The sequence below is a fragment of the Peromyscus leucopus genome, chromosome 4 (assembly GCF_004664715.2).
Source record: "Peromyscus leucopus breed LL Stock chromosome 4, UCI_PerLeu_2.1, whole genome shotgun sequence".
NCBI lineage: Eukaryota > Metazoa > Chordata > Mammalia > Rodentia > Cricetidae > Peromyscus > Peromyscus leucopus.
The window spans coordinates 61,262,093-61,404,518 of record NC_051066.1 but is presented as its reverse complement, the minus strand read 5'-3'; the positions used below and the strand labels follow the sequence as shown (position 1 = coordinate 61,404,518).

Sequence of the window (142,426 nt, the reverse complement as noted above, 5' to 3'; positions counted from 1 at the left end):
TGCTGATTCCTCTTCCTGTCCCATTGTCCATTCACATATCCTCCCAGGTCACAGTTCAGAGACACTCTATGACGGTTTGAATATGCAGTGTGGCCCACGGGCTCATGTGTTATATTTTTGGTCTTCAGCTGGTGACACTATTTTTGAGTGGTTGTGGACCCTTTAGGAAGCAGAGTCAACTACAGGAAGAAAGTTACTGTGAGTTAGTCCCAAAGAGTTCATCCCAGGACACATTTGTCCTCTCTCTCCCTCTCTCCCTCTCTCCCTCCCTCCCCCCTCCCTCTCTCTCTCTCTCTCTCTCTCTCTCCTCTCTCTCTCTCTCTCTCTCTCTCTCTCACACACACACACACACACACACACACACACACATCTACCATGACTAGAACACACACTCCTACTCCTATGACATTCTACCCACGGTACTAAGTGACCATGAACAATCCCCTCTGAATTTGTGAGAGAGAAAAAAAAATCCTTCCTCCTTTGAATTGTTTATGTCTGGTATTTTAGTCACAATGATGCAAAAGTAATCAATAGAAAAATCAAAACCATCTAAGGAGGAAGTGGCCTGAAGTCCCACGGGGTGCTGCTCCTTCCTGTCTCCGCTTTACCTCACGCTGCCCCTCCTTCCTTTCTGCTTCAGTCCCGGGGGCCTCCTTTGCTCCTTTCACATCCTTCTTTCCCCACCACAGCGCTTTCGCTGCTGGCGTTTCCTCAACCAAAGATGCTGGCCACCGCCACAGTCATCCACCTGCCCCACTTCATGCTGCTGCTCCTCCTCCCATCTGCTGGTCCTCAGAGAAGCCTCCCAGGATCCCCAAGCCGAGTCCACTTCCTCCCTCATTGGGTTTGTAGCATCATTCGCCTGTCTTGCCTCCCACGGGTCATCCTGAGAAGGCTGGGGCCCCTGGCACCACTAGACGACTGACTCCTTGAGGTCAAGGACCACACTATGGGAACCACTACATCCCTGGTGCCTAGTACATTATATGGCATGTGGTCAATGCTCAGTAAATACCCAATGAGTGAATGAATACTACCCCCTTAAAATACCTTTGATTGACAGTCCTTTCCCTCCACTGTGCAGGCTTCTTGTCTTCTATTATTCTCCATGACACTTGTCTTTTATTTTCTCACTGCATGTCTTTATTTTTAGTTACTTACTATGTTTTATGCATATGGGTGCTTTGCCCGCATGTATGTATGTGCATCATATGAGTGCCTGATGCCCTTGGAGGTCAGAAGAGAGTGTCAGATCCCCTGGAACTGGAGCTACAGATAGTTGCAAGCCACTATGCGGGTTCTGGGAACCAAACCCCAGTCCTCAACAAGAGCAGCAAGTGCTCTTAATTGGTGAGCACCTGTCCAGCCTCCCCTCATTGCATTTCTTTTTATATCATTTATTATTAATAGTGTGTGTGTGTGTGTGTGTGTGTGTGTGTGTGTGTGTGTGTGCACTTGCTGAAGTGTGCATGTGGAGGTCAGAGGACAGCTCTCAGGAGTCAGGAATCCCCTTCCTGCCAGTGGAAGCAGGGCCTATGGAGTTGTTTCTACCTCTCTGAATCCTCCAGACTAGCTGGCCAACACATCCAGGAGGTTCTCCTGTTTCCCCATCTCACTTCAGGAGTGTTGCAAGGAGCTGTCCCTTCCTCCCTCTGTATAGCCGAACAGCTACACTTTGCACAAACCACCCCTCAAGTCTCAGTGCCTTCTGCCAGCACAGACCGGTGTGAGTCAAGCAACACAACCCTCCAGGCGGTTCCAACAGAGACACGGAGAAATGGAAGAGCCCTGAGTGCCTCTTCCTACAGGACACACACGCCATAGCGGCTCACAATTCACTGTCCCAACCAGTGCATCGGTGAACATTGGATGAATGTCTTCTTTGTCCCAAGCAACCATTCTGGACCTGTTAAGATCAAGAAAAGGTGAGGCTTGGGCATTTTATTCCTCAAGTACCAAGGTAAGAACAGAGGAAAAGCAAAGGCCAAGATCCGAACTGGTAGTTGAGGAGTCAGGAAGAACTGACAGGATTCTAGAATTAAAAGCTCCGGAACCTGGAGCTGAGAAGATCTCTCAGTCAGTAAAGTGTTCCCACACAAGCCTGAGGATCTGAGTTCAGATCCCCAGTGCCCAGTCACGGCAGTGTGCACCTGCAACCCCAGCAGGTAGGAGAGTGGGGCAGAGACAGGAGGATGGCGGGGAATGGCCGGCCAGCTGCCTGGTGGAAGCAGTGAGCTCCAGGTTCAGTAAGAGACCCTGTTTGGGAATAATGCAGTAGAGAAGCAACTGAAAAAGACACCTAATATCCAGCCTCCACGTGACCAGCACATACAGGCATTCACACCAGTATACACACACACTTACACACGCATACATATTTGTTCACAAACATATACACAAAGAAACAAACACATAAAAGAAACACATTATTTTTAAAGCAGACTCTAAACCCATGTTTTCATTGTTACGAGTATTGCTCGGAAGAAGGGGCCAGCACTGAGCTCCCTGCCTGAGACTCACACCTCCTATCATCTAGATTTGGGACTGTTAATGACAGGATGTGACCTGAGTTAAGTGAACAATGCAATAAGAATAACAACTTCTGACTTCTCAAAACGCTGGAGTTGACAAATCACAGTCCCAGCCACAATCTCCTCCTCTGACCTCACAATAACCCTGTTGACTTAGGCGTGTTGTATCCGAATGGGACAGAAACCTCGAGAAGGATGATGTAATTGACTAACGTCACACAAAACCTGTGCAAGCTGGGCACGTCTCTGTGGCGGTTGTTTGTTTATCTGTTTAATTTTTATTACGTGCGTGTAAGCATTTGCACTCCGGTATGTGACTATAAGGGGTTCGCCATGCCAAAGCACACGTGTGGAAGTCAGAAGACAACGGCAGATGTTAGTCCTTAACCCTTCCACATTGTTTGAGGAAGGGTCTCTTGCTGTTCACCACTACTACCTTCCTTAGACGAGCCGGCCCACAGACTTCAGAGATTTTCCTGTCTCCACCACTTATCACCCCACATGAGCACCGGGGTTACAGACAGGCTCTACTGTGCCTGGCTTTTATGTGGGTTCTCCTGCAGGAAGCCCTCAGTGCCAGATTTCTCATCCACTTCAGGGCTCTATCTTCTGCAGGTAGCTTACCTTCCATGCAAATTCTGATGAAAATTGACGGCGCGGAATGAGCATGTGCAGGCCGTGGCTTCCGGAGCTTGGGTGCTCTGAGCATCAAAGAGGAGTTTAAGGGTGCAGATATTCCAATCAGACAGCTCGGCCACCTGCTTGCCGGGTGGCAGCTGGCAAGTTGATTCACTGGACTCCCTTTCCCTTTGGGAGACATAGAGACACACTGCCTAGCCCTTAAAGTTACAGTTGGCCTTTAAATGGATAAGGAATACAAAACACCTATCACCGTGCCTGGCTCAGCATTCGAGCTTAATAAACATTGAGTGTCTGTTGCCAAGATCCTTCTTGGAGACAGAAAGAGGTCACTGTCCCTTCCTTCCTCCCCAGGGTGTGATCTGCCTCACAGGGCTACACTCTGGCCTTAGTCAGGGAACAGCCTAACCATTTCACCACTTTACTGCCTGTGAGAAGGGAACGTCCCTTCCTTTGTCTGAGAATCAGCACTGGCCACACTGCCCATCCCCCAGGCCTCCCTCTCAGGTCCCTGGCCACAGGGGGCCCTCTCATGCCACACCTGAGCTACTTGGAAGAAGTGTTTCTTTTAGGATAGTTTTCTGGGGGGAATAGGAGGGTGGGAGAGAGGAGATAGAAGAGATATCCAACTCTTAGGCGTAGATGAGGCACGGGAGGGTGGAAAGACTCCCCCGGGTGAAGCTGACAGCTCCCTGCACTCTGCACCCTGAGATCACCCTTCTGACAGAGGGAAAACTGGAGAGAAGAGAGGTGGAGGAAGGGAACGGGCAGGCCCTGTCTGCTCCACTAGCCCGGGCCTGGCCTGCCGGTGAGTTGCAGCCTCCAAAGAGGCTGTGCCAGTGGACAAGCCAATGTTTACTTTCTGTCAGTTCTCCAGCCAGTAAACACAGGAACCAGGAAGTTAGGAAATGGCCTTTTCCAAATAGCTTTAAAAGTGATCCCACATGAGGGACATGTTGGGGGAGGATATCAAGAATTTATAAATCACAATGAAAGGAAAAATCAGCAAAGAATACGAATCTCCAGTGATGTATCAGGGGGCTGGAGAGATGGCACTTGCTGCTCTCACCAGATGTGATCTCACACACTTCTAATCTCAGCACTCCATGAGGAGACAGAGGCAGGGAATCTCTGCGAATTCAAGGCCTGCCTGCTCTACATAGTGAGTACTAGGACTGCCAAGACTACGTAGTAGACTATGAGGTTTAAATAAACTATGAGGTGGCCCCATAGGTTTATATATTTTAATACTTGGTCCCAAGTTGGTGGAACTGGTTGGGAAGGATTAGGAGGCCTGGCCTTCTTGGAGGAAATGAGGGGAGGAGGCTTTGAAGTTTCAAAGGCCCAGGTTAGCTCTCTACTTCATGCTTATGGATCTAGATGTAAACTCCAAGCTACTGCTCCCTTACCTATACCTACCTGCCTGCTGCCATGCTTCCCGCCATAATGGTCATGGATTCTAACCCTCTGCAACCTTAAGCCTCCAAATTAAAAACTTTATTTTATAAGTCATCTTCACTGTGGTGTTTTGTCATAGTATTAGAAAAGTAACTAAAACAGAGAGAGAACCTATCTATCTCAAACACACACACACACACACACACACACACACACACACACACACACAGAGTACTTGCTGCTCTTGCAGAGGACCTGGGTTCAAGTCCCAGCACCCACAAGGTAGCTCAGCTCACAAATATTTCTAATTCCTGGGGGAATCCACTGCCCTTTTCTAGCCTGAGAAGGTACTGCATGAACATGATACACAGACCTACATGCAGGCAAAACAACCATAAATGTAAAATAAAAATACATCTTTTCATAATTTTTTAAAGAAGGCATACAAAAGGCCCTCAGGAAAATTCGAAGGTGGTCTGCATGCTTAGCCTCTGGTGGGACACCTGAAACCATAGATATGCCAGATGTGGGGAACCTGAGCACCATACTGCTGGGATTAAAAGTATACACCAACAGAAACGCATTCTTCTTAACAGCCCCAAAAAAGTGTGAGCAGGCCAAACTCCCACTAAACAGATTCCCATGCAGTCACACCACAGACTGCTCTTGGCAATATAAAGGAGTGAAGTCACCAGGTGTGGCAGCACACGCTGTCCAGGAGTTGGAAGCAAGAGTACTGAACGCTTAAGGCCTGCCTGGGACACTGAGCAAGACAACCTCAAAATAACGTATTTTTAATGGTCGGCGGTGTAGCTTAGGGTCCTCGGTGCCAATCACGAGCAAGTCCTTCAGTATCCTTTCACCTCCACCCTGGAGAAAGCAGTGAAACACTAACACATACGGTACTGTGGGTAAAGCGGGTAAAGCGTAGACTCAGGCTGGGAGGCGGCTCCGTAGGTAAAGGCACCTGCTGCCAAGCCTGGCTACCTGAGTTCACCCTCTTGGTGGAAGGAAAGAACAAACTCCTGACAGTTATCCTCTGACCTCCACGTGCGCACTGTGCCGGGTAAACACACGTAAACACATACACACTAAGTAAGTAAATGTGACTTTTAAATTTTTATGTAGTTAAAAATTGAAAAACGTACGACCATTGCACTAAGCAAAACAAGCGAGTCACTGAGAACTAGTATCACTAGACTCTGTGCATATGAAACGTCTGGGATCGACAGGTCTGTCGTGTTAGGGCTGATGGCAAGATGGCAGCAGGGAGAAGATTATGGCTAAGAGGCATAAACTCCCTTTATGAGATGATAAAGATGTGCTAAAATTGCTTTATGGTGGCAGCTGAACCACTTTGTGAATAGACCAAATGTCACCAAATGACACACGTTCAATGGGTGCTTTTAGGTGCTACATTATTTCTGTCTTAAGAATGCTGTTTTTTAAAAAGTGAAAAATAAATCAAATCCTTCTTCCCACACCTGTTTGAAGGAAGAGCAGCTTGCGAGTCATTCCCTCCCCACCCATGGGCATCATGGGAAGGAGAGCCTCAAAGCAATGCCCTGTGGAAGGAGGCCCGCCACACTGTTCTGCAACCTCCAGTGTCCAGAGGCTCTCCAGGGTTGCAGCTGCCCCTGGCCATCACCAGCACACCCAGACTCCCCGAGGCTGGAGGTGTGTCTCAAGGTGAGAGACACAACTGCATAAGCCCAAGGCATGGCTGTGAGTCCAGGCAGGCTGCAAGGTCACGCGTTCAGAACCATGGGCCCCTGCTCAAATGACAGACAGGGAAAACAGCGTGCACTGTGGTAATAGCCAGACCCAAACTGGTACCACATGTCTTTTTTTCTACCAGTTGTCTGACCTCAGGCTTGTCTTCATCTGTAGGGGGAGAAAATGGGCTGGGGAAATGGTTCTCCAGGTAAAGTGCTTGCCACGTAAGCGTGAGGGCCTGACTTCAGTTCCTCAGAACCCGCGTGAAAAGAGCAGGTGTGTGTGGTGGCGCACACCTGTGGTTCCAGCACTGGGGAGAAAGAAGATGGTGGATCCCCGGGCTCGGGTTCCAGCCAATGTAGCTGAACAGCAAGTTTCAGGTGAAAATCAGAGACCTTGTCTTAAAAAACAAGGTCAACACGTTGAGCGACAACACCAGAGACTGATCTCTGGCCTCCACACACACAATACACATACACACAGCATTTCAAAACTCAGTAATAAATGCCAACCACTCTGGTTTCATTCTGCTTGGTCAACATGTTATTAAAGGCTGCACAGGTGCTAAGCAAATCAGTGATTTTGTCTGAGCATCTTCACTACAGACACTAGACACACCCAAGACTATTTATTGTTTTTAAGACTAAGACAACTGAAGCTCAGGGAAGCCAGACAACATCCATTGTCACAGAGCAATCAAAAAGCCACTAGACCAATCATCATGTAAGTGCCATATTATACCATATCTAAATAGTGAAGATAGCATCTCACAACACAGGAAAAGAGGTGGACACAAAATTGCACACTCAGAAAAGAGTTCTGAAAGCCAGGGCACCACGGCCTTCTCCCTGAGTGATATTCCTGTCTAGATGCACAGAAAGGACATCTGGTGGGCAGAGAGAAGGTTGTCTCTGTCAGCCAGCCTTCCCAGCACTGTGTACCCAGCTCTGCTCCCCCAGCATCCTGCATGCCCTCCCTTCAGGAGCTCTGTTAAGAAGGTAAAGACTTGTGATACCTGCTGCTTCCAGGGCCATGAGATCAGAGGTAGTCTAGTTATTCTCTCTTGCTATGACAAAACACTAACCAAAGCCAGCTTGGAGAGGAAAGAGTTTGGTTTACACGTCCCAGTCATAACTCGAGGTAGAAACTTTAGCAGAAACTCTGGAGGAATGCTGCTTCCTGTATTGTCCCCCATGGCTTGCTCTGCCTATTCTGCATACAACTCAGGACCACCTGCCCGGGGGTGGCACCATGCACAGCGGGCTGGGCCCTTCCATATCAATCATTAGTCAAGAAAATACCCCCATAGACATGTCCATGGGCCAATCTGATGCAGGCAATTCCTCAACTGAAGTTCCCTCTTCCCAAGAAACTCTGGTTTGTATCAAGTTGACAAAAACCAACACAAGAAGGTTGACACCAGGCTTAAAAGTGATAAGAAACTCTTAGAAATGGTCAGAAGGTGAGACAAACAGAAAGAAGATTCGGGAAAGCTACTTTGTTGGTTTGGTTTGGGGGTTTCCATTTTCTACCCGGTAAGACTATGGCCCTTCTAGAAGCCGTCCTTTTTCTATCTTATTATACACACATCATATGCTACCCAAACTTTTAGCCACTTAAGACAGCCATCATATTATGTACCTGTATGCTGTGGGTCAGAGGTTTGGGCAAAACATAAATGGCATGGCCAGAGAAATGACATGTGTCGGCTCCATCATGTCAGAGACCAAGAGAATGGTTTGAATCTGGAGTTGGGGTCATTTGGAGCTCATCCATGAATATTCTAGGAGTTCCAAATACTGATACCTACAAAGCTTCTATGTCTGACCGACATGTCCATACAGTTGATTTCACAGTATGGTGGTAAGATACTGAGACTTCTGAGATGGCAGCTGTCTTACTCTGTTGTCAGCATGACTGAATATCATAGAGTAGGTAACTTATATTAGAAGAAGAGGCTTATTTAGTACTGCCACCCATGTGGCTTGGGTCCTGGAACCCTGACTAGGGGTGTCGAGGAAACAAAGAACAAAGAGATACACGAACAAAAAGCTGGGGTCAGAAAGACTGTGTGCATTCTGATGGAATGGCAGGGGTCTCTATAGGTGAGCAGTCTCAGGCTGTAAACACCCTGGAGGAAAAGGAAGCTGAAGCTGGTCATTTTTGTACACACTGGTCCCTTGCTTGCACTCAGACCCCTAGGAAAGCTTTCACCATCCCTCTTAGCCCGCCCATATGGGGAAGGGCTTTGCCAATCTCCCATGGGTTCGAGGCCTCGGTCTTTGTCATGACTGTGCCCATGTCAACAATACATGCTCACTCAGGACTTCAGTTACTCAGGGCTTCTTCTGCTCCCTACAACTTAGCTCCTAGTTCAGGGCCTGGGAAATGCCAGGGTGGGGTGCCAGCTTCTGGTGAGGGCCTTATTCATGCATCTTTACACGATGCAGAGCATTGTGAGGTGAGACAAAGGAAGCATGATGGCTTGGGTCTCCCTCTCCCTTCAAATGTGTTAATATCTTCAGATGCCCCTTCATGGCATCATCTAGTTCTACTGGCCTCTCAAAGGCCCCGCATCCAAACAGCATCAGCATATGCATTTGCAATGAAGCTCTAAACACTGTCCTAAGCCATCACGCAGGGGTGGCTACACTACTGTGTCTGTATGGGAAGAATCAGTCAGGCTCTGAACTAAAATACATGCGGCATCCACTGCCCTTTCTACTTCAAATACGAGTGCTTTAGAAAGGGCTGGGACATAGCTGGATGACAGAGCACTTGCCTATCAAGTTCAAGGCCCTGGGTTCACACTTCGACAGAGAAAATAAAAGTGTGGGGGCGGGGATAAGAGACGATACTGGGAGGAAGGGTGTGATCCAAGTATACTATATTATTGTGTATAAAACTGTGAAAGAATAAATAAGCAACCAAGTAAAACGGAGGCTAAATATGATTAAAGCACATGGTACAAAATTCTCAAAGAACTAATGTGTGTATATATATATATATATTCTACTTTTAAAAAATCACCAGTACATGTCTCTGTCCATCCTAGCCCCCAGCCAGCCTCACATATCTTAGGAAAGCAGAGTCCTAAGTCTCCCCACTTTGGCTGCGACAGGCAATTTGGGGTGCCTCTACCCAGAGTGGCAATGTCTTCCCTCACCACTACTTCCCCTGGGTTTCAGAATCTAAATGCGCCTGAAGACTGAGGCCTTCAGTTGTGTTAGCCTGACCCTCATTTGATGGAGAAAGAAAACAGGAAGCAGTGAGGCAGAGGGGATTGAAGGAAGCCAAGGGCAGCGGTGTGGGGCCTTGGACCTTCTGAGACATGGGGAGCTCACAAAAGGCAGAAGGCTGGTCCCTGGTTTTTCTCTTCCTCTCTACGCCCACAAAACTGCTCAGCATGGGCGTTGTGTAGTCACGTCTGTTAAGTGGGAGTTTCTGGAAAGTTTCTGATAAGCTTCCAGGCCCACCCAGCTGGGCAAGGATCCCATACAGCCCGGGCAGAGGGCCAAAACTGACCCTTCCTTGGGGCGTGGCTCCAGTGACCAGGCTTGAAAGATCATAGGCCTTCCAGAATGACCAGAGCATGGGGGACAGGAAGCTCAGGTTGTTTGCTTTCCAATGAGGTTTTTCCAGGACAAAACCAGCAGCAGGCACCTCTAAGTGTGAGAGCCAATCCAGAGAGCCAAGGCAGCCCCTCATCTGACCCGCCCCGTCACTAAGCCTAGGCCCACTTCCCCTCTTCCACAGAACCCTGCTAGAGGCTCAGTTAGGTTCTCCAAAATGCACAGGTTGCAGCCCCTAGTCCTTGAACATGTGACTAGATTTGGAGACAACACTTGATGGCCATGACTCCATGAAATGAGGCTACTAGAATGGGGCCCTCCTCCAGTCTAACTGGTGTCAGTTTCAACAAGGAAATCTGGACACACAAAGAGACGCTAAGAGTGTGCACACATACATACATACACACACACACACACACACACACACACACACACACACACACACACGGAAGAGACCTTATCATGAGGCATAGTGAGAAATCAGACTTTTGGAAAGCCCAGGGGAGAGGCCTCAGGAGAAGTTCAACCTAGTGACTGACACCTTGCTCTTGGACTCCAAACCTCCAGAGTCACTAGGAAAGTAGTTTCTATTAGGTCTGGGCATTTTGTTATAGTATCCCTAACAACCTAATGCAATCCATACCTTCTGAGAATTACACATCTTTACACCCAACCTCTGTAACAGCTGAATCCCCTCAGGAGGCTACTCCCTCCCTCCTCCTCTGACCAATGACTAACTCTACACTCCAGGCCTTCCTCGCTAACTGCTCAGTGGCAAACCCTTTAGACTCCCATACGTGAGACAGTTGTTCTGCTTAGCCTTACCCGGTACAGCCATCCCCTCAACCCCTTCTCCATGGGGACGTATTCCAAGGCCCCTAATGGACGCCTGAAACTACAAGTACTACTGAACTCTGTATTTTTCATATATGTACAATAAGATTCACAGGTCAATTGTAGTAAGAGATGAATAGCAAGAAGTAATAATGGAATGATGATAGCATCATAAGTTATATTTTATCACTGATGATAAATACTTAAAATACTTCATGCCACTTTACTCGCCCACTTTCTTATGATGTCAAAAGTTAAAGGGAGCATTTCTTAGCATATCCCTCTGGTATATCTAAACTGCCAGCATTCCTGGTCTTGCACCTTGAGCTAGTAAGTACAATTAAAGATCACTTGAACACAATGAACAGATATGTGGTACATACAGTGTAGATATATTGAACAAGGAGATGATTTCCGTCCCGGACAAGATGGAACAGAACTACACAAGATTTCACACTGCTACTCAGACTGGTGTGCAATGTAAAGCTTATGAACCATTTATTTCTAGAATCTCCTATTTGCTGTTTTCAGATCACAATCAGCTGCAGACAAACAAATGTGTTGAAAGTGAAACCCTGGGCAAATAGACTACAATACATATGTTGCCATTCTAAGCTCTATGATATCATATTTTAGCTTATCTCCTGTAGGCACCCCCTTACTAGAAACCAACTTTTGAGACAGGGCTGTATTTGGCTTCTTGTCATCTCCTGAGGATGAATAATTGATGAACTAATAAAACAAATGTTGGGTTGGATTGAACTTGGGAGTCTGATGAGTATCTCAGCTTCTCCTGGCAGGGTTTCCTACATTAGACCCCATAGCATACTTTTTGGTGTATTCATCTTGTTCTATGACCATTCTAAGCAGGACTTAAACAGAGATGTGGGTTGTTTATGACGCAGTGCAGGATGCTACGCATCAAACCCAGCAGACTTAGGGGCGGCCCTTACCAGTGGTCCACCATCCCCTAAAGTCTGAGTCAACAGCTCCCTCTCACTCTGGGTAACACTCTCTCTAAACACTACCAATCTGTAGAGTCGTGCTTGTTTAGTGATGCGGCATGTCTGTAACATCAGCATGAAGCCGGGGCAGAAGAATCACCAGCTTGAGACCACCCTGGGCTCTACAGTGAGATGCCTCAGAAAAGGAAGGAAGTAGTTGAGGAAGGAAAGGAGAGAGGGAGGGAGAAGGGAAGGAAAAGCAGAAAAGAAGAGGAAGAGGAGAATGGGAAGAGGGGTGTGTGTGTGTGTGTGTGTGTGTGTGTGTGTGTGTGTGTTAGTTCCAGTTGACAGATGTCTATGTGCCCTCAGGCACTGGAGCCCTAGAGGAGAGTTGGGAAGAGGGAATGTTGAATCAAGAGATGGGGGGGGGGGGAATCCTACACTTACCTGTGTGTCCAGGAAAGGCTAGAATCCTCTGGGACCCTAGAAAGAAAGAGGAGCAGCAATAGTGGAGTCCAGAAAGGCCGAGTTAACAGCTTAGTGTTTCAGCTGATGAAATCAGCCTGGCGTTCAGATGGAAGAGTCTGGCATTGATGGCTCCTGGTCTTTGGTGAGTGCTCCCTCTCCTCCTCCATGGGGTACTGCTACTCCTCTCTTCCTCAGCTCCCCCTAATGCTGAGCCCAAATCACAGAAGTCATTTTGTCGGAGGCCAGGATGGCTGGGGTTAACAAGAGAAAGGCGGCTGTTTCCGGAAAACAAAGGTCTGGGTCAATAGATCTCTTAGGGCAGCTATTGATTAGGAGGGCAAAGGCTGGGGGCGAGGGAGGATGGGGGGAGGGCGCCAGTGCTTCTGTTAGACCTCAGGAACCCAGCCGCCCCGCAGGAAAGGTAGGCAATGGCTGGAAAGGCCTTTTGTAAGCATGTCCTGGTGCTACCATCCTAAGAGCAGAGTCTTTCTCCTCACCCCTGGTACTCCTCAGGGTCAGACTCAGAATCACAGAGCTGGAAAAGACCCCAAGAATTCCCCCAGTTCAGTTCTTTATGAGGAGTCCACGTTAAGAATTCAGCTGTGTGTGAGCTAAGAAGGGGGCTTAAAGGATTCACTCATCTCTTTCTGAAATGTAGCATTTCTTTTCAGCATAAACATAGCCAGCGAGACATAGGAAATGATGGCGTGACCAACCCTTCCTCCTGAAGAGTCACAAGCTGGCACACGGCACGGACAGGCCTGTCCCCCCCGCACTTGACCTGCTGAGATGGGAAGATGGGCAGTTTCAAGCCAACCTAGGCTGTTTAGTAAAACCCTGTTTCAAAAAACAAATCCCCCACTCCTGCGGATATGGTGGCACGTACCTCAGAGGCAAGCAGATCTCTGTGAGTTTGGAGCCAGCCTGGTCTACATACAGCCAGAGCTGCACAGACAGGCCCTGTCTCAAAACAAACAAACAAAAACCAAAAACCAAAAGGATGGAGCTTGTCAGGAGTGGGAGGGGATGAGAGAGGGCACGGGGGTAAAATTTACCCAAATAAATCATGTGCATACATGAAATAGCAAAAACATTATAACTTTTTAAAAATTAAAAAAAAAAAAAAAAGAGGCTGGAGAGATGGCTCAGCAGTTAAGAACGCTTGCTGCTCTTGCAAAGAGCCCAGGTTCGGTTCTTAGCACCCACACGGCAGTTCACAACTGTCCAGAATCCCAGTTCCACAGATGCCACCCACATCCTCTTCAGACCTCTGTGGGCACCAGGCACGCATGTGCTGCACAGGCACACATGAAGGCAAAACACTCAGACATATAAGATAAATAAATCTCAAATAAACAAACAAAAAGGATAAGTATTTGGTAGTTCATTACAGTCATCGCGCAATTCTGGAAACATTGTTGTTGCCTCAAGGTTATAACTCTAGATCTTTGTTTTGTTTTGCTCAGTCGTATTATTGTGTGCATGTGTGTGCTTGCATGTGCATCGTGAGGGGTGCACGTGCCACTGCCCCGTGAGGAGGTGAGACGACAACGTGTGGGGTTCTCTCTGTTCACCTTTATGTGGACTCCGGGCGTGAGACTCAGGTCCCCAGGCTTGCACTTCTGAGCCTTCTCACTGGCCCTAGATCTTATTGTTTGATGCATTCATAAATAAGTATCGTAAACATGTGTTCATAAGTATTCATAAACATGTATCGCTACATGCACTGCTACATCCCAAATATACTTTTTAATATTTTGGAAGCTTTCAGGATAATTAATTTGTTGAAGTTTTATTAGCATATAATTATAATATACAATAACGGGCCTCACTATGACATTTTCATACAGGTTATATAATGTATCTTGATCATACTCACACCCCCATTACTCTTTCTTGTCCTGCTCTCACACCCACTGATCTCCTTCCTCTTGCTAGATAGTCCTCCTTCTTATGATATCTTATTTTACCAGCTTGTCAGAAGAGCCTATGACACACTCATACACACATGCAAAAAAAAAATGGCTAAAAACTTCTACAGCTTGAGAATAGGCAGTACTGCTGCTGGATGGGTGGAGTATACACAGATGGTGGACAGATTACTGCATAGGAGTACAAAAGAAAAAATAGCAAAATAATAGCAATCCTCCTCATTGCTTACACTGAGCTGATAACCTTCATAATAGCCCTAGGAGGAGAGAAAGCCAATGTCCCCATTAAACAGGTCAGAAAACCAAGGCACAAAGACTTGACCTTGGTTATCTGAAGCTGTGTCCACACTTGGAACGGTTCTTCCTTAGGTTTCTCTGAACCTGTCAGCTGAAGCATGTTTTGGAGCTAACCTCTGGGGTTACAGACCAAGGGTTGAAGTCCAGTACAGACTGTACAACTGACATCACCACACACATCAGTTTTTAGCCCAAACCTGAAGGCAGAAATATTACATCCCTCCAGCGGTCAGATGCAACTGAATAAGGCATGGGAAAGAAGGAAACACTTAGCACATAAGCCTGGCACCTGGAAAGTGCTGGATAATTTTGTTTTTAATGAGGAAACTAAGCATAGACCCATTTAGAATGGCTGTAGGCGTCTACATGAAATAACCACCAGAAATAAGAAGATTAAAAGATTAAGACTGGAACCCAGGTCCAAACAATGGGCAAAATAGATGGATGCTGGGGGCGAACAGATGTCTGGTGGAATTTTGTTCCTTTGGAGAATAGTGTGGATGGGGAGTCAGTGCAGACTGAAAAGTAAATGCATGAAAATATTAGCCCTTCATAACTTCTTCCTAAAGAGTACAGTGTAGGGTCAGCAAGATGGCTCAGTGGGTAAAGGTGGCTGTTGCCAAGCTCAGTTGATGCAGTGCTTGACTAGTATGCATGGAAAGCTGGGTTGGATTCCCAGAACCACCCAAATAGACTAGCAGGCATCTGTAATCCCAGCACTTGGGAAATGGAGGCTGATGGATCAAAAGTTCAAGTTCATCATCTGTTATATAACAAGTTTGAGACCAACCTAGAATACATGAGACCCTATTATACACGCGCGCACGCGCACGCGCACACACACACACACACACACACACACACACACACACACACGAATGAACGGGACAGGAGAATATCTTCACAGTGGAAAATATTAGCAAGCACTCAACAGGTCCACAGCCCAGCTAGTCAAGGCAAAGTCAACTGATAAATCACTGTGATAGCAGGTGCCTTTGATGTGAAGGATATAAGAAGAGTGGTACTTTGTCCTGACTCCAAGCACACATAACCCCTATCTAATCAGGAGAAAAATCTCTGACAAACTCAAATAGAAGAACATCCTACTAATGTGCCCAGGTCATCAAAAACAAGGTAAGTCTGGAAACCTGCAGAGTCAACCCTAAGGAGACATGACATCTAAATTTAATGTGCTGGCTTAGATAGGATCCTGGAACAGTTTCTTAAGGACATTAGGTAGAGCTGGAGAGAAGTCTCAGCAGTTAAGAGCACTGGCTGCTCTTCTAGTGGACTGGAGTTCAGCTTCCAGTACCCACATGGTGGCTCAGTAATTCCAGTCCCCAGGAAAATCTGATGCCTTCTTCCGACTTCCAGGGTCACTGCACACATATGCTGTACATACATGCATGCAAGCCAAACACCCATGCACATAAAACAAAACTAAATAAGGCTGTCTTTTTAAAAGAACAGTATGTAGAAAGTAAGAAAGTGTAAATAAATCGTACACTTCAATTAGCAATGATGTGTTGATATTGTTTTATTTGTTGTAGCAAATATGCTATGATAGTATAAGGTATTAGTTCTAGGGAAAACCGGGGATGGAACTCTCCACAGTTATTTCAACTTTTCTGTAAATCTACACCTATAGATTTCTAAATTTCTAAAATAAAATTGTCTTCTTAAAAAAAAAAATACTGACAATATAACTGGTGGTGAGATTACAGCCAATTTATTTACTCATGTAATTATTTGCTTGATTTCCTTGAGCTGCGGTCTCGTGAAGCCCAGGCTCTCCTCAGACATGAAGCCCAGGCTCTCCTCAGACATGAAGCCCAGGCTCTCCTCAGACATGAAGCCCAGGCTCTCCTCAGACTTGCTATGTAGCCAAGAAGGAGCCTGAAACCCAGATTTTTCTGTCTCCACCCTCGCAGTTCGGGATTACAGGTGTACACGACTTCACCCTGTTTACGTGGTGCTAGGGATGGCAGCCAGGGTTTCGTGGATGTTGGGTACACTCCACCAGCCCAGCCATGTCTCCAGCTCACGCAGTGTCTTTTCTTAGTTCTCCCTCTGAGTGTTTCCTCGGTTGTCTACAATGAATGCACTTTGTGCTAGTCACCAGAAAAAATATTCAATAAATATTGCTTTGAAAAAATTAATGAATGGAGGCTAGGACATCGGAGACAGAGTGCTGTATAAATAAAAGTATTATTAGAGTCATTCCTTAGGCTACGATTCAAACTCACTCTGCATCCAGGCAGCTCTGGCCACCAGGGCTTGGCACCCACTACAGGGTAGGATGGAGTGCCTATGAAACTTGCCAGCATTTTTCCTCTCTGTGATGGGCACTGGATGACAGGGGAGGGACAGGAGTCAGAGCAGCTGCTGTAAGGGCCAATGGGTTTTACAGGTGAGCCAACCTTTCTGGCTCAGAGGGGCCAGACACTAAATCAGCTTCCAGCAAAATCATATCCTCCAGCCTCCAGGAAAGCATCAGCATGCTTAACATCATAGAACTAGGAGGCGGGAGTGCTACACACGTTTCCCAGCCCTCACTATGTGATCAAAAGAAAAGGCAAGAACATCCAATGCTTTCTTTGTCTTGGGGACTGGGTTCACCCTCTTTCAGAACCCCCACAGTCAGGTCAAACTAACACACTTCACACCTTTTTTATTTATCCATTTTTATTTTATATTGAGAATTTCATGCATGCATAAATGTGTTTTGGTCAAATCGACCCCCAGCTTCATGTGCTCTGTTTAAAAACCCACCGAGTTTGCCTAATGCTGCCATTAGGTTCGTGGCATTAGGGCCACCTGCTGGAGCATGGGTAGACTATTTGGGCCTGCATCCCTGAGGTAAACTGACTCTTACTCCTGCAAAAGTCATCAGTTGCCAATAGCACCTCAGCTAGCCCTGCCCCATCAAACATCAAAGCCAGGGTTTTTGTCGGGCTTGGTCTTGTTCAAGTCTTGTGAATACACTCACAACTTCTCTCTCTCTCTCTCTCTCTCTCTCTCTCTCTCTCTCTCTCTCTCTCTCTCTCTCTCTCTCTCTCTCTCTCAGTGTTTTGCCTGCATGTATATATGTGTACCGTGTGTGTAGTGTCCATGGAGGCTAGAAGAGGTCATTGATCCACTTGGGACTGAAATTACAGACAGTTGTGAGCTCTGGGAATTGAACTCTGGTCCTCTGGAGAGCAGCCAGTGCCCTTAACCACTAAGCCATCTCTCCAGCTCTCTCTTTTTGTTTCTTTAAAGAATTGCTTTGTTGGGTCAGGTATGGTGGTGTACACCTTTGATTCCCGCACTCAGGAAGCAGAGTCAGAAAGATCTCTGTGAGTTCAAAGCCAGCCTGGTCTACTGAGTGAGCTCCAGGACAGCCAGAGCTACATAGTGAGACCTTGTCTCAAAAAAAAGAAAAGAAAAGAAAGCAAACAAACAAACAAGCAAAATTTACTTTATTGGGCTGGAGGGATGGCTCAGCATTTAAGAGCACTTGTTACTCTCACAAAGGACTCAGGTCTGGTTCCCAGCACCCATGTGGCAGCTCACAACCATCTGTAACTCCAGTTCCAGAGGTTCCAGCACCCTCCTCTAGCTTCCACAGGCACTGGGCATGCACATGGTACACATACATTCATGCCAGCAAAACTGTCACATAGATAAAGTAAAAATAAATAAGTTTTTACCAAAAGTTTTTACTTTATTTGTTGATGTGTGAATAGGTGGGTGGATGTGCACACCTGTGCCCATGCAGAAGCAAAGGCTAAAGAGGGTGTCAGGAAGCCCCATTTGTTACATGGATGTTACATGTGGCTATAAGCTGCCATGTGGGTCTGAACAATCGTCCTCAGGAGTGAGCAGCAAATACTCTTAACCACTGAGTCATCTCTTCAGTGCATCTATCTTTTTTTGTCTTTTGAGACAGAGTGTCATATAGCCCAGACTGGCCTCAAACTCTCAATCGACCATGACTGGCCTTGAACATTTGATCCTTCAGCCTCTTCCTCCAAAATGCTTCTTGTGCAGGCTTGCCTCACCACACCCAGCACATAACTATTTCAAAGCTGAGCTCCAAGAGGGTTCCCAAGGCTGTGAACTTTGATCTGTTCATGACTCCTTCAGAACTGTCTGGGGTAGGGACGTGTTTTTCTAAACTAACCCTCAAGGAACAAGGTGTGACCGCAGTAGGTAGCTGGACCACATCTCGGAAGCAGGATGCTGGAGGAAGTGGCACACAATAGACAGCAGTCCTTCAGACTGCCACAATACCCTGCCACCGCCACCACAAAGGATCCCCACGGCCGGCTTCCTCGGACAGCAACGTCTAGATCCTGGGAACGTGGAAGAGCAGCAGAGACGCCTGTCAGTGCCCAGAGCATCTTGTACCATCCTGGAGCCCAGCTGACACACACACAGTCAAGGGCTTCAGAAGCAGAGGCTGGGAGGAGAGGTTTGAGGCATTTCTAACTGAGACTAGGACCAGATTCCCTCTCTGCATTAGCAGCAGACGCCCAGGGGAAGAGCAGCCCAGCTCTCTAACTGGTAAGAGACGGGTGGGTTGTTTTTAGAAACAACTGTGCTGAGCTGCTGCCTTCAGAGCGATCCGGTGACTTCCTGAGCTCATTCAGCTCTCTAGAAATTGTCTTCAGAGCCACCTTGACTCTGATTGGTCAGCTAGCTTGATGGTCTCAAGTCTCCCCCAATATGAGTATATAAGGCCCTATGAGAAGGCCACTCCCTAGAACCCCAGGCACTGTTTGAGAAAGGGCTGCAGGAAAACAATAACACCGTTTTCTTGGGAGCTTTGCAGACACCTGCCTTTGTGCCTCAGCACTGTGGGTACTTATCTCCTCTCCCTGATTCCTAACAAAGGCCCTAAGTTATTCCCTGCTACAGAAAGAAAGTTTGAGACTCAGCTCCAGGGGCTCCTGCCTCGCCTTTCTCCCAGCACCCACTCTGGCGCTGGGATCGACCCAGGCTCCATTTGTTCCCCTAATGAGTCTTAAGTGTTTGGCTTGGGTGCCTGCCAGTCCTGCTCCTACAGGGAGGAGGGGGTGGAAGAGAATGGGACAGAGCTGATGTGGGCTCAGCCATGCTGGGCCCTGGGAAGACTGGCACAGGGATTGCCTGACACAAAACCAATCGGGAATGCAGCCAGGCAACCCCTTTCAGAGGCTGCTTTCTTCTCTCTCCACTTCAGAGACTTCCCCAAATGCACACTCCTTAAGCATACTTCCCCGGTTGGAATCCCGGGGTTGGGCCCAGGAAGGTGCATTTTTCTGGTTCCCCTGTCATGTGTATGTCTGGATGGCATGTATGCATATGCATGTGTATGTAACCAGTTTGCTCATGGATTCTGTCTCCACCTCCCCAAACTAGAATTCCAGGTGGGATACCAAACTCACCAGATATTTAAGCAGGTTCTGAGAATCTAAACTCAAGTCCTTGACCTTGCTTGGCAAGAATTTTAACCACGAAGCCATCTCCCCAGTTCTGGAATGTGCATTTTTAATCAGCAACCCAGAAGGCAGTGGTATACAGTGAAGATTAAGAATTATTTCTTTTAAGGATCAGGGAGATGGTTCATGGGTTAAAGCGCTTGCCACCAAGAGGACAGGTGTTTGGAGCCCCAGAACCAGGTAGATGTTGGGTGGACATGTTTGTAATTCCAGCCTCAGGAAGAGGAGACAGGGGATCCCCTGGGCAAGCTGGCTACTTTGACTAGTGTGTGAGCCCAGAAATTGACTGAGAGACCCTGCCTCAAAGAATAAGGCAGAAGAACAATGCGGAAGATTCCTGACTTCCACCTAAGCCCTCCACACATGCCAACATGCAAGCACACATAGAAGGAAAAAAAAAGAATGATGCTGTAGAAAAATGTGGTACATAACAATACAAGATAATTTTATGCAGTCACAAAGAAAAAACAGAATCACGTGTTTTGCAAAGAAATGGATTGTAACTGAAAATCATTGCACTATGTGAAATAAGCCAGATTCAGAAATACAAATACCACATCTTTTCTCTCACATGCAGAACCTAAATTTAAAATTGTGTATGTATATAAGCTGGGGAGATGGCTCAGTCAGTAAAAGTGCTTGCCACAGAAGCTTGAGGACCTGAGCTATGATCTCCAATAGCATATGTCTGTAATCTTAGTGCTGGGAAACTAGGGTGGGATCCCGGGAGTTGTTGGCCTGCTGCTCTCCCTGAATCAGTTTGCTCCAAGTCTAGCTAGAGAGCCAAGCTCCAAACACAAGGAAGGGCTACAGACAGCGCAGCATCACAGAGCACTTGTCATTCTTTCACAGGATTTGGGTTTAAATCCCAGCACCCACATAGTGGCTCATAACCATCTGTAACTTATAGTTCCAGGAGATCTGACATCCTCTTCAGACCTCCTCTAGTACCAGGCATACACATGGTGCACAGATATACATACAGGCAAAATATTTGTACACATAAAGTTAATAAATCTTTTTTTTAAGGTGGAGAGTAATTGACAGAGTCACTGATGTTAATCTCTAGCTTCCATGTGCATAGACATATGTGTATTTGCACACCCATAAACACATATCGACATTTTATGTGTGCGTGTAGGTCATGAAATTAGGGATGATAGCAGAGGAAGAAGAGATGGGAAACAGAGTCATGGATTACAAGTAATAGGAACACAGAGGGGAGCACTACCTTGAGGAAGACAGGAAACCAGCTGGAGCAAGGCAAGAGGCTAGGTGGCAGGGAAGGGGAACTCGGAAGATCAAAGCACAATGGCACATATGCATGAAGACGCCATGAGGAAACTCACTACCAAATTTTTTGTTTAAGAAAAACCGCTACTTTAGGAAGTTGAAAGTAGGGGTTCTAGGGAAGTTTGAGACAATTCACAAATGCATTTGTCTTAGTTTGTTTCCTAGTGCTGTAAATAAAACACTGACCAAGATGAACTTGGAAGGAAAAGGGTTCATTGGGTTTACAGGGCCCAGTCCATCATCAAGGGACGTCAAGGCAGGAACTCAAGGTACAGGACTCAAGGGACCAAAATGGAGCAAAGGTGGCTCTAAGAAGACGAGTGTGGAGATCTAGACGACAGAGAACTGGCAAGTGATGGCGTCAGAGGTAGGGGCTTAGGTGAGAACAGACAGCACCTGTCGTTCCAGAATGCCTAGTCTGGAAGGGCCAAAGGAACCAATCCTCTGGCAAGAAGGACGATTTTTCAACCAATATCCAGTCCATGCTCTGGCCACATAATGAAACTACATTTCTCAGTTGGCTTTGCAGTTCCTAAGAGTCATGAGTTGAATCTTGCCCAATGCAATATAATGGAAGTCTCTACTAAGTTCCAAATGTTTTCACCCCCTACACCCAAAAATCTCCAGTGTGATGCTAGTAGGAGGTGGAGCCTTATGAAAGGTGATTAGGTCACAAGGGTAGAGCCCTCCTGAAGCATATCTGTGCTCTTATGAGGATCCCAATGAAGCTGCCTTGTTCCCTCCATGTGAGCCAAATAAGAAGTGAACCAGGAAATGGGTCCTCACCAGATACCGAATCTCTCAGTGCCTCCATCTTATGCATTTTAGCCTCCCAAAATCTAAGAGCTGTTGTGTACAAGCTATCTAGTTCACAGTATTTTCGACAGCAGGTTGTGATATAAGACATATGTATTTTGGCTTTCAACCATGGTTTCTGGTTTGTTGCTTCCACCCCAAGACAGAAATTCTGACCTTTCCCAGCTTTTCAATGGCCATAAAAGTATTATCTGACCTGCCTTGTCTGATCATAGGTCCTAAGACCCACATCACTCCAGAGGTCCTGTGCTTTACCCTTCAAGGAAGGGATGCTGAAGAACCTTGGAAGACACTGCTAGCTTTCCCCAACCAGTCCATCAGCAAAACTGCTCAGACAAGGAAGTCTCCGTAAAGAACAAAATAGGGATTGGAGATTCTGGACAGCAGAACTCAGGGAGGTTTCTAGACGGTAACTGTTGTGCTTTGGTTCTGATATGCCTCCAAAAGCTCATACATTGAAGGATTGGTCCCTAGTGCTGCAGTATTCATAGGTGGGACTTTTGGAGGTGGTTAGATCATGAAGGCTATACGCTCACCAACAGAGTAATTCATTCATGAGTCCATGGCTCAATGGGCTATTGGAGGACAATGGCAACTTTAAGAGCTGCTATGGATATCGCTCTGTATAAATAAAACACTGATTAGCCAGTGGCCAGGCAGGAAGTATCGGCGGGACAAGGAGAGAGGAGAATTCTGGGAAGGGAAAGCTAAGCAAGGGAGACACTGCTAGGCCACTGCCATGACAAGCAGCATGTAAAGATGCCAGTAAGCCACGAGCCATGTGGCAAGGTATAGATTTATAGAAATGGGTTAAGACATAAGAACAGTTAGCAAGAAGCCTGCCACGGCCATACAGTTTGTAAATAATATAAGTGTCTGTGTGTTTATTTTATAAGTGGGCTGTTGGACTGCCAGGGCTTGGCGGGACCCAGAGAGAAAACTCCAGCTACAAAGAGGTGAGGTCTAGTTGGAGGAAGTAGGTCAATTAGGGGCAAGCCGTTGAAGTGTATATATTGTCCCAGGTGCATTCTCCGCCCCACCCAATGCCCCCACTTCTGTGTCTGTCTGTCTGTCTGTCTGTCTGTCTGTCTGTCTGTCTGTCTGTCTCTCTCTCTCTCTCTCTCTCTCTCTCTCTCTCCTCCCACTTCCCTCCTCCCTGTCCACTGTGAGATAGGCTGCTATCCTCTGCCATCCACCCACACCATGATATATTTAATACCTAGCTTCAGACATTAAAGCAACAAGTTGAGTGACCATAGGCTGAAATCTCTGGAACTATGAATCAAAATAAATGCTTTTTGTTGTTGTTTCAATCTCAGTTATTTGGCATAGCAATGCAAAGCTGGCCAACACAGTGATGCATCCAGAGAGGGCAAAGGGTCATGCCCCTTCTCCACACCTCATAGCTTGCACCTCTTTATTGATGGTTGTTATAATATCCTTCATCATAAACCAGAAATGCTTCCCTGACTTCTGTGTGCCTTTCCAGGTAATTAATCAAACCCAAGGAGAGAGTTGTAGGAAGCCCATCTGACAGCAGGTTGGTCAGGAGCACAGTGAGAAGACGGGATGTTTAGCTGAAGAAACCCTAAGAAACGTGCTGAAGATACAAGTTGGCTTTTGTTTAATGCATACAGTCAAATACAGAAAGGATTTAAGGATAAAATGTTAAGGCAGATGTTAGTTTTTTAATCTGAAATGTACCCCCCCAACACACCACACACACACACACACACACAACACACACACACACACACACACACAATTTTGAGCACTCTTGCCAGCTTGTTGGGTTTTGAAGGCTTGGAGCTTCTGGGATATGGAGCCTGCACCTGGTTCTGGTTTAGCATCCTTGCTTCCAGGTCTAGTCTAGGACAAATCTGCCACCAAACATTGCTGACCACAGGCCCTGCTGCTCTGCTTTGCCTTCTCCAGCATGAGAGACGTGACCATCTGAAACCAGGAGCCCAATCCAGCCTTTCCGCCCTTGATTCCGTCACAAGACACGAAAGCATGGTATGTTCAGGGAAGAACCACAGGAGTGTGGTCAGGTGATTACCTGACACAGACCAGCCAAGGGCTACTCATCTAAATAGGGAATATATCATCCCATGGCATTTCAGAAAGGGACCAAGCCTTCCCCTGCAAGCCAAGAATTTCAGGGCCTGGGAAGAGAACCAGGAGAGCCACAGGTCGTCAGCACTCACTGCACAGCACCACGTCAAGGTTCTACTCTTCACTTCAGCACTTCTTGCCTCTTCAGGTTCAGCTCCAGTGGGCCGTTACAATAAAGGCTTCTTTCACCGCAGGATGCTCAGGTGGTCCCCTTTGGTGGCATCTGTACAGTGCCATCTCAGTTGGTGCACAAAGTGAACAAGCCTCGAGGATATGGCTACCTTCATTGCCTGAATGCCAAAGGATGGCCAAAGGTGTCTCAGGACCCAGAAAGGGAACAGTCAAGGCACAGGCTTAATTAGAGCCCTCTGGCCCATCAGGACCATGCCCAGTGGAGCCATGGGCTCTGAGAGACCTCATAATAGAAGAGTCACTAGTATATAAACCCAGTATGTGTTGATATTTTATTTGTATGTTAATAAAGTTTGCCTGGAGATCAGAGGAACTAGCAAGCCATTTTTAGTAAACACAAAAGTCAGGCAGTGGTAGCATACGCCCTTAATCCTATCACTTAGCAGGCAGGGGCTCTGTGTGTTCAAGGCCACACTAGGGAACAGAGCCAAGCGTGGGTGACACATGCCTTTAATTCTAGTACCAACCATAGAGACCTGGAGGTCTGTAAGGACAGGCAGTGACAAGGAAGTGAGGTAGCTGGGCTAAGAGTCAATGAGAGGGCAGAACAGCAAGACAATAAAAGCTTGGGTAGACAGGAAGTCGTGGCACTTTGGAAGCTGTGGTGTGGTGAGGTAAGGTGGCTGGTGGCTATTCTATTTCCCTGATCTCTAAGGCTTTCACCCCTATATTAGGCTCCGTGTGTCTTATTTAATAAGACCTCTTAGAATTTGTCTACACTAGTGTGAGAGCTGTAGGCATACAACCCCAAGGGAGCCACAAAAACCAACCCTAAATGCAAGACCACCACCCAAGAAGTTCTAGAAGGCATGGCCTCTACTCCAGTGAGCCTGGAAGGCAGAGCCTCAAAGATTATTTTCCAGCTTTAAGGTTTTAGACATGCAGGAAATGTTTTATTCCTGCCTTCTTGTCTATTTCTCCCTTTAGACTGGGAATGTCTAGCCCATGACTGTCCTGTAGTGTATTTGGGAAGCATATAAAATGTTTGACTTCGTGGGGTCATAGCAGGAGAGCAATGTGCCTCAGTATAAACCGCACCTTGAACTGTCATCCATATCTGATTAAGTGATATTGAGAAAAGACCTTGGGTGGCTGGAATGTAAGCCTGGAATGTCTGTCACCAGAATGTCGCAATCCTAACCTTCAAGTTGATGGTGTGAGGAACAAGGGGCCTTCTGGGAAGTGATTGAGACTACAGGCATCATAAGTGAGATTAGCAGATTAAAAGAGCCCTGGAGCTGCACGGTCACTTCCACTGTGTCTGCACACAGTGGAAAGCTACCATTTATATACCATGAATGAATTCCTCTCCAGTCATGGAATCTGATAGCATCCTGATTTGACTTCCAGCCTACAAATCCATCAGAAATAAATTCGTTTATAGGCCACTCGACCTAGTGTATTTTGTTATAGCAGCCCAAGGTGACTAAGACTGACTCCCTGCTCCCTCTTATGGAAGCATGGCAGGATTCCAAGGCCCTAAGAATGGCCAGCCTACACGAGGAAGGACTTTGAACTCCAATGACCGAAACACACGTCACCACACTACCAACCCACACTGGACTGTACCGTAAGAAATAAAATTTTTTTGTGTCAATCTACTGAGATGGGGTGGTAGTGTTTGAATCAGCAATCAACCCACTACAACCAGTATACTTTCCTGCAGAGACACTAAGCCCAAAGAGTGGAAGGATGGGGGGGTGAGTGGGGGTGGTGGTAACATATCTAATGTCTGAGTGAGGCCCTGGTAACAAGTTAATCCCACTGGATAGAGAACAGCCTAGATTAGCAGCACACACCTATGTGTGTCTGGGGACAGGAGAAGGAGACTCACCCTGAATGACCATGGTAGTACCCGACAGCTGGGAACCAGGTAGCACAAAAGCCAAGGGTTCTCTCTGCTTCCTGGACACCATGTCTCTGCTCTGGTCTATCTGCCCACCCCACCGTGATGGACTGAAACCACAAGACATAGCAAATCTTTCCTCTCTTGAGGTACTTGCTCAAGGATCTTGTCACAGAAATGCAGAGCTAAACTAACACAGGGAAGAAGTAGCATTTTCCAAATGCTCCCCTAGAATGGGAGGGATACGAGTCCTGCCACGCACCACAGTCCTGGACAACACCAATTCCCAAAAAACTTTATTCATTGTTTCAAGTGGTAAAATGTCATTGGTCTCTGTGGGGCACCTAGCGGGAAGGAGGGAGACCTGGGGCGGGGTTTGGGGTGGGGCCCACCCATTACAAAAATCAAAGGCTTTTATAAAAAATGCTATAAATTGGTATCAAAAGAAAACCCGGGGAAGCGGAAGAAGGAAGCAAAGAGGGTGAAGGGAAGAGTGAGGGAAGGAAGGGCCAAAACCTCCCACCACTAGGTAAGGGAATCCGGGCCGGGAAGGAAGGAGTGGAAGAAGTTGGGACGGTGGTACAAAGTGCATAAATGTGCCTCCCAGACACTCCTCAGAAGTGGAGGGGAAGGAGGCTGCAGTCTGAGCCTTAGAGGGGCTCCAGCTGTCTCCTCACTTGGGGACCCCACAGGAATGGCACTGCCTGAGACTGCCAGATGGAAGGACCTGAAATTGGGAGAGAGGACAAAGGTCAGAGAAGAGACAAGGTCCAGCTTCCTCTGCCCTGGGGCCATTCTGATTCCCTCATGGGAGCCCAGGGATGAGGCGGTCCCTACTAGGACCTCAAGTCCGGAGCTCTAAATTGTGTAGGCTAGCTGACCACACTAGGCCAACCACAGCAGCTGAAGGGACACACAGAGACACAGGCTAAGATGGAAGCCCCGCCTCCTCTTCAATCCCAGGATATGCTCCAGCCCCATGAACAAACTTAAGAGGAGCCAAGGGACCTAACCAGGTCTCAGTTCGGCTTCACCTGCTTCCTTCCAGCCTCTCACAGAAAGAGAGCCTTAAGGACCAGAAGAGGACACAGGACAGGACCTCCCAAGTTCTCCACACCAGGCCCTACTCTCACCCAAGCCCAGGAACCTAGCCTTACCTTGGCCCCTGATCAGATCTTTTTCTTCTTCAGCTTCAGGGCTTGTAGCCAGTTGGGCGATGATCCTTCTGACCTGGAAAGCAGAGTGCAAAGGTCACAAAAGCAAAGTTTAAAGACACTGAACAAGGTGAGAACATCTACCCTCCAATCAGAAGAGGCAGACTGGGGTTCAGTTGCAGGCCTGGACCCCCTACTTAATGTGAGGCAGCTCAACCTCCTCTCAGCCTCGGTTTTCCACTTCTACAAAGTGGGTTTCCTCTTCTCAGGATAATACCTGAAGCTCAGGAGATACCTAGAACTCAGTTACTTACCCTGAGGATTTTTCTGGCTTGGGGGGTAACGTGAGGGGTTTCCCCAGCCCCGGGACCTTGCAGGACTTAGAACGCTGGACGGAGGACTCCTTCTGGCCTGACTTGCTCTCTGTCACCTCCCCCTCCTCAGCTGAGCGGTTCCGGGAGCGCAGCTTAGCCTGGAAGACACAGATGAAAGACGTCCGGACAGGCAGCAAGATTCAGAAGGCCAGGCCTTTACCAAAAGGGTGCAGCCCCCGGAACCAGGCCCGAACCCCTCTATAGATATAGATAGAGAATCAAAGATCTGCCTTCCTCAGAAATGATCCACACACCTTGAACATCAGAAAGATATTGGAGAAACAAAATTCAGTCAACTAGGCCGAACACAGAGTAGTAACTTCCTGCACCTGTTTTTGCTTGTCTATCCTTTCTGCAGGCAATATCCTTCCCAACCCTGAGCCAACTCCTGTGCCAACCTCAAGGCTAAGAGAAACTGCTTTCAAGAAACCCTGCCCAAGACACCTCCCATTCCCAGCTAAGGTCAGGAAATAACTCCTTCTACTGAACAGCCCAGCCCATGGCTGAACTCCCCATTTACACCTGCCTATACATCTGTCCCCCTTCACCAGAGATACTCATGGGCAAGGGCCATGCCCAACCCAGCCCTCACCCAATACCCTGGAGGCTCTGAGATGAAAGAATATCCTGTTCTTTGTTCCATCAAACTTGGCACACTGAAAAAAGTTGAGCAGGGAACAAAGAGAACCTTCCAGAATCCTCTTTAGCATAATAAGAGAAGAGATGGGAGAAAGAAGGAATGGATGGATGGATGGATGGATGGATGGATGGATGGATGGATGGATGGATGGATGGATGTGTTGGTGGATGGGTTGGTAGATGGATGGGTGGATAAGTTGGTAGGTGGATGGGTTGATGGATGGATGGATGGATGGATGGATGGATGGGTGGTGGGTGGGTGGTGGATGGATGGATGGATGGATGTGTTGGTGGATGGGTGGATGGGTTGGTAGATGGATGATGGGTGGATGGGTTGGTAGATGGATGGATGGATGGGTTGGTGGATGGATGGATGGATGGATGGATGGGTTGGTAGATGGATGGATGGGTTGGTAGATGAATGTATGGATGGTTGGATTGGTGGGTGGATGGATGAGTTGGTAGATGGATAGATGGGTTGATTGTTGGATTGATGGATGGACAGACGGATGGAAGGAAATGCTGGGTGCAAGGCTGGCAGAGTAGTGTGTGCTGAATGATCAGATGGTACCTTCAAGGCTGATGGACTCAGGCCAGGAAAGAGGTTGACTTTCAGCCCTTTGGTGCCCAAGGACATCCGTGTCCGGCGGCTCTGAGGCTCCTCCACTACCTCCTCATCTGAAGATGGTACTCGGGAAGTCCTTGGCTCTGCAAATGTCAGGCAAAGGATATCACAACCTGAGCAACATGCTAGACACCACCCTTACCAAAACCCAGACGTTGACACAGAGTCCATTTAAATGACACACTGATCATACCCGTTGAATCTTGGAACAGCCGAGTATCTGAGTCTGCTGTCTCTGACAGGCCCAGGGTACCCCCAGGCCGTATGGCTGGGGCCCGGTGTCCCCGCTTACGCCCTAGGTTGGCACGACTCCGATACATGGCACTATCAAGGATCTCGGTGTCCTGTTCAAAACAACACCAACACCATTGCTATTATCAACCCATATCCACTTCACCCCATGGGGCTCCCCAACATTAGTCCAGGAGCTGATGACCACTGCAGTTTCTCATTGCCATGAGATACCCACAACCTTCATCTGTCTCCCATGACTGCTCAGAAAAGCTCTGAGACAGGGGCTTTGACGCCATTACCCACATCTCCTGACCCCACCCCTCCACCAGCCCCTCCACCACGGCAAGTTCACCCTCCACTGACCTCTATGAAGGAGAAGTCCTCACTGGGGCAGCTGGGCAGAGGTCCTCTGGGAGGCCGTCGGGGGGGCAGGGCCGACCCCTGCTCATCTTGCCTAGCCCCCCCTGTAAGACTCCAGGTGCCATCCACCTCTTCTACCTGGCTGGCTTCCCCATCAGGCTGAGGCCTCGAGGAAGGCAAAGGGTCCCTGCTAGGCTCCTCTGGTTCCCCGTGGCCAGCGCCTGCAGTGGCTCCTTCCTCCTCCAGCAGAACCCTGAGGCCTGAAGCTGCTGATTCCCTTCGAGTAGCTGCCTTTGAGCTGCTGGCTGCCATTATCCCCTCCAGAAGGCTCTGGGAGCCGGAAGGTGGGGAACGAGCCAGGCACCTGCCGGGGCTGCAAAGGGGACAGGCCAGAAACCAAAGTCATTCGCCAAGCAGTGAGACCTCGCTTCTCTTCCCTAAAGCACACAGCACACAAAGAAGCACACAGCACACAAAAGAAGATAGGGATGAGCCTGCTTGGCTGCCTAGAAAGTCCCAGACTAGGCTTCATCACATACAGTCTGGAGGCATCCTTTATCAAAATGCTTGGGTCCAGTTTTCAAGTTCCAAGTTTTGAAATATTTACACATGCATAAAATGCAATTTCTTTGTGTGTCAATGCATATGAGCATGTGTGGTGAGGCCAAACAACAATCTCAGACACTGTTCCTGGCATGCGTGTCTCCAAGGACAACTTTTGGGAGTAAGTTCTCTTCTTCTACAATGCAGGTTCCAGAGATAAATTTGTATAGTCAAGCATTGACAGTAGACACTCACTGGCCCTGCTCCCTTTTTCTTTTGACAGGATCTCTCACTGGCCGGGAACTTTCATCAGGTAGGCCAAGATGGCCGGCCAGGAAGTTCCAGAAACCTTCCTGTCTTTACCTCCCCAGCACTGTGATTACAAGTGTGCACACTACCACGTCAAGCTTTCCTCCTGGGTGCCAGGGGCCAAACTCAGGTCTGTAAACACTTTACTGACCCAGCCGTCTGCCTAGCCCCGTAAGGAGCTGTGTGGGTAACGAAACCTAAACAAAAAAGTCCTTTGTGTCTCATATTTACCTCACGCATATAGACTTAAGGTAATTTTATGGTCATTTTGGTGTACCTGTACTTTGTGACCTGCCACTGGGGCCAGGTATGGATTTCTGTGTGATATCATGCAGTGCTCAAAAAGTTTCAAATTTTATGGAGCTGGAGAGACAGTGGCTAAGAGCACTGAATGCTCTTCCAGAGAACCGGGGTTCAATTCCCAGAACCCAAATGACAGCTAATTCTAGTTCAGGGGATCCAACACCCTCTTCTGGCTTCCACAGACATTGCGTGCACATAGTACCCAGCTATACATGCAAACAAACCACTCACACACATAAAATTAAAAATAAGTAAATCTGTCAGACAGTGGTGGCACACGCCTTTAATCCCATCACTTAGGAGGCAGAGGCAGGCAGATCTCTGTGGGTTCCAGGACAGTCAGGGCTACACAGAGCAACCATGTCTTAAAGAGAGAGAGAGAGAGAGAGAGAGAGAGAGAGAGAGAGAGAGAGAGAGAGAGAGAGAGAGAGAGAGAGAAAGAAAGAAAGAAAGAAAGAAAGAAAGAAAGAAAAAGAAAGAAAGAAAGAAAGAAAGAAAGAAAGAAAGAAAGAAAGAGACAAAGAAAAAAAGTTTTTTTAGATCTTTGGGTTAGGATAAGTACCTGTACCTAAGCCCTTACATAAGTCCCTTTGCCTGTAAATACCCTGTATTCCTCTACAGAGTCACTAGGGAGGGAAAAAATAAAGATTGAAGCCTTTCAGCATAGCATCCAGCACTCAGGACATTCCCAGAAATCACACTTATTAGTGCTGCCCTAAGTTAGTGTGGTTCAAGCTCCCATCAGGAGCATGGGCCTAGATGGTCACACTTCCTGGGATAAGTCAAGAGTCAGCCCATCTGCCTTCACCCTCATCTCATCTCCAGCCCCTTCACACCTTAACTCTTTATCCCCCAGGCCTCACAGAACCTGGGCTTCTAGGACACACCTGGGCAGAACACACGGCCATCTTGGAACAAGTAGCTCCCTACCCTCACGTGGGAAGTTTCTCAACACCCACACTTTGATACCCTCTGCAGAGCCCACATCATCCTCCAAAGCTGTCTTGTTCCCTTCAAAAGCTCACACATCTCTCTTCAGCTCTCAGAGCTGTGGGCTCCAACCTGCACCAGCCTGAACCTACAGCGCCAGCCACCTTCAATCCTGTGTGTCTGCCTCCACTGCCTGTCTGGGAGCTCCTCAAGGGCAAAGCCAGGCTCCTTTTTTGTCTCTGTGCCCCCAGCATCTCTAGCAGAGAGACGAGACCACACAAACATTTGCTGAATGACAACAGGCAGGGTCACCTCAGACGGCAGCACAGCAATGTGTCTTCTGCCCAATGCTCCCTCAGAACAAAGCACAGATACCAGGATGGCACCACCCACACCATGTCCAGCCGCCACTCCCTAAAACATGCTCACTCATCAGACACCTAGGGCAGGCAGGTGTGTGCTGGTACCCACCACACCTACCCACAGCACAAAGGCACGCCCTGATACACGCACGGGTGGTGAAGGCTAGCGGGCAATGCCTGGAAGCTGGAAGCGAGACTGCTAGGGAATCGGTGATACCGTAGAAGGTAAAGAATCAGGCAGGTGAGTCAACCCTGAGCCGGAAGATGAGACAGGGACAGGGAGAAATGTGTCAGTCTGTCCTTCCACAAGCTGCTGACAGATGGAAATTAGAGAGAAAGGGAGGGAAGAGGTGGCAGAGGCTACAGTCCAGCAAGACAGAGGACTCAGGAGCCTGGATGGCAGCCAAACCAGCTCACCCTGAAGCCAGCTTAGAGTCGGGAGCTGGCGACGAGAGAACAGCAGTGGTACCCCACCCAGCCCGGACAGCAAGGCAGCGGAGATGATGTGAGCCAACTGAGAAGGGACAGAAAGATCTACTCCCCGCCCACTGCAGACAGACAGTAGTGAGGGACTCTGCAGAGTGAGTTCTAGGGGTGCAGTGTACACCCACCCAAGGGGCTTTCTGGCAGGACAGAAGGGGCAGGAACCTGGGGGCTAAGCAACTTAGGTTCTATCCTGCACCCACGCCAGCCTTGGCCCCAAGTTGCATGTCCAGTCCAAGCCTCAGTTTCTTCATCTGTTAAATGGAAATCGAAAAAGTCCCAGAAGTTCACTGGGCATACTGGCAGGTGTCTGTAGTCATGCTTTATGACTACAATATGGTTGATATGTAATAAACATAAATTGCTAAGATGGTCCTCGTCATTCTGATCAGAGGCCCCTGGCCTGAGAGGATGCCTCACCTAAACCTTCCACATACACCAACCAATCTGACTATCACCCAATCTGTCCAACGTTACCCCGCCACTACTTCACATGCAAATACTGGGGAGAGATCCTGGTGTTTAAGGCTCTAAGACCTAAAATGAGGGAGGACCAGGGCCAGAGCTGGGCTGATGCATTTGAAGGGACCAAGTTGCCTTTGATACCAGAGAGAAACAGGGAAGGAACTCAGAGAGGACAATGAAGTCAGGGCCCACAGGAACAGAAAGGAACTCACAACCACACTCCCCTCTGGGCCTCAGTTTCTCCATCTCTGAAATGGGGTGGCTGGAATCAATGATCTTTGAGTCTTCTCGGAGCCTACAAAGACTTCAAACTGGCTGGGAAGGTTTCACATTTTGGGAGTCCAAAGGACAGGAGCAAGGGATGACCAAGAGGCCAGAAAATAGAGGGTCCTATACCAGCTCTGTCAGACTCAGAAGACTCACTCTCACCAGAGTGAGATGGCCCTGGATCCAGAACTCGCTCCTCTCACACCACCCACCTCAGCAGTCCAACCAATGATTGCCATCAAGGATGTGCTTGTTCACCACGAGGACAGCAACAGAAATGTCCCCAAGGGCCTCCCTTTATGGACACTTCACATCCAAACTTGCAGAACAGATGCAAATGCAGGTGACTAGTATTTTTTTTTTTAAAAGCAATTACCACAGGAGAGGGGGGATTTGTATCAATCACTTTACACGAGTTAACCTTCTTCATGAAAACCCCAAGAGAACCTGGAATAAATTCTCGATTTACATATGGGGATATGGGTCTTCAGGCCAAAGACACCTGAGGAGAAAAGGCCACTGCTTCAGGTCACTTGCCTGATGTCACAGAGGTGTGTAGAGAATGAGGACCAGCAGATGGGCCCTAAGCCAGATTACTCTGACCCATTCTTAAGGACTTCCTGGTACAAAGGAAATCTCCAAATTTTTCTTGGAAGATAAGCATTCCACGGTGTATTAATTTCCCCATGTCAGATGCTCACAGCACCAGCCTGTGGGGCATTAGTCAGGGAAGTCTGGAAAGTTTGGTTCAAGTCCTAGATATGCTATCAGACACACTCAGTCCCCTGCATGGTCACAGAGCACACAGCTCTTTCCAAAAAACAGGACTGGCTTTCTTCAGGACATGTATCGGAAAACATGGCATCCACATGGGCCCTCCCAAACAATGACTTCCTTCCAGCTGTGGAAGAAATGTGTTTTCTTATATACAATGAGGCTCAGCTGCCTGCGTTCCAGCTAAACTCTAAGCTCGGGTGACATGACGACACCAGGTGGATCATGGTAGCATGTCCCAGAAAGCGTGGGTGCTTTGAGGTGTGGAGATTCAAGCAGCCGCCCCATCGAAGCCATCCACATGCTGCCACTGTCCTGTCAGTGTGTGAGGAGCATCCTCCCTCCAGCCTAAACAGAACAGAATGCTACCATCTTCCTCAAGAACCAACCGCAGTGGGGCAGAGGGCAGAGCCCTACTCCTTAGTAATCTATTTTGAATATAATGGCCATGCCTGAAAGCAGCTGACAGAAGGGGAGTCAGAATGGCGTACTGTAGCCTCTGTGACCTCAAGCAGGTCACACCATCTCTCAACCTAACAAACGAGCAGGATCAAAATCCCTCTCCTGCTGCATAGGGCAGTTGTGAAGATCAATGCCTTGCTGAACACTCAAGCAGAGAGGGCTGGATCTCAGGAAGAAAAATGAGAACTGGCACACAGAACCCATGCTCCCTTGTGCCGGGACTCCTGCTAGAACCCTGGACCTCCCAGGTTAACGGGTAGAAACAGAAGCTCAGAGCCCAACACCTAGTCCAGGCTCACGGGAACGTCCCCGCCCCCAACATTTAATTCTGCACATTCACAGCCCCATACAGAGTCCACTGTAACCTCTGTCACTCCCTGTCCCCTGGCCCTCCTCTCCTCAGCCACGTCACCTGAAAACACCCTTCCTCAGCTTCCCTTCCCAACCCTATGCTTTCTCCCTCCCTCTTCCACCTCCATGCCAAATGTCTCTCTCAACCCCCACCCAGAGCCTCCCTAGCCCCTTCCTGGTCCCTCCTGCTCTCCTCCCACGGCCATCTGCCCTTCCACTCAGAACAGCCCCCACCCAACACCTCCCTCTCCTGCCCTTCCCACATGCCTGGTAGGAGGCTCCCACTCCGGGACTGAAAAAGGTAAAGAGTTCTACACACTAAAGAGAAGAAAACCAAATCTCAATGGATGAAAATGTTAATGAAAGACATACCATGCCTTTTTCATACCCTTCCCACAAGGTGTGAAATCACCTCTGTTGGTTTTAAAACATCCATAGGACAGATTGTTGGTTCTTACCAGTCTGCCCCCACCCCCACGAAAAGTTCTCTTTCCCAGGCAGCACCCCTTTAATCCCTGCACTCAGGAAGCAGAAGCAAGTTGATCTCTGAATTAGAGGCCAGCCTGGCCTACATAGCAAGTTCGAGGTCAGCCAGGCTACAGAGAGAGACCCTGTCTCAAAAATCAAAAATAAAGAAGGAAGGAAGGAAGGTTGGTTTGCTTTCATTAACTTGGGGTTGGGGTCAAGGTCACAGGGCTGGGACTTGGTTCTCGACAACTTCAGATTCCTCAACCACTGCTCTTCTGGAATCTATAACAGAGCAGGTTGGATCACCTAGTTCCCAACCCCTTGGCCAGACAACCCGTCACCACCCACGGGTCACCGTCCACTGCCTACACAAGCATCCTAGTAGCTCATTTGGCTTGAGGCCTACAGAACTCACCAGCAGCCAAGCTAGGAAGTAGCTCACTCGGTCAAGTGTTTCCCTTCCAAGCATGAACACCTCAGTACAATCCCCAGATCCCATGTTTAAAAGAAAAAAAGGACGGGGGGGGGGGCCAGACATAGCGGTGTGGGCTTGTCATCCCAGCAACGAGGAGGCAGAGACAGGGTGACAGGAATGATAGCAGAGGTAGTCAGTCATCCCATAGGCACAGAGCTTGTATATATGTGCTCATACACACAAGTGCACTTGTATATGCGTGTGCACATGCACGCGCGCACATGCACGCACACACACACACACACACACACACACACACACACACACACACACACACAGAACTCACCAGAAACCACCAAAGATGTGGCAGATTCCATTTCCCCTGGACAGCCATAACTCAGTCATCAAGAAAGCCCAAAACATTAGTTGCAAAATGGTACCCCAAATTTTATATTCATCCCCCACAAAAAGAATGCATCTAAGTTTTGTTTCAAAGTTTAACATAAAATGTAAAATGTGAAACTGAGCGTTCACAGCCCTAAAGGACTCCCATTTTCCAAACACTACAGCCCAGAGAGAAAGCTGGTTTTCCCTCCTCCGTGGGGGTCCCTCATTTAAAAAGCAATCGCACGCCCCCTCCCAGTGCCCAGATGGAGGACCTTACCTGGCTCCCACGCCCGGGGCTTCTTCTGTATCCATTCCAGTGGCTTCAGGATGGGTCTCAAAGGAAGGTGATGAGCTGCCTTCACCCTGCGGCTCTGGCCCACTTGTCTCCCCAACCCCCAGCTCCCTGGCCTCCAAGGGGTCTTCATTCTCCAAACCAGGGGACAAACTGCCACTCTTCTTAAGATCTAGCTCCAGGCCAGGGCCCACTCTCCCCACCCCACACTCCCTAACTTCACTTGGGGCCCCACAGAGATTGAGGTTCCGGAGTCCCAAGTCCTGGGTCCAGTCCATCTGCCCAACTCCACAGCCCCGAGAACCTCCTGACTCTAGGTCACAGGACACCTCCAGATTCCTCAGACCTAGATTGTCACCCCAGTCTACCTGACCCACACCGAGTTCCCTGGGCTCTCCGGGGCTGCAGCCTGCCCCCGGGGCCATGTTTCTCAATCCAAGATCAGGTGTCCAATCTGCCTGTCCAACTCCTCGCTCTCTTGACTTAAGGAACGCTCCAGCTTCCACACCCGACCAGTCGGGCTGCCCCACACCACTCTCTCTGGCCTGGCTGTGCCCTCCTACCTCTTCCCGCCCTGGCAAGTCTCTGCTCCTCACCTCCACATCAGAAGGCCAGTCCTTCTCCCCTACTCCCATCCCCCTGGGCTCTTCGGAGCCTCCAGTTCCCAAATGACCGGCCAGATCCCCGCTGTTCAAGCCTAGACTGTCTGACCAGCCCGTCTGTCCCACAACATTCTCTCTAGCTTCGCTTGAGTGCCTGGAACTCACACAGCTAGACACTTCCAAGTTCCTGAGACCTAGCTGGTCAGTCCAGTCCACAGCTCCAGCCTTGGTCTCTCCAGGTGGCACAAAGGGGGCACCTCCCATCTTCTCGGAGGGGCTGAGGCCAGCGCCACTCGCTCTGTCATTACCAATGATGCCAAACTGAGAGCTACTCTTAGGAGCCTCCATGCATAAGTCCCTGCTCCAACCTTGATGCCCGGGACTAAATGCTGCCTCCGACTGGGCTGTAACACCAAGGCTGAACTCCCCAGTCCAGCCTCGCTGCCCTGTTTCTTTGTCTTCCAAGTCAGCATGGCTAGGGCTCTGACTTCCTGCCGGCATTCTCCCCTGCAGTCCTGTGACTTCCTGGTTGGAATCGCCATCTTGCCAGTTGCCCTGGTCTTTCTGCCTGATGGCTCCATCTTGCAATGTAGGTGTGCCAGGGCTCGGCAGGGCCCCCGGTTCTCCTTCCTCCCGTTGGCCCGTGTCCCTGCTGGCCTCACCAAACTTGTCTTCGCCACTTGGGGTCTTCTTCTCAAACTCTTCATCCTGCTGCTGAGCTTCCTCGGGGCTGAACCCAGAGCTCAGGGTTCGTGCCCCAAATCCCCGGTCCTGCGAGGTGAGGGTCCTTGACCCACCACCGCTGTAACCCTGTAACCAAGCGCTCTTCCCGAACTCCTGGTCCTGCTGGGCTGGGGCCCGGCTGCCATGGACGTCAAGCCCAGAATCTCGCTTCTCAAACTCCCGGTCCTGCTCCTCGGCATCTTGGCTGCTATAGCTTCCGGAGAGGTCCTTCATCCCCAATTCCTGACCCTTCTCATCCGAATCTCTCTTCTCGAACTCCCAGTCTTGAAGGCTTGCCTCTCGGGTGCTGAAGGAACCCAAGGACTCTCTCTTCCCGAACTCCTGGTCCTGGAGCTCTTTGTCACGGCTGGTGTAAGTGCCCTGGGGATCCCTCTTCCCGAACTCCCATTCCTGTGGATCAGCCTCCAGGCCCTGAGTGCCAAGCTGAGCTGGCTTCCCCACTGCCCATTCACGGACAGACCCTTCGCTCCATCCTGGCTGCCAGGGGCTCCTATCACCTCTTGGCCAAGGCTGCATCTACTGGCCCACTCCCTGCTGCTCCCCTCCCCAGATCCTTGCCCACACTTGCTGCTCCAGTCTCTACTCCCAGGGCCTGGGTCTCCACCAGGACTCCTGCCTCCTAGGCTGTAGTTCTGAGAAGCATCTTGAGACCAGCGAGAAGGACCAAAACTGCTGGGATGCGAGTCTGCTGCAACCCCAAATTCACTCTGCAGGTCTTTCTGGGCCCAGCCAAGGAGTCCCTGGGAAACAGGGTTGGGAAGGGGAGACAAACAATGCTTAGAGTTAATTGAGGCGGGAATCAACTCAAATCGAGAATGACCGCTACCTAGTGCCTCGGAGCCCCACTCGGGCAGGAGAATGCTGCCTAGATTTCAGCTGTGTGACCTTGAGCAAATCACTTAACTACTCTGGGCCTAAAGATCCTCCACCTCAAAGAGATACTTCCTACTACATGTGACTGGTGTGTTGGGATCAATCAAGAGCATTTAAACAGCCTGGCACACATGGACTCTCAGTTGGACAGGCCTGTGATCATGTTTACAGCCCTTGGGCAAGACCTGGCTAGCTGCCAGGAGAAATCCTGCCCGAAGGAGAGGCCTAAATATGCGCCTGGGGGGTGGGGGTGGGGGAGCACTGTCAATGAAGGGCAACCGATTTGCAGCATACCTTGTGAAGCAAGGTACTGATACCACCCAGAGCTCTTCGAGCCCCCATGAGCACCCCAGGCCCTTCCAATCCTCTGCACAGCCTTCCCCAGGAAGACTCCGCCCCCCGGCCAGCCCAGAAAACTCAGGGCACGAGGCTCCCTACACCCCCACCCAACTTTCCCTGACTCACCCCAGAGGGCGGGCGGGCTCGGGGCTCAGGGCTTCGGAGCCTGCCAGCCTCGTCCCGCAGTGCCGCGTTGGCCAGAAGCCGTTCCAGGACAGACATACTGGCCTCCCTCTCCCCAGGCCAGGCCATGCCCCCAACACCTCCCTACTGACCACCCTGGGGCTGCTGGGTGAGCCAGGTACCAGGGCAGGGCTGGGCTGCTCCCCCAGCCAGGACCTGTCCGACGGCTCTGCTCTGGCTCCCGCCTGTCCTGGCCCAGCTCCCCGGCTCCGGGAGCAGCTGCAGTTCTGGCAGCCCCGCCCAGAAGCCAATTGAGTCACTCACATCCTGGGACAGACACACCTACTGCAGGAGTCAGTGTGGTGTTAACCCCTTCCTCCTCCTCCTCCTCCCCCCACCTCCTCCCAACTCCAGGGGCCTCTGGGGGGCTCCTCCTTGCCTCCAGCTCCACCCCAACCAGTCCAGTCCAGGACTGAAAAATTGGTCTCAAAAGCCACCTGGATTCTAGCCCTTAAATGCAGAGGCAGCCTGGTATGAGAAAAGGCCCAGAGCCGAAAACTGGGCTGCTCCTGGCTTAGGCCCAGCTACCAACTTGCTGGGTAACTCTGCACAAGACACCACTTCCTTCCTACGCAACAGATCTTGAACTCGACGGTAATTCCAGTTGTAAAAGCCAACACTTAATAAACTATTCATAATGAGCCCAACACTATCCTCAGTACTTTTACATGTCTTAACTCATTTAATCCTCTCACTCTCTGAGGTACAGCCTATCACAGTCATCACCATTTTACATGCACGGAAACTGAGGCTGAGGGTAGAAAAGTATCTGAGTCAAGGTCACACCTGGGCAAAGCCTTAGTGGAGCCAGCTGAGCACAGGTAACATACCTATGCTATCAGATGAACCCAGGCCCTCACGGTCTGCACAACTTTCCCTTGCATAATATTCCCAGGAATAAGAGGTTGACTACTTGGCATATGCTGTGCCCTGCCTGAAGCACTTTCTCCATTTCATTCCAGGCAAGAAGGGGGAGCAGGGGAGATGGCTACATCAGGAAAGTGCACAAGCCTAGCACTCAAGTTCAGATCCCCAGGACCCACAAGAGCTGGGCACAGGGGCCTGTGTCCATAATCCCTGCGATGGGGAGGCAGACAGGAGGATCCCTGGAGCTCACTGGCCGGCTAGCCGGCCTAGGTCAATGGGTGAACTGCAGGGCACAGTGCTGTGGGATGTTCTGTATGTCCTGTGGGAGCCTGTTCTTGGGTTCCTCGTGGCTCTACCCAGCAGGTCAGCATAGAGGATCATTAGGACCAGGGGCCTGAGTGCAGGTGTCTAAGATGGTCTGTATGTCAAGTTGCTCTGATTGGTCAATAAATAAAACCTGATTGGCCCGTGGCTAGGCAGGAAGTATAGGCGGAACTAACAGAGAGGAGAAATAAAAGAACAGGAAGGCAGAAGGAGTCACTGCCAGCCACCGCCAGGACAAGCAGCATGTGAAGATGCCGGTAAGCCACGAGGCAAGGTATAGATTTATAGAAATGGATTAATTTAAGCTATAAGAACAGTTAGTAAGAAGCCTGCCAAGGCCATACAGTTTGTAAGCAATATAAGTCTCTGTGTTTACTTGGTTGGGTCTGAGCAGCTGTGGGACTGGCGGGTGACAGAGATTTGTCCTGACTGTGGGCCAGGCAGGAAAACTCTAGCTACAGCACAGTGAGACTGTCTTAAAAAAAATAAGGTGGACAAAGATGCCTAGGTTGACCTGCCCCCCCCCCCCTCTATGAAAGGACAAAGCATACAATTAAGGTTCACTCCTAAGAATGCTCAGCTAGTGCATGCTGGTGCTGGGACTAGAACTCAAACAGCTAAACAGTAAGCACTACCCTATATGGCTCTGATAGCAACTGCAGAAATATGAGGTGTGGGTCCACAGCTGCCTTATACTCGGTGGTCTCCATGCTAAAAAATGAAGCCCACCCAAATGCTACCCCCCCACCCCATGCCCCATTCCTCCCTGTGTCCACCTTACCTCGGAGCAGGTGCCTGGTGACTGTGCATCCTTCAGCTCGGATCCAGCTGCCCGCCTGGCACTGCCGAGTTGGGAGGTGGTGATGCCAAGAGATCATCCAGCCAGCGAGAGCTGCTTTCAGGGCCTGTAGGCTCTGGGGACACCCTACAAGGGTCCTGAGCCTCTGTCCTGGCTTGGGTGGTCTCTGCCCAGCCTAGGGTCACCACCTCCTCCTCAGAAGGCAATGCCTGCCCCGGATCAGGCACGTCAACGAAGAGGATGCAGGGCTGGTCGGGGGGTGTCGGATGTTGCTGTCCCAGTACTGGCTCTAGAACGGGCAGGGCTGCTTCCCTGGCGGCCAAAGTGATAGGAGACTCCTGCCCCGCCAGCGGTTCCTGGTCCTCACAGCTCTCCTCTGCCCGAAGTAAGGGGGTTCCAGATGGGACCTCAACTGTAGAGGGGAGAACAGCCGGGGACTGAGGCGGACTCTCTACATCATCTCTCTGGGATAGGGAGACACCTGGATCATTTCCCTGGACCCCAGAAATAGACCCTCCTGGGCTCTCTGGAGCTGATGGGGTTCCTAGTCCCAGCTGGGACACTCCATCTTCCCTGCTGGATCCAGACCAATTGCCAGCCTCGGCAGCCTCAGCAGCCTCACTGGCTTCTGTAATGGGAGATGGGGGTGGGGAATCCAGCCGCCACACACCCAGACCTGAGGGCCTTGTGGGGAAGGTCCACTCAAACGACTGTGACAAGCTCCAGTTAGACTCTGCCCCACTTCCAAAGGGACGATCTAAGGCTGGCTGGCTCCCCGGGTCTTGGGGCAGAGCAGCCAGGGAGCCTCCCAGCTTCTCTTGGTCCTGGCTAGGTGGCCGAAGCAGCACCCCTTCTGAGAATCGGCGCTGAGCCAGGCTGCTGGGACGGGGTTCTGTGCAACTCCGGGCTGCTGCCTCCTCCCCACAGGGGAACGTTCGTGTAAGGTCTGGCAGCTCAGGCCCCTCAATCAGGGGTTGAGGCAAGACAGCTGGGGGCTGCTCTGGGTTATGGTGCCTTGAGACTGTCTCCACAGGAGAGCTACTGGGTCTAAGGGTTTCTGGGGCTGCCTCAGCAGGTAGCTCGGGGCTGGGGGAAGGGCAGGGATGCTTATCGGGCAAGGTGGCACTGGGGGATGCTGGAGTCACAGGGGGGCAAACTGAAGCCGCAGGAGTTGCAGGACTCTGGGTTTCTGGAAATTGAGAATGGTGGGGAGAAGTCTGGTGGCTTGAAAGCTGGGGAGATTCTGGGATGGATTCGTTAGCCGGGAGGACTGTGCTGGTACAGCCTCCATGCTCTGAAACAGGGTCTGGACTAGGGGTGATCCCGGTCTTGGAAACCTGCAAGAGAAAGGTCAAGAGTTGTCACTCAACTTCTCAGTTGGGTCCAAGCTCACACAGACCTTGGGTCAGCTGGGAAAGACCCAGGAGATGAATTCAAGTAGGGCTCCTCCCCCAGGTCATCTCCCCAGAACAGGTACCCAGCTCTATTCACTTGGCATCATTCTGACTACTTCAGTGGTTCAAAGGCTCACCTAGGGATCTCCTCCAAGAGGCTGCAGGTTTTTGGGCAAACAACACATGCTTTAGAAAGGGGTGGGGAGAATCTGACCACCTAGGTATTTGTGAACGGAAGGGAAAGGTCTGGCCTCAAAGGACTACAAGTCCGTTCCCAGCCCAGAGCATCTCCCAGGAGCACCATCAAGCAGAGGAATGAAGTTCCATCCTCTGCTCTGTGCGCCCACAGGTCTCAGCGCTATCCAAGCAAGCACAAAGACCATGGATTCGAGCAAAGAATGACAGAAGTCATCCAAGGCACATGGCTTCTAGTAATCCCAGTACGGGCTCCTATGAGCTGAATGTCTCCTTCCTACAGGGTCTCTGAGGGCCTCGGGTTCCCACATGTACTCTTGGGCTGAACATTAGATAAGGATTAAAAAAGATTGGTGCATGTGGACCCTGGGTATTTTAAAAAAAAAAAAAAAAAAGCCAGCTGTGGTTCCTGGGAACAGAGAGAAGAGATGACACCGAGCCCTTGGTTCTCCCGCACTGTGCCACTCTGCTTGTCCCCACACAAACTAAGTGAATCCAGATACACTGACACTTGCCCCGACGTCTGTGCCCAACACTTGAGGTCGTGACCCCTAGCCACTGCCTCCAATGTCTCCGCCTGCTGGATCTGGGTGACAGAAAGAATTCTACTTCTTTCTCTAGCCCCTCCCATCCCCATTCTCCTCTGCAATAATCTATTTCCCAAACCGGTGCCTGTAAACTGTATCACCGACGGCCCACCCCTTTGTCCGTCTTCCGAAAGCCACTTATTCCTTGAAAATAGGAGCCCCTGGATTATCGGAAGCCTCCCAGCATCACTTGTACAGTTCACAGTGGTTTCAAGAGCAGAGTCAACTCTTCTGGCATCCTGATTCCCTAGGCTTTGATTTGGTGCCCTGTGTTCTTCTGAGGCCATCCGGTGAGCCCCGGTCCTTCCCAATAACAACCCTATCCCCACAGCCTCCAGTCTCGACTCTGAGTCTGCCACCAGCCCATTTCCTATTTGTCCCGTTCCTTCTTTTCATGTTCCCAACTCGCTCATTCTTCAACCCCTCTGGGAAGCAAGGGTCAGTGACCCCACTTCCTTCTCACAGCTCCATCCCTCCTCCTCGCTCTCAATTTCCTTGTACTACCATCGAGGGCTGCCTTTTACACGACGACGCGGCCCCCGACCCCCTCAGCCCCCGACCCCCTCACGCTCTTCGGCACACCGTGTCAAGCTGTTTACACGCAGCTCTCCGCCAACCCTAGCACCTGGGCAGCTAGCTGTGGCTGGAGAAGAACACAGAGCAAGGGCCCCTGGTCTCCCCTCAGACTCATCGCTGACCTCCGACTGCTTCCGGAGTGCCCGCCCACCCTATGTACTTCCTTTCGCCCCATAAACAGCGTATTTACAAGTCTCTCCTCAGACCTCCAACACCTTCCTATCTCTCTCAGCTGATGGCCTTGCTTCCTGTTCCCTCAGAAGAGAGGGGAACAAACATGCTGCACCCTTTCCTACCCTCTGCCAGGAGCAGGGAAGGAAGCCGAAGGGCCTGATTCCCCTTCCAAGACCAGGCGGTGTCCTTGCTCCAGGCTAAGGCCAACCCCACTTCTCTCGGCTGCATCGCTGATTTTTTTCCCTCCCCACTTGACCGTTCTCGGGGCACACCAACTGCTCTACTTTCTTCCGTCTTCACAGCTAACAAGAGAGAAAGACAGAAAAAGAGAGCTCACTCTTGGCCCCACATCTCTCTCTCTAGCTACCATTTGTTTTCGGGAAGGTATCGCTTACCTTCACTATGCACAGCTCCTCTTGCCTCATGTCAGACAGGCCTTCTAAGTCACACCTTGCACCTAACTACTTGCCAAGGTCACGGACGACCTCCCTGTAGCTAAATCCAAGCGATGCTAACCAGAGGCAACCCAACAGAGATACCGGCAGCTGCTGGCACACCCCTGCAGTCCTAGAGGCTTCTCTGCTTGGCCATCCTCTGGAGCTGTTCTCCTTGTCTCCACTGCTGTGCTCGGGGCCTCTTCCTTCCAGCACACCACCTGAGCCAGCCAGTCTCCAACACCATCCCTACACCCATAAACCCCAGGACTTCCCTTCAGACACACTCACTTCTCCTAAATGTCATCACACTCGAGCCAATCATCCAACTGACATTTCCATTTGGATGTCTAAAGAGCATCATGAACTCAACAAACTCAAAAGCAAACTCCTCATGCGTCCCCCGGCTGTGCTCTGCCTTTAAAAGCCCCCATCTTACTAGGTGGGAATCTCATCCTGCCCTTTGCTGAGGCCACATGCCTCGGGGTGTTCCTAGAATCTGCATTCCTAGACTCTCTCTCCCTTCCTCCTCAAAGAGACTATGCATGTCCCCTCTCTATCGCCTACAGATCCCAGTCCAGATCCGACCACTTCCCACCAGCTCCAACAGCTGCCCCTAGGGTCCAAGCCACTACCATCTGTCCCTGGATCCAGCTAACCATCATCTCACTGGTCCCTGCTGCTGCTATTCGGACTTCTCTATAGCCCCTTCTCAACCTAGAAGGCAAGATGTCTCCTTACACCTAAGTCATCAGGACTCAACTTTCTCTGACTTCAGACTGCTCAGTGGTATCTTCTCCTTGCTCAAGACAAAGCCCTTAGAGGCCTCCAAGCCTCTGCCATCTAGTACCAGTGCCCCTCGATCCTCACTACTACCCAGTCAGTTATCCTCTCACTGTACCCCAGACAGACCTCTTGGCTTCTTGGCTTCTGCATATGCTGAGTCCTCTGTCCAGAATGCTATTCCTTCGGCATCACACCACTCACTACCCGACCTACGCAGTGAGGACTTCCCACTACCCTCACCCAGCACGTGACCTTCCCAACTCTCCTAGCGTGTGTGCAACACCTTATGAATCTGCCGGTTTACAGGATGTCTGTTTTTGCGTCTGACCGGCTTCCTTTGGAAGGTGAGGTCCTTACAGCAGGCACAATGCATATCTTGTTCTCTGATGTCCCAACACATAGCGTACAATTACATACAGTCAGATCTCTATTCCGGGGCACATAGGACGGCCCTAGCTGACAATGGCTCTCCATGCAAGGGCCATTTTTGACCTGGTTTGCTCAGGAAATTAGGCTTCATCAGAGATAAGGAATGAACAGAAAGTCCAGACTTTTCTCTTTCTGAACCCAGAAGTAGCAGCACAGCCAGAGAAGATTCTAGAGTCAGACACTTCAGGTCCTGCCTCAGACCACGTGACTTACTTAGCCCGAGTCCTGGCATTCTGAAAAGGAGCTTACGAGATCCTCTAGCTAGAGTCACCAAAAGGACTAAATTGGCTAATGTTCCTAGGACATGCCCTGCACACAGGAGGGGATTGGTCAGTGGTATGGGTATCGTGAGTACTGCCCCTTTTGATCATCCATATCAACCATACTTAGCCACTCTGATGACCAGGAACACTGGCTGGGAGTTTTAGAAAAAAACATCTGAGTCTTGGAAGCCAGTCCCTGGGCAAGTCCATGGGCCTCAGTTTCCCCATCTAAACTCTAGAGCATAAGAGGTGATCTCAGATGACTCCCCAGCTCTACTGTACCATAGCTGTGCTCACAAGAAGAACTTGTGCTCACAAGAAAACTCACGTCGGTAGGTGGCTCAGAGCTCGTCAGCTTAGCCAGGTCCCCGTTCATTGCCAGGCTAGAAGTGAGGCTCCTGAGAGGAACAGAGACAGGGGGGAGATGAGGCATGCTGAAGAAAAGGAGGGAAGGTATCCCCAACCAATTTTAACATACCCCAAGGTTAAACACGATTTACTCCTGAGGTTAGCCTGGGACCACTTGGGATAAAGAGGCTAGGTGGTGTCCAGACAACAAATGCCCAGGACACAACTCTCACTCCCTTCCTGCACACACAGGTTGAAAGGCCCCCTCCCTTTTAGGAAGAGCATCATGTGTGTCCAGATGGCTCAGGGGTTTCTAAGAAGACAACGTCTCCCTCTCCTAGTCCCTAAGTGGTTAAAGTTCTTCTCTGGCCAGAATGTAGCTAGTCCTGGCAGCCCTACTGATAATTCTTGAACAGTTTCAGGGGACGGGGCGTAGGGGTGATTTTCCAAGACCGAACCCTTCGTGGATGGAAGGAGGAATCCAGGCTGGGAAGCAGCATGGCCTCGCAGCCGCCCTGGTCCTGGATATGCAAAGGTTAACCTCCCAGCCCAACCACCAGGTGTTTTCAGGTGAGAGAAGGAAAGCTGGAGGGCAGGGTAGGGTAGGGCAGGGCTGGGCCGGGCCGGGCAGGGCCATCAGCTACTGGCTCAGCCCAGACCACAACATGTCTGGCCTCCACAGTGGGAGAGAGAAGGCCTAACGATGCATCTTCAGGCTGGCGCTCTCTTGCCCCGGAGCCTTGGGTGGTCACATCCCTCACCTCCCTCCCATGCCGAGTCTATTAACCCAAGGAGCACCTCCCAGCCAGCCTTCCTTTACATGCAGGCCAGCTCTATGGGTAAGAAACACATCATGGGAAAATGTCTCCAACTAAAATGTCTCATCTCTCCCATCACATTCCTCATGCTAAGGCCTTGCCCCGCAGATCCTGAGAGCTAGCAGTTAAGATTACAGGTTTTAGAATCATACACACACGTTTGAATTCAAACTGAGAGACTGTAAGAAGTCACTTGGAAGCCTGGGTTTTCCAGTCTCTAAAATAGACCTAACAGTCCCTTCTTCCAAAGAGCATGGGTATGCATGTATTCAGTGAACTACAAACTGGTCTTCCGAACCCTAAGACTCTCTGGCACAACACGTACCAACTCTATAAAGGGAATTACTGTACACACACACACACACAACACACACACACACACACACACACACACACAGAGAGAGAGAGAGAGAGAGAGAGAGAGAGAGAATGAGAGAGAGTGCAATAACATCACCATTTGCTGCAGAGATGCTCTGAGACGTAGACAGGGTTGGCCTGTGTTCACATAATTAACCTAACAGTAAAGGTGACAGCCCAAACTGGAGCCCACTTGCTCCCTAGCCCCCCTTCAAGACTTCTTACCTCTCCTTAGCCCTTACCTCTCCTCGGGAGTCTTGCTATGTTCTTCCAGGTACTCTGCTGGAGACTTTGCTGTCGCCTCCTGGGCCTGTCCTTTGGCAGGGGTCTTATCATCCTCTCTGGGTCCAGGGGTACCATAGGTCCTGGGGCCATATCGAGAGCTTCCATCATGGTTAAAAGTGAGGCGGGAGCCCCAGAGGCGGTCGGGGCTAGCAGGGATCTCCTTCCGAGGCTGCTCCATCTTGGCCAAGATCTCTTCTACTGTACTGGCTGCAAACCGCTCAGAGGAGGGACGGAAGGGGGCAGGGGCCTTCCGCACGCCCCCCAGGGCAGCACACCGAGCTGGGGGTGTTAAAGGGGGTAAGTCTTCTTTCCCAGAATCCTCTTTCCCAGACTCTTGGGTAACTTCTCCTCCAGCGGGTGCCTCAGCTGTAGGCCTTGGGGCAAACGGGAGGGGCCGCTTGCTGACACCGTAGGGCTGGGGTCCTGCCAGCATATTCATCTTCCGGGCAGAAGGCAGCTCGGCCAGAGGACCCCGAGGAGGCCGAGGCCCAACGGGAACCAGGAGGCTGGGCTTGGCAGGCAGAGCTGGCTTACTGGACAAGGCCCGGGGCTTGGGCTTGACCGGGGGCTTAGCCCGAGGGTCACCTATCCAAAGGAAGGATGCATTGGAACTGTCAGAAGAATCGTGAAACGTAACTCTCTGCGACTCCCGCTGCACCAAATCTCCCACCCTCCAACTTCAGGAAGTTCCCATCCTTCGAGGCTCAATTATGCATTGCTTGTTCCATGAAGTCTTCCTGGATTTTTTTCACACCCCAGAGGTAGCCTACCTTCTCCAGACTCATTCAATGTTTACCCGATCCCCTTCTTAAAAGCTAAAGCTATTTATGTTATGGGTGCTATGGCACCTGGTTTCTCTAGCATCCCATTTTGCACCTAGCACAGATTCCTATTAAATAAATGAATGAACAAATGAGTATACTCATCTGCCTGACCCCACTCAGCACTCGGCCTGGGTACCCAACTTAGCCCCATTTCTGTATAGGGCCCCAGGTACCACGTTTCCATAGTGAACTTCTTATCCTAGCTGAGCCCTCTGTCTCCCTGCACGCTCCCAGGCCGCCTCCTCAATGTCATCTGGTGTGTGATCAGGAATGCAAACTTACTATTGACCTATGTCAAACAGAAGTAAATCTGCCACAGGAAGACAGGAAAAAAAAAAGCCAGAAATCTACCTTCTATATAAGTCATTCTAATGCCAAATAAAAGACCTTGGGAATTACTCACGGCCACAACCCTTCTATAATAGAATCCTGTATCACCCACTCATTCAGCTAAGCATAAAAAAAAAAGTCTAGACAGGGAGAAAGAAATGTACTCCATTTCTCCTGAGCTTCAGTGTCTCCTCAAAGTGTGACTCGACCCATCTTAAAGGTTCTGCTTCCACCCCTGCCGATCTGTACCTCACTCTCACCAGGTCCCGAGGCCCTTGGGCGCTCACTTGACACTTGCTGCCTCTCACTTTAACACAACTGTCACTCGGCTACCTGGCAGGACAGAATAGGGGTGCAGCCTCTGCCCTCCCCACCCTCCCAGTCACCGGCCCCACCCTGCACCCATCACCCATTGGTACCTGGCTCCGAGCCAACAGGCGCCAGCTCCTCCCCCATCTCCTGGGGCAGTGGGGAAGCCATGGCAGTGCCTTCACCGACTTTCATCACATGCGGCAGGCCCTGTTTGAGAAAGGCGAAGCAGTTGTAAGCTGGGGTGGCTGAAGACCCAGGAAGTGGGGGTGGGGTGGGGGGTGAAGAAGGAAAGGAGCTGGGCGAGGCAACAGGCTTGGCCAAGGAAGTCTATTTCTAACCTAGGCTGTGTGGGACAGGAAGAGAGAACTCCAGGAGGAGGTCGGGGAGGTCCCATCAGGAGGGGTGGGGAAGGTCCCCACAGCCACATCCTCCACTCTTGCTACAACTCTCCAGCTCTTGGCTCTGAACCTCAAAGATCTGGAGCATCAGAGGGCCACCTCTACTCACACCACCCCCAAGCCCCCTCCTGTGACACCCTACTTACAGTTCTCCAGACACCCCTCTTGGTTAGGCAGCCCCACCAGAGGTATCCACACTCCAGGCGGGGCAAGAGGGCCGGAAAGTCTCAAGTCTCGGGAATCACCTCATGGGAGACGGGAAAAACCCGCTCCTCCCCAACCTGGGGCTCCGCCCCACTGCCGGCCCCCCTCTTCCCAGTCTCCTCCCTCCCTCTATGCCTGGGAGTGGCTCCCTACCCCCGCTCCCCATTCTTCCTCCACATCCCTGCCCCCCCCCCTTCTCTCAGAGCTGTCTCATCCAAACACTGGGAAATAAGAAATAAAAAGTAAACATCTGGAATACATTTTTTTTTCCTTTAATTTCTCAATCGTTTTGGCTTCAGCTTGGAATTTGATGAGGTAAAGCCAAGGCCTAGTCCTGTTACCATAGCAATGGCCTCCCACTGGATTTCCAGGGCCTAGCCAAAGGGAAGGAGGAGCCGGCCCAGGATGGGAAGGGAGAACGGACTGGGCTTGATTACATGGGGGAGTGGGAGGGGGTGGTGACTTGGAGGAAAACTCCCCAGGGTTCTGCCTTCCAGGGCAGTCAGGGAGGGACCTGCTTAGCCTGTGAAATGGGAATATGTATGGATCACTAGCCTGGAGAAGGCCTGAAGGAGTTTTGAGGGACCAGAAGAAATTAAACCAGATGATAGCCACAGAGTAGTAACTGCTTGTCACAGGAGCTTCTCGATCTGATATTAAAAGATTTAACCGCTAAGTGGGTCTACCACATTACAGCTGTGTGACTTTTCCCTATCTGAAAAACAGGGTAGTAAGACCCGAGTTTCAAGCCACACAACACATGCAAAATATCAAGCAGGGAAGTGATAGGTTGGCGACTACTAATTCAGTGTCACCAATGAGCTAACTAACAACATCCATGGTCACCACCTATACCTTCCCCCCTAGCCTAGGCTGCATTCCTAGACCATTCCTTCATGCCCCCAAGTCACCGGTTCTTCAGGCACTCCACCTCCTCAGTTCCCATCCTGGCTGCTGAAGCACCCTCCCACCCACAAGACCCCCTCGGGCGCTGCAGCCTGGTGAAAAGCGAGCACTGCCCCTCAGGTTCAAGAGCAAGGGAGAAGCTGCCTAACACATGGAATGCACACAGCCCTGGAGGGCAACCCAACCCTCACGGCGTGGCAACCTCCAAGTCCCCCTCCCACTCCAGCGGGTCTGAGAAGACAGCTCTCAATTCTAAAAAACGACCTGTGGTGCCCAGTCTTTGCAAAAAGGCATCCCTATCTCCTTGACCCTGTCGCAGCTTATTTCGAAGAGGGTATGGAGAGAAACTCTGACAATGTCAGTCTCTGATCAGCCAATTACCACGGGCTGTATGTATCCCTGGTGCGTGGGAGAATAACGCGCGGAGGGGGTGGGGGGGGGAAATGACAAGAAAAAATAAAATTAAAAATATACAAGACTGTTTCCTTGTCCTTGAACATTATTACAAGGGATATGGTGTGGGTGGTTAGAAATGGAGAAAAACTAGTCCAGAACAGAAAAACCCTCTCTCTCACCTGCGGGCTTGATGGACACCCCTGCGGTTATAAGGGGCGGCAGAGATGAAAACAGGCTCCGAGTCCCCAAGAGGGGAGGTGGCTACAGTAGAGAGGCCCCAGCCAGGAGCCCAGGAAACCAAGGCCATGGCCTCAAGCTGCAGAATCGCAGTGCCTCAAGAACTCCGCACCCTTAATGGTCTCGGGGAGCCAGACAGCCCTGGGAGTAAAGGCTGCCTCCAAAGGATGGGAAGGAGCTAGGTAGCCTCAACCCTGGGCAGGCACCCTAAGGGCAGGCAGGGTCGTCTCTAAAGGTCTCTCACTGGATGTGCGGCTAGTGCAACCAGGAGGGTTAAGTGTTGGAAGAGGGAGGACCAACAGGAAGACGGAACAGCCCAGGGCAAGGGGCTGTTTGGAGGGCCTCCGTAGGGGGCTTACGGACATCGAGCGGCCAGCCGAAGAGGAGGAGCAGACGAGGGTGGAGGAGGAGGGGGCGGCAGCAGCCGAGGACAGTGCGAGATGCCAAGCAGCCCGCGAAGGAACAGACCGAGGACTGGCGACGCGGATTGTGGGGGAGGCCAGGGGTGGCTGGGGGCGTGCCATGGGAGCCGGGGAAGGGGGCCGGTGAAGGCAGGGGTAGGAGGGGGGGGTCCCTGGAGCAGCTCCGCCCGCCTCCGGCCCCGCCCCACCCTCGCCTTTCCCCGCTTTCTTCTGGCTCCGGGCACGAGTGCCCTCCACCCCCGCACACACGCGCCAGCTCTGCAGCGCCCCCGCGTCCCCAGCGCCCCAGGCCCTCGCAAACTTTCCTGGTGACCCCCCCCCCGCCCCCATCGCCGCTGCCGCCCCAACCTGAGGTCCTGGCTGCTAGGCGCCGGGTTCTTTCCATGCCCTTCCCCGCCCCCATCCCCGGACCCCGCCCCCTCCGGCCGCCGCCGCGCACTCACGCGCTCCCCCAGGATGAGCTCTGCTCAGCTAGGCACCCCGACGCCAGTGACCGCTGCTGCCGCCGCCGCCACCACCGTCACCGCGGGACCGAGCCAGTGCAAGCCCCGGGGCCCCTCCCCTAGTCCCGCCCAGGGCCACGCCTCCACGTCGCTCATGAATATTCATGTAGGAATCCGGGAGTGGGAAGCCGGAGCAGAGTCCGGCGCACCGTATGCAAACAAGCACAGCTCGTACATAATTATTCATGACCTTGTAAATGAGGGGCCGGTCCCGAGACTTAGGCGAAACTGACGCAATTTTACCCCAGCGCCACCGAGATGACAGCCTAGAGAGGAAACCGCCCTGGACTGCTTTCCCTAAGCCTACACTGATTACAGCACCATAGAGCGCGGGCAGCACGAAAGGAACCGTTGGCGGACTGAAGAGGCTTCCTGTTACACCTGAGTCTTCCTGGGAGCACAAGCGACGTGGCCACCCCACGTGGATAAGTTCAGATTGAGAGCCACAGTGGGAAGTGGGGTAGCATTTTCCCTCGTGTTATCCGTTTAAGATCTCTTTTAGATACACTTCCCAAACACAAAATTTTGTAGCCCTCCCCTTCTTCAGATACACACACCTCATCCTTCTGACTCAGGTTTCCACTCCCTACACTAGAAAGGAAAGTCGATCCTCATTCTATTATCTCAAGCCTTGTAAGACCCTTGACTCCTAAGGTGATTAAGGATGGAGTTCAGAACTAACCCCCACTCCCACCCCCGTGCTGGCTAATGGAGTGGAACTTTGAGAGGCTTTCTAATCAGATCAGCACTCATTTCTTGACTCTCAGGTGGCACAGTTCCACAGACGAGGGTGAAAACCAATGCTTGTCCAGCAGGAAGAACAGGATGTACCTAGAGAATTGCTTCCCAGCCAGGCAGGAGGGACCTGCCCAGTAAGGATAGGAGGGTAAACACGTGTAAAGTGGGAAAGGAGACATAAGGACATCGTTTCCAAAGTCAGTTCCATTTATTAAATTGACTTCACAGACCAGAAATACAAAATAAAAGTAGAAATAGGCCCCTATTAGGAGCTATAGGCCTGACTTCACACGACCCATTCGGCAGCCACTTGAACAAGATAGGAAGCAGCTTTATCCCTACAGTCGGGAAACTGAGACGAGGATTTGGATCCTTCAATGCACTGTGAGCAGACAGAACACACTCCTACCCAGTCTTTCCCCAGATTATAAGGAGCCATCCTTGCAAAGCAGTAGAGGTTAGACGTTTCCCTCGGTGCCTCAGAGAAGTGGAAGCCACCAGGAGCAGTTACTCAGATGGCACAGAACCCAAGGACTATGTGAGAAACTGGTACCAAACTGAGCAGGAAGCCTGGAGATGGGACAGGGCAAGGACAAGAATTTCCTTCCTCTACTCATCAGATCCCGAGGCAGAGTCCTCTGAGCTTGGAGGAGTACTGGCTAGTTCCTCTTCTTCGGAGTCCTGAAAAACCAAAGGTCTCTTAGGGTAAAGGTATAGTGTCCTAGCTACCTTCCCCGCCACTCTGTGGTGAAGAGTACCTAATGCCTGGTTCCTCCTACTGACTCCTGCATTATCAAAACCTCAGAAACCACTCTAACTCATGACTCTTTTAGACCAACCACAACCCCATCTTACCCACCCCCAGACTCCCACGCCCCTCAACCCCACATTCCCACCGCACCTCGCTCCGCCTCCTTTTCTTTTTGCTCTTGTTCTCTCCTGAAGAACTCTCATCACTGGACACAAATTCTTTGCTTTTGAAGCTCTCACTTAGCTGCCTTGATGAAGACTTGGATGATGAGCCCCTGGAGGGGGTGGATTTTTTTTCCATCTTTGCTTTTACTTTCTTTTTCTTCTTAGACTTGTCCCTAGATTAGGAAAATGCAAAAGAAGCCAGGCCATTAGGGCTCCCCATAGTATCAGATAAGCCACACTTCTCCTGGCTTTAAGGAGGACTTTTCCAAGTACTGGCCACACTATTCTCGGCATGGGAAATGTAATGTCGGCTCTGTCATCCCAAAGTGCACCAAAGGAGAGGATCATACACAAGTACCCCAGAAGAACCAGGGTCACAGCCTGAGCAACTCATGCAAAACTTACCTGACACTTGTGTTTTATTTCAAAGCTCATACAGATTTTGAATTAAGCTCACAAAGATACTCTTTTCTAAACTTTCTCATTACTTCAGACAAAGCCGATGGAGGAAAATGGGACGTGTTTATCTGCTAGCCCCGTACCTCGCCCACACCACAGCAACGGCATAAGCAGCACCCACTCCTTCACTGCTGTCAGACATGTACCACAACTCTCAACTCTGACCTGGAAAAAAACCCGCTACAAAAGCAGTCACTGAGGCCATTTGTTCTGACACTCACCTCTTAGAAGACTCCCCTCTTCCTCCTTCATATTCTTTCATGGCCTTTTCATAGTCCCTCCTGGCGTCCTCAGCCTTGCGGTCCCATTCCTGTCACAGACAGTCGCTTAGCCCGACCCAAGCAAACCATATCTACAGCTGTTCTAAGTGCACAACCCTGTACCCCACACAAAGCCCTTCTCTCCACCCCTCCAGTCCACCACTACTCGCCTCCTTCTTCTCTTTGGACATCCCCTTCCAGATCTCGCCTGCCTTCTTAGAAAGATCTGTGATGCTGATGCCAGGGTGGTCTGACTTGATCTTCTCTCGGCTGGCATTAAGCCACAACATGTATGCAGACATAGGCCTCTTAGGGGCATTTGGATCTTTGCCCTTCTTCACCTATATGAGAAAGAACCCAAATGCCATGAGCCATCCACATCTCACAACTATCCCAAGTTTTCCCAAAGAAACCAATGGGGGAGGAGATGCACAAAGAACTCAATAGTACTGGGTACACAGGAACAGCTTTAAGGGCAGGAATGGCAACTTCTTCCTTCTCCAAGAGATCTCCTCGGCAGAGGCAGGATGTCTCCTAATTCAGATGCAGAGACTCACATCTGTCATGGTGCTGAGAATAAGTGACAACTGAGTGCTCAGTCCTGAACAGAACATCTCTATCACCAAGACGGCCCTGAGGAGATAGCTAAAGAGGTGAGCAGGAAGAAGACAAGAGCCAGAGAAAAGGGCGGAGAGCTATGAAACACTGCCACCCAGATACAACATGGCTGTGGTGACTGTCGATAGCCCAATACAAGATTGGGCCCTGATATTCTCTCATAGAGGAGAGAGGCACCCACGAGGGCCCACCCTTCCTAAGGAGCTATATGCAGTTAATGTAGGAGAAGATGAATCATTTTCTTTAGCGGTGCAGCCACTGGTAAGATCTTACTCATGCTATACAAGCAGTCCTAGCTAAACTCACCAGATACAAAGCAAAGAGACGAGATGTGAACGTAAAAGACGGACTAGTTAAGGAGTTGAAGGAGGTAACAGAGGAGAAAGGGGTATGAATAAAATCACAGCACACTGAAGGTATTATAAAATTGTCAAAAATATTAAAATTAGACAAACGAACAAAAAACCCAGATCTTCTCGAAACAGAGTACCCCAGGACCCAAAAGAAAACCTAGACGCTATCTACCAAAGCCACGCTCGCCCACAAAGGCAGCACAACCAACAGGGCTGGCAGTGAGCAGGAGAAAGGAAGTAGGAAGTGAGACACACGCTGACACTCTCCCAATCTAGAGGCGAGCCTGTACCTCTGAGGACTTCCTCCGGCTCTTGCGATCCTTGGCCATCTTGGCCCTTTTGAGCTGTTTGCGCTTCTTCTCTTCCCGGTCACTGTCACCCTCATTGCTGGAGGAGCTGGCAGAGGCGTTGCTGTCAAACCTGCCAGAGTAAGGCTGAGCCTCAGGAAAGGAAGGCGAAAGGGATACAGACCTTCTCTTCTGTTTTGTTTCAAGACAGGGTTTCTCTGTGTAGCCTTGGCTGTCCTGGATCCCACTGTAGACCAGGCTGGCCTTGAACGCAGAGATCTGCCTGCCTCTGCCTCCGAGTGCTGGGATTAAAGCACCCAGCCAGAAGTCTTAAGAAAGAAGTAAAAGGAATCTAGACATCTGCCCAGAAAGGCCAAGGGAGTAAGTCCCAAGGACAGCCTCCACCACTAACTGCCACCCCAGCTTCCTGCCTTTTCCTAAGATGGCTTCATTTCCCTTCTCCAGACCCAGCCACCACAAAGGGTTATTTGTTGATTCAATCAGTGAAAAACAAATGTTCCGTGGGCTCCTCTGCTCCAAGTCAGGTAGGTTCCGCTCCACTTCTGCCCTTCAGTACACAACACTGTTCCTGCTAGCCTGCAGCACATCAAGTCTACCTCATCATCCGCTTTGGTTAAATCACCGTAGTTTACACTACAGTCTTTTCTGATAAAGAGACAGCCCTGAAATGGAGCAAACCAAGCTTCAAGTGAAGTCAGTCCCTGTGCCTGACTGTGCCCGACTCTCCTGTTCAATAAACCGAATCTCCTCTGAACACGCAGCTGCTGACACCTGCCTACTGCTGAAAAGTTCCCAAGGCACTTCATCAGCATCTGTGTCTTAACCTTTGCCAGCAAAACTAGTGGGCTTCTGAAGGACGTTCACAATTTGGTTTTGAGCTTGCTGCCCAACCTTTCTGGATATACAGTCCCAGTTTTCTGCAGGGATCATTCCAACTGCAGGGTCTGAGGGTGGTTCTGGTCCATTAGAGCCCTGAACATATATGTTATCTCAAGCTCAGAAGACAGTTGACCAGAGACAAACTTTGCTGTTCACCAAGACGTGCGTCTGGGTGTTAAGCTATGCATATTAAGCCTGCCTAGACTTCTGAGGGACATGGAGCAAACTTTCTAATAATAAAATTAGAAGCAAGAAATAGATTCCTCACAACTTCTGAGCTCCAGTTACATGAACTAAAAAAACAAAACAAAACAGTACAACCCTGTGGAGGCAGTTTGAGTCACTTTCTGAGAGGACAGTCAGAAGTCTTGACTGATACAAATGATACTGTTACACTATGACTTGCAAGTGAGGACTCCCAGCATACATAAGCACTAGCTCTCCTTCCCATTCTCTTTCCATTTCTCTGGTTTTAAAGCATGCTATGCACTAAGAAATTCCTTGACACCTTGACAAATACTTTCATGTCTCACTTCACTGGCGGTCACTTTTCCATCTTGGACCACTGGCTAAGACTGGGGCATGATAAATACTCAGAAACCCTTAAATGTATAGGCCACAATCTTATTCCTGTGAGGTCCAATCAAAACTCACTCCTCTGCCACATCGTCTTCCTCTTCACCGGGGTTGAAGGACTCATCTAAGAAAGAACACAGACGGCATCAAATTCCACTCCAGTCGGAGGCCCATCCCTTCCCCAGACACCCAGCCTAGGCCACGGGGTAGAGCCTGACTGCCCCAGGCCCCAGCACAGAGGCTAGCCCACCAGTTTCTTCTCCTGAGTCATCACTGCTGTCATTGGCATTCTCCTCCCGGATCTTGCCCTCCTCCTTCATCCTCTCCAAATAGGCATCATGCTGGTCTTCATCAGAGTCAGCATAATCATCATAGCTTGGGTTCATGCCCTAGCCAAGGAAGAGATGAGTGTCAGCCATCATGTTCAAGCCAGAACTCCTGAGCACTCAAAGGCATTTCCCCACACCTGTGAAATCAGAGCAGCAGCTCCCAGGAGCCCCTGAGCAGGAATGTCCACACAGCCAACATGCAGGGCCTACTAAAGTGAGTTAATCCAAGCCCCTCCCCTTCCTGGCCCCACAAAGGCTCCTAAGAGGCTGCATAGACTGATCTAAGGCCATGCAGAGAGAACCTGCTCAGGAAGGGGAAGGAGCCACACGCACCTCCTTTTTCTATAAGGGTAAGAAGAGAAGAAAGAGTGAAAAAGAAGCCACCAAGTCTCTGCTCCTTTCTCCTCTATAGAAAGAACAGGAGAAAGGCACAGCCTTCCCACAGATACCTCTTTCAGTCCTCTGTTTTTGATGTTGAGCTTTTTTGCATTGACAAAATCGAACAGCTTTCCATACTCCTCCCTGTGAGGGGAAATAAACACCGTCACCAGCTGGTTAGAACCAACTCAGGTAGACGAAATCATGACCTGATACCGACAGGCCAAGTGGGGCTCAAACTCATGACTACACCACCTAAGACTTCAGTTAGGGTAGACACAGCCCTGGAGTCATGGGACAGAAAAGGCAGGCGGCAGGATAGCCCACTCACCAAGCAGGCCCCGAGCAGGGCACTGTGCGAAGGGAGGTTTTTATCTTTTTTACTGGTCTGCATTTCACCCTTTGCAGGGCTATGAGGATTAAACACAAAGATGTTTGTAAAATGTTTAGCTCACAGCTGAGTGTACTCAATAAACATTAGCTGCTGTGTTCCTGCGCACACAGCTCATTCCAGGAAAGAAAGAGATAATATTTCCACCACTGGGGGAGTAGAGGAGAACGAGCTAGAACCAACACACACAGCTTCCATAATATAAAAAATAACTTTTCTAAGGACAGAAAAAAAAAAAAAAAATGATCCATACATTTCCAGAGTCTGAGTACTTGAAAGACCAGATCTCAGAGAAACTGAAAGAAAATCCAACTCAGCTGGGAAAGTCCAACCATGGGCCCAGAAAGGACCGGAGGCCAGGCTGAGCTTCCCTGCAGAGGTGGGGTCAGTCCCTGGAGGGGGCGGCGCTCACCTCTCAATGCTGCTGAAGGTGTACTGAGTGCCCTGCTTGGTCTCGATTTCAAAGTCGAAGGAACGAGTCGTTGTGGTGCCGCGGGCAAAGTTGACGAAAGAGATCTCGTCAAAGCGGATGTGCACAGGGGGCTTGTGCACGTAGATGAAGCCCCGCTCCAGGGGGTACAGGAGTCCTGAGCTGGCCTTGTAGGAGCAGGTGATACACTGGGCCCCTGAGTGCCTGGCGGAGGATGCAGGGAGCCTGGTCAGCACCGAGCACAGCAGAGCCCAAGGGCACAGGTGGCAGTAAGCAACACGAATGCCCGGGCCCTCAGGAGTCACTCCCACTGAGCTGCTTTGACAGGGGTGCTGACAATTACAAGAAGTACGCCCAGGCTTCAACTCGAGGGGACACACCACAGGAACGGTTTCATTAAGAAAGGTGACCGAACATTTCCCAGCCCAGCCCACCTCCATCCTCAGCAGGTCAGGACTTCAACCCACACTCTTACCCTTGGAAATTGCCTGGGACTGTGATTTTACGGTTTACAAGTGCTTTCATGACCCGGCTGACCATCTCATAGAGAGATCCTGACATGTTCTTGGTAAGCCGCCCCTCAAATCGCTTCTCCACTTCTTCCCTATAAACAAAGCAAGACAAGGTCCAATGGCAGGCCTGCTCTCTTCCTGGACAGTGGCAAGAAACAAGTTCACTGAGATACTTACTCATTCATGTTGAGGGTCAAGGAGATGTCCTCATCCTTGGAGAAGAGGAGGATCAGGAAGTGGTAACGGGTTTGGCCCTGCTTGATGGGGGGATCCAGGCTGATCTGGTTAAGGACAGTGGACAAGACTGTTGAGACCCAGATAACTAAACAATACAGAACTCTAGGCATCAGTAACCTCTATCTACTGAAGACTTAGGCGAAAACCAGGCACCCCAAATTTTGCTCACCACAAAGAACATCTGTCTTTGATCTTTGTGGGGCAGCAGGAAGAGACGGAGAACTGTAGTATAGGGGATCTTGTAGTCAAAGGTCTTGCCGTGTAGGTGTAGAAAGGTAGGGTAGATCCGGATGTCGTAGCGACCACGAGGAGTCAAACACTGCAGCTCCCGGAAGATGCAGATGGCATCTCCAGTGGCCTGGATCACATCTGCCTTTGAAAGAACGTTCTGGGCAAAGGCCTGCAAACACACATGGGTAATCAAAGAGCCAGCCTTTGCTCCCAAGCCAGCCAGCCAAAGTCTACTCAGCCATATCCAGCGGCCCAACAAGCAGAAGCCTCACCTCTACAGGGTCCACACCATCTTCCTGGGTGGGAGGGACATAAAAGCGCACCTCCATGAGAGACACTTCGGCATCATCATTCTGGTGGAATTCCAGGGTCACCTCATTCTTGCCTGTTGTACACTGGGACACATTGCTTAGGGGTATCTCAAAGACTGGCTGATCACCAATGTCAAAAGAAAGCAGCTGTCCTGTGAGGAAAGAACTACTCAAGCCACAAACTCCTCCCCGGAGAGTCTGCAGAAGCATTCCCACCAGCTCTGCGTTCCGTGAGGATAGAGGACCAGGGGAACTTTGTTCACACCATACCACGAGCAGGTACGGTGCCTAAAACACTATACGTGCTAGACAAATACGTGCTAAACACACAAACTGGGAATTAGAAATTAGATCAGAGTTTAAGCAAGGTAACATCCGAAGCCCTTCAGCCCACCTTCTCCCCAAATCTCAATCATCCTCACTCACCACCAAACTTCACTGTTCCCCAGTTCCAGCCCTTCACACACAGATCCTTCTCCATTAGCTCAAGGCGATAGTGAGTTTTGAAGAAATCAGAGAGTTTCTCAAACTCCTGTAAATTGTAAGGAGAAGAAAGTGCAATCCCAGTAAATCCTCTGGATCTGATCACAATTTCAAAGTCCTGAGACTCTCCAGTTCAGAAAAAGTTCAGCAATACATCCTTTATCAGACGCCACAGCTAACTCAGGACATCAACTGGGAAACTGTTTAAAAACAATTTTACTTTGTTACCAGAAGCTGCTTCTGCGACCCAGATGCCCTCAGTCACGCTCTCACAGATGTCCTTCTTCCAAGCCTCTTTCCTTCTCTTAACTATTTTTGTTTGTCTGTTTTTGTTTTTCCGAGACAGGGTATTTCTGTGCAACAGCCCTGACTGTCCTGGAACTCACTCTGTAGACCAGGCTGGCCTCGAACTCAGAGATCCTCCTGGAGTACTGGAATTAAAGGCGTGTGCTGCCACCACCCAGCTTCCTTCTCTTAAAGTTTATGCTTAAAACCTTTTTGTTTTGATTTAGTTTGGTTTTTCCACACAGGGTTTCTCTGTGTAACAGATCTGGCTGTCCTAGATCTGCCTGCCTCTTACTCCCAAGTGCTGGGATTAAAAGTGTGAGCCACTACCACCCAGGCTGCTTAAAAGTGCTAGAGACATGATGGCTCAGTGGTTAGGTGTACTTGTCCTTGCAAAGGACTTGGGTTCGATTCCCAGCACCCATATGGTAGTGGCTCACAACTGTCTGTAACCCCAATTCCACGTGATCCAATGGCTTCTTCTCTGAGCTTTGGGGGCACCAGGCATGCACATGGTGCACAGGAGTACATGCTTAGCAAAGCCTCATATACATAAAATAAGTTTTTGTGGGGGTTTTTTGTTTTGTTATTGGGTTTTTGTTTTTTTTCAAGACAGGGTTTATCTGTTTAGCCCTGGCTGTCCTGGAATTTGCTCTTAGACTAAGCTGACCTCAATCCCCCTGCCTTTGCCTCCAGAGTGCTCGGATTAAAGGCATGTACCAACACCACCCAGCAAAATAACAATTATATATACACATATACACAAAGCCCCTCCCCCCCCCCAAAAAAAACCCAGGCTAGCCGGGCAGCAGTGGCGCACACCTTTAGTCCCAGCACTCGGGAGGCAGAGCAAGACAGATCTCTGTGAGTTCGAGGCCAATGTGGTCTACAGTGCAAGATCTAGGACAGGTACCAAAACAACACAGAGAAACCGTCTTGAAAGATAAAATTTAAAAAAAAAAGAAAAGAAGCCGGGCGGTGGTGGCGCACACCTTTAATCCCAGCACTCGGGAGGCAGAGCCAGGTGGATCTCTGTGAGTTTGAGGCCAGCCTGGGCTACCAAGTGAGTTCCAGGAAAGGCGCAAAGCTACACAGAGAAACCCTGTCTCGAAAAACCAAAAAAAAAAAAAAAAAGCTAGGGGAGGAATAAAGGAGCTTCCATTCCCAGATGTATGTATCACACCTGAGTTTTTAAACTTTGTGTAGATGCTCTTTTGATGAAAGTGGATATTAAAACAAAATAATTCAAGCAGCTCAAAAATGGAAAAGAAAAAAAAAAAATTCTAGAGCACCAAGCTAAGATTCTGAAGCAGGAGAGGAGCCAAGTGGAAGCCATTACCTAAATTAAGGTGTTAGAAAACCTGGAGTCCAGGTACAAAGAAATTCACAAGACACGGGCACTGAAAAACAGAACACTAGTTTCTTGTTCAATCGTCTCCAGCTGCTCTGCTCTGAGCAGCCCAAATGAGCAATGACATGATTATCAGAACACCAACTGTCTCTAGAAGATTAAAAATAACCAAGACAGGGCAGTTACAAAAGGAGAGGGTCACGGCTGCAGGATCTCTCACCGATTCTCGGAAGCCATCATACTTGTAGACATGGCCATTCTTTGTGAGCAGTTTAAGTCCGTGGCCCAACGCTACCCGGCGCCAGATGCCTTCTGTCAACTCCCCGGCCTGGATATTGTCCACTTTGCCGGTCTTGCTGTTCTTAAAGATGATACCCTGGCGGCTCAATCGTAGCCTCCCATCATTCTGCCCAAAATACAGACCCAGATTCAGAGCAGGATCCAGTGTGTTAACAGGTTCACTTTACCCCTCACCCGTGTGGTGCTGCAGGCTGCCCAGATTATCAACGGAAAAGCAACAGGTCAAGTGGTAAGATCAAGGCAAAAGACACAAGAGGCACCAACTCTAGACTGCACGCTTGACTCTGGCACCCAGGGCCCTGTAAGGGCCCCGTTTCCTGGTTTTTAACACAGGAGTTGAGGACAGAACTGCACATGCAATCTCTTCAAACTCAAGATCACAACTCGAGACTCTGATGCCCCTTTTGCTTGGGGAAACACCAGATACACTATTTACAAAGTAGCAGTCAGCTGAGCTTTGTTAATGGACACGAACTCTTCCCAATCTCTGCCTTTATTAAAAGCCCAAGCCGTTCTCACCATGGACCCTTTCACCTCCTGGAAGATGTCGTTGAACTCCAGTGTCTCTGCCATGTTCACTTGCCCGTGGTGGCCTGAGCACAGAGCCCTAGGCTGCACCAGAGAAACGAACCCTTTTCTGGGAGCTGTGTCCCAATTCCTGGTTAGGTGTGCAGATGTTCAGCGGGGTGGGAATCTGAATTCGGGAAGGAGATTGATAAGCAAGTAAAGACGCCACCTTACTCGGCTCACCCATGGGTAGTGGTGCCTGGATTGGATTGTCTCAAGTTCTCCACGCCTGGGAACTTACAGACCGGCTCTGCAGCGTTCCTGAGGCCAAGGCCCAGGACCCTAGGTGCAGAACGAGGCCTATAGTGGCGTTTACACCCCAACCCGACACCCTCTCGGGACGTTCCACCGACAGGCAAGGCAACTATCGGCGGAACCCCGGGACCTGCTGAGAGAGCGCACCTCAACTCCGCTCAGAGAGTAGTGTCCGGATCCCAGCGAACCCACCACCCCGCGGCCCCCTGGCCCCACGTTTCTCCCCCTTCCTTTTAATATGGATTCGCCCACTTCCCGCGAATTTGAACGCGGAACGATCCATCGCGAGCGTCCCGCGGGGGGAGCGGGGCCCATGCACACCCGGGACCCGGGGATCGCGACCACCCACCTCTTCGAGCTGCAGCCTCGCGACGGCACAGGGCGGGCGGTGGGCGCAGGGGGACGCGGGGGAGGAGGTAGGGGTGCGGGGGAGGGGACGCCGGGGAAGGTTTTCCCGCGTGCGCGGTCCCGCGTCCCGCCACCGGAAGTCGCTCACAGACCATAGAGAGGAAGACCTGGCTAGAAAGACAACAGCCGGGAGGACCAACGGGACCGTCGCCTAGAGCGTCGGTACCCTCAGGCTCCTTAGGCTGCCAAAGCGAGGGTCTTGCTGTGGAATCCCACGCGGCTGAATTCCTAACTAGGAAATGGGAGCGCTCCTTAGAAAGTTACAAGCTGCTCTTCAAAGCGTAGATTCCGAAGAGAAATTATGCCGTTTTTTCAGGCTGTCAGGTTTGTTTCTGTGTTGGAATCGTTCATGTCCCTCCCTCCTGTAAAATAGTCTGGGAAGGAGGTCTGTCGAGCAAGAAGAATACAGAGCTGTGGCCAGAATTGACGCCCCCACTAAGCTGCAAAGGGAATGCTGGTGTCGGTGACTGCCTGCTTACGCGCTGTACCCTGGCAAGTGGATCGGATCCTTTCTGCAATGAGTTCACCCTTCCACCTCCAACACCATCCCATCCATATCCCTAATTTGTGGGTTCTCGGGAAGAGCCTGGCAGATGGCCGCATTAAGTTCAAGTGCTGGTGTCAGATTTACCTTTGAGCTAGGACTTACTTGAAACCACATCAGCCTGAGTTGGCCGAACCCGGATGTCCTCACATAGCACGGGGGGTGCATCTTGCAAAATCTGAAGCCGGGTCTGAAAGAGATGCTTGAGTTTATCTCACCCTGTAAAATGGGGGTTTTACAAACGAGAAAAGTGAGAGCCACGGAAGATTTGCCCAGGGTGTCAGTGCATTGTCATCAAAGCTGGAGCCTAGAACTCAGATTCCTTAACATCAGCCTTTTATCATAATCATGAGAATCCAACTTTTAAAGTAATTGCTAGCATGTGCATAAAGGCAGGATGTTTAAACTCCTGGTTTTCCTGACAGTCGTCGCACTGACTTGCTAACTTGGTCCTGGGATATGAGATAGTCGAAATGCATTCTTGCCATCTAGAATTTGTGACTTTAACCACTGGGTTAAATACTGCTAAATTGCTAGCACTATTTAGCTAAGTCAATGGCTTAAGACATGTAATGAGAACCTATTGGGGTTTTTTGTTGTTGTTTTGTGTGTGTGTGTGTGTGTGTGTGTGTGTTTTGTTTTGTTTTTGAGACAGGGTTTCTCTATGTAGCTTTGCACCTTTCCTGGAACTCACTTGGTAGCCCAGGCTGGCCTCGAACTCACAGAGATCCGCCTGCCTCTGCCTCCCGAGTGCTGGGATTAAAGGTGTGCGCCACCACTGCCCGACGAGAACCTATTGTTAATGCAGCACTTTACTAAGATTTGAGGAAACTATTGAAGATGGTTAAAACAGCCCCAACCTTTCAAGAGCACATTCCCTAACAAAAGATTTGAATAACCTGGGGATAAGAAGGAAAATTTGACAATGTCTGTGCAACCAGAAGAGTTTCAACCACTGCTGCCAACTGGAGTTAGAAATAAGTGACTTTCCTCGTTGCAGCGGTACAAATCTGTAATCACAACACTGGAGACTGAGGCAGGAGGATTGTCAGTTTGAAACATAACAACACAGCAAGTGAGACCAGTTAGGAAACATAATGAGATTCTGGAGGGCAGAGAGGGGGTGGGGGAATGGTAGGAAATATGTGACTCGTCCTCCCAGGAGACCCAAGAACCCTTTCTTCCCCATTTGCGCTATTAGGTAGAAGTCGGCAGACACACAGGATTGGAGTTCTTGGCTCAGGCAGATCGGCTAACTCAGGAATGGACCCTTACAAGGGGCTTTGGAGACAGAGCAGCTGGTGAGCTGTGGGAGAGACACCGCATAAGAGAACAGAATAGAAACAGTAGACAGAGAGCAGATAAAACATGATCCCAGAGGGCCCGAGCCAGCTGCATCCCAGGCAATCTGGAGCCCGGGATTGGAGACCCCACCCCTGCCGTGACATCACAGGGGTGTGGAGTGAAGACGAATAAAAAGGTGGTCCGCCGCCCTGGCCCTAGACCGTTGCCAGCCAGAGTGTCAAGAGGAGAGGAGAGAGAGAGATGAGGCACTGACTGCAGTTGCCTGGCTTACAGGAACTAGCTCCATTCCTCAAGTCCCACTAAGCGGCCCACTCCGGGCCTTGATCTCTTTCTCCCTGAGGTCGTCTCCTTGGGCTGCCCTTCTGAGTGGCTGTGAGCACTTTCTCAGTATGAACTGTATATCAGACTTCTTCACCTACGAGACTACCAAGTCGGTGGTTGTGAAGAGCTGGACCATTGGGATCATCAACCGAGCCGTCCAGCTGCTGATTATCTCCTACTTTGTGGGGTGAGTCCTTCAGGTCCCGGGACAGGAGGGCTACCTGATGTCCTTCCCTCCCTCTCCCGAGACTGCTCTGCAGCTTCCAGGGCTTCCCCTCTGGGAAGCACTTTGATCTGTGAGAGCCATGTCCTGGGGACTCGTCTCTGCCACTCCCATCCAGTCCTGTCTTCAGGTGGATGGTTTTACCCAGTAACTCTTCCAGGGCTGGACAATGATTCTAGACACATGCTCCAAGGATAGGTGCATTCCCTGGGCAGGAAAGGACCCATATGGTCCTTCCCAAACTAAAAAAAAAAAGGGGGAAGACCCCTCCCCACACATTTCCATTCCCCTCAATGGAGTCTTTGGAGTCTCAGATACAGGAGCACAGGAAGGAGGTACTGAAACTAGGGAGATGGACTGATGCTGTGTGGAAGAAGAACCAGCTGGGGAGAAAAGAGGAGTGAGTGCTGGGTTTAATATAGAGTTAGGAATTCCTTCCTGCCATGGGCTAGATGGGGAGAGGTTAGAAAGGCAAGAAGAGACCCTTGTTCGTGGAGAGTCGAACAAAGGAAGGAGCTGCCCCTCCAGGTGGAGAGAGGCACGGGCACAGATACATTCGCAGAGTGGCCAAAGAGAAAAGTACCTTTTCTGCCTTAATGTGGGGCTCTCCAACCAAGAATGCAGAGATGACACTCATTGTTAAAAAAGTGTAAATTCAATACTCTAACACACACACACACACACACACACACACACACACACACACGGACTTGAGCAAATAATGGCTGGGAGGAAAACACAGGTCTGTCCTTCTTGTGGTCATTTCTACACACTGGTCGGCACCGGGAAATGCAGGCAGAAACCTCAAGGGTTTTCTTTCCTGGCTTTCGGGTCTGTGGTCGCTTGCTGTTCCTTGAGACAATGAGTCTGTTTATGAAAGACAGCAAGCCACTGACTAGGTCATGAGTTAATTCAGGCAAATCGAAGACTATATCCTGTGTGCATGTGGGCTGGAGCTGAAAGGTTGGAGTAATGTGGAGAGGTTGGGTGTGTGGAGAGATGGGCAGATGTGGTTTTTTAAAGTGATTTTTGTTTCATGGGTTTGATGAAAGCCAGTAAACTTTGGTATTCCAGTGTATAACAAGGCCATATAGCCTTGTGAGGACATCAGAAGGAATACAAGCTATGAAATAGGATTAAATGGCCTTGAAACTACTTTCCAATGTTGTTTTGTGAGAGATGTTTAGAAATGTTCCATATTCCTGTCTCCAAAGTATGGCTCAAAACTGGTTCCTTTTTGCTTGTCTAGTTTGTTTGGTTTTGGTTTTTTAAGACAGAGTCCTATGCATCCCAGACTGGCCTTGAACTTACTACATAGGTGAAGATGACCTTGAATTCTTAATTCTCCTAGTGCTGGAATTATAAGTGTGAGCCAGCACATCCAGTTTATATGGGCAGGTTGAACACAAGGCTTTGTGCATAGTACGTCATTACTCTACCAGCTGAGCTACATCCTCAGCCTCAGTTAGTTCTTATACCTTCTATGTCCACATATATATTCAGCGCCTTAATTGTTGATAGTCACGGGATGGCATGTTGGTCCAAATGAGTACAGAAGCTTTTTCAGCACATTCCTAACCTGGCCTGACTCGCCTGGCTCCAGGCAGGACATTGATGGCAGACAGAGACAGCTGTCTCTGGACTAGCCCCTTAGCCCTGCACTGCCCTTGGCTGCCCCTCATCAGAATCCGATTGAATCCTTCAGTGCTGGGGGCTTGAGTCCAGCTTGCTCAGGGGACCATGAGAGAGGCTCTTTGGCGTCTCCATACGCAACCCCATCCATCTACCAGCCTGACAGCTCCCCGTGGAACAGTGCCTTGCAGTTACATCAGCACACTCGGCAGCCCAGCCCCCTGGCCCAAGCTGTTTATAGGCGCCTAAACACCACGTGACTTCATGAACCCATTGTGATTAATTTAGCAAGAGCGCATCAAGCATCTCTTCATGCCAGGCATTGTGCACTGAGAGTAGAGCCGTGGACAGGAGCAGACGGGGTCTTCATCCTGTAAGCATCACACCCGTGAATGTGGCAAGACATGGGTATTAATCCAGTGATTACCCACAAACAAATGCAAAGTTTTAACAGTGTCTACAATCCGACAACACCAAAAGGGCTGCCCCTGTAGAGGCCCTTGGCTTCATCTGGAAACTGAGGGGGAGTTTTCTAGAAATGGCATGTTCAACCTAGGTTCTGAAGGATGGGTAGAAGCAACCAGATGAACAGAAGGATGGAAGAAGTCCCAAGGCAGAGGACCCACCTCTGTGAAAAGATCTCGGTCTATGGGAGGAAGAAAAGTTAATGGGAGTCGAGGCTAGAGTGTAGAAAGGCTCCTGGGAGCACAGAGGCCAGAGCTGGCATGCCCCGAGCCCCTTCGTTTTCACAGGAGAATAAAGAATGGCAGGGACGTTACTGACACTCTCCAGCCCACGCGTGTGACTGAGACTGAGGAAGAGTGCATTGGTGAGATCTGAGCTGCCCGGGTGTGCAGGGACTGAAAGGAGTAGAAGTGGGTGTGGGGGAGCCTAAAGAAGAGAGAGAGCACTTCGAAGACGCGATAGAACTGGGAAGGTTTTCATTTTTTATGTATTTTATTGTATTCGTTCTGTGCGGTAGTGGAGCATGGACGTGTGTAGAGGTCGGAGAACAACGGAGCTGGGGGGAGGGGGAATCCGTTCTCTCCTTCCACCGTGTGAGCTCCAGCGATAAAATCCAGGTCCTCAGATGTGACAAGTGCCTTCACGCCCTGAGCCAGCTTGCCCCCGTCCCTTTAAAGGATGTACAGTGACTACTGTGGCACTTAACCAGGGAGTCAGGACACACAGCTTTACCTAGGAAGTGTGCAACATGAACTAAGCATTCACCTTATACACTCACAGCAACACACTCTCTAATCACCTGGTTGTTGTTGACACCTGTTGTGGTTGACACCACTTCACCCAGATTCCTTCACCCACCCTAGGTGTGCCTAGGGCTGGAGATACCATGCTTTTGACTCCCAGGTGGCACCCAAGGCTCCTTGCCAGCACACTGGGTGACATGCTGGGAGCACCAGTTGGAATCCCTCATCCTCTAGGTACCAAGGAGAGTGACACCCATTGTTTGCCCGCTTTCTCCCTACACCACAGCCTCAGGATGAAGGGACCGCACGGTGTGACATCCCTGCTTTGACACCGCCTTGAGACAGGCCTGTGAGTCTCAGTCCCCAAGATCTAGGAAATGGGTATAAGAGTAGCTCCTGTCGGGGAGTGCTGGGTCGAGAGATGACACAAGCCGAGTGCCTCTCCCCAGACGGTGACTCAGTAGTATTAAGTTAAATGTGGTGAGGATTATCGTTCCTGGACTGCCTGCTGTGCCTCCCTCTTTCCCTCTGCCCAGCTCACACCTTCCTAAAAAGACCCCTCTCCTCTGACACACAGCTGTGCACATTTCACACCTACTCCCTGGCCTCCTCCTCCCTGACTCCCTGGGGTAGCCGGGGAGGGTGCTGGGATGCTGCTTGGGCCTCTTTCCTGCACATCCCACCTGCCAAGGAGCTGCCACCGCCTTCCGCTCTATAAATAATAAACCAGAAAATGCAAGGGAAAAAAAAAAAAGAAGTCGGAGCAGCAGAGTAAATGCCAAGAATCAGAGGCTCAGGCCTGCAGCATCTCCTAAGCCCTGGCCTCTAGAGACAGCCTCAGCCCCTCTGTTCTGGAAATGAAGCAACCCTTCACCTCCCATGGCTAGCTACCCTGATGACGTGCTCAGCCCCATGGGGCCACTGAAATTCTTCCATTTGTTAACTCAGAGAGAATTCTAATGTGGTCTCCTCTCCCTACTGGGCATACAAAGAGTCTTGAAGAGGAGGAGGAAAAGACTGGTTAATTGTTTCTCCATCCCAAGCCCCTTCCTCCTAAGACCTTCCTGAGTTAAGGGATGCTTTTCTGTCAGTGAAGCAGGGGTCTGACCTTGAGATAGAGCTACGGACCCCACAGTGGTGTGGCTGGGAGTGGTCCAGAGCAGACTGCCATTCGGAACCCACTCCCCAGCTGTGTGACTTTGGGCAAGTCAGCTTTTGTCTTGTTTCCCCAATCGTGGCACAATGTTCATGACACAGCTCTCTCACCAAGGCTTTACGGACTGGGTCAGTGTCCATAGTGTCTGGGCCTTGGTGTATGATACGACACTCTGAATGCTCTTTGCATCCACAAATGTGCCCTGACTTTAAGGACAGGGTACCGGCCTCAAAGAACCATTTCCTTAGCTCACCATCAAGAAGCACGTCAGTCCTGTGACAAGGCACCCTGGAGTTCCAGAAGTCTGTTTGGACTGTGGCTTACTCCGTGATGAGTGTTCAGCAGCAGCCACCATCTTAGCTGAATTAGAGAGTCAGGCCCCCAGACCTCATTCCCCATCATTCCAGAGGGCATAAGGCCATGAGCTAATGGTGCTCTTTCAGATAACTTCCTTGGATTCTGTAACAAGATGCTGCCTCCATCTCTGTTGGAACATAACATGGTGAATGGGACCTTAATGAAATTCCTCCCCTTCAAAGGGAAAACTCTTGCAAGCGTGGTAAAGCAAACAGCGCTGCAGATTTCTATAAAGGCGTGGTGGTGCTCAGAAGAGCATTTTACAAACATGTGGATAATGCTTAATGGTGCATTAATCAACTTGCCGGCAGCTACAAGGCAGCCGCAATAAAGCAGGTAACAGGTTCAGAGCCACTCGGCAGAGATGCGACTCCACCCTCTTTCTCTCCTGCGAGAAAGCATTCGGAATCCAAGAGGATGATGCTACCAAACGAAGCAGACAAATGTAAGAGATAGTTACGTTAGTTAGTTTAATAGACTCACTCTGTAAGGAATACATGCACCAAAACATTCACATTATGCCCCATAGATACAATGATGGCTTGCCTTGCATTTAAAGTGAAAATAGAGTGGCTGGGAAGATGGCTGAATGGGTAAAGTGCTGGCCTTGCAAGCACAAGGACCTAGATTCAGCCCCAGAACTTGTGTGGGAAAGCCCTGGCACTGTTGGATGTGCTTCTAATACCAGTGCTGGAGAAACAGAGACAGGCAGAACTCTGGGGTTTGTTGGCCAGTCAAGCCAGCTTAGTTGGTGAGTGCCAGGTAAAAGTGAGAGACCTTGTCTCAGGTAGGTAGATGACGGATGGATCGATGGATGGATTGATGGATGGATGGATGGACGGATGGATGGATGAGAGAGCCTGTCATTCATAGATAGATAGATAGATAGATAGATAGATAGATAGATACATAGATAGATACATAGATAGATGAGAGAGCCTGTCATAGATAGATAGATAGATAGATAGATAGATAGATAGATAGATAGATAGATGATAGATAGATAGAAAATAGACAGATAGATGAGAGACCCTGTCACAGATAGATGGATGGATAGATAGATAGATGAACAGACAGACAGACACATGAGAAACCCTATCACAGATAGATAAATGATAGATAGATAGATAGATAGATAGATAGATAGATAGATCGATCGATCTATGACCCGGTCATAGATAGATAGATGGTAGAGAGATAGAGAGATGATAAACCAGTAAGAAAGCCTTTATGTAAAGCTACCTTCCAACAAGCCTGAAAACCTGAGTTTGGTCTCCAAGTCCCACAGAACAAAAGAAGAGAACTGACTTCCACAAGTTGCCCTCTGACCTCCTCATGTATACCACGGCATACACATACCCACTCCCACAAAAGTAATTCAAAAGTAGATAGCTTCTGAGGAATTACATACACACACATACACACACACACACACACACACACACACACACAGAGAGAGAGAGAGAGAGAGAGAGACAGAGAGAGAGAGAGAGAGAGAGAGAGAGAGAGAGAGAGAGAGAGAGAGAGAGGTTTAAAAGTTATGGGGATGGTACTGAACCACTCACTGAACAAAGGCCTCACAAAGATCAGCCTGTGATGCTGTAAGAAAGACTGAGTCTGTCCTACAAGTGACTCTACTTCCCTTAGTGGTCTGAAAGCAACTTCCTTCTGATCTTCTAACAGTATAAGGACCTCAAAGGTCATACAGTTCAACCTCCACCCCTAAAAACATCTCCTCAGCATACACAAAACATGGAAAAGCAAGCTCCCCAGTCTTCGCAGCCATGTGGTGTCCATCACCTTCTGAAGCGTTGTTCACGGCCAACTCAATGACAGGAGTCCCTGGGCTGGACACCCGCTGCCTCCTTTCAAATGCCTCATGCCTGCCCGACCCAAGTACTGCCTCTGCAGCTGCCCTGCCAGGGTTGCCCACAGAAGGTATGCTCTGAGCTAAACTGTCCCAAACGCCTCCTGTCATCTTCTGGTACCATTTCCCAACCTTCAGGAAAGGCAGAAAAGGATGTTAACCCAGCCTTTCCAAAGTATGCTGTTCGAGTCTGCCAGCTGTCACACGTTCTCTCTCCCAAACTGGCTTCTGTGGTCAAGTAGGATGAGTGAGCTGATGTAACTTGAGTTTTCCTGCCTTGCCCACAGTCAGGACAAATCTTTGTCACCCGCCAGTTCCACAGCCGCTCAGACCCAACCAAGTAAACACAGAGACTTTATATTGCTTACAAACTGTATGGCCGTGGCAGGCTTCTTACTAACTTTTCTTATATCTTTAAGTAACCCATTCTTGCTAACTTTTCTTATATCTTTAAGTAACCCATTCTACTTCTTATACACAACTAGTATCTTTACTTCTTATGAGCTTATTACTACTCTATACCTCGCCCCGTGGCTGGTGGCTTATCAGCGTCTTCACATGCTGCTGGTCATGGTAGCGGCTGCAGTGTCTCTGGTCATTGCGGCGGCTGCAGCACAGTCCTTCTGCCTTTCTGTCCTTTTATTTCTCCTCTCTGTTACTCCCGCCTATCTTTCCTGCCTAGCCACGGCCGATCAGGTTTTATTTATTGACCAATCAGAACAACTTGACATACAGACCATCCCCCAGCACAGCCAAGTGCAGACCATCTCAAACACCTGCACTCAGGCCCATGGTCCTAATCATCCTCTATACGGACCTGCTGGGTAACGCCACAAGGAACCCAAGAAGGGCTCCCACAGGACATACAGAACATCCCACAGCAAGCTGAGGAGTGTATCTCAGTGGTAGAGTGCCTGCCTAGCCTTTGTGAGGCCCCAGGTTCCATCCTTAGTACTGCAATATCATAGCCACAGTAGTGGTAATGATAACAATAAGGTTAACAAAATTTAACAGATTACTAGTTTGTTGTATAGAGTGTGCATCTTTTCCCAAACCTATCTGACAGGTTTTTCTCACCTACAGAATAAAGACAGTAATTGCATTGACCTTCCAGTGTGCCACCAGGCCCAAATGTCAGGCTAATAGAGACCAATTGTTTTAAGCCCTGAGGTCTGTGGTGACTTCTTCACACGGGGAGGCAGGCCTTCACAGATGAGCAGAGCTGGCAGTCTGAGGCCTTCCTGCTGCCAGGGAGGCCTGGGAGAGGCTGCAAAGCAGGTGGGAATGGAAGAAAGGGGTTCCTGCCTCCTCCCCTTGGTCTCATAATGACTTCAAACTATGGGGAGACAGGTAATGACCACTAGGTGGAAGCACAATGCAAGGAATAAGATTAGCACCCCCATTTCCTCAACAGTATTCGCCTCCCAGGCAGAGGCACAACCACTGTCCATACCCCCCTTCCTCCTAATTTCCCAGCTGACCATTGGCCAGATGAAGACTACCAAGTAGCCTGCTCCATGGACTTTCCCTCAGTTTCTTAAATGTCTGCCTTGTTCTGGCACACAGGGCACAACTATGCATAAAGCTTGGTCTGCACAGGGTCTGCAGCCTGGGACCTTCTGTCTCTTCTCTCTCTAGAGGGGGGACCTTATTATCAGTAATAGTTTTGGCCATGCATATGGCCCACAAGGGGGTGGAAATTCTTCTTAGGAGTTAAAAATAACTCCAGGGTTTTTTTTTTTTTTTTTTTTTTTATGTGTAAATCACAAGTAGGCTGAGACTGTAGCTCAATATTGATAGAGCACTTTCCTAGCGTTCTAGAGTTCCCAGTGCAATCTTTTAAAAAACAATGCCAGGCATGGCAGTGCACACTGGTAGCCCAGTGCTGGCAGGTGCAGACGGTGGATAGAGGGCGCACTGGCCAGCCAGTCACTGAGTACCAGATTCGGTGAGACCTCGTTTCAAAAAAGATAAGGTAGACAGTGATAGAGGTGATGTTGGAATGTCTATCTCAGGATCAACTTCTGATGCCAGGCATGGTGGTGCAGGCCTTTAATTTCTAGCACTGGGGAGGCAGAAACAGGTGCATCTCTGTGAGTTCAAAGCCAGCTTGGTCTACAAAATGAGCTGTAGTCCAGCCAGGGCTACACAGAAAGACTCTACTTCAGAAAGAAAAACACTAATATCAACTTCTGGCCTCCAAACACGTACACACATCTATACACCCCATGGCAGTGCTGGAATAGTAAGACTTTCCATAGGAAGGCAATTAGAAAAAGGGCTGCTTCCTGGAGGTGGTTATGAAGACTCACTGCACTAACCGAGGACTCATCCTGGTTCCTACCCCCAACACCTGTGCCTACCAATCACCCCCAAATGACTCTAATGTTGGCGGGAAGGAGACCTTTCCCAGCCCCCGTCTGGTGAGCCTGCGGACTCTTTCTCTACCCCTGCTCTCCTGCTGCAGGTGGGTTTTCCTGCACGAGAAGGCCTACCAAGTGCGGGACACCGCCATTGAGTCTTCGGTAGTAACAAAGGTGAAAGGCTTCGGACGCTATGCCAACAGAGTCATGGACGTGTCCGATTATGTGACCCCACCCCAGGTATGGTGCCCTACCCTAGGGACATGTGCATGCCCACGTCTGGGGAGAGTGGGGACAGAGGGGCAGGCATCCTGAACCAGCGGCTCCGGTACTGTTGGGGGAACAAGAACCTGCCCTCCAAAGTGCAGAACTGGACATGAAGAAGCTGGACTTCCCCAGCACCCGACCCTGTCGCGCCTGTGCTTCCGTGGAGAACAATACAGAAAGAGAGCAAGAGGGGCCGCCAGGTGGTTAGGAGAAGTTGGTTTGAATGCCAGCTGTGCCCCTTGTTAGCCCTGCCACCTTGGCCAAAGCCCAGGCAGACTGGGGCTTCCTGCTCCTGCAGAGCAGAAATCACTTCCTGCCCTGCAGATTGGGATGGGGCTCTTTTCGTCTCCCCTTTCCTCCCAAGGGTACCTCTGTCTTTGTCATCATCACCAAGATGATCGTTACTGAGAATCAAATGCAAGGATTCTGTCCCGAGGTGAGTGGAACGGGTCAAGGCAGCGCACGGGCAGGAGCGGGCAGGTGGTGTGAACAGAGGCCCACCGGCTAGCCTTGGAGCTGTGACTGGACCTGCCACCCACCAGAAGCCACCGCTCCGGGAACTCGTGGGAGGCAATGGGACCAGGGCCGAGGGAGGGTCCCTCATACACCTGTGACCCTGTCCCCCCACAGAACGAGGAGAAGTACCGCTGTGTGTCCGACAGCCAGTGTGGGCCTGAGCGCTTCCCGGGTGGGGGTGAGTGCAGCCCTTTCCTCCACCCAACTCCAAGCCTTCATGGAACTCTAAAAGGCAGTGAATTCTCCATTGGGATAGCCCGTTTCAGGAAAGGGGTCCAGCCTATTCTACGGAATTCTGTCAGTGTTACAAGAGGTTTGCTGGGTGCCAGAAGCAGTCAGGGCTGTGGAGGTGCATGGCTCCTGCCCCAAGCGTTCAGTCTAGGTATTGCAGTGGTAGGGTGGGGGTAGGAAGTGGTATTGAGGAAACACAAAGCGGAGCCCCAGGGGAGGGAACGAGGACGGTTCTAAGAGGTGGCTCCAAAGCCCTCCTGGAGGTAACCTGAAGATGAGGAAGATCTGGTCAGATGGAGGGAGCTTCCTGAAGGGCGTTCTAGGCAGAAAGGATAGCTCAGACGAAGAGGCAGGAAGAAGAGTTCTGGGCTGTTCAGGACACGCGCAGCAGATTGGCTTGCCTCGCTCACCTGCCAAGGGCCCTGGTGAGGAGGGGGATGGGAGTGCCAAGGGGGCAGGATGCCACCTGGTCATGCGGCTCCACCCTCCAGGGATCCTCACGGGCCGCTGTGTGAACTACAGCTCTGTTCGCCGGACCTGTGAGATCCAGGGCTGGTGCCCCACCGAAGTGGACACCGTGGAGATGTAAGACTCTGAGCATCCCCAGGCATATGAAGGGTTTTGTGTGTCTCCAGCTGATGGTATCTCAGGGTGTCATCCCCCTTGCCCTGCCTCTGCCTCTCACCCTTGCTCCCATAGGCCCTTGGTTCATAAGATGTCTCCTTTCAAGAGCCACCACACACACACACACACACACACACACACACACACACACACACACACACAAATTGCTGAGAAAAGCCCCCTGTCTCCCCTCTTCTGGAGAGCTGAGTCGCCTTTCTCACCCACAGGCCTATCATGATGGAAGCTGAGAACTTCACCATTTTCATCAAGAATAGCATCCGTTTCCCTCTCTTCAACTTTGAGAAGTGAGTCCTCAATTCCTCCCTCGTTCAGTCTGCCTTAGAGGTCCCCCACTGTCTCCCCATCTACTCATCTCCCTGGGGCTCCTATCCCAAATGTCACGGAGCCCATGTCTCTGCCAGTTTCCCCGCTTTGGAACTCTGAACCCACACAGGAGTTCTGCTTGGAGCTGGGAAAAGACAACAAAAGCTGGCTGTGGACGCCGAGGCCTCCCGCAGTTGGAGTCTGAAGTGTCTGTCACTTTATTTCTTCCCACCTACAGCCCTCAATTGGAGCTTGTTGTTTTGGGTTTGGTTTGGTTTGGTTTTTGTCTTAGTTTGCCCTCACTACATTGACTCGTACGTTCGACAACTACCTAGTGGTAATCAGCCATGTGCAAAGCACCCCGCCAGGCACTGTGGAGATACACAGAGCAATTAGGAAAGACTCTGCTCACCAGGAGCCCAGCCTGGTAGTTTGGAGACCCTGGCCGGACATTCATCGCCCTATCATTCGATGGAACATGATGAGGGTTACAAAGCCATGCAGGGAAAGAGGGTGGGTAGATGGGGAGTGACGGAGAAATGGTGCAAGAAGATGTCCCCACCTGGGTGTGGAGGGCTGCAAGCATCCAGAAGACTGGAGGAAACTTAGGCATAGCTGTCTTTAATTCTGGGCCTCGTCTCTCTCCTCTTTCCTTCCCAGGGGAAACCTCCTGCCCAACTTGACAGCCAAGGACATAAAGACCTGCCGCTTCCACCCTGAAAGGGCCCCATTTTGCCCTATCTTGAGGGTAGGGGATGTGGTTAAGTTCGCTGGGCAAGACTTTGCCAAGCTGGCCCGCACGGTAAGAACCTGTCTCTTCTCCATGACCCCCTACCTACCTGGAAAGCTCAGCCCTCCCATAGATTTCAGGGACAACCACCGGCATGCTGGGCAGGAGCCACAGCAAGACAGTGCCACCTGGTGGAAACATCCAGACATGCAGATCCCCGAATCCATTCCTATCCTGAATCCCATCCATCTCTCCCCCCAGAGATCTCGCCTCTACTTCCTCAAGCCTCAGTTTCCCATTCCTATCATCCCATTTCACCTCAGAAGAGGCTTTTGGTCTCTTAAAAGTGCCACAACACAGGAAAATGGTCTGCAGCAGGTCTCTTTCCCGTGTTGTATCTCAGGGACTTGGAGGCTCCAGGCTCTTCCCCAAGGTCACCCTCTCCCTACCAGTGACCTTCTTTCCTCCCTGTCACCTCCCATGTAGAGAAGGGAAAGAAATCACTCATCACAAATCCTCAGCCCTGACTGAGCACAGAGGAGAGCTCATATCTGGCCCTTTCTTCAGGGTGGAGTTCTGGGCATTAAGATCGGCTGGGTGTGCGATCTGGACAAGGCCTGGGACCAGTGTATCCCCAAATATTCCTTCACTCGGCTGGATGGAGTTTCTGAGAAAAGCAACGTCTCCCCTGGCTACAACTTCAGGTAAACCTTGCTGTCTGAGCAGGGGCAGAGGCCACAGGCAGCTCCAGAGACATTCGTCTCAAGCAAAAATGCACATTTGGAAGGGTTTCAGTCAAGCTAGGGGAGGACTTCCTGACAGTTAGCCATCCCTGACTGGTGAATTGTGCTATGAGGTATGGATTCCTGTCATTAATAGGGGTCCAGGGGTTGGGGATTTAGCTCAAGCAAACGCAAGGCCCTGGGTTTGGTCCTCAGCTCCGGGGGGTGGGGGTGGGGGTCCGACCACCTTGGATCTGCTGAGGACAGTAGTTACACCAGATGGCCAAGGTCTCCTGGAGTACTCGATTCTGTAATTCCTTGCCTGTTTTTAGCTCTGTTCCTGAAGCTATAATGTGCCTCGTTCATGTCCAACTAGCCCCCTTCCCTGCCCTGTGCCTGAATTTTCTAAGATTCTTATTCCCACAAAGCAAGCACAATATCTGGCATTGTTTCTTTTTCCAAAATGGTAAATTGACATTTCTTTCTAAAATCAGGAAATCCCATGGTTCACAGTCAGCAACTATAATGATCACTAGTTCTTTCATGCTTTTCTGGGGAAAAAATGGTTTTTAAAATATCATCTCATTGATATTCTAAATAGCTTTGAGGCTTAAAGGATTTCTACTTTGGGGAGTTTTTCCACTCGGCAAAAGGGAAAGAGGAGAGGCAGAGGGTGATGAGCTGGGGCCTGGAACAAGTCCTTAACCCCTTCCTGGTCATGGCCCTGTCTGTGAAAAGCTGGTAGCGTTGGTAGTGTGCTTATTCACCGAGGGGCCCACTGGCCAGTGCGCAGAGTGCTTTGGCTTTCAGGTTTGTTCTCTCTCTCTCTCTCTTCTCTCTCTCTCTCTCTCTCTCTCTCTCTCTCTCTCTCTCTCGTGCGTGCGTATGCACATGTGCACTTACAAAGGTCAGAGAACAAGCTGCGTTTATTCTTTGCTTTGTCTGAGGCAGGATGGTGCACGTCAGGATAGCTGGTCTATGCACTTGTGGTGACTTTCCTGACTCGGCTTCAGGGATTACCTGTGCCACTGCATCTGACTTTTACATGTGTTCTGGGGATCTGAACTCAGGTCTCGGGCCTACACACTGAGCACTTTTGCCAAATGAGCTATCTCCCCAGTCCTTCCCTTCATTTCTGAAAATTCCCAAACTCCCAGAAGGATGCTGATTAAGTCCACAATGTTATATGCTAAAAAAGGTGAAGAAAACTAAAAGGGCAATGATGGGGGCAAAATACATAGAAGAGTACATTGTTCCACATCTGAAGAATGGTCGCTCAAGCTTCCCTTTGGTGTAGTAGTCTCCAGTGTGAAGCTACATGATGTGTGTATTAGATATTCTCTTTGCTCCTGTGAAACATTCCAGAAGAAAGCAGTTTTGGTACAGTTTGAGGGCACAGTCCATCATGATGGGGAGTCGTGGCAACATGAGCATTAGGTGGCTAGTCACATGGCATCCTCGATCAAAGAACAGGGAGAGATGCTCCACCCACTTTCCGCTCATTTGAGACTCCAGCCTGTGGGATTGTGCCACCACATCCGGGGTGGGTCTTCCCATCTAAACACTCCCTCACACAGGGCTAGAAGTTTGTCTCCTAGGTAAATCTAAGTTCTGCCAAGTTGATAATCAAGATTAACTATCACAAGGCTTCGTTTTATCAGCTTGACAACCAAGCATATCATTTTTAAATCAAAGCATTCCATCCCTGATCCCTAAAAATTTGTGTTCATTTTGTAATGCAAAAGACATCTAGTTCATCTCTAAAAGTCTCCAGTATCTCAACAGTTCCCAAAATTCAGAAGTGTAAATACATTCTCTTGTGAGATTTGAGAAATCTCTTATCTGTGAGTGCCTATAAAAGTCAAGCCTACAAGTCATATACTTCTTGTATACAATATCATGAAGAAAACATTCTCATTCCCAAAAAGGAAGATTGAGAAGAAAGCAAGACTCAGCCAAGGTACAACTGGATCACAGCAGGGCAAACACCAAATCCTGTACTTCCATGTCCAGCTTCCGGGGCTCTTGACGGCATCGTGTGGGCGGCAACTCCCTTGGGTAGCTGCAGTCCTCTGGTTCTCGTGCCTACTGTACGCATAGACTCTCTCTTGGGCCAGCTCCACTTCATACCTGCAGTTCTTCTTGGAAAACATTCCATTACTAGCATCTCCAGTATCCTGGGGTCTTCATTGCAAGTCAGGCTTCACCTTCTCGGCTTCATGCCATATCCTCTTGATGCCTCCTCACAGGGAGTCTGACCTCACCCAACTACATACTGCCTGGCTTCAATGCCCACTCTGGGACTCCTTCATTCTTGTATCCTCCTTGCCTACAAAGCAGTGCCACATGGAAAATCCTGCCGAGTGATCAAGATGTAGCATAACCCTCTCAGACAACAGTTATCGCAACCTTTGTGTGCCTTTGAGGCCAACCCTGGGAAAACACTTTCCTATGTGGCCACTGGGGGCAAAGAATGCCTGTCCTCTGGTTCTGGTGCTAGCATCCTTAATGTAGGCTTTCTCTTTTTCAAATGAATTTGCATTTTCACAAGTGGGAGCTTCCTGTGAGTGAGGCCTCACCCTGAGGGTACCTTCCCTATTGTCCTAGAGTGCCAGTTCCCTTGAATGACATTGATTTCTTCAACAACTCCAGCTGCTTTCTCTACATCTACTTTAAACTCTCTTATACTCCTTTCTCACCGTACTACACGCTTCATGTGTTCTACTGTCCTTGCTGCTCTTTTCCGCTGTAGACCTGCCAAAAAGTGGCCCGTCACTCTCTTCTTGTGTCATTCTAGGGCTTCTCTAGTCTGGAGCCGGAACTCCAGCCAACTAGTTCCAAAGGCCTGCAAACCCACGTGATTGTGTTTATCACAGCAGTAACCCTGCTCCCGGTACCAATTTTTTTTTTTTGCATTAATTACTTTTCTGACTTCTGTGATGCAATGCCCAACAAAAGCAATTGAGGAAGGAAAGATTTGCTTTGGCTCATGGTTAGAGGGCATAATCCTTAGTGACAAGAAGGCGTGGCAGCAGGAGTGTGAGGGGACAGGGCACTGTTGCATCCTCAGTCAGGAAGCAGAGACAGGGGAATGCTGGTTCCACTTCCTTTCTCCTTTGTACTTGGTGAGTACTCCAGCCTATGGAATGGTACTGTCTACTTCCAGGGTTGGTCTTCACCCGTCAGTGAAATCTCTTTGGAAGAGTCCTCAAAGGCATGCCCATAAGTCGGTATCCTGGGTGTTTTAAGTCAAATCAAGTTGACATTCAAGATTAACCATAATAATCCACTTTCTTTTTCACCTTACTTTGCAACTTTAAAAAATAATGGCCCGTCCCATTAAGCTTTACATTTGATAGTTTAAAATATATATATATGTATGTTCTCTGGAAAGAAGAATTTTTAAAAATTGAAATTGCTTTCATAATCAACTCCAGAGTTTAAAAAACCATAGGAAACAACACATATTTTAAAGTAGGTTAAAAATACTGTTTGGCTCACTGGAAGAAATTGGCATATTTATTCAGTCAGTTCATCACACTGAGATCAATACAAAGGATATTTGTATGGTAGCTTAAAAATAGTAATATATTTTAATAAAATTCTCAATCTAAAGTACAAGTTTTCATACTAGAACTCCCCTTGGGCCATTAGAAAGTCTTCAGTTCTCCAAATGACTCATTTGACAGAAATGCTTGTGAAGACCATGTCTGCTATGAAGACCCCAACTACAGGTATCATACAGAATAGTACCTTTCATTTGAGGAAGAACTTCTTTGGAGTTCTATATCTCCTGTTGATTATGCAGTGACTGTGCCCTATCTAGGCGCAATAGGACTGGAGATACACTTAGTTCAAAATAAGCTTTGGTTGAGGGTATGAATGTAGCTCAGTTGGTAGAGTGTGCCTAACATGCAAGAAGCCTGGGTCCCAGCCCCAGCTCAAGAAATCATGTAAAACCTAAAACCAGGAATGGTGGCACTTGCTTGTAACCTCAGCACTCAGGAGGTAGAAACAGGAGGGTCAGTTCACAGTCATCCTTGACTACATGGGGAGTCCAAGGTCAGTCTGGGCTATCTGAGCCCCTGTCTCAAAATAAATAAATTAGCTTAGATTGTTGGTTTGGACAAGACTGGAAAGAGGACCTCCAAGGACTCTTCCAGTGTCATATTCAGGATCTAGGGGAGCCACCTGAGAGGTATCAGCTCCTCTGAGGAGCCTGAATAACTTACTCTTGTAATAGAGCCAGAAGTACAAGGCAGGCAAAACTGCCCTGTTGGACCCTGGGTAACGTTCTCAGAGAGCCCAAAGAAAACTGCCATCGGGAGACAGATGACATCCGTGCCAAGCAGGGCACTGCCTAAGTTCTGTCACATCTCTCCGCCTGGCCCCCACCACCCTCTCATACAGCAGTAGATATACAGACACTCCAGGCCACACTGATGGTGTGGTGGGGAGGCCACAAAATCATCTTTCTGAATGCTCGGATAAGAGAAGAGGGCACACACCGTGGTTTCTGTGACATGGTGATTTCATGCTGTTGTTTAAATCTCACAAAGCTACCTAGCGGTAGGACTGACCCTCATCTCCCCATGTGCGTAACATTCTGTGTTTTGTCTGTTCCGCACCCATTCTAGAAGGTCGGTGCTGCAATCCTTCCACTGTCTTGACGAGAAAAGGCAGGCTCGTTGAGTTCACTCTGCCACTGTCACACATCTAGTACATGCGGGTCCTGGATGTGAATAAATTTTCTTGAATGATATCTACCGCAATCAGGAAAGCTAGGGACATCCACGCTTGTTAATTTTCAGTAACGCGTGCATAGGTGATTGATACTTTCCACCCTGCTGAAAAACAAAGAACCCGAGTTCCTGGGGTATGAAAATACTAGCAGATGCCAGTGGCACAATCCACAGCCTGGCCTCTTGCCTCCCAGAGAAGTTCATGTGTCTCTCCCTCCAACAGAAGCCAGATTTCTCACCACTCTTTTGTTGCCATTGGCTCTGGAGAGAGAGGAATTATTCAGACAAGATTGGCCTTGCTTTAAGCCGCACATCTGATACCCAGGGGCAGCTAGAGACCTGCGCTTCCATCACTAATTACTTCTCCGGCTCATTTCTATGCCTCCACCTCCCTGCTTTCTGCAGCTCTTTGCCTGCAGAATCATTGATTTTGGTATTGTCTAGGTGTTAAAGATCCCGTGGGCACATCTAGACAAAGCTGTCCCTTTCCAGAGAGGAAACAGACGCTCTGAAGGGGAAGTAATTTGTCGAAGATCATGAGAGCATCTTAGTGTAGCCTTAGAGGTCACTCTGTCCAAGCTCCTGGCATCTGTTTTCCTAAAACACAACCCCAAACAAAAGGTTACTTCATAAGGTGGCCTCTTGGTCATGAGTCAGGTCCAGTTACTGGAAAAGTGGCCTCAGGATGCATCTCTCTTCAATTCTTACCTAATGGACTTGGTTCTCTCCATTTAAGTTAATTTTTGTGTGATCCCTAATGGGTTTTGTTCTTCCCCACATGCAGCTTGGTTGAGAGACTATTTTGGTTTTACATGTAGGTTTGTCTATTCTGTATAGTTAGATATTCTAAAGCTCTCTTAACTTACTGTTTTGTTTTGTTTTGTTTTTTTTAAGCTTTTTTCCAAGCATATTGAGAGTGCAGTTGCTAAGGTTGTCTGGATTTGTGGTGGACAAAGTTTAGCCATATCTAAAAATAAGAACTAGCAGCTCAACAGTATACAGATAAAAGACAATCCCCCTTCACTCCCCCAGAGGCAGGAGGTGGCATCCTGTAGCTTAGACACAGGACTCGGGTGGAATCTTGCAGCCCAGGTATGCCCTCTGTTCACCTCAGTTCAGTACAGGATTTTAAATTGGACTAATTGTTGTATGTGAGTATGTGAGCATGGTGAGTTTGTGAGAGCATACATGTGTTTGTTAGTGATTAAGTGTTTTAGGCCAAGTGAGAGCAAGTCTCTGTGTGTGTGTGTGTGTGTGTGTGTGTGTGTGCATGTGTGTGTGCATGTGTGAGCATTGGTGATTTAACGACAGATTTATAACATCATATCTATCGGGGGCTCAGCAGGAACCAAATGACAGACTTTAATTGAGTAATTGGAGGAGAGCTTAATAAAGGGGCTGCTTTGAAAGTGTGGGCAGGGTGCAGGGAAATCACAGGGCCTGCGAAAGGGGCTAGAGCTCCAGAGGCATGAGCATGTGAGGAGCGGGAAGCCCCACCAGCAGCCAGAACAGAGAGGCAAAGCAGCCCACCAAGGCAGGGAGAAGCTTGGACCAGGGGACACATGTGAGATCCAGTCCAAGTCCCTCTGCTGCCTTGTGGAGGTCTCCAAACCCTTTATGCCCCCAATGGAAGTATGAAACATTGCCCAGTAAAAAGGCGTGTACTCGCAGACACAAGCAATTTTTCAGGAGATTTGTGTTTTGTTCTTAGAGGCCATTTTATCTACAAATAGAAGTTTTCTTAAAAGATGCTTTTTTAGGCTAGGGATGTAGCTCAGTGGTAGGGTACTTTCCTAGCATGTGCAAGGCCCTGGGTTCAGTCCCTAGCATGCCTCCAAAAGATATTTGTCTACAAATATAAGACCTACACAGAGTAGTAACATAGGCTCCTTTTCTTCATACAGTCCTGATCCCTCACAGGAGTTAGCATCCTAGATGGCCAGGTCGGGGGAGGGGTGTTTTCAGTCAGTTATACATTTATATATATGCAACCTAAAATTCCATGTCTTTGAAGACCTCAAAAACTCACCTCTGGTCCTCATCTGGAGAGATGGCTTTAGTGATTAAGAGAACTTGCTATTCTTTCAAAGGACCTGGGTTCAATTCCCACCATCCATGTGGCAGTTCACAACTATCTGTAACTCCAGTTCCAGGGGATCCGGTACCCTCACACAGACATACATGCAGGCAAAACCCCAATCAGGGTGTGTGTGTGTGTGTGTGTGTGTGTGTGTGTGTGTGTGTATAATCTTTTATTTTTTAAAAAAAAAGCCCTCAGCGTTGAATCTGTGAGGTCCTTTCACACCTATACCTGTGCTTTGACCTCATTCACAAACCACCACACCTTTCCACCGAGAAAGGTTTTGAAACTTGCCAGAAATGACCCGACTTCATCAAGGCTCAGAGCCTGAGACCTGGTTTGTATTCATTTCTTCTAGCATACTTCCAACCATTATGTGACTTGCTTATGAGAGTTACCCTGTGCTGACTGCTGGGGGTGGGGGTGGGGAACAGAAGCACTTTTAATGACGTCTGATTTCTCAGTTCCCCTCTGAGAGTTCCTAAGACAGCATTGCTACTAAAAGGCAACACGGTTTTGGATTTCCTCTCTCCGCGTCTGGGACCAAAAAAACCCAAACCACTTGTTCATCTGCTAGCTATTCCTCGTGTGCTCGTGTGCTAGGTGTTTCCAGCAGGCGTTCCATGTTGGAAATGCACCACCGACAGCAGCTTTCATGAAGCTCAGGATTTGGCCTGGTTCCCCTTCCATAGCACAGCATGCAGATCCCCAAGCTCCCAGGCCAACTGACAGACAGAGCTGAAGTGGGCCCTGGCTTTCATCATTCCCTCTGCAATCTGGATTTCCCCTCCTCTTCTCAAAAGCCACAGAGTATGTGTTTGCAAGGCAGCCACTTCCACAGAAAACCGTAATTGGGAAGGCCTCTTCCATGAGGTGTGCTTGCATGTCCCCATGGTCCTTTTCCTTTTTCACCTTTCTGTGATGTCCGTGGGAGAGGGGACCATTGGTCCAGGTGCGTATAGCCCTTTTTAACACCCATGTCCGTCTGGCAGCACAGAAATCAGTGTTATTAACAGAAAAATAGGATCTTAAACTTGTTGAGTGCTGACCAAGGAGCCAAGGGCGTTATCTCTTCACCTCTGAGAAACTCTGGGCCTCGGGGGTCTCATTTACCTGGACATGGCCACATACCTTATCTAGAACCAAAGAAGGCATTCAAAGGCCGTCAGCCTGGCCCCACAGCCTACACTTGTAGCTACAAGTAAGCTAGTAGGACCAGTAAGGTTGTCCCCCACCCTCTGCTTCCCCGGGTGGCCCAGGCTGGGCTGCAGCTCATTATGCAAGCCAGGCTAGTTTCTAACTCACACTAACCCTCCTACTCTCCTGATGCCGGGATGACAGGTGTGTACCACCACAGCCAGCTAGTGATATGTTTTTAAAAACCAACAGCAGACAACTTTTTAAAAGGCTGCTTTTGCAGTTGATCAGGTCCATAGACTCTAAATAAATAAACCTGGCTTTGGGCCTGTCTCTCAGGGGAGGAGTCCCAGCAGGCTCTGAGGATGTGGCCCCCATCCCAGATGCAAAGAGACTGCCAGGCGATATTTTCCTATCGGTACAGAATCAACTGTAAAAGTGTGTTTCAGCTGGCAAAATTACTTCCCAGCAGGCAAAGCTTTGCTGAGAACGGCACCTCCTTCACAGAGAAACCCAAATCCCAGGCCTGGATTTTCCCTCCCAAGTCAGCCCAGATCCTGCATGTTTGTTGCTGTTTTTTTCCTGCTGGTTTAACAGTTTGGGTCCTGGTTTACGAAGGAGTTTCCACTACTCTATGGGAGGACAAATCATTTCTAAACAGATATGAGTGCTTCCAAGGGATTTGTACACCGTGATAAAAAACCTTCTCCATTCAGCAAACATTACTGAATGTCAGCTCAGCATGGGGAAGCCCTTGCAATGGTTGGCACTACTTAAAGCTAAATTTGGCTGCATGCATCCTTGCACAGGAGCATTCAGGCAGGCCCCAAGAGGGGAAACTCTCGTGGATAATGAGGGGATGGCTTTGAAGGTCTCTTTCAGCTTCTGGTTCTATCACATGCTGAGCTTCATGGCTGACGGAGAGTGGAATGAGGCCAGTTCCTGTGATCAAGAGAATGATGAACCTAAACCCCAATAGCAAAGCTGTTTATACATAAAAATGCAGGCAGCCCTCCTTAACTGTGGGTTCCGCATCTGTGGACGCTACCAAACATAGATGAAAGATACTTGAGGAAGCGATTGTACCTGCCCCAAAGAAGAGCAGGCTTTGTTTCCTTCTTATACCCTAAACAATACAGCATGGCCACTATTTGACAGAATATACACTTCGTCAGGCATTATAAGTTACCTAGGGAGGATCTAACACATGCAGGGCAATGTGCATAGTTTATAGACAAACACTGTACCATTTTATATAAGTTCTACAGGGCTCCTGGAATCAACCTCCTGGGACTGCTGAAGGGTGACTAAGAATAATAATTAAGATGAAGCTGGGAATGGAACTCAGCTGTAGACTGCTTGCTTAGTGTACACAAAGCCCTGATGCCCAACACAGAATAAAATCAGACATGGTGGTGCACACCTGGAATCATTTGGGAGGTGGAGGCAGGAGGATCCTAAATTCAAGGTCATTCTCAGCTACATATTGAGTTTGAGGCCAGGCTGGCCTACAGAAGACAAACAAAAAGAATAATCTGTCTGCCTTTAAACCTAGTCATCTTGGTCTACATAGTGAGCTCCAGGCCAACCAGGGCAGGTTAGACTACATAGTAAGACCTTGTCTCAATAACAGTCTTCTTCATCATCATCATCATCATCACCACCATCAAACAAGGGTGAAGTAGTTAGAGCCCAGGATATGGATTCAAATCAAGGACACTTGGTGTGATTGAGAGCAAGTCTCATCCCCTCTGTGGGCCTGTTTCCGTTTCTGTAAAACGGACTATAAAACCTTTTTAAACTCTGGCAGCCTAAATTAACACACATAGGTGTCTAGGATTGGGGGCCGGGGAAGGGCTTTGGAAGCTGGGGCTGCTGAAGTGTGCACTGTTATTTATAGCCCTGTCACACTGGGATGGAGCTTCAACCCTGCCCCACAGAAGCACATCTGACAAATGATTTATTACAGCAATTGACGTTTGTACTTACTCATCCTTTATCCGTTCCTGCTAACGGCACAAGGGAACACGTGTGAAGCATCACAGTACTGTCAGGCCACAAAACGGCTCAGTTCGGTCCAGTGTCAGGGATTGGTCTGCCTGGTCACAGAACAGGTGTCTCTGTGAAGGTCTCAGTAAGAAAGTGCATTGAGCCAGGGCTTGGGAAGAACTGTACACCCAAGGAACCAACCCTGGAGCCGAAGCAGATGGGGAGGAACACACAGGGCCATTGCCACCCTAGATTGTAGTCATCATGGGAGGACTAGATGCCCAGATTTAAACCAGAAGCAGCAATCACAAACAGAAAGAGCCACTGGCAAAACCAAGACAGGGCTGGGAAGCAGTAGGCAGAAGAAATACCCACCTCTTCCTCCTGCTCTCTTCTAGTCGCCAGCCAGTACCACTCATCAACCACACCTCCAGAAACCAGAGGGCAAGGCGGCAGACCCCAGAGAGCAGTGACTCATTCTAGTCAGCTGTCCTCAACCTTCCTAACGCTGCGACCCTTTAATACAGTTCCCCACGTTGTAGTGACCCCCAGCCATAAAATTATTTTATTGCTATTTCATAACTAATTTCGCTGATGTTATGAATCATAATGTAAACTTCAGATATGTGACTTCTGTGAAAGGATCATTCGCCCCCACTCCCCCATACCTCACCCCACCCTCATCCCCACCCCAAAGGGGTTGCGACCCTCATGTTGAGAACCCCTGCTCTAGAGGCAAGAGAGGAGCAGCGCACAGCAGCTTCCTGCGTGTGTCTGGCGCAGCAGCCTTTCTATGTTGGCCTGGTAGTGATGCCTCTCCTCCCTAACAGCTCCAGCCCTGGTTCTCCTCTTCTTCTTACCCTTCTCAGCTCAGTACTGGCAGTTGCTCGAGCTGTCTCTCTAATACTTGAGATCACAAGTCACAGGCAGGGGGGGCTTTCCTCCGCAAGGCAACTGGGGTGCTGTTGGAAGCACCTAGTTAACAAGCGCCCCGCCCCCTCTGAAGCCGCCATCAACTCCTTTTCGGTTTCTGCCTTAAGGAAGTAGCAGACTCTGGATTTGAGCAGCCTGAGTTCAGATCCCAACCGTGTCCCTTACCTGACAGTTTTTGTGCTTTTCTGTGGCTTGTAAAATCAAAGAGAGTTTGGGTGGGGTGGTATACACCATGAAATGTCAACACTCAGGAGACAGAGGCAGGAAGAATACCACAACCATCCTAGACTACATAGAGTTCCAGGCCAGCCAAACTACGTAGCGAGACTCCATCTCAAAAGCAGCAGCAACAACAAAAAAACAGAACAAATAAACAAAAACAAAAAAAGTAAAGGAAGTGAAAATAAACAGGACACACACACACACACACACCCTACTGATTCAATTTTGTGTTTAGGGATTGCCACTTAGGATTGAACAACACATCAGGGGACTGATTCCTGGAGAAAATTGATTCGTCCTCTGTCGGCAGCCATTGACTACCTGTAATACTTCAGGGGGGTGAGGCCTTGGAAAATGTTCCCCACTGACACTGGCATGTCAGCAGGTCTTGTTTAGACAACTATATTGTTGTGATTTCGTGCATACAGCCTCCCTGTCTAGAAAATCGTATCTAACAGCAGGAGTCCTGGTCCTCTGGCTCTTACAGTCTTTCCAGCCCCCTCTCCCATGCTCTGAGGCTTGGGTGTATGTAAGGATTGTGTTGTATCAGTTGGGGATAGGCATCCCATAGTTAGTTGTTCTCTATATTTTGACTATTTGTGGCTTTCTGTAATGGTCTCTATCATCTGCAAAATGAAACTCCTTTTATGAGAGCTGAGAGCTACCCTTACCTGTAAGTATAAGGATTAGTATTTAGAATACAGTTAGGAGATATACTGGCTTAGAAAAGTGGCAGTAGTCGGTTCTCCTCTGAAATCTATGACCGCTAGCTCTGGGTGGTTGGCTAGGTTTACAATATGAGACATGATTTCCTTCCAGAAAGCCTTAAGTCCAATTAGACAGTTGTTGGTTACCACCAAGATATAAGTACCACTGTTACACCGTTAGTGATATCTTGCCCTGCTGGTCATTGTTGTGATTCATAGGCTTTACAGCTGGATAGACCCACTGATTGCCTTTTTCCTTTGGCAGCTTGTATAGCACCTTGAGATACTATGAGAGCCAGTCCTCAGGAAAGAGGCTGCAGGTCATTTCTAGCTTAATGCTTCCAAGTTCTGTGTTCAGAGTGCGCTAAAGTCTTACTTTCGTAAGCTAGAAGACACCAAGGACAATGATGGTAACCTCTTGGGCTCCCCTGACCAGCAACTCAGAGGGAGGTTTCTCATGCCTAGCACTGTGGTTTTTATTAAATAGTCTATGGCTCTTGTGGGAAGCATTATCACTCCATTTAACATATGTATTAATATGTTATATATATATATATATATATATATATATATATATATATATGTAAGCTTATAAAACAGTGTGTTTCCCAATAGCTTTTAAAAAAAAAAAAAAAACATCTTTAGTGTTATTTATCTCTCCTTTCTCCCTCTCCTGGCTCTCCCTAAGTATTCCCCTCTCTCTTCCATCCCTAGTTAATCCCCTTAACCACCAGATGCTGATGTGTCCACCTTACAGATAGAGAAACTGATACAGAGAGAGAGAGAGAGAGAGAGAGAGAGAGAGAGAGAGAGAGAGAGATTTCCCAAGGTTGTATAAAGCACTTCAAGTAGCAAAGCAAGGATTCAGACCCTAGGACTGTCCCATGTCTAAGTCCCTATGCCACCTAGGGCTATTTGCACCCTGCTGAGCTGTTGTGAGGCCTAAAGGTAGCAGAGTGAGAAGCCTCTAGGCTGGGCGAAGCTTGTGTAAGTGCTCCACATACCTTCTGTCCTCTCTCCTCCCAACACGTCCCCCACCAGTGGCACCTACCTTCCCACCTAGCCAGCTGCCGGATCTAAATGTTTTCTGTTTGAGAGAGAAAACAGCATGTTGTTACCGCCATCCTAGTCCCATCTGCCAAATTGGGAGAATCTGGAGACGCCCAGCCAGCAGAAGGATGCCCAGAGGCTGGCACCGAGAAACTCAGTCTTTGCGGGGTTAAGAATCTGAGAAATTCATTTGCTGTTCCAGTAAGTGTTTCCTCCGCCCCTTGCTGGGATCACCAGACCAAACACAGGTGGTAATGTGGGCCTAGTAGCCCACAGACCACGCACCAGAGTAGTTCCAGAGCCTGGGTCCTGATGGAGATGGGACAGTAGGGCAGAGGAATTTCACCACTATAGCTCTCTGCACTGGCAAACCTGTTCTCTGGGGAATAGGATGCCATTGTCCGTAGAGTAAATTTTCCACTGTGGTCAAGCTACAAGGGTAAAGTCACTGAACGTGGGATTGGGAGGAGATGTATACAGTTGGTTGTCCTAGGCAGAGCAGGTGGACCGGGCCACAGCCGCCTCAGTCCGTCTCTACACTCTTGGCTTCTCCAAAAGCACATGTCCTTTCCCACAAAAGATCCTGCTGTTCTCTCAGCCAGGGCTGCTGCCTCCAACTCTCACCTATCCCTCCGGTCTCAGTGTGCTTTGCCTACAGTCGAGTCTAGGCCAGAAGTCTTCGCCTAGCCGGGCAGTGGCGGCGCACGCTTTTAATCCCAGCACTCGGGAAGCAGAGACAGGCAGATCTCTGTGAGTTCAAGGCCAGCCTGGTCTACAGAGTGAGTTCCAGGACAGGCTCCAAAACTACACAGAGAAACCCTGTCTCAAAAAATAAAGTAAGAGAAAGAAATAAAAGAAAAAACAAAAGTCTTCACCTACCGCTGCGCTCTTAGACTGGCGTTCTTCAGCTTCCCAGGCCCTCTCTGTGCCCCATTTTGGACTGTGTGACTGACTGATAGTTCCCTCCCTCTCACAGCACTAGAGCTCATCAGTGTGTCAGTGGTGCCCAGTGCCCAGTGCCCAGTAGGCACTCTAAGCACTGATTAACTACTGAAAAATGAGAGCTTGTCTGAGCTTGCGCCTTAATGAATGAATAGGTGAATTCGCAGGGTGGTGAGGAAGGAGGGGAGCAGCATGAGCCGAAGCTCCACATGTCTGTGGCACATGTTCGGGACTTGCAGGAAGGCAGGCGTGTGCTGTGGGAGGGAGGACCGTGTGGTAGGAAACAGAGACGCTCATGTTAGCAGGGCCTGTGCTCCAGGCCACGGTGCTGAGTGGCAGTGTTTTATCGTCAGCCCCACTTCCTGGCCGAGACCTTCAGAACGAGCGGGATCAGAGCGGGGCTCCAGCAGAGGCCAGCCTTTCCGTCTGCGTCTGCAGGGGAACAGGTCCCGTCTTCCCACTGTGAGCGGCCCTCCTGTGCTTCCTGGGTTCATCCTAGTCAGCAGCACCAGCAAATGCAATAGACCCTCCTAAGCACGGACAGAAGTTCCTCCCTCAGTCAGGACCTAATCAGGGAGGGAGGGCCGAGAACAATCTAGAATTCTGACCATCCTGTTCCGTTTTCTGTTACCATAGCTGGGGAAGGACAGAGAAAAGGGTTTATTTTGAGTTACGATTCTGGGTCAAGGTGGAGGGGACATCTGGAGATGGTCTTGCTGTCCGAGTTATGAGGCAGCACAGGACATCCCATAATGACAGGCAGGTAGCATTCAAGAGACCGGCTGGACCTGCTGTTACAGCATGCCCACTCCTTGTTTTTGGTTTTTGGTTTTTGGTTTTGTTTTGGAGGCAGGGTCTCTCTACATAGCTCTAGCTGTACTAGAACTCACTCTGTAGACCAGGCTAGCCTAGAACTCACAGAGATCCACCTGCCTCTGCCTCCTAAATGCTGGGATTAAAAGTGTGTGCCACCACACCCAGTCACACGTTTTTTTTTTTAAGTTGTATTTATTTCTATTTCATGTGTATGGGTGTTTTGCCTGCATGTATGTATGTACACCATATGTGTGCCTGGTGTCTGTAGAGGTCAAAAGACATCAGATCCCACAGAACTGGAGTTACAGAGAGTTGTGAACCGCCATGTGGGTGCTGGGAACTGAACCTAGGTTCTCTGCAGGAGCAGCAAGTACTCTTAACTGCTGAGCCACCTCCCAGCCCCAACACATCCATTCTTGCTATAACTCTTTAACCCATTTACCTGTTAATCACAAGAACAGAGATTCATGAGGAGAGGGCCTGATCACCTCTTAAAGGTCCTGTCCATCCCACTTAATGTCTTACCATGGAGATTCAGTTTCAACATGCATTTCAAAGGCGACAAACCATGTTAAACCACGGTGCCGGCTAAGAGCATGGACTCTGCACCTGGACGGACTGGGCTTGGATTCCAGATTCACTCTCCTGACTATTGCCTTTTATGGCTTAGACTTTTTAACCCCTCTGATCCTGCCTATTCATCTGTAAAGTAAGAAGAGCAACAGGACTTAATGTCACGGGGGTGGTTGTGAATAAAGTGAATTGGTAAGTGTAAAACACTTGGTACAGTGCTGGTACCTAGTACTCAGGATGTGCTGGCAGCTACAGTATTACAGAGAACTCTGTGGGTGCTATGTACTATGCACTACATAGTAAGAATTTAGTATATGTTAGCAACAATTGTTACTAATATTATTATCTCTAGGAGCAAGGAGAGTTATGGCAAATAAAGATAATATTCTTTATCTTGGCCTTAGGGTAAGAAGCTTAGCTCTCTTAATTCATTCTCTCCATAGCCCACTCCCTCCTTTTTAGTAAAAGTAAAAGTCTCGGGGAGGTTGGGCGACTTGCTCAGGGACAAAATGCTAGTTTAAGAAGAGCCAAGTGGCATCCTCAGATCTCGGACCTTCATAGAGAGCTTATTCCTAGGAATGACCCATTTGGTCTCATCCTCCCCAACTCTCACTCAGTCTTTGTCCTTTAGAAAAGCACTTCTCACTGTGCCTCAGTCTTCTCATAAAGATAAAACTAGTGAGGACGGTTGTAACAGTCAGGATAGGTATTGATAACTGCTGTAACAAACAGTCCTCTCACCGGTGGATTAACATTGTGGGTCAGGGATGTTGGAGGGCTTTGTAGAGTCATTCTGGGCTCTAGTCTCCTGCCTGCCATCTTGACTCGGTCTCCATCAAGATTGCCTCATCAATTCCCCTGGTTCCTAAATAGTTAGCCATTAGATGGCGGGAGGCAGGAGCAGGAGAACACAGAAGGTACACTGCACTGAACCATCTCAGCCCCAGGTAACAAGCCTCACTTCCATCCACATTACAAGAGCCAGTGATGGAGCACCAGCCAGGTATGAGGGACAGGGAAATCAGGTCCAAGTGTGACTCAACAAGAAGATACCCCAAGCCCTTGTGATCTGAGCCATCCCCTGCCTCAGGGATGAGACAGCTTCTGTGATCTTTGGCTCCACTGGAGTGGAGTCTGGACCCTGCAGAGTCCAGCCCTATCTGTAGCCCTAGACCCTCCTCCCTGAGCTCTGCAATTCCTCCCGCCCAGCAGGAAGAGAAGCCTTCCCTGCCAAGCCTCCTTGAGGGTGGGTGGCTGGTGAGATAATGATCTTACCACGCTTATTGCCTCTTGGAAGGCAGGTGCTGGAAGAAAACCAAGTCCGCTCTGATTTCTCTCCCTGTTCCCTTCACATTCCTTCCCAGGATAAATTTAACCAGTGGAGCCTAGGATGCCAACTTCTTGTTCTCCGAGTCCATGTCAGAGCACTTGTCATGGATGCAGCCTTAGGCTGTACATGAAGGCTGCAGAACCACAGTCTCAACCCCAGCCCCGCCTCAAACATCTGGGATTCATCCCCGCTCCCCATGCCCAGTTGCCACGAGCACATCTCTGTGACAAGGACCTTGAATTCTCCAGTTGTGTGAGAATGTAGAATTTAGAAGGGCTTGCAGACCTTGCACCCGGGTGCTTACATCATTAAAACTAGCTAAAGACAGATGGTTCAGAGATTCCAAGCTTGGGCTGTGGAGTCCTAGAATCAGAAGTCATCAGAATCCTGACTCAAGCAAGTTACCTGCTCATCTCTCTCGTCTATAAAATGGGTCAACAACAGTGCATTATTCATGAGGTTAACTGGGGTATTCTACATATATTTCTGGGGCTTTATAAATAGTGGGTGCTGAGATGGTCATGGTCTGTCTGGTCTACATACCCTCAAGGCAGCCTGAAAGCCATAGGCTTCTGAAATCTTCTGTCTATTTCAAACATTTCTTTGAGCTATCCCTGGAGGTCTCCTTGAAGGTCTGGGCTCTTGGGTCTCAGGGAGCTAGACCTGTTACCCTTCCTGCAGTCCCTTCCACTGCTGCATTTGAACACACACTGCCTGGCTTTGACCTGTATGGAGTCCTCCCACTGTTACCCAGACAACACTTACCAGAGTTAAAGATGGTCTCATTCCTCACGCATTCCCCTGACCCCCAAGCCTTCCTCTCTTCCTGCTCAGTGGCTGTACTTCATCCAGTATCCCTCTTAGGTCACTGTCATTTTTACCCCGGGTCTCACTCTCTGGAGAAGACTCTCCTGCCTTCCCTCACTCTGTCCCTTCAGCTGCAGGGCCCACGGGAAACACCTGGCATCAGGCACCCTTGAGAATGCTTCCACTGAATGGTTCTCAGCCTTACTTGGTGGCAGGTTCAGCACTCAGGCCTAGCCCAGGCATGGGTAGGGGCAGAAACCTGCTCCCTGAACTTCCTGGACTGCTTCCTGATGACAGAAGCATCTGGGCCTGAGCTTCCCTGTCTGCAAAGTGGGGGCCGTTAGAGTAGGTATCCCAAGGGGACACGGGGGGGTGGGGGAGGCTCAAAAGGTGTGATTACGTGAAGAAGCAATGCACACGGGTACACATGGGACAAGAGGAGCCAACCTAGGTGGTGAAGGACCCCGAGCCTGGCAGCCTGTGGAAGCTGTTATCCCAGCGCTGGCATGGGCAAGCAAAGGGAGGAAAGCTCGGAATCTAGAGAAAGCTGAAGCCACTCTGTAAGCCTCTGTGGAAGCTAAGCCACTGCTGGAGGCTAAGCAGACTGAATACTCTGTCCTTTCTGCTCTCCTGTTGCTACTTCCTTTGGATGAACCCACCTAAAAGCCGAGCAGACTGCTTGGTAGAAGCAGCAAGAGACAGGCTCCCTGGGCCACAGCTGGGCAGAGAAAGACGGTGTCTGGTGGACAGAATATCTGTTGTGGGATTTCAGTAGTGTTCAGTGAGTCGGTCTCAGTGAGTATTCAGCTGCTTCTAACAGAGCTTTGACAGGACAGGGGCACCTCTATCTTATAGACATGGAAGCTGACACCCTGAGAGCTAAGAAACATTAAAGGCCATGCTGTTTGCAGGTGATGACTGTAGGATCCAGACTCATTTCTACCTGATGCTGGAGTTCCCCAACAGCAATTCCAATCCCAAGCCTAGCACTTACGAGCTTCGAAGCCACAGGCAGTTCCCCTCCCCGCCATAGGTGTCTGCAAATTAGGGTGTGAACGTCACCCTTCTGTGTGGGTACCACTGAGTCTGTGGGAAGAATGAAATGTGATCACTCCTATGAGCCCCCAGCTCACCACAAGGCATCCAGCAGCCAAAGCTGAGGGGCAAGAGACAAAGCAAAAGACTTGGGCAGAGCTAGTGCCGAGTTTCCAGTGGGAAATCCTGGGTACGTCATTTAACCTTGCAGAGCTTCGGAAAATATGAAAACCATTTCCTCTGCCATGGCATGGAGGCAAGGGTAGAATGAGGTGAGGGAGCAGGAAATGCTTTTCTCAGTTACGGTATAAAACATATTTCTTCAGCACATAACAATGGCCAACACCAGTGTCTGTTTCCTGTGCCCAGGGCTGTTCTACAACACTGCCACGTGTTCTCAGTTCTCATGGCAACCCCGTAGAGCAGGACTGTTTTATTGTTGCCACTCAAGATGCAGCCACTGAGTCTCAGGTTAAATAACATGTACACAGTTATAGGAGTCAGGCTTTGAGCCCAGGTAGGTTAAAGTTGGGCCCTGAGATACCCAAGCAAGCAGAACTAAGAAGCCTGGGGCCAGTTGTGGTCAGCTGTAGTTCAAGCTGTCATAAACATATAACTCAAAACGGGTAGAGAGGTTTTCAGAGATGGCTCAGTGGGTAGAGTGCTTGGTGCTCAAGCACAAGGGCCTGAGTTCCATGTCCAGCACTCACACTTTTAAAAGCCACATGTCTGTGATCCCAGTGCTGAGAGGGTGGAGATGAGCGGTTTCCAGGATCTCATTAACCAGCCAGGTTTAGTGAGAAACACTGTCTCAAAGATGAGGTGCAAGGCAGTCAAAGAAGACATCTGATGTTGACCTCAAGCTACACACATGCATAGGCCATGACATTCACACTCATGGGCACACACACACACACACACACACACACACACACACACCTTGTGTCGAGATTATTTTAAGAGGAGAGTCTTAGTTCTCACCAACGACGATGTTGGTTCTGTAGGTCCTAGGGATGGCCCCAGAATCTGTTGTTGAAGTCTCCTTATCAGTGCGGGAAGAACGATAGCAGGCATCTTAACCCACCATCAACTGCTTGATAATGACTACTGAGCTCTAAAGAACCCTAAGAGTTCAGGCAGGAGAATTCATAGGCAGACCCCGTTTCCCCTCTGGCCTCCAGGTTTGCCAAATACTACAAGATGGAGAATGGCAGCGAGTACCGCACACTCCTGAAGGCTTTTGGCATCCGCTTTGATGTGCTGGTGTATGGGAACGTGAGTCCTGGGATCCAGCAGATGAGGTGGTGGTGGGGGGTCCAATTCCTGCACTTGGGCCTTGAAGAGGCTCTCAGGGGAGGGGAGTCTTCAACTGGCCAACTGGCCGCATCTCCCATCAGCTCCCCATGCTATGTAGGGTGGAACGGTTTGACCCACTAAAAACTCTTCAGGCTCCACAGCCTCTGTAACAGGAGCCCAAGTTTAACCTCAGCCCTCACCTCCTCTCTGTTCAACCCTGGTCTTCATGCTTTGCTCTTTATACATACAGGCTGGCAAGTTCAACATCATCCCTACCATCATCAGCTCCGTGGCCGCCTTCACTTCTGTGGGAGTGGTAAGTTCAGTCTTTCCAGCCTCTTACAGGGCAGTCAGGGTGGGTCCAAGCCAGGCATGGTACTATCAAACAGCTCAGGGTAAGCCCTCCTCTGGGCTCCAACACCTGCTGCTAAGTAGCCCGGCTTGGGCATCTCCCGTCATTACCCCCCAAGGCCCATGGCCTCCAGAGACTGCATCCCTGTGTTCAGGTGCTTCTGTCTTATAAGAAAGTCCTGCCTCTCACCATGAAGGGAGGGAGAGACTCCATGTTTCCGCAGTCCTAGGATACCTTAGTGAGGACAGAGCCACCAGGCAAGGTGGGGACAAAGGCCCACTCCCAGGGACTCCTCCCCTAGCTCCCTCTGCTTCTCCCTTCACACTCTCTGTGCTTGTGAGCCAAGGGCATTTCTCAGTAGCTAGAGAGGTGGGCCATAGAGGATCCCGAAGAGCCTCCGGGCATTTTCTGAGAAGAGCCGTACAGTCGTCTCTCTGGAAGACTCAACCCCTTCAGGCCCCTCGCCTGACAATGCTTTGGCCACCTGTCTGCTGAAGCAGTCCGGCCCCGAGCTGGGCAGCACAGGGGCCATTGGAGCCCTGCCCATCTCAGAGCCGCTCTTTGAGCCTGCACGGCTGCTCTCCCTCCAGGGCACTGTTCTCTGTGACATCATCCTGCTCAATTTCCTCAAAGGGGCCGACCACTACAAAGCCAGGAAGTTTGAGGAGGTGAGTTGGGGGAAGAGACTGAAAAGCCAAGGAAGCAGAGCAGGAGGGCTGCTGGACCCCGGGGGACTCTCGATGGTTTACTGTGCGGGGTGTTCTGAACGGAAGTTCAGTGGGCCTCCATTAGTGTGTGGGGGCCAAGAGAGCGCTGGGCCGAGAATGGGCTCTTCGGGGATTTAGGGCTGGGTGGAGCTCAGGGGTCTGTTGCTTACCTAGCATGAACAAAGACACCAGCCCTTTCCTTATGAGAAAGCAATCAGGAGGGGGCAGTTCTGTGGGTCACCGTCAACATGCCCACCACTCACTGTCACTTGTCCGCTTCCGGGGCAGAACGGATCCTGCCTGGAGATGGCCTGGGTTACAGTTTTCCCTTGGAGCGCATGCAGAGTCCTGGGTTCTCGGAGACTTACTCTACCTCCCCCAATGACCGGGCAACCCCCACCCCACCCCAGCTGCTGAATTTGTCAAAGGGGTCACACTGGAAGATGCTGCCCAGTGTCAAACGTGACGATGCCAACTCTTCTGCTTGCAGGTGAACGAGACAACACTGAAGGGTACAGCCTCCACCAACCCGGTGTTCCCCAGTGACCAGGCCACTGTGGAAAAGCAGTCCACGGACTCCGGGGCCTACTCCATCGGCCACTAGGGCCCCTCCCCAGGGTCCCATGCTCACCCTTAGGCTGCAGACTCTCCAACGGGCCACCCTGTCTGGGCAGATGGGGGTGGGATGGGGGAGAGAGGGCTCTCATTTCTGCTGCTCATCCCAAAGACCACAGCCAGGTATCTAGGTCCTTACTGTTCAGCAGACAGATAATGCTTCCTGCTAAGACCCGAATCTTGCCTTTATCCCTTGCATGCCTCCCATCTGCTTCCCAGGGTCTTAGGACAGCAGTATCCATCCCTTTCCAAAGGAGAGAGAAAATGGTTGCTACGGTTACACCCATAGGCCCTACCAAGTACCAGGCACTTCCATACACATTATCTCATTGAGCCCTTAAAATAATCCTATAGGGTATATTTCTGGGGTTTTTTGTTTTTGAAGAGAAGCAAAGGCTCAGGGAGACTGAGTCATTTGCCCCAGTCCACGTGACCAGAAAGTGAGATTTATACCCAGATCTAACTCCTTTGCCCACATCTGTGAGGGAAGAATGAACTCCCTGAATGTGGTTCCTTTGTGTCCATTGCCTTTCCCTGCCTTTCCCGTAACTAGATCACCAGTGAGCTTTCTCGGCAATGCAGGCCCCACTTTAGGGGAGCCCAGTGAGATGGAGTATAAACTCTTATTTCTGACTTGGCCAAGTCCAGCTTCAGAAGGAAATAGGAGGTATGTCTGTCGGTGAATTTTTCCTCACCCATATCTCAAGCCCAAGCTGAGGAGTAGATCTTTATTCTCCATATAGGCCCTCACACATCTGGACCCTCACTCCAGAATCCAGATAGAAGATACACACACACACACACACACACACACACACACACACACACACACACACACACGACAGGTGAGAAGTGATTTCTAAACCTAGCATCATGCCCCAGGACATCAGCTGCCTTTGTTTAAGCATTGTTGGAAAAGCCTTACTTAGGGGCTAGGGATGTAGCTGAATAGATACAGTGTTTGTTTAGCATGGGTAAAGAAAGCCTAGGGCCAACCTCCAGCACTGTATAAACCAGGTATGGTGGTGCACATCTGTAATCCCAGCACTCAGGAGGTGGAGACGGCGGGGGGGGGGGGGTGGGAATCAGCCAGGTCAGCCAGGCCTGTTCCATGTGATCCTAATAGGCTAAAGGGCCTCAGGAACCATCATGTCCAACTCTCTTGCTTACAGATCAACACTAAGGCCAGAAATGGAAAACGGCTTCCCTTGTGCCATAGTTAGAGGCCAAGAGAGAACACAGGTGTCCTGTGCTCAGAGAAGGACACTATAGAACTGAAGTCAAGTCCATCTTGTCTCTGTCTTTTAAAGTAAAGAGGAGAGGGAGAGGAAGCCCTAAATCTCAGAAGCTCAAGGACAGAATCAAGGTTTGGGGAGGAAGCAACTTGCAAGGCTTTTTTGGTTTGGTTTGGTTTTCTTGTTTGGTTGCTTTAGATGAAAAGATGTTGCTATGTATCCCTGGCTGGCCTCAGCTTTACAGTCCTCCTCCCTCACCCTTTCCCCAGGATTGGGATTTACAGGCAAGTGTCATCATCCAGCTGGGGGCACCTCTTTAAAAAGAATACAGAATTAGATATCAGAGAGGTTCATGAAAAAGAGTAGGCCTGAGATATAAGTTTCATTAGTGTCAGGGCCAGTCTCCCCTGGGAACATGGGCATGGTGATGAGGTCTTGGGAGAGATGAGCATGCATGTAGACAGAGGGCTGGCCCCTCACCAGAAGGTGCAGAGAGATGTCGGGGAAGGGATGGTGTAGGAGTGCTTTGGGAAGACTTCTACGGGAGTGCTTGAACAGACCCAACCCCAATGATCTCCACCCAGGGGGAGAAGGGGTAAGAGTCCTCTCACCAGGTCCATCAATCCTGCCCTCCATCTGCTACTCACAGCCCCCATCATTATGGGCGATGGGATACTGTCTCCCTAGCACCAGCATCAGCTCCTGGGTAGTATCCAGTGGACCTGGCCAGGCTTCATCTCTCCAGCAGAGACATCAGTAAAGGAAACAGCACATCCTCCAATAAGGAGGCCCCCAGGCCCCCTTTGAGCTAAGGCTGAGTTCACAAAGATGCTTCCTAGGAGGAGATGGAGACACTGTGTCCTGGAAGGGAACTGTACCCCAGACTAGGATAATCCTCCCCCAGGTGCCTGAGCCTCTTCTGGACCTTCCAGTAAGTGTGTAAGCCCCATTCTCTACTCCCTTTGTCTGAATCAAGTCCACTTTTGTGTGCTATTAGATGTAGGCTAATAGAAATTACAACAGCCAGCTTGTATCTGATACACTGTGATTTACTCAGCGCCGTCACCGACGTGGTCACGCGGGCCCTGACCACACCTGGGGAGGTTTCTGTGGTTTGTTATTAATTTGGTAGAAAAACAAGTAGACAGTTCTTGGAACTAGAGCTGGAAGCTGTGTTCACTCTCCAGGCTACAAGCTGTCATTCAGTGGTGGAGGGGCTCACCATTGGCAAGCTGTGGGCTAAATGGATGACAGGCATTGCCGAACTCAACCTTCATTTTACAAAAGAAACTGAGGCCAAATGAAATGAGGGAATGGAAGCAGAAGTGACATGAACCCAGAGATTTGTGATGCTGGAGTGTGAGATGTTGACTTCTGTGTGTATCTACTGGGGGAAAGTCAGGAAATGTGTCGACTCGCCTTTTGTCTAGATTTGTTGCCTGGGCTAGGCAAGATCCTGCTGCAATAACTGGTGAAGTCTAAGCGAAGTAGCTAGGCAGGATGAGGCACACGGTCTCCCAGGGGCAGGGAAATAGAGAGCTGGAGAATTGTAAGAATCATCTGGTGCCCAGACCTTCACTAGCCAGAAGCAGGAACAAGTTACAGAGCCAACTGTCTTCAGAGATGCCGAGGCTGTCCTCCTGAGTCTCTAGGAAGCGAACTCAGTGGACACAGCAGTCTGTTTCCCTTCCCTCCCACCAGATCCCCGCCATACCCTGACATCCCATACCCTTCCTTTCTGTGTTCCTCCTCACAACACCTTGTTCTCAGCAAGCTACCAGTCAGTCTCCTGGGGATAGTAATTGATAAGGTTCTGGGGACTGTCTTCTCTCAAGATTATGTGCCTTTTAGTCAAGAGCTAAGCAAGAGTGAGAGGCTGTAAACAGCCAGCACAATTGCCACATAAGGGCCGAGTGTGATACTCAGAAACAGTGCCAGAGACTTGAGGAGCATTTTACTAGCTAGGCGTGCTCTAAGGAGGCTTTAGTCGAGAAGGCGCTTGTCCCCCCAACACACACACCTCTGCCTATGGCCCTAGCCATCAGGGTGTTGGGTTCCTTTAGACACCATTCTCTGTGAGGGAAGGAGAGGAGGTGGCGAGAAAGGGAGCGAGTGACTGCATCAGGAGCTTGGTGTACCCCGAAATGTCCTCGTTACTGCTCATCATCCACCTCCTGCAACAATCCCACTTTCTCTAGAAGCATTGAGTCAAGACTCCACTTACTGCAGTGTTCGATGCAGGGACCTCCATGGCACCCCACTCTTAGGCAGCTCCACCTCTTGGCAGGATTCTTGCCACGATTAGGAGCTGAGCCAACGATCCCTCTACCAAGACAGACCCTGGGCATCCTCCATCAGTGAGGTGCCATGGGTGTCAGGGCCTACTCATCCATGTTCAAAGACCTCCATGTTCAAAGGACTTAGCTATACTGTTTCTCTAGGGCTGTGCCCCATCCCTGTTCCAATCCCTCAAATCCAGTAGCCTTAAAGAGAGAATGTGTGGGATACCAGTATACATTTGTATTTTGGGTATCCCACATTTACAAGTGCATGTACAGAAATTCTCTCACCATGAGCAAGCATATAGACACACACAATTTGAGGTTTTCTCTATACTCTTTAATGCCCAGTCTCAACTGTGAACCTCCTGTTCTGTCTACTCTAAATACTTTTTGTGAAATCTTTCTAGCCCGCTGTTCTAGCTGGCTTGAAGTTAACGGTAAAAATGATATTCCCTCCATCTCCCCAGGTCTGAGAAAGTGACGTGAAGGAACGATGAGGCCCAAGATAATAGAACTAAGGGTAGGATCTATGCTCTTGCCAGTCTCTTGCCTTGGGCTTATGAGTGTAGGACAGATCCCTTCAAAACTGTAGCCTCTCTACAGAAAGAGTAGGTGATAATGGAGGAGAGGGCTGCCTCTCTCTTGAAACACCCAGGAGGAGGCTGGGAGAATGGGAAATGGGAGTCATTGCTGGATGCCAAAAAGCATAGCACTAGAGGGACAGACTTCTGTAAAAGAGGGTTTTCACCCCTCAGGGTGTCCCCCACTCTCAATCTCAGTATTGCATACCAGATCTTGAGTAAGCCCCTTCTCTTCCATTTGGAAAGCCACTCGACCCCCCCACCTCACAATAAGACCAAGCAAAAGCAGGACCGGCTCCCCAGCAGATGGCTCTTCTCTGCTCTCCTCTCACTGACTAGAAAGGTGGAATGAGAGCCAGTGAAGAAGAGACGGCAGAGAGCATTGCTCAGCTTCCGGGTGACTTGGTACTGCCACCACGCAATGCCCCAAGCTCTGTCACTGCTCCCCGCCCGCATCAGGCTGCCTAGTCCCACCGTCTTTCACTTCTAGGATTTTCCCAACAAACAGGAGTCTCCGAGAAAGGGCAATGAAGAAACAAGACTTTTTGGGGTTGGTGGCACTCGCCTTTAATCCCAGCACTCAGGAGGCAGACACAGGCAGGTCTCTATGAGTTCCAGGCCAGCCTGGTCTACAGAGCGAGTTCCACAAAGGAAAGAAACAAGACTTAGGTGCAGTGGAAAGCCTGACTTTTTGACCAGGAGAGGCAGGGGACAGAACTGAATGCCAAATGGTGGGACACCAGCAGCCAGGGCTGTGAAGGCAGGAGGTTCGAAGGTAGAGTCCCACCTCCAACTTAGAAGGAGCAGATGAAAGGCAGGCGGCGTTTGCAGGAAGCTCTTCGCCAATGGCCCCCTGCAGCAGAAAACGCAGTGATATAAACTGACTGGGGTCTGCACTGAGCTCCAACCCTCCCTCATCAGGTACCTTTCTATCCCCTTACATAGCGATCATCATCTTTGGAGGAAGAGATTTGTGGCAACAATTTGCTGTATTGTAGCTGGTAAGTAGCAAGGGTGGCATGCAAATCACAGCCCTCTTACTCTAGCATGCATTCAGCCACTTTACTAAAGTGCTGCACATCTGCCATGTATGCTGTTCCCCACATCTGCAGCTGGAAGCTAGCATCTTGTCTCAGCCATCACCAATTTCTACATCCACTCCTTCCATTCGCATCTGCTGGTCTTGCTGACCACTTAAGTCATTCAAGTTTGTTAGCCTGGTATCAGAGGAAGTAAAGGGCTCCCACCTACTCCCTCTACAAGGTGTCCCATCATCTGGACTTGCCCTGAGAAGTCTTTACACCTCAGCCCTCCCCACAGACCAAGTCTGAGTTCTCCATATGGAGTGAGTAGGTTTGAAGAGGTGTGTCCAGGCAGCTCAAAGAAACAGCAACTAAAAATACTACTTTATCAATGCATCTCCTTTGTCTGGAGCCTATCCCTCTCACCTGTGGTGCCTAGAGTCACACAGTGTCCTCCCCCACACCCAGGCTGCCCTGGGGCCCAGTATCCAAAATCCCAGCAGCTCCCATCAGTCCAGCGAAATTTCTTCCAGAAGAACTAGAGAAGAAAGAAAGTGGATCAGAGAACCAAAGAAGGCAGGAAGATCCAAGCCATTGCTGACTCCTCTCACTGCCTGGAAAGAGGCTGAATGCTCTCACCACCCATCTCTCAGGGGTTGCAGGGGATGTGATGGAGAATAACCATTGCTCCCAGACACCATACAGGGCAGATTTCCCCAACTGTGCTGATCTTATTAACATGCAGGCTCGGATTCAGGAGTTCAGGCATGGGGCCCATTATTCTGCAGCTCTAACAAGCTACCAGGTGATACTGATGATGATGGCCCATGGACCATCCTCTAGTACTAAGTATAATTCATTCATCCACTATCTTAGGATTACCACCAGGGATGGAGATCCCTGTTTTACAGCTGAAGAAAAACCAAGGATCTGAGGGTGCTCCTCAGATAGTAAACAACTGGGATGAGCCCGGAGTCAGTTTCCTGGAATCTGTCTGTCACTTCAGTTTTGTATGATCACTTGTCTCAAAAACCCAGCTCTGAGGACCGGAGAGATGGCTCATCTGGTAAAGGGCTTGCCTGAGTTCAATCTCTAGCACTTACATTAAATATCCAGGCTGCTGGTTCACACTTGGAATATCAGTGTTAGGTACCAAAGATAAATGGATTCCTTTGGGGTTCATAGTCAGCCAGTGCAGCTGATAGGATAGCCTAGGTCCCAGTGAGAGACTCTGTCTTAAAAAATAAGCTAGGTGGCTCCTAAGGAACGACACCTGAGATTGGCCTATGGTCTCCACATTCAGGTATACACAGAAAACACACACACACACACACACACACACACACACACACACACACACACACACACCAAACCTAGGGAAGGGTGAGAGAGAAGTAAGAAGGAACCCTTATATAACATGTACTAATTTTGATCTGAAGTGTCCCCCCAAAGACCATGTGTTAAAGACTGTGTCCCCAACTCGTGATAGAATTGGGAGGTGGTAGAACATTTAAGAGGTAGAGTTTACTAAGAGACAGTTAGGTCATCTGGGGCATGCTCTTGAAGAGAATGCTAGGACCCTGAACCCTTTCATTCTTCTTTGCTTCTCTGTCACCAGAAGTAAATAGTCGTCTTCTGCCACACACTCCCATCATGACATCCTGTGTGTCAAATCCAAACCAACACCTTCAAGTGAGTGTAAACTGAAGCCTCTGAACTTACATGCCAAATAAGTCTTTCTTCCTTATAAAGTGATTCTCTCAAGCATTTTGTCACAGTGACAGCTGACTAGCTGGTAACAATTGTCAATTTTCTTGGTGTAAATTTACCACAGCTAATTTTGAGCTATAAGCCTGAAGTAATTGAATATGAAATTAGTGAGAGGTATGGGCAATCAATTCTCCCAAGACAGTACAGGGCAACTCCAGCATCCTATTGCCTATCATTTAAAGGACACCTTAACTGTGAGCCAGCAAATGATCCCTCAAGACAATCAAAACTTTCTGAACTGAGTTGGGTCAGAACTTACCCAGCCTCTAAGGATGCCTCCAATCCAGATGCGGGCCTGGTTGATCTTCCTGGCCAAGCATTGGATTTGGTAGTTGAAACTGTAGCTATGGATGGACGCAAGATTGCCTCGGTAGCATCTCCTGCAGACACGCTGCAGAGAGGAGAGATGGGATAGAGAATTCATTCTTTTGCCTCAAGATCCTGAATCACCAAGAAAGATCCCTAAAACTATTCACAGATTCATTATAAGGAATCCACTTGCTTCCATCAAGCCTCTATTTTGCTTCTTTATCAGTGGTCAGGGCATCCTTGCAGGAAATAGTAATCCTAATAATAATTATAGCCACCATTTAGAGACTGCTTCACATGGCAATTCAAATGCATAATCTCCTCTGACCTGTACTACAATTAAAAAACAGCAGTACCATACAGTGAGCCCTCCATAGTTGTGGGTTTCTTGGCCACATATTCAATCAACCATACACTGAAAATATCTCTTGTATGTTTGTATGTGGGGCTCTGAGAGTAATGCATGCCTGTGAGGGTGTAGATGCACACCTGCAGAAGCCAGCGCAGAGCATCGGGCTGAGTGTCCTCTATCACTCACTATCTGCCTTACTGCCTGAGACAGGATCTCTCATTGAACCAGAAGCTTGTTGCTTGAGATAGGCTTCCTGGCCAGTGAGCTCTCGGGATCTACCTGTCTCTGCCCCCTAGTGCTAAGGTTACAGGCATGCACTGCAATATCCAGATTTTTCCATTGGGTGCTAGAGATTTGAACTCAAGTCTTCATGCTTTCAAAACAAGCTCACTTTACCCACGAAGCCATCTCCTCAGCCCCTAAAAATGTGTGTTTTTAGTTATATTTACACTGAATGATGCTCTTTCTTTTGGCATTAGTCCTCAAATAATAAAGTATAAAAACTATTCTCATGAATTTACATTTCAGTATTACAAATAATCTAGAGAATGGTTTAAAGAATACAAGAGGGGGTAAAGAGATAGCTCAGTGAGTAGATAAATGAGTTTGATCCCAGGCCACACATGGAGGAAAGATAAAATAAACTCCTGAAAGTTGTCTTCTGACCTACATGCATACGTCATAGTGTGTGCACCCCCACATGAACACGCAATAAATAATAAGCATAAACATTTAACATACAGGAGAATGTACGAGGATTATATGCAAACACTATGCCATCTATACATAAGCACCTTGAACATAGATATTAGTTTCTACTGGGAGGGTCCTGGGACCAATGTCCCATGGAGACTAAAGGGCAACCATATATCTTCATTTGGAAGAGCCTGATCTCTGAAAGGTGAAGAGAGTCACACAGAAAAAAATTAATGGTCAGTGAAAGAAGGCAGTATTTAACACAGGGTTTTTTTTTCTTTTCTTGTTAGAGGTAAGATTACTCCTTTAAAATTCATTTCAGTGCAGTTGTCAAATCTTGACATTTCCTAGTTAGCATGTACACACACACACACACACACACACACACACACACACACATATCCAGAAGTATTGAGTGAGGTACAGAAGGGTAAGTCTGTCACTTTGAATCTCCCCTCTTATAGGAGTTGTTTTTAATGCTCTATATGGTTATTTTGTTTTTGGTTTTGGTTTTGGTTTTGGTTTTTCGAGACAGGGTTTCTCTGTGTAGCTTTGCGCCTTTCCTGGAACTCACTTGGTAGCCCAGGCTGGCCTCGAACTCACAGAGATCCGCCTGCCTCTGCCTCCCGAGTGCTGGGATTAAAGGCATGCGCCACCACCGCCCGGCCATCTATATGGTTTTAATACAATATTTTATTTATTATGAAATTCTCATACACACATACAATGTGTTTCAATCATATTCATCTCCTCGCTTCCTACTCTAGCTCCTCCTGAATCACATACACATCCTCTTTCCAACCTCATATCTTCTTTTAGTAAACATATGACCCAAAGAGACTAATTAATACTGTCCATACATGCATGACCATACTCAACCTACCAGTGGCCACACCCCTAAAGGAAATTGACTTTCTCTTAGCAGCCATCAATTGACAATAACTCCTCATCTAAGGATGGTGCTTGTGGACCCCTGCACATCCATAATGGAATGGTGACTGGCTTGATCTTCTGCAGGTCTTGTGCAGGCAACCACAGCTGTTGTGGGCTCATGAATGCAACAGTTCTGTCATTTCCAGAAGATGCCACTTCACCCCAATCTTACCCTCAACCTCCGGCTCTTACACCTATTCCACTTCGTCTTCCATGAAACACAAGTATCCCTGTCACCAAAGTGTTTGTACACAAGTCAGTTCTAAAAGTGCAGTCCTCAGACCAAGATGATCTCCGTTCCCTATGACTTTGTTACAGTCCTTAGAGCAATGCACCCCTCAGGCCTCTTGATTCAAAGACTGTGAAGATGGAGCTACAAATCCTATATTTTAACAAGACCTCCAGGCAATTCTGCAGCTTTGAGAAACACTAGTCTAAATGAATAGAGAACAGAATTTTTAACCCAGTCCTTTTCCCTCCCCTTGACCTTTTCATGATGTCTTCCTATCACTTACCTGAGCCCTATCAAAAGTCTTGGGAGTCCTAACCAGCACGTAGCGGCAGCTCTTGCACCCAGGAGCTCCCTGCAAATTAGCTGTGTCCTCTTCCCTGGGGCATGCTGAGTCCTTGTCTAAGGCATCTGGGTTGGACTCCTCATCTTCAAAGATGTCTTGATGTTCAGAACCCTCAGCCTCCTCTCCCTCTGTCTGCATTGTCTCTTGGGTCAGAGCCAAATCTCCTTCCTGCTCCCTTGAACCATCTGCATCCTTCCACAGGTCTGGCTGTCTCTTTGGGTCCTCCAGATTCGGGTGAGTGGCCTCTAGGAAGAAGAGGTAATCTGCCATCACATGAGACGCTCTCTTCCTCCAGCACCTCGGACAGCTCCAACTATCCACTAGAGCTTTCCTGGGTCCTAATCTGGAGCCACACACTAGTAAGGAACTCCTCTAGGTTGGGTAAAAAGAGATGTCTTACACCAGACCCATAGAGGGACAACAGCCTGAATGCTGGCTGACACCATAGGTATGTATATGGGTGGGAAGACCTTGTGAGAAAAGCCTGAAATGATCACTGGCCCTTCATCCTATAATATAGATGCTTTGTTTTTGTTTTTGTTTATTTCCTCCTGAAGGAGCCAGTTCTGGGTCTGGGAGATATCTAACCAGAGATGTGTGAGCAACCTGAAAAGAACACACTGTGACCCTGGCCCTGTGATAACAGCAACAATGACCAAAAGGGTGGGAGAGAAGGAAAAGGAGGAAGATGGATGAGAATGAAAGGGAAGGACTTACCCAGATGAAAAGCAGAAACTGTCCCCAACAGGAGAAGAGACAGGACCAGGGGCTGCTTCATATCTCCTTGATCATGTAGTAGAGGCAATTCTGCCTTCGTCCTCAGAACTGTCCTTCTTGTGTCCAACACAGCTTCTGGCACATGACATGATGTTCGTTTAATTACCTGATTAAAGGGAAGGCCAGAGAACCTCCTCTTCCTCCTTTTCCTCCTCCTCCTCTGATAGACAGACCCTGAGCTGGAAAGTCTGAAACAGGAGTTAGGGATGGGCAACTGAGCTGCACAAGCGCCCTCCTAAGATCTTCATGCCTGTTCCTAGGACCGCATTCTACCCGGATTCCAGACCTGCAGGGACAGGTCAGCCCCCAGCCAGAGCTGACTTCACTTATGTGGGAAAAGAAGAGGCAAAGACAGTAGTTATGGTGATCCTAGAAACAGGCTCCCCAGATGTTTAGGTGCTAGTGTCCCCTGTTTCCTCCCTGACCCTGGCCCAGCACAGCACGCACTTTATGGGAGTCTGTGGTTGCACACAGACTCTCTCTCAGTGGTTGCAGCCACTGCTGCACATTCAGGCCTTATACTGGGTTTTTGGGGAAGTGGAAGGGGCCAGGGTGATTGCTCCAGGCCAGGCTTGGGGATAATGGAACTGATAATAATTTGTTCAGTTTTGTCACTCCAGACCCTGCTCTCTGTTAAGACAGCAGAGCCCTGCCCTCTGGGGCCTGCTGCCCTAACTCAAAGCCCATGTGCGCCAGTTTATTTAAGAGGTATGTGTAATGTCATGCCTATCAACCAGACATAATTAGAATTAATGGCCCGAAAGTGTCCAGCCTGAATGATATCCTGTAATTCAGAAGCAACCTTCCAAGGTTGCACGAAGTGATGTGCAAATCCTAGGAAGCAGCTAGGGACTACGAAGGGAAGGAGGATGAGAGGAGGTGAGCCTGAGCATCCACAAGAGGTGCTTCATAAACAGCACACCCCTGATCCCACCTTCATCCATCTCCACTGAGACTTTAGGATTTCCCTGCTTCACAGATGTAAATAATAGGATTCACAGAAGTAAAGCTCACTGAGCTTTCATGATTCCCTGGCTAGTTTTTGTGTCAACCTGACAAAAGCTAGAGTCATCTGAGATAAGGGAACTTCAACTGACAAATGTTCCCATAAGATCAGGCTGCAGTCAAGCCTTAGAGCATTTTCTTGATTAATGATTGATGGGGAAGGGCCCAGCCTATTGTGGGTGCTGCCATATCTGGGCTGATGGTCCTAGGTTCTATAAGAAAGCAGGCTGACAGCCTGATCTACAGAGCGAGATCCAGGAAAGGCACCAGAACTACACAGAAAAACCCTGTCTTGAAAAAACAAAACAAAACTAACAAACAAAAATAGCTGGGTGGTGGTGGCGCACGCCTTTAATCCCAGCACTCGGGAGGCAGAGGCAGGCAGATCTCTGTGAGTTCGAGGCCAACCTGGGCTACCAAGTGAGTTCCAGGAAAAGGTGCAAAGCTACACAGAGAAACCCTGTCTTGAAAAACAAAAACAAAAGAAAAGAAAAGAAAAGAAAAAGAAAAGCTGAGCAAGCCATGACGAGCAAGCCAGTAAGCAGCACCACTCCATGGCCTCTGTATCAGCTCCTGCTTCCAGGTTCCTGTCCTGTTTGAATTCCTGCCCAAACTGCTTTTGATGATGAACAGTTGTATGGAAGTGTGCCCTTTCTTCTCCCATGATGCTTTTGGTTATGGTGTTCCATCATAGCAATAAAAACCCTAACTAAGACTCATAAGAAGTCAAGGGGCAGGGATTTCTAAGTCCTAAACATTCTCACATTCTTTCTCTCTCCCTTCCTCCCTCCCTTTCTTCCTCTGTCCCTCCCTCCCTTCTCCCTCCCTCCATCCTTCCCTGTTCACAGACTAGGCCCTTTCTAGTTCTCATCTTCAATATGTACACTGTTTCTTCTGTACTATGGACCTGAATCAAGTTTCTCAACATTTATTTTCTTAATACATAGACCATGTATTAGTTGTGGGGGCTGCTCTATGCATTATCTAAAATTTAATAGCACCATTTATCTGTATCCATGAGATGTCTGACATCACACATACACCCAGAAGGCAACAATCGAAAACATTTCTACACATTTCATCGCCTGATGTCCTCTGGATCATTTAGAGACCACCGTCCTGGACTATATCATTTCATCTAACCTCTAGATGTACCTCCAGAGCTGGCAAAGAACTGGAATGAAAACCCTCATGTTAAGTCTTCTGGTCAATCTGTAGATCACCTTGCCCTCCCCACCCTCACTGTCTACCTCCACCAGCCCTCTTGACCCTAACAGGGTTAGGACTAGGATCAAGCAATGAAACATTCATCTCAGGCCACAAATTTAAGAAGACACTAAACAAATTCAATATTTTTTTTTTTTTTTTTGGCTTTTCGAGACAGGATTTCTCTGTGTAGCTTTGCGCCTTTTCCTGGAACTTACTTGGTAGCCCAGGCTGGCCTCGAACTCACAGAGGTCCTCCTGCCTCTGCCTCCCGTGTGCTGGGATTAAAGGCGTGCCCCACCACTGCCCGGCTAACAAATTCAATATTAAATATAAGTAATATTTTACTGCAAACATTCTTAAAATCAAATTGCATGCAAATATATTCACAATGACTAATTTTACTGAAACAGCCAAGCTCCAGTTCATTCACTGTTGCCCAAAGAGAACACAGTGAGTGTATAGCCCTGGCTTTGCCATAACGTCCTGCCAAGAGCTTGTGGATTGTTGGAAGTGAGGTTGATGCAACTGGGAGGTGTTCTGTTGGACAGTGCACACTTGTTACCTATATACTGGCCCACACCTCTAAAGAAGTAGATGCGGGTCACTTAGAGGGCAAGATGGCCTGAGTGCCTTGACTTCCTCTCCTCTCCCAAGGGACCTGTAATTGGAGAAGAAACTGAGAGGCCATTTCCTGGCCTGATTTCAAAGTAACGGCCTTGGCCCTTATCTCTCCACCCAACAGACCAGACTGCCTGCTTATCTACCTGACAGTGGGAAGGTTGGTCAGTTCCAGGAACCCCAAAACTTGGTCTATAAGTTTCAAGTTTGAGATTGCTCCAGTGAGAAAAGGAGAAACATAGATGCCCTTCCCTGTTGCTCTCCTTCACCCTGAGGCCCATGACAGCGGTGACATTTCATTGGGTGTCTGGGGTGAGTCCCAGGGGTTGCTCTTCTCATGAGCCCACACTACCATAAGCTTTGCACGCATTATTTCTTTTTACAAATCTCCAAGTGCTTAAAGGAGTTGCCCAAGGTCCCCTGGCAAGTCAGAGACCGGGCTAAACCCAGGGTTTTATGCCTTTTATGCACCCGACCTTGGCCTTCCTCTCTTTGACTTCTGTCTTCTCCAACCCCATTCATTCATTCACATGGATCCTGTTTTCCTTGCACACAAATCCTGGAAAAAAAAAAAAACAGGCCATTCCAAAAGCTTCCGTAACCTTGTCGGTGGCCACAGTGACTCCTCTGTAACTGAAAACCAGAAGTAATGTTTTTGAAGGTTTGTTCCAGACCAGGCACTATGTTTCCACAAGGTTTTTTACAACTATTACTTCCATATGTAATTCTAAAAAATTATCCTACAAATTGGGCATTAGCCACCTTAACTTCACAAATTTACTGAAAAAAACTAATAGAGGTGAATGATTTTTCCAGTTCTCACAGCCCACAAGTCCTTGTTTCCTTCCAAAGGTGTTACCCTGACAATCTAGCCAATGGTACCAATGCTTCCAAGTCTCGGTGTTACTGTTTTCATTTATGTTCAAATTGGCTTTTCTTTCCAAGGCTCAGTTATACCCTGTTTCATCCAAATGATGAGTTTAATCATGAGAAGCTAGCAGCATGATATATAATAAAATCCCAAACTGAGGACAGTGACAAGATCTTCCTCTAAAGAAACCAGCCAGGGCAGAGCTGTCAGAGAATTGCCTGGCGTGTGGAGCCGGGGTGTCCTTGTGAGATGAGGCCCTTTGAGCTTCCCATGGTCCTTGTCAGTGAATAGGTGATGCACTGTACTTGCTCAGGAGGCTGAGTGTCCACTCTGTGCTTTGCATGCTGCTACACTCTGGGCATTCCATCGAAAGTGTTGATGTCTGCTGCAGAGAGCTCGGTCAGCATCTTGCCAAAAAGGAAGAATGCTCACACAAGCTATCTCTTGGGACACAAGGCCAGTCTTTTTATTTTATTTATTTCATGGACTTTTTTTTTTTTTTTTTTTTTTTTTTTGGTTTTTTGGTTTTTCGAGACAGGGTTTCTCTGTGCAGCTTTGCACCTTTCCTGGATCTCATTCTGTCGACCAGGCTGGCCTCGAACTCACAAAGATCCACCTGCCTCTGCCTCCCGAGTGCTGGGATTAAAGGCGTGTGCCACCACCGCCGGACTTTTTTTTTTTTTTTTTTTGAAACAGGATACCATGTAGCCCAAGCTGACCTCAAACTCACCATGTAGCTGATGATGATCTTGAACTTCTGATCCTGCTGCCTCCACCTCCCAAGTACTAGGATTACAAATGCGTGCCTCTCTCCTTTTTTATGTGGTGTTGGGGATAGAACCCAGGGCTTCATGCATGCTGGGCAAGCACTCTACCAACCATGCTACATCCCTAGGCCCACTTTACTTAAAAAAAAATGGTTTAATGTATGAATAATATAGTCACCTTTCACGTGGGTTTCTAGATATTCATCTTGTCCTAAAACTCCAGTTTACCATTTTACCAAAAGGGTGATTCTCACCATCAGCATGATAAGGAAGGAAATCACAAGGTCAAAGCAGTGTGGAGTTCAGTCTCCTGAGCAAGTACAGTCCACTGCTTAGCATGGTAAAGTACCCTGGAGCTTCCTCCTTGGCATCCTTTAAAGAGACTCCCATGGAGCAGGTACCACAAAACCCACTAAGAGAAGCAAGACAAAAAAAAAATCTACCTAACTCTCAGCCTGGAGTTCTGAATGTAGTAGATGCCTAGCAAATGGTGGTGGGGAGCATCTTGTCTTATTCATGCATTCATTCATGCATTCTTTTATGGCAGCGTTGGAATCCCGACTCAGGACTTCACATGCGCCGGGGCAGCTACTCTACCACGGAGTTATGGTCCCAGCCCCTCACCATCTTTATTATTAATATTAAAACAAGAGCAGCAGTGCCGTCCCACAGCAGAAGATGGCCTCCATGAGGGGTGACAGTTCTGCCTCAGCTAGCACCCACCACGGAGCCAAACGCACAGAATTTCCGAAGCTCACCATATATAAAATCAACAGCTGACATGGCACAGTAGTCTCATGGACCAGAGTGTGGCTCTGTCTCTTTTTCAGCTTACAGAGTAACTAACCTTGAACAAACAGACCTTCTTCTCACTCAAAAACTCTCAGGTCTTCTTTTGCTTCCCCGGGACCCTGGACCCATATACAGTTGGAAAATTCCTGGAAGAAAAGGGCTTAGGCCATTGAGCCCTTTTGTCCCGCTTCTCTCCCTGGTAATATTAAAGCCGTTCTTCCCCATCTTTAACTGGGCTTCTTTTCCTCCAGATAGGTTGAGTCTTATGCCCCAAGAGAAAGTTAAGAGTAAAGGAAATCAGTCAAAAACTTCCAAGCATGGAAACAATGGCTAAAGGAGCAGGCTTTGGAGCTAAGAAAATCAAATCTCAGCTTTGGGAACATCCAGATGTTCTGTCTTGAGCAAGTCTTTCATCCATGTATGACTTCTCTGAGCCTGCTTCTGCATGGCAGAGATAATGATGATGGATGGCAAAGTGTGATCTATGCAAGGCATTTGCCACAGCGGGCGAGTACTCAATCATTGGTAACAACTAGCACATGTTCGTGCACTCTCTCTCTCTCTCTCTCTCTCTCTTCTCTCTCTTACACACACACACACACACACACACACACACACACACACACACACACACCCTGTGTCTTAGATCCCCAGACCTCATTGAGAGTCTGACTCATAATAAGGAGTTCATTATTGGGCTCTCTCCAAAGCAGAGCCTGAGACAAGGATTTGAGTACACATCCTATAGTTAATTTGGGGAAGTACAAAAACATTGCTAGAGGAAGAGAGGATTCATCTGGGGAGAGTCAAGCAGCCAATAAAATACATGCTGTAATGCCAGCCTCCTTAATAGAAAACAGAGAAATGGTGCCTGGGAGGGATTATCTTGATCAGGTTCATTGAGGTGTGAAGTCCCACCATTCCCTGGGTGTGGGTCCTGGGTTGTGTCTGGAAGAAGCTAGCTGCACACGGACATTCATCTCCTTGCTGCTTTCCAACTATTGATACAATGTAACCACCTGCCTTGAGTCTCTCTACCAGGACTTCCCTACCATAGTAGACCCTTAACCTGTGGCCCCAAATAAGCTCTGTCTTCCTGAGTCAGATATTTTGTCACAGCAGCTAATACAGTGGGAAAGAAGAGCTGGTGTAGGTGAGAGTCCACCCAAAACCTTCACATGCCTGGAAACTGTTGGCGAGGCCCTGACAATACCCAATACACAGATGCTAGGTAATCGGGTCTTCCATGGGCACTTTCGTGCCACCTGCACACATTTCTCTATTGTCAGAAGAAAGCCTTCATAAACCCCACTGCACCGTCATTTCCTGAAGAGTGCTGACTTTATGGCTCCTTCATGAAAGGTGTGGAGCAGAGTGAGATGAGAAAGCAGAAAGTCAAAAGGAGACTGAGCCACGAATGATCACAGGAGAAAAGGAATCTATTTCAGGAAAGCAGTTTTATTGTAGGAGACGAAAGAAGGGGGCATCTGGCAGGAAAGGAGAGGCAGGACCCAGGAGAGGATGAATTAGAACTCCTGGCTGGCACCAGCTCAATACGAACAGATGAAGGGACGTCTCTTGGCACAGACAGATCGACGCCAGTGGCCTCCTGTGAAGGGAGAATAGGAGAATTTCAGCTCTTTGTCTACACTCACGTGACACTAGGAATATTGTAGTTCCCACAGACTCTACACTTCACTCAGAAAGCTGCTCCCTCAGTGGCCAGCCTCACTTCCTGGCATTCTTCCTTGAGTCTCCCTGGCCTTCCCTTCATTCATCTCCAGCTAGCCTCACCTTGAGTACACAGGGTCACGCATCTGCCACCACCACGGCCAGGCTGGCCAGCAGCCCAAAATGCAAAGTTCCAAGAGCTTCCATCAACCCATCCAAAGCGTTTGCAGCGACCCTAGAGAAGGTAGGAGGCAAAGGGATACAGTGGGAGGGAGGGTGAGGGACAGAGCCAGCACTGTCCCTACTAACCCCCAAGGTCCTTGACCACAGGGCCATCATGGATAAGCTGGCAAGCTGAACTTTTGGCTCACAGCGATCATCACCACCCCATTCTCATCTCTATGGCGTGGTCATTCTTATATCATGAACCAGAAGTGGGGCAGAGGAAAACATACAGGTAAGGCAACAACCCCCAGACCACAAAGGTAAAAAGCTGGGAGGAACTTGGACTCAAGCCTGATTCTAGATCTTTGGTGGCACCTCAGTGTCTTGTCTGAGTGGCCTTCTGTCCCGGCTCTTCAGGGACAGTAAAGGGAAATACAGACAAAGTCGTAGCAAAGTTGAACCTGGATGGGGTCAAGAGGTGCTCCCACTTAGTTCTGGTATCCCTCTTACCCAGCCCGAGATCCTGCCTCCAATCCAGACTTGACCTTGGTTGAGTCCCCTGACAGAGCACTGGATATAAAAGTTAACTCTGAAGCTGTGGATGGAGGCGAGGCTGCCCCGGTAGCAGCGCCGGCAAACCGCCTGCAGAACAAAACAGAAGAGGAAGAAGGGAAGTCCCTCACCCCTCGCCAGGAGTGCCCATGGTCACAGTCATGGTCTCTGAGTCTCCATTCCCTTCCTCCCCGCCCCCACCCTCTGTTCTTACTCCCTGCCCTCTTTCCCCTCCCTCCATAGCCATAGCCATTAGAAAGCAGTAGAGCAAAGTACAGCACATTTCCCCAAGACCTTCTCCCCACCCAGCATCTCTGAAACTTCATCCTCTTCTGATGCCCCCCACCACCAGCCCACAAAAAGAGCAAGCATTAACGCTGTGGGAAATGGAGACATGTCTCCTGTCTGTCCCTGCTCTCCGCCTCAGCCACTTACTTGAGCGTTGTCAAACTGGTGAGGACTCCTCACCAGGAGGTATCGACAGGTCTTACATCCGGAGTCACCCATCAGTCTCACTGTGTCCTCTTCCTTAGGGCACTGGAGGTCCTCATCGGACACATCCTGGCCTGAGACAGCTCCCTCATCCCCAGGAGTATTTTCACTTCCAGAACCTTCCTCTTCCTCCAGAGGTATTAGCCCTCCCCAGGAGGACACTCTTCTACTTCCGGTCTTGACATCCCCACATCCCTAGGCAAGTTCTCATCTCTCAATGGGCTTTCGAAGTCGGAAGCGTCAGACCCTGGCAAGTAGAAAATTCAAGTGTCCTTCCTTCACACTTTCCCCTAGTCTCCCTAGACCTGTGGGCATCTCCTGCCCCACTCCCTGAACACCAGTGTGCAAAACCCTGCCTGAAAAGAAAGAAACCTACAGCCACATCTCCATGAGCAGACACCCCATGTCACACATGAGGTCAAGAAAGCTAACCACAGTAGCTTAGAGTCCATTCTTTGTGGGTCTGGGTCCTGGACTCGGCAATTACCACTTTTATTTCTTTGTTTGTGAAGTTGGTATACAACCCCAGGTACTTCATGGGGGTGCTCTGGGGACTAAAGGACATAACATGCAGAGGAAAATGCTCAGTAAACTCAAAGTCAAAAGAAACCATTATTACTGGAAACATCATTTAGAATTATGTAGAAAGAACAAAATTGGAAATGCCGGAACAGAATCAAGGCTACAGGCCTAACAGATGTTCTCAGGAGTCCTGCAGAACCCCTGTGTACTCTAGTGTACAGGGATTCTAAATTTGGGAATGATTGGTGATGGCACTGGTTATGTGAGTCAGACCTCATCTACTCCACACAGGAACAAAAGAGAGAGAGAGAGAGAGAGAGAGAGAGAGAGAGAGAGAGAGAGAGAGAGAGAGAGAGAGAGAGACTGAGAGAACTGACAACTCACTCAGATGAAGAGCAGACGCTCCTCCGACTAGAAGAGCCAGAAGCAGAGGGAATTTCATCTTGGCTTTGTCCTGAAACAGAGAACACAGATGTTTTACACAACACACACACACACACACACACACACACACACACACACACACTCCACAGCCAGACCATTTTGGACCTATGGGAGGAGGGTGTAGAAAAAGAAGGCAAGAATTTAGGATGAGCCAGAAGAGCTCAGGCTGAGCCCAGTCCATGCGGTTCTAAGGAACTCATCTGTTTTGCTCTGTTCATGACAAGGTTTCATATAGCCTAGGTAGCCTGGAACTCAATATGTAGCCAAGAATGGCATAGAATTCCTGATTATCCTGCTTCTGTTTCTCAAGCGCTGAGATTATAGGCATGTACCATCACCCCTGGTTTATATTTTGTTGGGGAATGAACCCAGGGCTTGGTGCATGCTGGGCAGGTACTCTACCAACTGAGGCCCAGCCCCAGCTCCAGGAAGTCCTTTCTGAACAAAATAAAGCACTCCATAAGGAGCAGCTCTGCCCAGCTTTCTTGTAAGCCAGCAAGTAAAATGAATTATTTATTTATTTCTCCATTCATTTACATTAACAAGCTTGTCCGTGTCTGCAATGTGAGTGAATGGAGAAGCAATGGTTGTTGACCTTGCTGGGAATGCACAGCCCTTAAACCGTGTGTTCCTTGCCCCAAGCCACACAGGATTCTCCTTTCCTTGACGGACAAGGAGAGTGTGCCTGTGGCTCAGAAGTGATGCTCATCGCACTAGCTCCAGCAGAAGCTAAAAGCCGCATGAAGCCCTGCCAGCCGACTAGAGCCCTCAGCCTAGAAGTCAGGGGTCTCCCCAGAGGCTGGACATCCCCAGTCGAGAAAAAACTTACAGGCCTTCCTGGGTCGTATCAAGTTTGCAAAGCTGGATCCCCCCTCACCCTATCTCACAGTGACTTTTATAGACACCTTGGAGGAAGTCCCCTGGGCACAGGAGGGTTTGCCTCAGCCAGAGGGAGGGGGGGCTGATAAGAGTCCTTTCTTCACTTATTTGATGAGTCTATTCCTTAGCCACCACGTGTGGGGGAAGGGAGCCTTGAGTTCTTGGTCTGAGCTAAGAGTTCCATTTCTGGGCTCCATTTCTGACTCTCCATGGGAGCTTTCCCCAATTCATTATTTTCCCACTTTACCTAAGTCATTGGGGGAAACACTCATTATCTGTTAAAGACTGACTTTTGGCCAGTTTCCCTCTTTGTAGACTGTTGTTTTAGATAGAAAAGCACCTTTACATAGGAAAACTTTCACAAAGTTGTTTATTGGTTGATTGTACCATCAAAACGACTGGGCCATGGATGGTGACTGAAATGGGTCACATCTGTTCTAGAGAATTCTTCTGCCTCTGAGCCTGAGGAGCTGTGTGCCCCATCAGGAAGGGAACAAAGCAAGACAGACAGGAAAACATGTGTCGTCTGTCTGTCTATCTGTCTGTCTGTTTACTGCCTCTGTTTCCCCTTTGTTTTTTGCTTTTTGTCTTGCCATGTGGTCCTGACTGGCCTGATACTGTATAGCTCGGGCTGTCTTCCAACTTGTGGCAATCCTCCTGTCTCAGCTTCTCTCGTGCTGAAACTGCAGGCATGTGCTACCATCACACCCAGCAAGGAGAAAATATTCAGTGTGAGAACACCACTTTACAAGAAGAAACCTTGGGCAGCTCTCCTTCCTGTGAGTTTTCATCGAGACCATATTTAGATGTGGAAAGAATTCACACCAGCCTGACGACCTTGGTGGCCTCCATGAGTGAGAAGGGAGGTAACTGTTCCTTCTTTTATTATTCTACATGTCTCCAGGTATTGCAATCTATGTGTGCAAAATCTATATGCTAAAGTGAGACCTTATTAAAGATGTTTTTAAAACACATAAGACCGTCTCTGGGAAATTCTGATTGGTTAGTTGTTCTAGAGTAGAAAGCAAACAGCTGCGTTTAATGTGTCCAGGTAATGGGGATGCAAATGGACCTGGAAATCACTGAGCTGAGGAGCTTGGTGAACAAGAAGTATTCTCATGCACCAACTACTCACCCTCAGAATTGGACCCCTTGGTTGGCCAATCTACCACCTTCATAATCATAAAATTTACTGTACAGATTTCAGTACTGTGTGTGGAGATACTGTCTCATTTAATCTTTGTGTGCAGTATATGCATGTACCTATGCACATATGTGTGCACATGTGTGCACATGGGTGCTCCACCTTATTTTTTTTTTTAATCAAGGTCTCTCACTGAAGCTGGCACTCATTGGTAGGCTAGACCAGCAGGCCACAAGCTCTCAGGAACTGATTCCACCTTGCTCTCTCCTGCACAGCTTTGGGGTTACATATGTGTGCTGTTTTGGTTTGGACAGGAGAGGACAGGACAGGACAGGAGAAGACAGGAGAGGACAGGACAGGAGAGGACAGGACAGGACAGGAGAGGACAGGACAGGAGAGAAGAGAGGACAGGACAGGAGAGGACAGTACAGGAGAAGACAGGAGAGGAGAGGACAGGACAGTACAGAAAAGAAGAGAAGAGAAGAGAAGAGGACAGGACAGGAGAAAAAACCAGATAGGAGGAGAGAGAAAACAAGAGGAAAGAGGAAGGGAGATAGGTAAGGACAGAAGACACGAATGGCTTATATGGGGTGAATCTGCCTAATGAAATGAACCCTTAAAAGCAGCTGGGCTCTTCCTGAAGTTACAGATCCCAAGTGTTAGTATATTCAACCCAGAAGACCTATTTCTGGCTTTTAAAGTGGAAGACACCATGGCAAGGAATGTGGGCAGTCTTGAGGAGCTAACTTCTTGCCCCTTCTTGCAGCCAGTAAGGAATCAGGAACCTCAGTGTCATACCCACAAGAAACAGAATCCCGCCACAACCTCATTAACTCAGAAATGTGGTTGAGCAACGTTTGTATTTCAGCCTTACGAGTCCCCAAACAGAAACCCAGCCATGCCATGCTCCTATCTCTGATCTACTGAACTGTGCTGATAAATGCATGTGGCCTGACATTGCTAAATGTGTAGCAATATGTCCTGTGGCATGGGTGACTAACAACCTCGGGCCCAACTCCCTGTCAGTTGGTGCGCTCGACAGAGGGAGTGGCAGAGACACATGTCCCAGGAAATGAGCCTGAGGACCTCCTAGAACAGAAGGCAGGGACAGAAGAGCAGGCAATGGACAGCGGGAGAGTCCCTTCAGATCATAAAAAAAAAAAAAAAAACATAAGGAGCCTCTTATAGAATCAAGTTCTGCCCAGTTGGATTCCCAAGCCTCATAAAAAAGATGGAGTCCAGATCTGATCAACGGCCCGCTGCCTGGGCTTGGCCAACACTCTTGTGGGGCAGATAAAAGGTGGCGAAAGGGGCAACACAATCCCAGGGCCAAGTGGCCCGAGAGATAGGGATGAAGCTGTTGCTCTGTGAAATCAGCCCTGACAACAGCTTCCCTGGCACTTCCTCATTCGGATGTCCCAACACTTATTATAGATTAGGATGTCCCACATCCCAGAGCTGGAAGAGCCCAGAGAGACGAGCCAGTCCAGCCTCCAAGTGTCTGCTGTGGAAAGACCAAGCAGCCTGATTCCTTCCTGCTCCCTCTCCTTCTCAGCTGCAGTCTCACAGGCCCAAGCCACCATGGGTGATGTTTTCCAAAACCCATCATCCCCACACTTCCTATTAAAAGTCTCTCTGCTCCCAAGCAAATAACCCGATCTCATTGCTGCTGTGTGCAAGGCTGTCCACTAGCAGGGTCCTGTCCACTGATGCAACTTCACTAGAGTGATAGATCCTCATCATAGTGATCCCAACTTCTCTGACCTACTCTAGCTAGACTGGTAGCCCCCAGCTAATGGTTGTCTGTTCACACAAGCCTTCTCTAAGAACCGTCTAGACAAGCACACACACACCCATCATAGCCAGTTACTTTGATCCACATCATTCTATTTCTTTTTGTATTTTAGTTTCACTTTTGAGATTATAATATAATTACATTCTCCTTTGCCATTTCCTCCCTCCAAATCCTCTCACTGATCTCCTTCAAATTCATTGCCTTTAAAAAACTATTGCGTGCGTGCGTGCATGCATGCATGTGTGCATGGTGTGTGTGTGTGTGTGTGTGTGTGTGTGTGTGTGTGTGTGTGTTTTCCTAAATATAACCTGTTCAGTCTGTATAATGTGACTCCTATGTATGTTTTCAGGGCTGCCGCTTGGCCCTGGACAGCTAATTCATGTGCTCTTCCCTGGGGAAGGCCATCTCTCCTGCTCCCCTCTTTTATCAGTTGCCTGTAGTTCTTTGTGTAGGGCTCTGTGGGTTTTCCCTGTCTGTTTTGGCACGGCCATCGGTATCATCTTTGTTCAGCTCACATACGGGCATTCACATTGATGAGACTTTATGGGTGTAGTTTCTGACTTTATTAGGAGACAAAAATCTCACAGCAAACTCCCTGATCCTCTGGCTCTTAAAATCTTTCTGCCCAGGCTTCCTCGGTGTTCCTGAACCTTAGATTCAGTGATATCTCAATCAAAATCCCCACGTCATTCTTCACAGAAATAGAAAAATACAAACAGAACCAAGACAAAACAAAAAAACTACCCTAAGATTCACGTGGAATAACAAAAGACCTTGAAAGCCAGCACAATCCTGAGCAAAAAAAAAACAGTGCTGGAGGGCTTACAATTTCAGTTCTTAAGCCATAGTATTATTGTTACATATTACAGAGGCATAGTAATAAAACCAATATGGTACTTGCACAGAAACAGACATGTAGGCCACTAGACCAAAACTGAAGACCCAAAATGAATACATGTAACCTCAGCCACTTAATGTTTGACCAAAGAGAAAGGAAGCTCTTCAACAAACGGTGCTGGGAAACCTGAGGCCACATGCAGAAGGATGAAATTAGCCCTGTATCCCCCACCTTACACAAAATTACCTCCAAATCCATCAAAGACCTGCACAGGAACCATGAAACACTGAAACAGTGAGAACAAAACATTAGGAATTATTCTTTCCCTATTTGTACCCTTTAAATTCCACTTCTTGCCTCATTGCTTCAACTGATGTTTCTAGCACAATATTGAAAAGGTGTGGGCATAGTGGACATGTTCCTGACTTCAGTGGGATGCTTCAAGCTTTTCTTCATTTAAAATGATGCTGGCTGTGGATTTCTTGTATATACCTTTTATTATGTGGAGGTATGTTCCCTCTAGCCCTACATTCTCTAGTACTTTTATCATGAAGTCATGTTGGATTTTGTCAAAGGCTTTTTCTGCATTTGTTGAGATGATCCTGTGATTTTTGTCTTTAAGTACATTTGTGTAGTTTATTACATTTCTTTTTTTCATTCATTTTACACACCAATCAAAGATTTCCCTCTTCCCTCCTCCCGACCCCCCCCCAGCCTCCCCCTCCCAATCCCCACTCCCACCCACAAGAAGGCAAGGCCTCCCATGGGGAGGCACATCCAGTAGAGGCAAGTTCCCCCTGCCTCAAGACTGCACGAAGTGTCCCATCATGGGTAGTGGGCTCCACAAAGCCCATTCATGCACCAGAGATGGATTCTGATCCTACCACCAGGGGGCCTCCCAAGCAGATCAAGCTACACAACTGTCTCACCACACAGAGGGCCTAGCCCAGTTCCATGCAGGCTCCACAACCATTAATCCAACTTTCATGAGTTCCCTCTAGTTTGGTTTGGCCATCCCTGCATGTTTCCCCATCATAATCCTGATGCACTTGCTCATAGAATCCCTCTTCTCTCTCTTTGATTGGACTCCTGGAGCTCTGTCTAGTGATTGGCTGTGATGACAATTGGGGTATTCACTGGTCTGATCTCTGGAGCAAGCCAGTTCAGTTCAGGCACCCTCTCCACTATTGCTAGTAGCCCAGGCTGGGGTCATCCTTGGGGATTCCTGGCAACTTCCCTAGCCCCGGGGAAGTCCCCATGATGTCTATCCCCATGATGTCTCTCTCTATCATGGTATCTCTTTCATTGCATTCCCCTTCCCTTTCTGTTCCAGCTCAGCCATCCCTTTCCCTTATGTTCTCATCCCCTATCCCCTACCCTCCATTGGCCTCCCCTCATCCCCTATTTACTCATGGAGATCTCAACTATTTCCTCTTCCCAGGGTGGTCCATGTGTTCCTCTTTGGGTCTCCCTGTTAGTTAGCTTCTCTGGAGTTGTGGGTTGTTGCCTGATTATTCTTTGCTTTATATCAAGTATCCACTTATGAGTGGGTACATACCATGTTTGTCCTTCTGAGTCTGGGTCACCTCACTCAGGATGATATTTTCTAGTTCCATCCATTTGCCTGCAAATTTCATGTCATTGTTTTTCTCTGCTGAGTAGTACTCCATTGTGTATATGTACCACATTTTCTTAATCCATTCTTCATTTGAGGGGCATATAGGTTGTTTCCAGGTTTTAGCTATTATGAATAATGCTGCTATGAACATAGTCGAGCATGTGTCCTTGTGGTATGATTGAGTATTCCTTGGGTATATACCAAAGAGTGGTAGCTGGGTCTTGACCGCAATATAAAACCAGTTACACTGAACCTGATAGAAGAAAAAGTAGGAAATAGTCTTGAACGCATTGGCACAGGAGACCACTTCCTAAATACAACACTAGTAGCACAGACACTGAGAACAACAATTAATAAATGGGAACTCCTGAAACTGAGAAGCTTCTGTAAGGCAAAAGACACAGTAAATAAGACAAAACGACAGCCTACAGAATGGAAAAAGATTTTCACCAATCCCACATCTGACAGAGGGTTGGTCTCCAAAATATATAAAGAACTCAAGAAACTAGACATCAAAATAACAAACAATCCAATTTAAAAATGGGCTATAGAGCTAAATAGAGAATTCTCAACAGAAGAATTTCAAATGGCCGAAAGACATTTAAGGAATTGCTCAGCATCCTTAATTATCAGGGAGATGAAAATCAAACCAACACTGAGATACCATCTTACACCTGTCAGAATGGCTAAGATCAAAAACACTGAAGTCAGCTTATGTTGGGGAGGATGTGGAGCAAGAGGAACACTCCTCCACATTGGTGGGAATACAAACTTGTTCAGCCACTTTGGAAATCAGTGTGGTGGTTTATCAGAAAATTGGGAATCAATTTACCCCAAGACCCAGTTATTACATTTCTTGATTGTATATGTTGAACCACCCCTGCATTTCAGGCATAAAGCCAACTTGGTCACTGTGTATAATTTTTTTATGTATGTCTATATTCTGCTTGAACATATTTTCTTGAGTATTTTTGAGTGTACAATCATCTGGGATACTGACCTGTAGTTTTCTTTTCTTGTGTTGTGTCTTTACCTGATTTGGTTATTAGAGTGATAGTGACTTTGTAGAAAGAGTCTGGAGTGCTCCTTCCTTCATTCATTCATTCATTCTTTCCTTTCTTTTTTAATAAATTAAAGAGATTCTCTGGATATCTGGTAGAATTCTGGTGTGAATCCATTGGGTCTTGAACTTTTTTTAGCTGAAAGGCTTTTTTTTACTATTTCAATTTTGTCATGTTATGGGTCCGTTTAGGTTGTTGGCTTCTGAGTTTAGTTTTAGTGGTTTGGTTGAATCTAGAAATTTATCCATTTCTTTTAGGTTTTCCATCTTATTGGAGTTCAGGTTTTTAAAATATTCCCTTATAATATTCTGTATTTCTTTGGTGTCTGTCATAATATTTCCCTCTTCATTTCTGATTCTGTTCATTTGTGTCCCCTCTTTCTTTCTTCGAGTTAGTTGGGCCAACAGTCTCTTCATCTTGTTTATCCTCTCAAAGATAAACAAAGTTCTTAGATTTGTTGACTCTTTGTATTGTTTTCTTTTTCTGTTTGGTTGGTTTCTGTTCTGATTCTTATTATTATTTCTTGCGTCTACTGGGTTTAGATTTAGTTTGTTCTTACTTTTCCAACTATTCCAGTTGCATCACTAAGCCATTTAGTGTGTTCTTTCTGATTTTAATGTCGGCACTTAGAGCTATAAATTCCCCTCGTAGGACCGCTTTCAATGTATCCCAGAGGTTTTGTTGTGTTTTCATTTTCATTTAGCTCCAGAAAGTTTTTTATTTCTTTCTTGATTTTTTCTCTGAACCATTCATCATGCAATAAGAAGTTGTTTAATCTCCATGAGTTTGCTTGCTTGATGGAGGTTTATTTGCTGTTAATTTTAAGTTGTAGTGCATTGTGGTCAGATAGGACACAAGGAATGATTTCAATCTCCTTCAATTTGGAACTGTTTGTTTTGTGTCCCAGGATGTGGTTTATTTTAGAAAAGCTTCCATGTGCTGCTGAGTGGAATGTGTATTCTTTGGAGTTTGTGTAGAATATTCTGTTCATATCTGTTAAGTTCATTTGATGTGATGACAATTCATCCTGATACTTCCCTGTTTATTTATTTTTTGTCCAGATGACCTGTCTACTGGAAAGAGTGAGGTATTGGAATCACCTATTTTTAATGGATTAGTGTGAATCTGTGTTTAAATCCAGTAATTAATTTTAAGGAAATTGGGTGACCCAGAGTTTGGTATATATATAATAGTGGTGTCTTTTTTGATTAACTGTTCCCTTAATTAGAATGAAGTGTCTCTCTCTTCTGTTTACTTTTAGTTTTAAGTCACTTTGTCAGATATTAGGATACAGACACCTGCTTGCCTCCTGGTCCTGTCTGATTGGAGTAATTTTGTCCACACTCTAAGGTGCTGCCTGTCTTTAAAACTGAAATGTGTTTAATGAAAGCAACTGAGAGGGATTTTGTTTATTGATCCATTGAGTCAGTCTGTGTCTTTTGATTGGAGAATTGGGGCCATTGATATTTAAAGTTTTGTTTGTTTGTTTGCTTGTTTTGTTTTTCAAAACAGGGTTTCTCTGTGTAGTCCAAGCAGGCCTTAAACTGCCTGTCTCTCCCAAGTGTTGGGATTAAAGGAGTCCACCACCACACCCGGCAACATTTAAAGTTATTACTATCATGTGTGTGTTAATTGTTGTCATGTGCTGTTGATTTCTTGGTGGTATCTGTGTTCTCAGTGGTATTTTTGTTTTAATAATTATGGCTTCATATTTCTTGCCACAGTTACCCTGATAGCTCATTCCTCTCTTCAGCCCAAAATAAAGCTTCCTGTGCTTTGTTTAGGTTTGGTTTACAGTATATAAACTTTTTTGGGCTGTTTATACTATGGAAGTTTTTTTTTTTTCTCTTTCACTCATGGAAAATAACAAACATTACTAGATATATTATTCTAGGCTAGTCATTTCTTTTATGACTTGGAATGCATTGTTCTAGGCTCTTCTGGCTTCCAAAGTTTCTATTGAGAAATCAGCTGTTATTCTGATGGGTTTTCCTTTATATGTGACTTGTGTTTTTTCTCTTGTAACTTTCAGTACACTTTTTTTGTTATGTATACTTAGTGTTTTAACTATGATATGCCATGAGGAATTTCTTTGCTGGTCTTGTCTATTTCTATTCTGGTCTCCGTGTTTTGTGTGCTTCTTGTGTTTGTATGGGTATGTCTTTTCCTAGTTTGGGGAAGTTTTCTGCTATGATCATGCTGGTCTATGCCATTGACTTGGGAATCTTCTCTCATATCTATGCCTATAACTCAAATGTTTAAATTTTAATTTCACAGTTCCTACTTTTCCTATGTGTTCTTTTCCTGTGCTTTTATATTTAATTCATTTTGCTTGGTTATTTGGTCCAGATCCTCTACCTTATCTTTGAAACCTGATATTCTGTCTTCTGTTTGATCCATTCTACCTGCAAGGTTTTCCTTTGCATTTTCTAGTTGGGTTACTAGAGTTTTCCATTCCATCTTCATTTCGACTCTTCAATGTTTCTATCTCCTGACTGAAGTCCATTCTTGAGTCTTGAATTGGCTCCATCATTTCCCTCAGCTTTATGTCTGTGCTTTCTTTTACATCACTCCAGCATTTACTCTCAAGTTCTTTCTCCTTGAATTCATCGAGCTGTTTCTTTGTGTCTTCTTTTATTTATTTATTATTTATTTATTTTAGCTTTATTTTATGTGCATTGGTGTAAAGGTGTCAGATCCCAGTGAACTAGAGTTATAGACAGTTGTGAGCTGCCATGTGGGTGCTGGGAATTGAACCCAGATCCTCTGGAAGAGCAGCCAGTGCTCTTAACCATTGAGCTATCTCTCCAGCCCTTCTTTGTGTCTTCTTTAAACTCCTTGAATTCTTATGTATTTATTTATTTGTTTGTTTGTTTTGTTTATTTATTTATTCTTCTCTCAGACATTAAACCCCACTAGAGTTTCCTTCCCTCCACCCCGCCCAGTTCCCCCCACATCCCTTCTCCCCAGATCCACTCCTTCCCCATTTCCCTTCAGAAAAGAGCAGGCCTCCCAGGGATATCAACCAAACATGACTATGGTAGTTCAAATGTAATTGAACCCCTTAATCCCATAATCCCATCATCTCATAATCTCATAGGGAGCACTATTAGGAGGTGTGGCTTTGTTGGAGTGGGTATGTCACTGTGGGGGTGGGCTTTGAGGGTTTGTATACTCAGGATACTGCCCAGCATGTCAGTCAACTTCCTGTTGCCTGCAAGATGTAGAACACTAGGCTATTTTTCCAGCAACATGCCTGCCTCCATGTTGCTATGTTCCCTGTCATGTTGTACTGAACCTCAAAACTGTAAGCAAGCCCCCTCCATTAAATGTTTTCTTTATAAGAGTTGCTGTGGTCATGGTGTCTCCTCACAGCCATAGTAAGACAATGGCATAACGAGTTACAATAAGACTAAGCACAAACCCTCATATCAAGGCTGGGGGAGGCAACCCAGTGGAGCAGGAGCAGGCAAAAGAGTCAGAGACACCCCCACTCCCACTGTTAGGAATCCCACAAGAACACCAAGCTAAACAACCATAACATATTTGCAGAGGACCTAGCTCAGACCCATATAGCCTCCATGATTATCACTTCAGCCTCTGTGAGCTCCTATGAGCCATGCTTAGTTGATTCTGTGGGCTGTGTTCTACTGGTGTCCTCAAATCTTCTGGCTCCTACAATCCTTCCTCCCCCTCTTCTGAGGGATTCCCTGAGCTCCACCTAATGTTGGGCTGTGGTCTTTGCATCTGCTCCCATCAGTTGCTGGATGAAGCCCCTCTGATGATGATGGAGTATAGCAGAATATCATTAAGAATCATTTCATTGACTTTTCCTTTTCTTTTTTGGCCAGTTGTGTTTGGTTCTATCCTAGGTCTCTGGGCTATCCAGCCTCTGGGTCCTGGCCATCTAGGCAATGTCAGATGTGGGCTCCCTTTCATGGTGAGGGCCTCAAGTTGGACCAATCACTAGTTGACCACTCCCATAAGTTCTGTGACAACATTATCCCAGCACATATTGCAGGTAGGACAAATCGTAGATGGTAGGTTTTGTGACAGGGTTGATGTCCCAGTCCCACCACTGTAAGCCTTGCCTGGTTACAGAAGATGGCAAGTTCAGGTTCCATATCCCCCAATACTAGAAATCTTCTCCTCTAGGGTCACCCTCATAGATTACAAGGAGTTCCACAGCACTGGGTTTCCATACCATCCTCTAAATACCCCCCAGTTTCCATCATTTCTCCCACTACTCTCTCCCTCCATCTATTCTATTCTATTTCCCCTTCCCAAGGAGATCCATACATCCCCCCTTAGGCCCTCCTTGTTACTTAGCCTCTCTGAGTCTGTGGATTGTAGCATAGTTATCCCTTAATTAACAGCTAATATCCACTTATAAGTGAGTATGTGCTATGTTTGTCTTTCTGGGTCTGGGTTATCTCATTTGGGATGACTTTTTGTCTAGTTCCATCAATTTGCCTGCAAATTTCATGATGTCTTTTTGGTTTGGGGTATTTCTCTGTGTGCTTTGGCTGTCCTGGAACTCACTTTGTAGACCAGGCTGGCATTGAACTTAGAGATCCACCTGCCTCTGCCTCCTGAGTACTGGGGTTAAAGATGTGCACCAACACTGTCCAGCTCATGATGTCATTTTTTTAACAGTTGAGTAATGTTCCATTGTGTAAATGCACTACATTTTCTTTATCCATTCTTTGGTTGAAGGGCATCTAGGTTGTTTCCAGGTTCTGGCTATTATGAATAAAGCTGCTATGAACATAGTTGAGCAAGTGTCCTTGTGGTAAGATGGAGCATTCTTTGGATATATGCCCAAGAGTAGTAAAGCAGGATCCTGAATTAGATCTATTCCCAATTTCCTGAGAATCTGCCATATTGATTTCCATAGTGGCTGTTCAAGTTTGCACTTCCACCAGCAATGGAGGAGTGTTCCCCTTGTTCCATATCCTTACCAGCATGAGCTGTCACTTGTGTTTTTATCTCAGCCATTCTGACAGGTAAGATGAGAATCTCAAAGTAGTTTTGATTTTTGTTTCCCTGATGGTCAAAGATGTTGAACAATTCTTTAACTGTTTCTCAGCCATCTGAGATTTCTCAAATTTTCATTCTCTGTTTAGATCTGTAACCCATTTTTAATTGGATTATTTGGTTTGTTAATGTATGGTTTCTTGAGTTCTTTATATGTTTTGGATTTTAGCACTCTGTGGTAGTTGTAATGTAATTGGCCCCCATAATCTCATAGGGAGTGAAAACATTAGAAGACATGGTCTTGTTGGAGGAAGTGTGTCACTGTAGGGGTGGGCTTTGAGGTTTCCTATGCTCAGGATACCATGTAATGTCTCAGTTCAACTTCCTGTTGCCTATATGATGTAGGACTCTCAGCTCCAGCACCATGTCTGTCTGCATGTCTTCATGCTCCCCACCATGGTAATAATGGACTGAATCTCTGAAACTGTAAGCAAGCCACCCTCAATTAAATATTTTCCTTTATAAGAGTTGACATGGCAGCTGGGTGGCAGTGGTGCATGCCTTTAATCCTAGCACTTGGGAGGTAGAGCCAGGAGGACCTCTGTGAGTTCAGGCCAACCTGGTCTACAGAGCAAGATCCAGGACAGGAACCAAAACCACATAGAGAAACCCTCTCTCAAAAAAACAAAAACAAAAACAAACAAAAAAAAAGAGTTGACATGGCAATGGTGTCTCTTCACAGCAATAAAAACCCTAAGACACCCTTTGTCAGATGTGGGGTTGATGAAAATCTTTTCCAGTTCTGTAGGCTGCTGTTTTGTCCTATTGACAGTGTGCTTTGCCTTATGGAAACTTTTCAGTTTCATTAGGTTCTATTTATTAACTATTGTTCTTAGTACCTAAGCTATTGGTGTTCTCTGTTTAGGAAGTTGACTCCTGTGCCAATTCATTCAAGGCTATTCCCCACTTTCTCTTCATTCAAGTTCAGTGTATCTGGATTTATATTGAGGTCTTTGATCCACTTGGACTTGAGTTTTGTGCAGGGTGGCAGATATGGATCTGTTTGCATTCTTCTACATGTAGACACCCAGTTAGACTAGCATCATTTATTGAAGATGCTTTCTTTTTTCCATTGTGTATTTCTGGCTTCTTTTTCAAAAATCAGGTATCCATAAGTGTGTGGATTTATGCCTGGGTCTTTGATTTGATTCCATTGATCAACCTGTCTGTTTTTATGCCAATACTATGTGGTTTTTATTACTATAACTCTGTAGTACAGCTTGAAATCAGGGATGGTGATACTTCCACAAGTTCTTTTATTGTACAGGATTGTTTTAGCTATCCTGAGATTTTTGTTTTTCCATATGATGCTGAATATTGTTCTTTCAAGTCTGTAAAGAATTGTGTTGGGATTTTAATGAGGATTGCATTGAATCTGTAGATTGCTTTGGATAAGGTGGCCATTTTTACTATGTTAATCCTACCAATCCACAAGCATGGGAGCTCTTTCTATCTTATAATATTGTCTTCAATTTCTTTCTTCAAAGACTTGAAGTTTTTGTCAAACAAGTCTTTCACTTGCTTGATTAGAGTTACCCTGAGATGTTTTATATTATTTGTAGCTACTGTGAAAGGTGTTGTTTCCCTAATTTCTTTCTTAGCCTGTTTGTCATTTGTATACAGGAGAGCTACTGATTTTTTTTAATCTTGTATTTAGCCACTTCTCTGAAGGTGTTTATCAGCTGTAGAAGTTCCCTGGTAGAATTTTTGGGGTCACTTATCACATCATCTAAAAATAGCAATACTTTACCTTCTTCCTGTCCAACTTGTATCCCCTTTATCTCCTTCAGTTGTCTTGTTGCTCTAGCTAGAACTTCAAGTACTATCTATATTGAATAGATATGGAGAGAAGGGACAGACTTGTCTTGTTCCTGATTTTAGTGGAATTGCTTTGAGTTTCTTTCCATTTAATTTAATGTTAGCTATAGGCTTGCTGCAAATTGCCTTTATTATATTTAGGTGTGTCCCTTATATCCCTACTCTCTCCAAGACTTTTATCATGAAAGGGTGTGGAATTTTGTCAAAGGCTTTTCAACATCTAATGATATGATCATGTGTTTTGTTTTGTTTTTCAGTTTATTTATATGGTGGATTACATTGACTGATTTTCATGTATTGAACCATCCCTGAATCTCTGGGATGAACCCTACTTGATCATGATAGATAATCTTTTTGATGTTCTTGGACTCAGTTTGTGAGTATTTTATTATTTTTGCATTTATGTTCATGAGGCAAATTGGTCTGACTTTCTTTCTTTGTTGAATCTTTGTTTGGTTTGGGTATTAGAGTGACTGTGGCCTCATAAAATGAATTTGGCAATGCTCCTTCTATTTCTATTTTGTGGCATAATTTGGGGAGTATTAGTATTAGCTCTTTTTCGAATGTTTGGTAAAATTCTGCACTAAAACTGGACCTGGGCTTTTTTTGTTGAGAGACTTTGGTTTCTATTTCCTTAGGGGTTATATGTCTATTTAAATTGTTTATCTGATCTCGATTTAACTTTTGTAAGTGGTATCTACTGAGAAAATTATCCATTTCTTTTAGATTTTTACAGTTTTGTGGAGTACAGATTTTTAAAGTATGACCTATGATTCTTTGGATTTCCTTTGTTATGTCCTCCTTTTCATTTCTGATTTTGTACATTCAGATGGTCTCTCTCCATCTTTTAATTACTTTGGATAAGGGCTTGTCTATCTTGTTGATTTTCTCGAAGAACCAATTCTTTGTTTCATTTATTCTTTGTATTGCTCTTTTTTGTTCTGTTTTATTGATTTCAGGCTTCAGTTTGGTTATTTCCTGCCATTCACTCCTCTTGAGTGTGCTTGCTTCCTATTTTTCTAGAGTTTGCAGGTGTGCCGTTAAGTTGCTAGTATGAGATCTCTCCAAATTCTTTATGAAGGCACTTAGTGCTATGAACTTTCCTCTTAACACCACTTTCATTGTGCCCCACAAGTTTGGGTATGTTGTGCATTCATTTTAATTGAATTCTAGGAAGTCTTTAATTTCTTTCCTTATTTCTACCAGTAGTCGTTCAGTAGAGAGTTGTTCAGTTTCCATGAGTTTGTAGGCATTCTGTTGTTTCTGTTGTTATTGAAATTCAGCTTTAATCTGTGGTGGTCTGATAGGATACAGGGGATTATTTCAATTTTCTTATATCTGTTGAGACTTGCTTTGTGACAGAGTATGTGATTTTTTTGGAGAAAGTTCTGTGAGGTGCTAAGAAGAAGGTATATTATTTTGTGTTTGGGTGAAATGTTCTGTGAATATCTGTTGGGTCCATTTGGGTTCATAACATCTATTAGCTCCATTATTTCTCTATTTAGTTCTTATCTGGATGATTTGTCCATTGGTGAGAGTGGGGTGTTGAAGGTGGATGTGTGAGTTAAGCTTTATTACTGTTTCTTTTACAAATGTGGGTGCCCTTGCATTTGGAGCATAGATGTTAAGAACTGAAATGTCCTTTGCCTTACAGAAACTTTTCAGTTTCATGAGGTCCCATTTATTAAGTTGATCTTAGTGTCTTCGCTATTGGTGTTCTGTTCAGGAAGTTGTCTCCTATGTCAAGGCTATTCCCTACTTTCTCTTCTATCAGGTACAGTGTATCTGGTTTTATGTTGCGGTCTTTGATCCACTTGGACTTGAGTTTGTTCCAGGTGATAGATATGGATTTATTTGCATCCTTCTACATGCTGACATTCAGTTAGACCAGCACCATTTGTTGAAGATGCTTTCTTTTTTCCATTGTATAATTTTGGCTTCTCTGTTGAAAATTAGGTGTCCATAGGTGTGTGAATTCATGTCTGAGTCAATGTCCATAGGATAAAACAGCAGCCTAGAGAATGGGAAAAGATTTTCACCGACCACACATCTGACAGAGGGATGATTTCCAAAATACATAAAGAACTCAAAAAACTAGTTATCAACAAACTAAATAATACAATTTTTAAAATTGGGTATAGATCTAAACAGAGTATTCTCAACAGAAGCATCTCAACTGGCTGAGAAACACTTAAGGAGCTGTTCAACATCCTTAGCCATTAGGGAAATGCAAACCAAAGTGACTCTGAGATTCTATCTTACACCTGTCAGAATGGCTAAGATCAAAAACAAAAGTGACAGCTCATGCTAGGGAGGATGTGGAGCAGGGGAACACTCCCCCACTGCTGGCAGGAATGTGACCGTGTACACTATGGAAGTCAGTGTGGCGGTTTCACAGAAAACTGGGAATCAATCTACCACAAGACCCAGCTATACCACTCTTGGGAATATACCCAAAGAATGCTCAATCATACCACAAGAGACTTGTTCAACTATGTTCATAGCAGCTTTATTCATAATAGCCAGAACCTGGAAACAATCTAGATGTCCGTCAACTGAGGAATGGATAAAGAAAATGTGGTATATTTACCCAGTGGAATATTACTCAGCCGTTAAAAACAAGGACACAGGAAATTTGAAGGCAAATGGAACTAGAAAAAAAAATCATCCTGATGAGATAATCCAGACTGGGAAAGACAAATATGGTATGTACTCACTCATAAGTGGATATTGGTCCTTCCCCAGTGGTTGTCTGCAGCCCTCACCTGCTGGGATCAGCAGACTCATCTAGAAAATCACCAATAAGTGCCTCTGTGTGTGTTTCTCCTTGTAAATTTAATGTGTCTCAGATTGAACTCAGCACACACACACACACACACACACACACACACACACACACACACACACACCACCTGTTCCTCTTCTGTGAAAGAACTCATGATCTTCCACTCAAATCCCCAAGCTAAGATTGAAAAGATCATTCTTCATCCCTGCTGTTCCACTGTTCACACATTCATAAGTCACAGCACTTTCTTTAGCATGCCATCACCCACCCATCCCCTCTCCCTCTGCCACACTCCTGAATACTGGCTGTTTTTCACTCGTATCAGTTCAATGGCTCCCTATTTTCCAGGCTCCAGTTTTACCATCACCCCTTATTTTTGAAGCATTCTCAGATTTTACCTCCTTAATCTTCTAAAACCCAGAGCCAATCACTTCAGCTCTTCTCAGTTAGTCTTCTTGTTCTTAAGCAAATAGCCTCCTTAATGTTCATTTGAGTCCCTACTCATGACAGCTTTTGGACAGGTGACATTTGGACTAAGTACTTCTTTACTGTGAGGCATTATGGGCATGGCTGGGTGTTTAACAGCATCCTTATCCTCTATTAAAAAGAATGCTGGGGGTAACTTCTCCTCACAAGTTATGGCAATCAGAAATGTGTTCAGACATCCCCAAATGTTCTTTGGGGGCCAACATCATGCCTGGTTGTCATGGTCTGCAATCTCGATACCCTCACATATGAGGGGAGAAAGCACTCCAATCATGGTGAACACCCTGTTCTTTCCCTCACAGGCGATCATCTACACCTTCAAAGCCTTTCTCTGTTCCATCCCATGTCCTACACATCTGTTTTCCTGATGCTTCTCTGAGCCTTACATGACTCACCTCTGCATCCCTGCCAACATCCCTCTGACAAACACAGTAGGGGGTTCAGTCACGCCTGCTGGGTGTGTTGGTTACCTTTCCCACTGCTGTCACCAAATTCCTGACAACAAGCCACTTAAGGAAGGAAGGATTGGTTTGGGCTTACAGTTTGAGACAACACGGTCTGTCCTGGTGGGAAGGTATGCTGGCATGTGTAAGAGGTGCCTGGTCACATTCCTCACAGTCAAGAAGCATAGTGAGAGGAATTCTCATGCTTATCACTTCCTCCTTTTTATTCAGTCTGGGACTCCAGGCCAGGGGATGGTGCTACCCACATTCAGAGTGAGCCTTTCCTTCTCAGTTAAGCCTTTCTAGAAGTATCCTCACAGACATCATCACAGGTGGATTACCAAGGTAATTGTGAATCCCATCAAATTTACAATGAAATTACCTACAAATCTATTGTTTGTCAACTTGGCACCAAAATACATCACTTTAAATCATAACCTTCCATCCCTCATTACTAGAGTGTGTACTATGTTTTATATTGTGATGCTTATTTTTTCTGGGTTTTTGTTGGTTTTTTTTTCCCCGACACAGGGTTTCTCTGTGTAGCTTTGGTGCCTGTCCTGGTTTACACTCTGTAGACCAGGCTGGCCTTGAACTCACAGAGATCTACCTGTCTCTACCTCCTGAGTGCTGGGATTAAAGGCATGCATCATCACACCTGGCTCAAGACAGCCTTTCTTAAACTGTAAACCCCTGTAAGATAAAAGAAAGTTTCACAGTTCTGACACACAATGGTACAGAATTAAAAAAATAAAATAAAATAAAATAAAATAAAAGGTTACAGCATAACCCAAAAAAACAGGCTAGATCAAAACCCAGCAGGAAGTAGCCTAGAAAACTACACCCACATCCCCCAAAAATGGATTATGGATGTTTGTCTTTGTCTAGGGATTGGTTAAAAATTGTTATTGGTCATAATTAATCTCTTTCTAAAAGAAGAAAGGGGATATGATATAGAAATGTATTATGTAGAAATAATAGGATAAAAGGGTAGATTTTTGAATCTACTCTGAAAAAAAAGAGAATATAGATATAAGATAAAAGGTACATTGTTGAATCTACTCTGAAAAAAAAGAGAGATAGAAATGATAGGTTAAAAGGGTACATTATTGAATCTACTCTGAAAAGAAAAAAAAGGGAAAATATGGATCTGATAAGATAAAAATGTAGATTATTAAATCTACTTTTAAAAAGCAACTACTAGTTTTAAATATTTTACATTGGATTGGATTTTTGTAATTGTATACAAATTTCATATATTGATACAAAGGTGAGATTAATTTTGTTAGAACATACTGTGCATACATTTCTACTCTTGTTCAAGGTAGTGTACCTATACAGTTCATTTAACAATGTAATAGTAATCAGGCTTATCACATCAACAACCTGAATTCTCAGCACCAATTTTCTGTATTTTCTTATTTCTGTGGCCAAATGCACAAGAAGCAACTTAAGGAGAGAAGATTTATTTAGGCTTACAGTTTGTGGGGATACATCCATCATGGTGGGAAGGCATGATGGCAGGAGCTTGAGGTGGCTGATGACATCGCCTCCTCAGTCAGGGAGTAGAAAGAGGTGACTGCTGATATTCAATCCACTTTCTCCTTTTAATTCAATACAGGACCTGAGCCCACAGGATAGTGCCATCTGAAGTGGTCGTCCCCTCTTATACAGGGCTGACCCTAACAGGGCCAGTGGTTTTTTTTTTTGTTTGTTTGTTTGTTTTTTTCCAGGGGCTAGTTTGCTAAGACCTCTGCCCCATATTACCTCACCGTCCTATGTTGACTCATGTCTGGCTTCAGTCAGACCCTCAGGAAGTATAGCCAGTCTGGTAGCCAATCAGGGTCCTACCCAGCCACAAGCAGGAGCTGTTCTTGCTATTTTCAGTCAAACAGACCCCTGACACAGCAGACAGACCCCTGACACTGCAGACAGACAGACCCCTGACAGCAGACAGACCCCTGACACAGCAGACAGACAGACCCCTGACACAGCAACCACAGTTGCTGGCCAGATGTCATGAGCCAATTATAAAATGATTGTAAGTAAGAGTCTATACCCAGTCACTTCAAAGTACAGTGTAACCACAGCTGGAATTCCCCCTAATCCTGCTTAAAAGGAGCCTGTGAGCTTCTCTTGGGGTCACCATTTTGCCACTTTGTCAGATGATTTGACCCCAACATGCTGAAATTTTTATTCTCAAGAAATTAAACATTCTTGTTGATTGCATGCATGTTTGGTGGTCTTTTATGGGACTTCTCATGGACCCTCACCATACACATTCATATGGGTTTGGAAACAACACAATAGTCCAGCACAGAGGTGTATTCCCATGGAGATCCAAACCCTAGTCAAGGTGACATGAAGCTTAACCATCAACACTGAATAAGTAAAAAGTTCTGAGAAACATTTCTTGTCTAAGTTTGACACAGCTACAGTTAGGCAGACCTCTCTGAAATCTGAGGCAGAAATTTTAATGACAATAGCAACTATTACTGAGAAAGTATGTTCAGTGTGCTATTTTAAGTGATCCTTATCATTCAGTATTCTAAACAACTCTAAGAGGTAAGGAACATTTGTAGCTAGAGTTTTCCTGCCTTGCCCACAGTCAGGACAAATCTTTGTCACCCGCCAGTCCCACAGTCGCTCAGACCCAACCAAGTAAACACAGAGACTTATATTGCTTACAAACTGTATGGCCGTGGCAGGCTTTTTGCTAACTGTTCTTTTATCTTAAATTAACCCATTTTTATAAATCTATACCTTGTCACGTGGCTGGTGGCTTACCGGCGTCTTTACATGCTGCTTATCCTGGCAGTGGCTGCAGTGTCTCTCCCCTTCTTCCTGTTTCCCCAATTCTCCTCTCTCCTTGTCCCGCCTATACTTCCTGTCTGGTCACTGGCCATCAGTGTTTTATTTATATAGAATGATATCCACAGCACTTCCCCTTTTCTTCTTTTTTTTTTTTTTTTTAAAGGAAGATTTTAACTTTAACATGGTAAAATTACATATAACAAAACAATTATTGAGCAAGAATTACAGTTACACTATTAAAGATGTCCTACCTATCTTATATTTGTGAGTTTAAGGTTTTATATCTAACATCTTTTATCATAACTGAGGAAATTACAACTATCTAGTCTTCAACCACATCAAAGACCTCAGAAGGATATAATGGTACCTGAGAAATGGTAGATGGATGCAAGCAACTTTCGGGAATCTTGCAAGAGTAGACCAAGACAGCTGGCAGCCTGGACAGTCACCTAATGTTTCTCAGCATTGTTGGTGCATTCAAATTGGCTACAGGCCTAGAGTATCTGACAGACCATTTTCAGAAGCAGGAATTCTGAAAGACCATCTTACCCTGTCTTGGCAGAGTACAATGGTCACTTTTCTTGTGTCCCGCTTGTCCAGGAAGGACAGCATTGCATTTGTACTTTCAGCCGTCAAGGCAAGGGCAGTTCTTTGCCTAGTAGGCCATTTGTGCCAAAAAGACAAACTTCCAAATGGAAATGTCTTAGAAGCCCAACATTCTCTCGGGATCAATTGGTGCAGCCAGGAGCAATTGTGTCTCACGTCAACAGAATTCTAAGTTATTTAAATGCCATATTCTCTAGGTCTATGAAGTGTTTGAAGATTACCTATCTCTCTGAAATATATCTATGTATACGTAGAAGACTTAACTAACATGGCTACAAATATGATTATCATAGATGACTAATTATTAATCTATTTTTTAATTATCCATTACAATTTTAAATGAGTTACATAAACATAATACCTTAAACAAGAATAGAAATATATATATATATATATATATATATAGTATAACAAAATTAGCTTCAAGTTTGTATCAATAAACTAAAATTTATACCAATGTAAAACATTTTAAATATAAACTAAAATCTATACCAATGTAAAACCTTTTAAACAAGTTGTTCTTTAAAAGTAGGTTCATTAATCTACCCTTTTATCTTATCATCTCTATATCTCTTATATATCTATATCATATCCCTTTTCTTTTTTAAAAGAGATCACATTTATAATCAATCTGTTTTAAATAAAAATATTGGTTTTTCTCTGTCCCACACCAGAGGGCTCTTTTGATTTGGGACACAAGAATCTCTTAACCATTTTTTTTAAGCAATATGTCTGGGTTTAGAGGGGGAGTGAGCCAATTCCACCTCTAAAGCCAGCTTGGTATATTTGGGAATTTGGGCGTAGCATCTCTTACTACTTCCTGCTGGAGGGAGGCACTGTATCTTATGGGGACGCAAAGAAAATTTTAGGCCTATGGGATAGTCCTTGAGGCTGTATTGTGGGAGCCAGTTGCCTTGAAACCGTTCTGGATGTTGGGTCATCTGGGCCATGGTGTCATCGGAGATCTTTCAGGGGGTCTTGGCTGGTCAAACCTGATGTATCTTAATCTGGAATAAATCCATAGCCTCTGGCTTTCTGTGGAAACAAAAGCAGAACCTCTTTTACAAAGTAACATATTTTTATATCCAAATTTTGAAGTCAAGGTACCTTTAAAATTTACATTTTGGCATAACTGAACAGATTTTACAATCAAATGTTTTTGTTTAGTTACGAATATCAAAGACAACATAATCCAGATTTTGTGTGCGATAGCCATCTTTACGTGGCTTATTACCTTTACTGTATTTTTAAAACAATTTATTTTTAGATACTATTTGTTTATATAATGGTATTTTTTTTTTTGTCTTTTAAGCCTACGTACATTTTTACATGTATTATAAACTATTTTATCTGAATCAGTCTTATTGACTATAGCCTTTTAAGCCTGAAACGGAGCTGTGGCTGCTGGCTCTGCCTCCTTCAGCTTTTTAACATGGCGATGGTATGTTTTTTTAGCTCTGGGAGTCATCAAGTCTCAGAAATAGTAGGTCTACGCTTTTATCAAAGCAGCGTGTAGCCCAGAAACCTCTTTTTTTTTTTTTTAATACTAGTAAAGACTAAATCTACCACACAGCGTAATGTACCACTGGCAGACGCCTCATTACCGCCATACTGGTGGTCAAATGCACATGCCAGGAACCCACCAGTGTTCAAACCTGCATTTTGCGGCGTCTAGCTAGCCTGGCTAGCTCAGTCAGTAGACCATGAGACTCTTAATCTCAGGGTCGTGGGTTCATGCCCCCACGTTGGGCGCCATTTGTAGCTAGAGTTTTCCTGCCTTGCCCACAGTCAGGACAAATCTTTATCACCCGCCAGTCCCACAGTTGCTCAGACCCAACCAAGTAAACACAGAGACTTATATTGCTTACAAACTGTATGGCCGTGGCAGGCTTTTTGCTAACTGTTCTTTTATCTTAAATTAACCCATTTTTATAAATCTATACCTTGTCACGTGGCTGGTGGCTTACCGGCGTCTTTACTTGCTGCTTGTCTTGGCGGTG

At 47.9% G+C, this 142,426-nt stretch overlaps 5 protein-coding genes across 8 annotated transcripts; 1 reads left to right on the top strand and 4 right to left on the bottom strand.

Annotated features, from left to right (window-relative positions):
- Window positions 1–26,338: 26,338 nt before the first annotated feature.
- Window positions 26,339–51,750, bottom strand: Tnks1bp1 (tankyrase 1 binding protein 1). Its single transcript, XM_037204931.1, is given in 14 exon segments — window positions 26,339–26,787; window positions 27,218–27,290; window positions 27,529–27,686; window positions 28,799–28,935; window positions 29,046–29,196; window positions 29,450–29,819; window positions 36,243–38,064; window positions 38,067–38,343; window positions 40,971–41,038; window positions 41,041–42,325; window positions 46,155–46,224; window positions 47,592–48,219; window positions 49,208–49,307; window positions 51,605–51,750. Coding segments are annotated over 12 exon segments (5,112 nt in total). The 5' UTR covers window positions 49,293–49,307; window positions 51,605–51,750; the 3' UTR covers window positions 26,339–26,787; window positions 27,218–27,229.
- Window positions 51,751–53,090: 1,340 nt separating this feature from the next.
- On the bottom strand, window positions 53,091–63,878 carry Ssrp1 (structure specific recognition protein 1). 4 transcript variants are annotated; one of them, XM_028894219.2, is made up of 18 exons: window positions 63,480–63,570; window positions 63,030–63,204; window positions 62,431–62,616; window positions 60,518–60,623; window positions 60,053–60,243; window positions 59,719–59,949; window positions 59,490–59,593; window positions 59,276–59,404; window positions 58,783–59,004; window positions 58,051–58,123; window positions 57,935–57,943; window positions 57,523–57,661; window positions 57,351–57,396; window positions 55,800–55,929; window positions 54,709–54,879; window positions 54,500–54,588; window positions 53,806–53,992; window positions 53,091–53,585 (listed from the first exon to the last, which is right to left on the bottom strand). In XM_028894219.2, the coding sequence occupies exons 2-18, from the start codon at window positions 63,081–63,083 to the stop codon at window positions 53,514–53,516; spliced, it is 2,139 nt and encodes a 712-aa protein (XP_028750052.1). In that variant the 5' UTR covers window positions 63,084–63,204; window positions 63,480–63,570; the 3' UTR covers window positions 53,091–53,513. The 4 variants fall into 4 exon arrangements, with proteins under 4 accessions (XP_028750052.1, XP_028750053.1, XP_028750054.1 ...); XM_028894220.1 differs by lacking the exons at window positions 57,935–57,943; window positions 63,480–63,570 and adding an exon at window positions 63,682–63,878; XM_028894221.2 differs by lacking the exon at window positions 57,935–57,943.
- Window positions 63,871–100,526, top strand: P2rx3 (purinergic receptor P2X 3). Its single transcript, XM_028894222.2, has 13 exons — window positions 63,871–64,064; window positions 65,486–66,097; window positions 74,821–74,956; window positions 75,348–75,419; window positions 75,614–75,677; window positions 76,222–76,315; window positions 76,582–76,659; window positions 77,339–77,480; window positions 77,976–78,112; window positions 97,675–97,768; window positions 98,040–98,105; window positions 98,732–98,809; window positions 99,339–100,526. The coding sequence occupies exons 2-13, from the start codon at window positions 65,979–65,981 to the stop codon at window positions 99,450–99,452; spliced, it is 1,194 nt and encodes a 397-aa protein (XP_028750055.1). The 5' UTR covers window positions 63,871–64,064; window positions 65,486–65,978; the 3' UTR covers window positions 99,453–100,526.
- Window positions 100,527–104,074: 3,548 nt separating this feature from the next.
- Window positions 104,075–110,474, bottom strand: Prg3 (proteoglycan 3, pro eosinophil major basic protein 2). The gene is made up of 6 exons (XM_028894239.2): window positions 110,443–110,474; window positions 109,936–110,070; window positions 109,159–109,463; window positions 106,613–106,744; window positions 105,010–105,121; window positions 104,075–104,414 (listed from the first exon to the last, which is right to left on the bottom strand). Exons 2-6 carry the CDS (start codon window positions 109,994–109,996, stop codon window positions 104,356–104,358), a joined length of 669 nt encoding a protein of 222 aa, XP_028750072.1. The 5' UTR covers window positions 109,997–110,070; window positions 110,443–110,474; the 3' UTR covers window positions 104,075–104,355.
- Window positions 110,475–116,694: 6,220 nt separating this feature from the next.
- Prg2 (proteoglycan 2, pro eosinophil major basic protein) lies at window positions 116,695–120,002 on the bottom strand. Its single transcript, XM_028894211.2, is given in 7 exon segments — window positions 116,695–116,865; window positions 117,051–117,162; window positions 117,603–117,734; window positions 118,080–118,280; window positions 118,283–118,383; window positions 119,043–119,112; window positions 119,932–120,002. Coding segments are annotated over 6 exon segments (663 nt in total). The 5' UTR covers window positions 119,101–119,112; window positions 119,932–120,002; the 3' UTR covers window positions 116,695–116,806.
- Between the last annotated feature and the right edge of the window lie 22,424 nt (window positions 120,003–142,426).

Bases quoted from the DNA above. Each gene is read 5' to 3' on its own strand.
- Ssrp1 (XM_028894219.2), bottom strand. From the start codon at position 63,083: ATGGCAGAGACACTGGAGTTCAACGACATCTTCCAGGAGGTGAAAGGG. The intron at 62,617-63,029 runs GTGAGAACGGCT...TATTTTGGGCAG, and splicing joins AGGAGGTGAAAGGGTCCATG to AATGATGGGAGGCTACGATT. The intron at 54,589-54,708 runs GCGAGTAGTGGT...TGTCTGTGACAG, and splicing joins TGTCCAAAGAGAAGAAGGAG to GAATGGGACCGCAAGGCTGA.
- P2rx3 (XM_028894222.2), top strand. From the start codon at position 65,979: ATGAACTGTATATCAGACTTCTTCACCTACGAGACTACCAAGTCGGTG. The intron at 76,316-76,581 runs GTAAGACTCTGA...TCTCACCCACAG, and splicing joins GAAGTGGACACCGTGGAGAT to GCCTATCATGATGGAAGCTG. The intron at 78,113-97,674 runs GTAAACCTTGCT...TCTGGCCTCCAG, and splicing joins TCCCCTGGCTACAACTTCAG to GTTTGCCAAATACTACAAGA.
- Prg3 (XM_028894239.2), bottom strand. From the start codon at position 109,996: ATGAAGCAGCCCCTGGTCCTGTCTCTTCTCCTGTTGGGGACAGTTTCT. The intron at 105,122-106,612 runs GTAAGTTCTGAC...TTTCTTCTCTAG, and splicing joins GAGGCATCCTTAGAGGCTGG to TTCTTCTGGAAGAAATTTCG. The intron at 104,415-105,009 runs GTGAGAGGGATA...TTTCTGCTGCAG, and splicing joins TGTGACTCTAGGCACCACAG to GGGGCCATTGGCGAAGAGCT.